Below are 144,179 nucleotides of genomic sequence, written 5' to 3'. Positions count from 1 at the left end.
TGGCTCGGGGGGTTGTTGTCCTTGATGATCTTTTTGGCCTTCATGTGACATCGGGTGCTCTAGGTGTCCTGGAGGGCAGGTAGTTTGCCCCCGGTGATGCGCTGTGCAGACCGCTCTACCCTCTGGAGAGCCTTGCGGTTGTGGGCGGTGCAGTTGCTGTACCAGGTGATACAGCCCGACAGGATGCTCTGGATTGTGCATCTGTAAAAGTTTGTGAGGGATTTAGGTGACAAGCCACATTTCTTCAGCCTCCTGAGGTTGAAGAGGCGCTGTTGCGCCTTCTTCACCACACTGTCAGTGTGGTTGGACCATTTCAATTTGTCCGTGATGTGTACGCAGAGGAACTTAAAACTTTCCACCTTCTCCACTACTGTCCCGTCGATGTGGATAAGGGGGTGCTCCCTCTGCTGTTTCCTGAAGTCCACGATCATCTCCTTTGTTTTGTTGATTTTGAGTGAGAGTATATTTTCCTGACACCACACTCCGAGTTCCCTCACCTCCTCCCTGTAGACTGTCTCGTCGTTGTTGGTAATCAACGCCCACTACTGTTGTGTCATCTGCAAACTTGATGATTGAGTTGGAGGCGTGCATGGCCACACAGTCATGGGTGAACAGGGAGTACAGGAGGGGGCTGAGCATGCACCCTTGTGGGGCCCCAGCATTGAGGATCAGCGAAGTGGAGATTTTGTGTCCTAGCTTCACCACCTGGGGTTGGCCCGTCAGAAAGTCCAGGACCCAATTGCACAGGGCGGGGTTGAGACCCAGGGCCTTAAGCTTAATGATGACCTTAGAGGGTACTATGGTGTTGAATGCTGAGCTGTAGTCAATGAACAGCATTCTTACATAGCTATTCCTCTTGTCCAGATGGGATAGGGCAGTGTGCAGTGTGATGGCGATTGCATCGTCTGTGGACATGTTGGGGCGGTATGCAAACTGAAGTGGGTCTAGAGTGGCAGGTAAGGTGATATGATCCTTGGGAGATAATGCAGTCGGCATTTGATTGTAAGGAATTCTAGGTAAGGTGAACAAAAGGACTTGAGTTAATGTATGTTGTTATTGTTACACCATGAGTCGTTAATCATGAGTCATCCACTACGCCCTTCTTCTTACCAGAGAGATGTTTGTTTCTGCCGGAACGACACATGAACAAACCTGGTGGCTGTACCGACTCTGACAACATATCCCGAGTGAGCCATGTTTCCATGAAACAGAGAATGTAATCTCTGGTGTCTCTCTGGAAGGCAACTCGTGCCCTAATTTCGTACACCTTGTTGTCTAGAGACTGGACATTGGTGAGTAATATGCTCGGAAGCGGGGGGTGGTGTGCTCACCTTCTAAGTCTGACCAGGAGGCCGCTCCGTCTGATGACAACGTTGTTTTGGGTCAGCCTCTGGGATTAGATCCAATGTCCAGGGTGGAGGTCCGAACAACGGATCCACTTCAGGAAAGTCGTATTCCTGGTCGTAATGCTGGTAAGTTGACGTCACTCTTATATCGAATAGTTCTTCCCGGCTGTATGTAATAGCACTAAAGATTTTCTTGGCTAACAATGTAAGAAAACAAATTACTGCATAGTTTCCTAAGGACTTGAAGCGAGGCGACCATCTCTGTCGGCGCCATCTTGAATGTTTTTTCATGTTAAGTTACTACACGATGCCATGTTTTGTGAAAGTTTTTGTTGTTTTGGGAAAAATGGAGGGTTATTAAATGGAATGCCCAAATACTGCTGTCTAGTATTGAAGTTAAAGAGACTATCATGGCTTTTGAAGAGGACATAAAATCTATTAAGTTGAAGTTGCTCACTCAGAATGACCCTGGACTAGTCATGAACTTACAGGACAAGAGACATGAACTGAGGTCGTTTTTACATGAAAGAGTGAAGGGTGCCTTGATTAGGTCTCACTTTGCTACCCTCAAGGATATGGATGCACCTAGCGCTTTTTTAAACCTAGGGCAATCGACATTGCAAAGCAAACAGATGATCTGCCTTCGTGTCCCTGATGGGAAGGTGGCCACAGATGACAATGAGATGTGCCAAAATGCAGTGGATTTCTACTCTGCCCTCTATAAGATTGTGATCCTCTCTGTGCTGAACAGTTGTTACATGGACTTCCTCAATTGGGCCCTGAGCAGAGAGCTGCTTTGGACTCTGACATTACTCTGCAGGAGCTGTCACAAATACCAGTCTTACTGTGTACCTGACCACTCTATTGTTGATAACTTGTTTCTAATAAGAGATGTTTTACACATTTGTAAACTGCATGATGTGAATGTGAGTTAGCTTTCTTTGGATCTGGAGAAGGCTTTTTACTGTCTTGGATGAGTTTACTGCATGCTGGGGCCTCATGTGTGGTGAAGGTGGGGGTGGTTTGAGCTGCCCTTTCCCCATCCATAGGGGTATCAGGCAGGGATGCCCAATTTCAGAACAGTTATATTGTCTGGCAATTGAACCAAATGCTTTGTTTTTTAAGAGCGAGGCTTACTGGTTTCTCTGTGCCAGGGGTTATGAAGGGCCCTACGATAGCACTGTCTGTGTATGCAGATGACGTGACGGTTTTTATTACAGGGGGTGAGGATGTTAAAGTTCTCTCAAATGCTCTAAAGGTGTATAAGGGGGAGTCCTCAGCTAGAGTTAACTGGGAAAAGAGTGAATCGCTGTGGGCTCGTCAGCTTCAGATAGGGTCTGCTCCACGGTTACCAGGGGGGCTTCAGTGGGGCAGAGATGGGATGAAGACATTGGGGGGTTTTCTAGGCTCTGATGTTGTTCAAAAAAAGAATTGGGAGGGTGTAGTGGATAAGGTGTGTGCCAGATTGTGTAGGTGGAAATGGGTGCTACCCCAGCTGTCTTATAGGGGAAGGGTGCTGGTAGCCAATAACCTAGCCGCTTCTACCCTGTGGCACACACTAAAGATTTTACAGACACCGGGGTGTCAAATCTGATACAAGAGCTTCAATTTCTTGACCCTTGTCAATTTCTGACCCTTGTCAATTTCTTCTGGTCTGGACAAAATTGGATTAAAGCTGCAGCCCTGTACCCGCCACTGCACAAGGGTGGGCAAGGCCTGGTGGACATTTCTTCTAGGATCATTGCTTTCCGACTTCAAGCAGCCCAGAGACTGTTGTACAGTGACAGTTCTAGCTGGGTCGATACAGCCTACACATTGGCTGAAGTCCAAACACTTAAAAGACACACCCTATCCCCTTAGCCCTCAAATTAAGTGGACACTTCTGATGACATATCATGACGTCTGACGAGTATACACTTGCAGGGCAAGGATTTTTAAATTGACCGCTCTTTCCCGGAAATTCGTCACTCGTTCATCCCGCGATGATTGTGTTTTCAGCCAATGGTAGCTTGTGGGTGCTTATATGTGCTACAGTCAATTATGATTACATGTCTACTTACATGAAATATATAATTATTAATATACGCCTACTGTATGAAAGCTAGCAAATGAATTAGCTAAATAATGTTAGCCTTCTGAAGGTGAAAATGTTTCCAAATTTCCAAACGCTAACCAAACAAAAACATAATTACTTTTATGTTTGTGCTGTCATGTGCATTAGTATTAGAATTTATAACTTATTTACATTTGTTTTTACTTACACTTCTTAGCGGATGTACAATCCTCACAAATTGAATAATGGGGAGTTTCAGGACCCGAAGGGAACATAATTGTACACTAACAAACTCGACTAAAAACGAGGGCTGAGGGACTTACGTTGCAAACTTCCCTTGCTTGGCTAATCATTTGGACCGCCCTCCAAGATGGTGACTGGGATAAGGCGAGGGTAAGTGGACGAGGGTGTGTCTTTTATGAGTTTGAACCTCAGGGATTGATGAGGAGAACGGGATGTTTGGGCTTAGATAAGCACCATTTCCTCTTAAAGCTAGAGGGTGGGGATTTGTCTGGCCTGACTCCATTCTATGAGTCTGTTATGCAAGCTTGGAGCATTTTCGACATGTCCCGTAAGGCCGGCACGCCACTAGGAATGTGGCTTTTTCAAGAACCTCTTTTTTATAACTTTGTCATCCAGTCCCGTCCTATGGGTTCAGCCAGCCTACGTTCATGCGTGTTAGGTGAGGGGTGTACCAGCTGGGTCGTCTGATGTGGAGCAGGAGCAGATCGTTGGAGGAGCTTGCAGAAAGAGCAGGGATCAGATAATCTCGCCTACTGGGGAAGGTCGTAGCTGAGGTCTGCGATTCCTTGCCAGTACATCATCGGCAGTATGTGACTGATACTTTCAATTCTGATCGGTAGAAGGAGGGTCTGGATGATGTGTTCCCTGCGCTGAATGTTAGTGTTGCAGCGGAGGCATTAGAGGAGGAAGGAGGGTCTGGATGATGTGTTCCCTGCGCTGAATGTTAGTGTTGCAGCGGAGGCATTAGAGGAGGAAGGAGGGTCTGGATGATGTGTTCCCTGCGCTGAATGTTAGTGTTGCAGCGGAGGCATTAGAGGAGGAAGGAGGGTCTGGATGATGTGTTCCCTGCGCTGAATGTTAGTGTTGCAGCGGAGGCATTAGAGGAGGAAGGAGGGTCTGGATGATGTGTTCCCTGCGCTGAATGTTAGTGTTGCAGCGGAGGCATTAGAGGAGGACGTGGGGATGCTGCTTTCCTTGGATACCCCGGAGCTGGGGGAGTTCAAGGAGGTGGGAAAGAAGGCCATATACATAATATGTGTGGTGCTACGGGACGATAGTGTCCCGTGCGTCTTCCCTCGAAGGGGTAAAATCGACGAGGTGGGCAGGTGTTGGCGGTCTTTATTTAAACTGCCTATTGATAAGAGGACAGCTGACCTCCAATGAGGGATAATAAATTGAGCTATAGCCACCACATGCATCTGGTACACCTGGATCCTACTGTTGGGGAGGGGTGTCCATTCTGTGCTGAGTCTGAAACTCTGGCACATCTGTTCTTACAGTGTCCCAGGTTGGTCGGGATCATTGACCTGATCACTAGTTGGTTCTCAGCTCTGGGAGAGGTTTTCTCTTCCCAACTGTTTATATTTGGGCCAAAGGTTAATAAAGGTTACATTTCAAAATTAGGGCCAAAGTACATGTTTAGTCGAAGGGGTGTAGTTCTTTTACTTAACTTTGTGTCAGGGGCAGCTAAATTAGCAATTTGGAAGACACGAAAGAACAGTATTCGGGCACAGGGGTCTGTGGACGTGGTGGGCATGCTGGAGAGGATGTAGGCTGGGGGTTGAGTTTGCTTATTACAAACTGGTTAATAACATTGGGCTGTTTGTGAGCATATGGGGTATTCAGAGGTTGTTGTGTTTAGTTACTGTGGAGGAAGATTTGGTGTTGTGTTTTTAATTGATGTTTTTGTTTGAGTGTTTATTGTGTTGTGGGCTCCCAGACCCAATAAAGTTTTTTTTAAACTCAAACTCTTTTTCTCTCTCTCTCTCTCTTTTCTCTCTCTCTCTCTCTTTCCTCTCTCTCTCTCTCTCTCTCTCTCTCTCTCTCTCTCTCTCTCTCTCTCTCTCTCTCTCTCTCTCTCTCTCTTGCTCTCTCTCTCAGACACTCAGCCAAGGTGGTGAAGGCTGCATCTCAGGTGCTCAGCAGTATGTGGCAGTACAGAGACCTACGCAGCCTCTACAAGAAGGTAAGACATACACCTCTTATAATGCTTAATAACGGGATCATTATTAAATCCGAGAAACTTTGCAATACACAAATAACTGAATATGACAAAACAACAAACCGTGACGCAGAGAGAAACAAACACTACTCAAAATATAATAACCCACAAAACACAGGAAGAAAAACCCCTACTTAAATATGATCTCCAATTAGAGACAATGAGGACCAGCTGCCTCCAATTGGAGATCAACCCAAAAAACAACAACATAGAAATAGAAAACTAGAACTAAACATAGATACAGAAAACATAGAACAAAACACAAAACACCCCCGTCACGCCCTGACCTACTCTACCATACAAAATAACCTCTTACTATAGTCAGGACGTGACATTATTATTAAATTCTGTATCTATTTCTTAATGGTATTTTTTTATTTTGAGTGTCAGCATATAAACGTATACATATAAACGTATAAATTAAAATGGATAATATACTAGTAACCCTCCCCCCCAACAAAAAAATGACTTAATAAATAAAAATGTGGTATAATAAAAAATAACATAAGCTTTCTGATTCTACACTTATTCGCATATCTTATACATTGTGTATATACACATGCTTAGTTTGGTGTTACAGGGTTGGTTTTAAAGCTTTCTATCACTTTCTAGTCATGGAGCGTTTTGTCAAGGCAGTTGGATTTGTTTCTGCCCCCACATTATCGCTGTCATCAAATCTCACAACTCATTTAAGATATACACTGAGTGAATAAACATTAAGAACACCTTCCTATTAGAACAGCCTAAATTCATCAGGACATGGACTCTACAAGGTGTTGAAAGCGTTCCACAAGGATGCTGGCCCACGTTGTATCCAATGCTTCCTAAAGTTGTGTGAAGTTCGCTGGATGTCCTTTGGGTGGTGGACCATTCTTGATACACACAGTAAACTGTTTAGCGTGAAAAACCCAGCAGCGTTGCAGTTCTTGACACACTCAAACCGGTGGGCCTGGAACTTACTAATATACCCCGTTCAAAGGCACTTAAATATTTTGTCAATGTCTCAATTGTCTCAAGGTTTAAAAATCCTGCTTTAAGCTGTCTTCTCCCCTTAATCTACACTGATTTAAATGGATTTAATAGGTGACAACAATAAGGGATCATAGTTTTCACTTGAATTCACCTGGTCAGTTTATGTCATGGAAAGAGCAGGTGGTCCTAATGTTTTGTGTATACAGTGCCTTCGGAAAGTATTCAGACCTCTTGACTTTTTCCACATTTTGTTACGTTACAGCCTTATTCTAAAATTGATTAAATAGGTTTTTTTCCTCAGCATTCTAACACAATACCCCATAATGACAAAACGAAACAGGTTTTTAGATTTTTTTGCACAATTCAAAAAAAATGTCAAACAGAAATACCTTATTTACATAAGTTTTCAGACCTTTTGCTATGAGACTCGAAATTGAGCTCAGGTGCATCCTGTTTCCATTGATCATTCTTAGAGATATTTCTACAACTTGATTGGAGTCCACCTGTGGTAAATTAAATTGATTGATATTATTATTTGACCATGCTGGTCATTTATGAACATTTGAACATCTTGGCCATGTTCTGTTATAATCTCCACAAGGCACAGCCAGAAGAGGACTGGCCAACCCTCATAGCCTAGTTCCTCTCTAGGTTTCTTCCTAGGTTTTGGCCTTTCTAGGGAGTTTTTCCTAGCCACTGTGCTTCTACACCTGCATTGCTTGCTGTTTGGGGTTTTAGGCTGGGTTTCTGTACAGCACTTTGAGATATCAGCTGATCTAAGAAGGGCTATATAAATACATTTGATTTGATTGGACATGGTTTGGAAAGGCACACACCCATCTATATAAGATCCCACAGTTAACAGTGCATGTCAGAGCAAAAACCAAGCCATGAGGTCGAAGGAATTGTCCGTAGAGCTCCGAGGCAGGATTGTGTCAAGGCACAGATCTGCAGCATTGAAGATTACAAAGAACACAGTGGCCTCCATCATTCTTAAATGGAAGAAGTTTGGAACCACCAAGACTCTTCCTAGAGCTGGATGCCCTGCCAAACTGAGCAATCAGGGGAGAAGGGACTGGGAGACTAGTCGGGATTGAGGCAAAGAAGAACGGAGCAAAGTAAAGAGATTTCCTTGATGAAAACCTGCTCCAGAGCGCTCAGGACTTCAGACTGGGGCAAAGGTTCACCTTCCAACAGTACAACGACCCTAAGCACACAGCCAAGACAACGCAGGAGTGGCTTCGGGAGAAGTCTCTGAATGTCCTTGAGTGGCCCAGCCAGAGCTCGGACTTGAACCCGATCGAACATCTCTGGAGAGACCTGAAAATAGCTTTGGAGCAACGCTCCCTATCTAACCTGACAGAGCTTGAGAGGATCTGCAGAGACGAATGGAAGAAAGTCCCCGAATACAGGTGTGCCAAGCCTGTAGCGTCATACCCAAGAAGACAAAGTACTGAGTAAAGGGTCTGAATACTTATGTAAACGTGATATCCCCCTTAGGAGACTGAAAAGATTTGGCATGGGTCCCCAGCTCCTCAATGTTCTACAGCTGCACCATCGAAAGCATCCTGACTGGTTGCATCACCACCTGGTACTTCAACTGCTCTGCATCTGACCGTAAGGCGCTACAGAGGGTACTGCGTACAGCCCAGTACATCACTGGGGCCAAGCTTCCTGCCATCCAGGACCAATATAATAGGCGGTGTCAGAGGAAAACCCCCAAAATTGTCAGAGACTCCAGTCACCCAAGTCATAGACTGTTTTCTCTGCTACTGCACGGCAAGCGGTACCGGAGCGCCAAGTCTAGGACCAAAAGGCTCCTTAACAGCTTCTACCCCCAAGCCATAAGACTGCTGAACAATTAATCAAATGGCCACCAGACTATTTACATTGACACCCCCCTCCCTCCATTTGTTTTGTACACTGCTGCTACTCGCTATTTATTATCTAAGCATTGTCACTTCACCCCTACCTACATGTACAAATTACCTCAACTAACCTGTACCCCCGCACACTGACTCGGTACCGGTACCCCCTGTATATGGCAGAATGGTGAACTTACTAAATGACTGAGAGTTTGACTGTGTGATATTAGGTTGCTTCATGTGTAAATATTTTCCGTCTGGATTTTAATTTAATGATTTGTAAATATTTTAAGTCTGGATTTTAATGATTTCCGTCTGGTTGCCCAGGCTGGCGGAGATAAAATCTTCGGCAAAATCATTCGCAAGGAGATTCCTGCAAAAATATGATTTTATCTCTGGTGGAAAAAAAGATCAGATTTAGCCCTGTAGATATGGAATTAGCTGCTGAGGGTTTTATGAGAAGACGGTGTAAAATGTTCTAGAACTTGTACAGACAGACAACTTTTTCTGTAGTTTATAGTTTATATATTGACTCGGTACCGGTATCCCCTGTATATAGCCTCCACATTGACTCGGTATGTGTACCCCCTGTATATAGCCTCCACATTGACTCGGTATGTGTACCCCCTGTATGTAGCCTCGTTATTGTTATTTTATTGTGTTACTTTTTATTAATGTTTTTATTTTAGTCTACTTGGTTAATATTTTGTTAACTCTTCTTGAACTGCACTGTTGTTTAAGGGCTTGTAAGTAATTATTTCACAGTAAGGTCTACACTTGTTGTATTCGGGGCATGTGACAAATAACGTTTGATTTGATTTGATATTTCAGTTAAATTTTTTTATAAAATGTGTGTGTGTGTAATGTTCACACAGAAGAACAATGGGGTTTAGATGAGAGGAACAACAAAACAGTACTATGAAATATTTACTGTGAATGTTTCCTAAATAAGACTTAGCCCCAAGCCCCAAGCCCAAAGCCCCAAGCCCCAAGCCCAGGGTCTATTGTGTACTAGTCTATTCAAGTTATATCCCTTCTCTCTCTAAATAGCTCTCCTTTATCTCTCTCTCTCTCGTTCTATTTCACTCTTTCTCATCCCTTTCTCTCTCTGTCTCCTTGTTCCCCTTTCTCCCACCCTTTTCTCTAACTCTCTCTCTCTCTCTCTCTCTCTCTCTCTCTCTCTCTCTCTCTCTCTCTCTCTCTCTCTTTCTCTCCCACCCTTTCTCTCTCTCTCTCTCTCTCTCTCTCTCTCTCTCTCTCCTCTCTCTCTCTCTCTCTCTCTCTCTCTCTCTCTCTCTTCCTCTGGAAAAGGAACACTCAGACCCAACTTGATTAGCTGGGTTCTATAGAGGTTCTGATCTTTTCAGTGAACACAGCTGTAGTGAATGGGAGTGTATTGAAGGAGGTTAGAATCCAAGTTATTCTTCAGTTTTTTTTATTTAAATATTTTCAATTCCCTACATGATTTCAGGATGGGTGGACAGTAGTTCATCAATGTTTGGTGTGTGTGGGTGCACGAGCGTGAGTAATACACTGCCCTGTTTGTATGTCATGGCATCAGCCTTAGGCTGTCCTGTCTACTCCTGTCTGTCACACCTGAATGACCAATGTCACAGACACATACATATGTAGGATCTTAATTTGATCACCTTGTTGCAGAAGAACTTTCCTGCAATGCAAGAAATCTAAAATGTGCAGTGTATTTCAAGTTTAAACAGTTTCCTGAAGTTTGTATTTTCCACTTTCACGTTTGACTTTTTACAAAGAATGTATCAAACCCAACAAAAATGTCCATTAAATATAATCCACATAATAATTGGCATTTTCCTGCTGTTGCAAGCTGGCTCAAATTAAGATCCTACATCTGTACATAGTCTGACAGATTCAACATTAACACATTCAACAAAAGTCTTGTCCCAAAGTCACCCCAGAGAGTGTTCTGCTCTTGCAAATTTAGTGTCTTCCGGGGATAGTCCACTCTGCTGCCTAGATTCCCCACTCAATCTGTGCACGTATGAAAGAGGAGAGAGAAAGAGAGTGGAAGGAAAGAGGGAAAAGGAGGAGAGGGACAGTAGACAGCACACCCAGGCAGATGGATGGACAACAGTAGCCCTCGATAGAGAGTGTGTGTGGAAATGGTGTATTCAGACTAAAAACCTTTTGTTTATGTCTTCCTGTCCCTAACCAGGGGTTCTAATTGAGACGAATACAGGAGTTTACCTCGTACAAATTAGCGAGAAATGAAAGTGAAGAATTTGATTCACTAGAACGTCTTTGAAAGGACATTTGGATTTTGAGTTATTGGTACTAGAAGAATGATACAGTTTGTCTGTAAAGTCTCTTGTACAAGTTAAGATCTCCCCTATATGAAACATTGATCAGAAAAGCGTTAAACTAGGCTAGTCACAGCACTTAGAGAGGAGTTGAGGAGATCTTGAAATGAGTATGTGTGGCAATGGTTTATGGTATTAGTAGTGTGTGTGTGTGTGTGTGTGTGTGTGTGTGTGTGTGTGTGTGTGTGTGTGTGATACTACTAGTACTAGCAGAGTGTGTGTTCTGTTACATGTTTGTGTTAGAAGAGAGGAGAATATAGGATTAGGTCAATAATGAGGTGGTTTGAACTGCCATCTCAGAATGCTGTTTGCTTTGAAGTCTGGGGTAATGAGAACATTCACACACACTGTCTCCTCACACAGTGCACTTGTGTGTGTCTGCCTGTGTGTGCATGCGTGCGTGCGTGTGCGTGCATGTATGAGCTTGTGTGTGTGTGTGTGCGTGCGTGCGTGCGTGCGTGTGTTGGAGACTCCACTTACAACTGTTAATCACTTCCTACAGAATATGTAGACAGCGTTTGCCTTGGGGCTAGAGAACATGAGCATGGATCGGGAGCCAAATAAACATATGAAAATAGAACAGATGCTGATGAGATCAATGTAGACTCCAGTCATCAATAAAACATAAGTTCTGTGTTGTGTCCAAGTATAAGTTTATCAGCATGTTATGTTATGATCGCTAGGGTTCTATATCTGTAAATTTGCTATCATTGAATGGCAGAATGTGGGAATTTAACAGCTTGACGTTGCCACTTGGTATGGTTAGCTGAGGGTAGGAATGTAACCACAAACTCATATACGAAGCGATGAATGCCATGACTGACACTGTACCTTAAGGGGCTGGATAAACAGACGGGAGGTGTTGACGTCAGAGATAGGTGATTCTGCTGATCACAAAGATACAACGTTGTCCCTCCTGGACTTGTCTTTTACCTCTTTCTCCATCTATTTACTATAACTTTCTCTCCCCACTACTTTCTCTATGTCTGCTATCTCTCTCCCCCTCTTTCTCTCTGTCTCTCTCTCTTTCTCTCTCTCAGTACCTTCCAGGGTTGTTCAATCCAACATAGACAGTCGGCCAAGTCTTCTTTGTCTGTCCTGATGCTGACACTAAGAACTGCCGGTGGCAGAGGCAGAGGGGCAGAGAGAGAGGCAGAGAGGCAGAGGCAGAGAGAAGGAGGCAGAGGCAGAGAGAAGGAGGCAGAGGCAGAGAGAGGGAGGCAGAGGCAAAGAGAGGGAGGCAGAGAGAGGCAGAGAGAGGGAGGCAGAGAGAGGCAGAGAGAAGGAGGCAGAGGCAGAGAGAGGGAGGCAGAGGCAGAGAGAGGGAGGCAGAGAGAGGCAGAGAGAGGCAGAGAGAGAGGCAGAGAGAGAGGCAGAGAGAGAGGCAGAGAGAGAGGTAGAGAAAGAGGCAGAGAGAGAGAGGCAGAGAGAGGGATGCAGAGAGAGAGAGGGATGCAGAGAGAGAGAGAGGGAGGCAGAGAGAGAGAGAGGGAGGCAGAGAGAGAGAGAGAAGCAGCACAGAAACACTTTCTTTATATTATGTCCACCAAGGGTTAAATAGGTCCTAAACTATTTTAGAACTGGACTGGAGAGGCCAACCCAGTCTGTCCAGAAGGACATCATGGTCAACAATGTTGAATGCAGAACTTAAATCTAAGAGTACATGGACAGTGTCACGTGTGCTCCCTCTCTGGCCTCTAGGTCACCAGGCTGCTCGTTAGGACACACACCTGTCACCAGCGTTAGGGACATAATGACACTCACCTGGACTCCATCACCTCCTTGATTACCTGCCCTTTATATGTCACTCCCTTTGGTTTCTTCCCCAGTCGTCATTGTTCCTGTTTCATTTCAGTGCGCTGTTTGTGTTACGTGTTTGTTTAATTTATTTATTAAATGTATTCACTCCCAGAACTTGTTCCCAGCTCTCAGCGTACATCGTTACAGACAGAAAGGCTAAGGCACTTATCAAACTTCTCATCAGGTCTTTCTTAACTGATACCCAGCCTCATGTTGGTTATCTTTTTCTCTATAATATGCTGCAAACTCATCACATTTAGATGTGGAGGAAAGTTGACATACAGTGCATTCGGAAAGTATTCAGACCCCTTTACTTTTTCCACATTTTATTACGTTACAGCCTTGGTCTACAATTGATGAAATTGCTTTTTTTTCTCATCAATCTACACACAATACCCCATAATGACATTGCAAAAACAGGTTTGTAGACATTTTAGAACATTTATAAAATTTAAAAAAATGGAAATATCACATTTACATAAGTATTCAGTAGTTTGTTGAAGCACCTTTGACAGCGATTACAGCGTTGAGTCTTCTTGGGTATGACGCTTGTTTTTGGGGAGTTTTGCCCATTCTTCTCTGTAGCTCCTCTCAAACTCTGTCAGGATGGATGGGAACATTGCTGCACAGCTATTTTCAGGTCTCTCCAGAGATGTTCGATCAGGTTCAAGTCCACGCTCTGGCTGGGCCACTCAAGGACGTTCAGAGACTTCTCCCGAAGCCACTCCTGCATTGTCTTGACTGTGTGCTGAGTGTCGTTGTTCTGTTGGAAGGTGAAACTTCACCCCAGTCTTAGGTCCTGAGGGCTCTGGAGCAGGTTTTCATCAAGAATCTTTGCTCTGGTCATCTTTCCCTCGATCCTGACTAGTCTCCCAGTCCCCCCCACTGAAAAACATCCCCACAGCATGATGGTGGCACCACCATGCTTCGCCATAGGGATGGTGCCAGGTTTCCTCCAGACGTGACAGTTGGCATTCAGGCCAAAAAGTTCAATCTTAGTTTCATCAGACCAGAGAATATTGTTTCTGAGAGTCTTTTAGGTCACTTTTAGGTCACAAACTCCAAGCGGGCAGTCATGTGCCTTTTACTGAGGAGTGGCTTCTGTCTGGCCACTCTACAATAAAGGCCTGATTAGTGGAGTGCTGTAGAGATAGTTGTCTTTCTGGAAGGTTCTCCCATCTCCACAGAGGAACTTTGGAGCTCTGTCAGAGTGACCATCGGGTTCTGACCAAGGCCTTTCTCACCCGATTGCTCAGTTTGGCCTGGTGGCCAGCTCTAGGAAGAGTTTTGGTGGTTCCAACTTCTTCCATTTAAGAATGAAGGAGGCCACTGTTTTCTTGAGGACATTCAACGCTTTAATCCTCAGATTTGTACGTCAACACAATCCTGTCTCGGAGCTCTACGGACAATTCCTTCGACCTCATGGCTTGGTTTTTGCTCTGACATGCACTGTCAACTGTGGGACCTTATATAGACAGGTGTGTGCCTTTCCAAATCATGTCCAATCAATTGAATTTACCACAGGTGGACTCCAATCAAGTTGTAGAAACATGTCAAGGATGATCAATGGAAACAGGATGCACCTGAGCTCAATTTCGAGTCTCATAGCAAAGTATCTGAATACTTATGTAAATAAGGTATTTCTGTTTTTAATTCTTTATAAATGTACAAACAAATCTAAAAGCCTGTTTCGCTTTGTCATTATGGGATATTCTGTGTTGATTGATGTTGTAAGGGCTGTCTGAAGAGAGAGTGGACCAAAACGCAGCGGAGTTAGTGTTCATCATATTTAATACAAACGGAACACTATACAATTACAAAACAATAAACTGACAGCCAAACAGTCCTGTCAGGTGAAACACACTAACAGAAACAATTACCCACAAAACCCCAACGGAAAAACATGCACTTATGTGTGACTCCCAATCAACAGCAACGAACTTCAGCTGTGCCTGATTTGGGAGCCACACACGGCCAAAACAAAGAAATACAAAAACATAGAAACAGAACATAGAACGCCCACCCAATGTAACACCCTGGCCTAACCAAAATAAAGAACAAAAAAAACCCTCTCTATGGCCAGGGCGTTACAGATGTGGGAAAATAATGATTTAATCCATTTTAGAATAAGGCTGTAACGTACATTTTTGTGGGAAAAAGGGAAGGGGTCTGAATACTTTCCGAATGCACTGTTGGTTCGTGGGATTAGGATTTATCAGACCATCAGTGGTCGAGAAGAGCTCTCCCCAATTATTCTGATTAATAGTGATCAAATTTGAAAAATGAGCCCATCTGGGATTTCTAATTGCCTTGTAATATATGCCAAATTGCTCTCTCAGAATATCATAATGGACCCGCAACTTTTACTTTCTCCACTTAAGCTCTGCTTTTCTGCAATTTCTCTTTAATTGACTAGTTTTCTCACTCATTCAAGGGGCTCTCTGTTTGGACGTGTCCTTTTTCAACTTTACTGGAGCTATGGCATCAATAGTTGCCCTTAATGCTATTACATTTATCAACTAAATCATCAATAGAGGAAAGTAGAATAGGTGATGGAGTATTGTTCATACACTCAATAAAATCTGTAGTGGCTTCAGAGGTAAGATACTGTTTCTTAATAATGTGTTCAGTATTACCCTGTGCTATGGGAAACAAGGTAGTAAAACATCCACAGTGGTGATCAGATAAAGCAACATCAACAATAGAGGATATGTCAATAGAAAGCCCCTTGGTAATAACCAGGTCCAGAGTATTGTTGTGGTTATGGCTGGGCCCAGTAGAAAGCCCCTTGGTAATAACCAGGTCCAGAGTATGGCCACAGTTATGGGTGGGCCCAGTAGAAAGCCCCTTGGTAATAACCAGGTCCAGAGTATTGCTGTGGTTATGGCTGGGCCCAGTAGAAAGCCCCTTGGTAATAACCAGGTCCAGAGTATGGCCACAGTTATGGGTGGGCCCAATAGAAAGCCCCTTGGTAATAACCAGGTCCAGAGTATGGCCACAGTTATGGGTGGGCCCAGTAGAAAGCCCCTTGGTAATAACCAGGTCCAGAGTATGGCCACAGTTATGGGTGGGCCCAGTAGAAAGCCCCTTGGTAATAACCAGGTCCAGAGTATTGCCACAGTTATGGTGGGCCCAGTAGAAAGCCCCTTGGTAATAACCAGGTCCAGATATGGCCACAGTTATGGGTGGGCCCAGTAGAAAGCCCCTTGGTAATAACCAGGTCCAGAGTATGGCCACAGTTATGGGTGGGCCCAGTAGAAAGCCCCTTGGTAATCCGGTCCAGAGTATGGCCACAGTTATGGGTGGGCCCAGTAGAAAGCCCCTTGGTAATAACCAGGTCCAGAGTATGGCCACAGTTATGGGTGGGCCCAGTAGAAAGCCCCTTGGTAATAACCAGGTCCAGAGTATGGCCACAGTTATGGGTGGGCCCAGTAACATGTTGGATAAAGTCCATCAAGCTCAAACTATTCATAGATTCAATGGCCTTGGAGTCTCTTTGTCAACAAGAATATTATAATCACCAAACACAATGATTTTATCACAGTTCTCAAGGACAATAGACAATAGATCAGTAAAGAAAGTGGGGCAGTGCTTTGGTGGCCTAGACAGGGTTATGACCAGCACTGGTGGCCGACATGTAAACAGTATAGCATGATGCTCAAAAGACCCAAAGTCACCAAATGAAATGGCCTTACAGCCGAGAGCATTAGTTAAAGTAGAGGCTTGACAAAGAAGGCTCCTTGGGACTGTAGTGGCGAGGGTCGAGAGCTTCAAGTTCCTCGGTGTCCACATTAGTAAAGAATTATCATGCTCCATACACACCAAGACAGTCGTGAAGAGGGCACGACAAAGCCTCTTCCCCCTCAGGAGACTGAAAAGATTTCTCACGGGCCCTCAGATCCTCAAAACGTTCTACAGCTGCACCATTGGGATCATCTTGACTGGCTGCATCACCGCTTGGTATGGCAACTGCTTGGCATCCGACCGCAAGGCCCTACAGAGGGTAGTGTGTACAGCCCAGTACATCACTGGGGCCAAGCTCCCTGCCATCCAGAACCTCTATACCAGGCGGTGTCAGAGGAAGGCCCTAAACATTTTCAAAGTCTCCGGCTACCCAAGTCATAGACTGTTCTCTCTCCTACCGCATGACAAGCGGTACCGATGCACCAAGTCTAGAACCATCAGGACACTGAACAGCTTCTACCCCCAACCAATAAGAATGCTAAATAGGTAGTTAAATTGTTAATCAAATAGCTACCTGGATTATCTGCACTGACCCATTTTGCGCTAACGCTTTTGACTCATCACTTACACTGCTGCTACTGTCTATTATCTATCCTGTTGCCTGGTCACTTTATCTCTACATATATGTATATATCTACCTGCATTACCTCATACCCCTGCACATGGACTCGGTACTGGTACCCTGTGTATATAGCCATGTTGTCCTTACTCATTGTGTATTTATTCCTCGTGTTATTATTTTTATATTATTTCTCTTTTTCTCTCTACATTGTTGGGAAGGGCCCGTAAGTGAGCATTTCACTGTTAGTCGACACCTTTTGTTTACGAAACATGTGACAAATAAAATGTGATTCGATTTCCTGACAGCTAACGCAAATCAGGTGTCAGACAAGGTTACTGATCATGCATAGCACGGGAAGGTCACACACATGCTGTGTGCATGTGTCCTGCGTGTGTTGGATGTATAGCATGTGTGAGGCCTGTGTGCATGGCTCTGCATGGTTTCCAGTCTAACTATAGTCTGATAGCAGAGAATGCCAGTGGGGGGATGGTACAATAGGCGAGGGGAGTGCAGAGAGAGGAGGAGGAGAGGGAGTTGAGCTGTCTGAGGCGTAGTCATGTGTGAGAGATAGAATATGTGTGTGTGTATGCCTTCTTGCTGGCTAGTGAGCATGTCTGTGACATAGTTTTCATTTCAAAATATCCTTAACAGTCTACTGAATGGGAAAAGTTTCCTTAGATTCCTTTCAAATAGTCACAGCCTTTATTGGGCTTTAGGAATTCAGTTATAAGATCAGAGTGTAGATGAAATCAGAGTGTTTTATTATATTGTAATGAAACAGGCAGGGAGCAGGTCTCGAACCCTTGACCTTCTAGCCCGAAGTCCGGCGCACTATCGACTGTGCCGCAAAAGCATGCTCAAGCGGCAGAGTCGATTTCCGCACTTATAAACCCAGGGTCGTTACACTACTCCCTCCTTTTAAAGAGCGCGTCCTCACGCTAGCTTGCGACTCTACGTCTTACAGGAACGCGCTCACCGGCCAAGCACACGCACTGTCGTGGATGCAAGGTCCGATCACTTCCGACACCAATGTAATGACCTGACTAGATCATAAAGGAGCAATTGTCCAGACAGAGGATGGAGTTAACGAATTTACGGTTTATTAACCCAACTTAACACAGGCCACTGTTTGGCCGTAGCCCACGCCAAATAAATGAAAGGTACCCTACAAACTTCTCTTGTGAAGCCCAGACGTAAGAGAGAGAACAATGGCTAAACCCGGTCTTAACTTCCAATGCTCCATCCCCCTGCCCAACCCCCCTCCACGCCACTCCGCCAACCACCAGGCTGCCCGGTATCAGAACATTCCAGGCAATCCCGTGATTGGCAGATAGCAGGTTGATTGGCATGACCCCGCGAACACTGGTAAGTACAACACAACCCACTAATAGCCTAACACATAACCCACAGCTGTCTGTGCGGGTCGCTACAATATTAAATCCCTTACTTATTAATTTATTCTAAGTGGCTCAACACTTTAATATGGAATATGTCTAACATTAAACACTCATTTCCCATTGTCCTCTCTCCCATTCCCAGTTTGATGTGGAATAGACCTATTTCTGAGAGACAGAGTCACGACTATTTCTTTACTCACACACACACACACACACACACACACACACACACACACACACACACACACACACACACACACACACACACACACACACACACACACACACACACACACACACACACACACACACACACACACACACACACACATGCACACATGCACCGACATGCACACACACGTTATACAGCTGTCTCAGTGAGAACATAAAGGGGATTTGACTGTAGGGAAAAAAGAAAAGCATGAAGGGCTGAAGGTTAAAAAGCATGACATGGAATGAGTGTGGTAAAACGACAGAAGTTGCCGTGGCTGAGGCCTGGAGGGACGAACCATTTTTTCGTAACCTTTATTCAGCCTAATCGCATCACACACACATACACGCACGCACCTTGTGCGTAGGCTTTAAGTGCCTTTATTCGCCTCTTACCTTGCAGCCTTGAAATACCTGTCCAATGTGGTTAGATGCAAGAGGCACAATGGTTGCCTGGCAACGAAACTCTCTCCTTGCTGGGAGGGGGGGAGGTGAAGATAGATAGGGAGAGGAGAGAGGGTAAGATAAGTGAGGGTATGGAGGGGAGAAATGAGAGTCAGGGGATATGAAGGGAGGAGAGAGGGTAAGATAAGTGAGAGTATGGAGGAAGGTAATGAGAGTGAGGGGATATGAGGAGAGGAGAGAGGGTAAGCTAAGTGAGGGTGTGGAGGGGGAAATGAGAGAGGGGATATGAGGAGAGGAGAGAGAAGGTAGGATAAGTGAGGGTGTGGAGGGGGGAAATGAGAGTGAGGGATATGAAGAGAGGAGAGAGGGTAAGATAAGTGAGGGTATGGAGGGAGGAAATGAGAGTCAGGGGATATGAAGAGAGGAGACAGGGTAAGATAAGTGAGGGTGTGGAGGGGGGAAATGAGAGTCAGGGGATATGAGGAGAGGAGAGAGGGTAAGCTAAGTGAGGGTGTGGAGGGAGGAAATGAGAGTGAGGGATATGAAGAGAGGAGAGAGGGTAAGATAAGTGAGGGTGTGGAGGGAGGAAATGAGAGTGAGGGATATGAAGAGAGGAGAGAGGGAAATTGGGGCGTCTTCGAACTGTATCAGAGAGGATCCAACCTTTGATCCTTCTGGAGCTCTGCAGGAAACAGGCATGTCACGGCAGGACAGAATGTGTGCGTGCGTGCGTTAGCAGATAAGGTAAAAGGTGAATAATGGCAGACAAGGGGAAGGCTTCCAAAGGAGGGAGAAATACTGGTGTCAGAGCAGTCATGATTGTTACAGTATAATGACATCATTATTAACTATAAGGGTTATGGCTCTTGTATAGAGGGTCCTAATGATGAATCCAATGTTTAATGCTTTGTTAAGTGTTGTTTTCCATTATCCTGTTTTTCTTCTTTATTTAATTGTGTTCCAGCTCAGTTGGTACCTGTTGTAGCTTTCTGTCATATCAACACAGCAATTATAGAGCAGCAATTATGTGAGTGGAGTTTTGGGTGGTTAAGGTAGAGAAGCATCGTTAGTGTAGACGTTGACTTAATTGGTGGGTGAACCCAACTGAAGACTTCTGTCTGTTCCATCTACAGTCTCTATATTGAAACAACAGCTGCTGTAATGTGGTGTTATAGTCATCTGGTGAATCACCTAACAGGGATCACTGTGGTGTTATCGTCATCTGGTGAATCACCTAACAGGGATCACTGTGGTGTTATCGTCATCTGGTGAATCACCTAACAGGGATCACTGTGGTGTTATAGTCATCTGGTGAATCACCTAACAGGGATCACTGTGGTGTTATAGTCATCTGGTGAATCACCTAACAGGGATCACTGTGGTGTTATAGTCATCTGGTGCAGGACCTAACAGGGATCACTGTGGTGTTATAGTCATCTGGTGAATCACCTAACAGGGATCACTGTGGTGTTATAGTCATCTGGTGCAGGACCTAACAGGGATCACTGTGGTGTTATAGTCATCTGGTGAATCACCTAACAGGGATCACTGTGGTGTTATAGTCATCTGGTGAATCACCTAACAGGGATCACTGTGGTGTTATAGTCATCTGGTGAATCACCTAACAGGGATCACTGTGGTGTTATAGTCATCTGGTGAATCACCTAACAGGGATCACTGTGGTGTTATAGTCATCTGGTGAATCACCTAACAGGGATCACTGTGGTGTTATAGTCATCTGGTGCAGGACCTAACAGGGATCACTGTGGTGTTATAGTCATCTGGTGAATCACCTATCAGGGATCACTGTGGTGTTATAGTCATCTGGTGCAGGACCTAACAGGGATCACTGTGGTGTTATAGTCATCTGGTGCAGGACCTAACAGGGATCACTGTGGTGTTATAGTCATCTGGTGCAGGACCTAACAGGGATCACTGGTGTTATATTCATCTGATGAATGACCTAACAGGGATCACTGTGGTGTTATATTCATCTGGTGCAGGACCTAACAGGGATCACTGTGGTGTTATAGTCATCTGGTGCAGGACCTAACAGGGATCACTGGTGTTATATTCATCTGATGAATGACCTAACAGGGATCATTGTGGTGTTATAGTCATCTGGTGCAGGACCTAACAGGGATCACTGTGGTGTTATATTCATCTGGTGCAGGACCTAACAGGGATCACTGTGGTGTTATAGTCATCTGGTGCAGGACCTAACAGGGATCACTGTGGTGTTATATTCATCTGGTGCAGGACCTAACAGGGATCACTGTGGTGTTATATTCATCTGGTGCAGGACCTAACAGGGATCACTGTGGTGTTATATTCATCTGGTGCAGGACCTAACAGGGATCACTGTGGTGTTATATTCATCTGGTGCAGGACCTAACAGGGATCACTGTGGTGTTATAGTCATCTGGTGCAGGACCTAACAGGGATCACTGTGGTGTTATATTCATCTGGTGCAGGACCTAACAGGGATCACTGTGGTGTTATATTCATCTGGTGCAGGACCTAACAGGGATCACTGTGGTGTTATATTCATCTGGTGAATCACCTAACAGGGATCACTGTGGTGTTATAGTCATCTGGTGAATCACCTAACAGGGATCACTGTGGTGTTATAGTCATCTGGTGCAGGACCTAACAGGGATCACTGTGGTGTTATAGTCATCTGGTGAATCACCTAACAGGGATCACTGTGGTGTTATAGTCATCTGGTGAATCACCTAACAGGGATCACTGTGGTGTTATAGTCATCTGGTGAATCACCTAACAGGGATCACTGTGGTGTTATATTCATCTGGTGCAGGACCTAACAGGGATCACTGTGGTGTTATATTCATCTGGTGCAGGACCTAACAGGGATCACTGTGGTGTTATATTCATCTGGTGCAGGACCTAACAGGGATCACTGTGGTGTTATATTCATCTGGTGCAGGACCTAACAGGGATCACTGTGGTGTTATATTCATCTGGTGAATCACCTAACAGGGATCACTGTGGTGTTATAGTCATCTGGTGCAGGACCTAACAGGGATCACTGTGGTGTTATATTCATCTGGTGCAGGACCTAACAGGGATCACTGTGGTGTTATAGTCATCTGGTGAATCACCTAACAGGGATCACTGTGGTGTTATAGTCATCTGGTGCAGGACCTAACAGGGATCACTGTGGTGTTATATTCATCTGGTGCATGACCTAACAGGGATCACTGTGGTGTTATATTCATCTGGTGCAGGACCTAACAGGGATCACTGTGGTGTTATATTCATCTGGTGCAGGACCTAACAGGGATCACTGTGGTGTTATATTCATCTGGTGCATCACCTAACAGGGATCACTGTGGTGTTATATTCATCTGGTGCAGGACCTAACAGGGATCACTGTGGTGTTATATTCATCTGGTGCAGGACCTAACAGGGATCACTGTGGTGTTATAGTCATCTGGTGCAGGACCTAACAGGGATCACTGTGGTGTTATAGTCATCTGGTGCAGGACCTAACAGGGATCACTGTGGTGTTATATTCATCTGGTGAATCACCTAACAGGGATCACTGTGGTGTTATAGTCATCTGGTGCAGGACCTAACAGGGATCACTGTGGTGTTATATTCATCTGGTGCAGGACCTAACAGGGATCACTGTGGTGTTATATTCATCTGGTGAATGACCTAACAGGGATCACTGTGGTGTTATAGTCATCTGGTGCAGGACCTAACAGGGATCACTGTGGTGTTATAGTCATCTGGTGCAGGACCTAACAGGGATCACTGTGGTGTTATAGTCATCTGGTGAATCACCTAACAGGGATCACTGTGGTGTTATAGTCATCTGGTGCAGGACCTAACAGGGATCACTGTGGTGTTATATTCATCTGGTGCAGGACCTAACAGGGATCACTGTGGTGTTATATTCATCTGGTGCAGGACCTAACAGGGATCACTGTGGTGTTATAGTCATCTGGTGCAGGACCTAACAGGGATCACTGTGGTGTTATATTCATCTGGTGCAGGACCTAACAGGGGTCACTGTGGTGTTATATTCATCTGGTGCAGGACCTAACAGGGATCACTGTGGTGTTATATTCATCTGGTGCAGGACCTAACAGGGATCACTGTGGTGTGTGATTCATTTGAAGACATTTGAATATATCTGTCTGTGTATGTTCTGTATGATGGTTTTTTCAATGTGTGTACTTTATAGGGCGATTCTAACAAGTTTCTCTCTCCCTCTTTTGTTTTCTCTCTCTCTCTCTCCTACAGGATGGTTTCTCTCAGTATCACTTTGTTGGTTCTGCCTCTACGATAGAGAGAGACAGACAGAGACCCTACTCCTCCTCTCGCACCCCCTCTGTGTCCCCCGTACGAACCTCACCCAACAACCGCTCAGGTCAGTGTTTGTGTGTGTGTGTGTGTGTGTGTGTGTGTGTGTGTGTGTGTGTGTGTGTGTGTGTGTGTGTGTGTGTGTGCGTGCGTGCGTGCGTGCGTGCGTGCGTGTGTGTGTAAGCTGTCCTCTCTGTCACCCTGATAAACTCTTGCCTCCAACTTCCTCTCCCTTAAAAAGGCCAATGAGCCAGAGAGCTATAGGAAGAGTACATTATCATTATCCATTAGCATCAGTGCTAGCGTGCCTACGGGCTTTCAGACTTTGCATGGTTAGCAATAGCCAATAGCACCAGGGCTAGCCTGCCTGTGGCTGTGATTCCTCCACAGTGGATTTAGCCTGGTGATGAGGCAGAAAAGTGCTTTTCCTCCCCCTGGCTTAGTGGACTCTTTAACTGGCCCTGGCCTTAGCTTCAGAGCAACTAGCTTCCCTGCTTAATGGTGTGTGTGTGTGTGTGTGTGTGTGTGTGTGTGTGTGTGTGTGTGTGTGTGTGTGTGTGTGTGTGTGTGTGTGTGTGTGTGTGTGTGTGTGTGTGTGTGTGTGTGTGTGTGTGTGTGTGTGTGTGTGTGTGTGTGTGTGTGTGTGTGTGTGTGTGTGTGTGTGCATGTGCGTATGTGCCTGTGTGTTCAATAGCTTTTCCATCTCAAGGTCAATGAAAAAAACATCACTATGTCTTGCCACTTCATTTCTCTGCACCTACTAAGAGCAGTATTATAATGGCATACTGCAAGTGAGAGTGTGGTATAGTAGTGATAACAGTTCCCTGAGGAGGGAAGTTAGACATGATGACGTAAGTTGTAAGAGGAGGAGAGGGGAAGATGAGTCTAACTTTGAATATTGACATTGAGAATCAGGAGCTTAGAGGGATACAGACACCCTGCTCTCTCCTTTCCTCCATCCCTCACCTCCCTCCTTTCCACACGTCTTCTCCCCCGACGTTCCTCTCCTCATTCTCCCTCTCCTTTATCACTCTCTATTCCTGCGTTGCATGGTTCTCTCGTTCTTCTGTTCCCCTGCTCTCCAGTACATGCTGTTCTGGATCTGCTACAACCATGCTTTCTAGCCTCTGAGACCGATCAAAGCAGATTGAGAGAGGGAGGGAGGGAAGAGAGATAGAGACAGAGAGAGAGAGAGAGAGAGAGAGAGAGAGAGAGAGAGAGAGAGATGCGTGTGCGTCATCATCATTCAAGCGTAGGACCTTGTCTGTTCTCTGTGATTAACACTAGCCAAGAGAGACCCTGACCTAGGGGCCCGTGCACACACACTGTCTCTGTGGGACTGTAGTAAATGATAAGGGTTTCATGGCTGAACTGTTTCTCTCCTCAGACAATCTCAGAGTAACTGACTGATGCTGCTCACATGACTGTTCTAACTGTGAGTGTGTGTGTGTGTTTGTGTGCGTGCATGTGTGTGCATGTGTCTGTGCAAGCGTGTGTGACCTTTCAAAGCCCTTAGGCGCTCACTGTACCATGCTGATAGCTCTCAGACCTGATCTCCATGGGTAACCGTATCTAACAGTGAAGAGCCTGGTCTCCGGGGTTACAGGATCTAACAGTGTTGTGTTACGGTAGTGATTATCCGTTTAACATAGTTGCTGTCACAGGGTTGTCACACTCCCCTCCTCTCCCCTCTCCTCTCACCTCCTCTCTCCTCCTTTCCCCTCCTCAACCCTCCTCTCCCCACCCATCCTCTCCCTTCCTATCTCCCCCCTCCTCTCCCCTCCCCTCCTCTCCTCTCCCCACCCCTCCTCTCCTCCCCCCCCACTCCCCTCCTCTCCCCTCCCTTCCCCTCCCATCTCCCCCCTCCTCTCACCTCCTCTCCCCTCCCCTCCTCTCCTCTCCTCTCCTCTCCTCTCCCCAACTCTCCCCTCCTCTCCTCTCCCCACCTCTCCCCTCCTCTCCTCCTCTCCTCCTCTCTCTATTGTTCTAGTAAGGAACAGTACGTTGTGTATATTTCTATTAGATTATTTATATTTATAGAATGCTGTAGTCTTTTACACTTGATAAGAGTGTTTAGGTAAGCAGTATCATAGACTGTAGTGTGTGAGTAAGCATTTTCAGGGGACTGTAAGAGGAGATCACATGGCCCCTGTGAGTGAGTGTCTGTGTGTTCGTGTGTGTGTGAGAGTAAGGGTTTTCAAGGGAATTACTGTGTGCTACTCTGACCTGCAGGAGACGACCTTCATGCTGTCACACTAAACATACCTAATGATGAGTAATGTGTGTGTCTGACCGGTGTGTGTGTAATACAGTAAGCGCCCCGGCCTCTCCCAGAGAGATGATGAGTATGAAGGATCGCAAGCCCGAAAACGACTCCACGGCAACCAACGCAGGTTTCCACAGCAACAAAGGAGAGCACACATCCCGGAAAGACGCCATGGCAGGTGTGTGAGAGGAGACATAAAGAATAGATTATTACGCATCTCTTTCCGCCATTCTCCCCCCTCTCTCTCTACCCCTCCCTCTCTCTCCCCCCCCCTCTCTCCTCTTTACAATTACAATTACGTCATTTAGCAGACGTCATTCCCGTCATTCCCTGCCTCCCTCTCTCTCCCACTCCCTCTCTCTTCCCCCTCTCTCTCTCTTACTCTCTCCCCTTCCCTCCCTCCCTCTCTCTCCCCCTCCCTCTCTCTCCCCTCTCTCTCTCTCCCCCATCCCTCTCTCTCTCCTCCTCCCTCTCTCCCCCTCTCTCTCTCCTCCTCCATCTCTCTCTCTTCCCCCTCCCTCTCTCTCTCCTCCCTCTCACTCTCTCCCCCCTCCCTCTCTCTCCCCCCCTCCCTCTCTCTCCTCCTCCCTCTCTCCCTCCTCTCTCTCTCCTCCTCTCTCTCTCTCTCTCTCTCTCCCCCCCTCCCTCTCTCTCCCCCTCTCTCTCCCCCTCTCTCTCTCCTCCCTCTCTCTCTCCCCCCCTCCGTCTCTCTCCCCCCTCCCTCTCTCTTCCCCTCCCTCTATCTATTGCTGAGTTTTTCTCATATAATAACCTCAATAGATCACAAATAAAATAATGTCCAGGACAAATGTTTGAGTTCTCGAATCAAACGGTTTGTTCTGAAACTCAACATGGTGGTAGCCTACGCCAGATACATCTGTATAATACACAAATCATCAACAATTAGCTATCTCACTGTCCATCGCCTCAGTCAAGACCTGCCACTTCCAGAATCCTACATTTGTTTAAGTTTTGTTTTCAAAGCATCTTTTATATTGTCTTTGTAATGAAAGTGCTATATAAAATATCTATATAAAATATATAAATATCTATTATTATTATTATTATTATTATTATACAGGTAACTGCATTAAATGATGGTTCTGGTGGCTCTGTTGTGGTCTGGGGTATCATTTTCCTGGCATGGTTTAGGTCCTCTCAACCCCTTAGAGGACAAGGTAAAGGCCAATACAGCCATTCTGACTGATCATTTCTATCCTGATGGGAGTGGTCTCTTCCAGGATGACAGTACCTTCATCCGCAGGGCACAACTGGTCACTGAATGGTTTGATGAGCATGAAAACGATGTTTCACCATATGCCATGACCGTCTGTCACCAGCTCTCAACCCAACTGAAGACTTATGGGAGATTCTGGAGATGCGCCTGAGACTGCGTTTTCCACCACCATCAACAAAACACCAAATGATGGTATTTCTCGTGGAAGAAGGGTGTCACATCCTTCCAATAGAGTTCCAGACACTTATAGAATATATGCCAAGGTGCATTGATGCTGTTCTGGCTCGTGGTGGCCCGTGGTGGCCCAACACCCCTTTATTTTGGCAGTTTCCTGTAGCTCTCTTATCTCATTAAGAGGCATTCACTAATTACTAGTTTAGACTTACATTCTGTATAGACATTTTGTCACTAATTAACTGTGCTACTTAAAGGCTGATGTTGTTTTCACCAGAGTCTCTGACATGTTCTCAGGCTAAAGGCTGATGTTGTTTTCACCAGAGTCTCTGACATGTTCTCAGGCTAAAGGCTGATGTTGTTTTCACCAGAGTCTCTGACATGTTCTCAGGCTAAAGGCTGATGTTGTTTTCACCAGAGTCTCTGACATGTTCTCAGGCTAAAGGCTGATGTTGTTTTCACCAGAGTCTCTGACATGTTCTCAGGCTAAAGGCTGATGTTGTTTTCACCAGAGTCTCTGACATGTTCTCAGGCTAAAGGCTGATGTTGTTTTCACCAGAGACTCTGACATGTTCTCAGGCTGAAGGCTGATGTTGTTTTCACCAGAAGTTCTGGTGAGAGGCTAAAGGCTGATGTTGTTTTCACCAGAGACTCTGACATGTTCTCAGGCTAAAGGCTGATGTTGTTTTCACCAGAGTCTCTGACATGTTCTCAGGCTAAAGGCTGATGTTGTTTTCACCAGAGTCTCTGACATGTTCTCAGGCTAAAGGCTGATGTTGTTTTCACCAGAGTCTCTGACATGTTCTCAGGCTAAAGGCTGATGTTGTTTTCACCAGAGTCTCTGACATGTTCTCAGGCTAAAGGCTGATGTTGTTTTCACCAGAGTCTCTGACATGTTCTCAGGCTAAAGGCTGATGTTGTTTTCACCAGAGTCTCTGACATGTTCTCAGGCTAAAGGCTGATGTTGTTTTCACCAGAGTCTCTGACATGTTCTCAGGCTAAAGGCTGATGTTGTTTTCACCAGAGTCTCTGACATGTTCTCAGGCTAAAGGCTGATGTTGTTTTCACCAGAGTCTCTGACATGTTCTCAGGCTAAAGGCTGATGTTGTTTTCACCAGAGTCTCTGACATGTTCTCAGGCTAAAGGCTGATCTTGTTTTCACCAGAGTCTCTGACATGTTCTCAGGCTAAAGGCTGATGTTGTTTTCACCAGAGTCTCTGACATGTTCTCAGGCTAAAGGCTGATGTTGTTTTCACCAGAAGTTCTGGTGAGAGGCTGAAGGCTGATGTTGTTTTCACCAGAGACTCTGACATGTTCTCAGGCTGAAAGGCTGATGTTGTTTTCACCAGAAGTTCTGGTGAGAGGCTGAAGGACACATTCTCTCTTTAATATACTTATTCTTTCTCACACTTCTTCTCCATCTATTTCTCTCAGTCGTTGTCGTTCTGTTTTTCTTTCTGTCTTTCTTTCCTTCTCTCAATTTAATTCTAAGGTATTTTATTGGCATGGGAAACACAGGTATACATTGCCAAAGCTATTGAAATAAACAATTTAAAAAATACCAGTAAACATTACACTCACAAATGTTCTCTCTCTCTCTCTCCCTCCCTCTCCCTCTCTCTCTCACACGCTCTCTCTCTGACACGGTCTCTTTATCTCTCTCTTTCTCTCTCACACTCTCTCACTCTCTGACACTGTCTCTCTCTTTCTCTCTCTCACACACTCTCTCTCTCTCTGACACCGTCGCTCTCTTCTTTCAGTCCAAATCTCCTGTGGAACATCCACGTTGTTCCGGAACTCTTATGTAACTGCTAATGACGACATTAAACACAACCAGGTGAGTTACAGTACAACTACAAACACACACCCACACACACACATGAAAATACACACATGCGCATGCAGGCATGCACATACACACACACTCACATTGCTGCACGCACACACAGACACGCACAGATTTTTATGGCACGTCTTGTTAGCAAGTTACCTCCTTGGCATCTGGTGCCATGGTGATGGTTGTCATGGTTGCGTCTTCAGGAAGGTGGAGGTTCTGATAAGCTCTGATGTGTTCCGGAATCTTCACCAATGCCGCGCCCACAAACTGGAGAGCGTGAAACCGTGGAAACCTGAAACCACACCCCGCGCTTATCCAATTAAAAACCTTATCTTATCACCTCAGATGAAGTTAGACCAATTAAACTGCTCTGTGAAATGTGTCAACGTAAACTTAATACAGCCTCAATTTTGGAAGATGAAACTAACTGTATCGTTTCTGATGTGTGATGAGTTTTTATTTCCTCTCCAGATCCCTCCTCAGCCCATGACCATAGCTCCGCAGGCAGACTGCTCCTCTACACCTCTAAAAGACTACGACACGTTCCCTCCATCCCTCCCTCCATCCTTCCCTCCACCGCAGAACCCCGGCCGCATGCTGGATGAGTCCTTCTTCGAGCCTCCAGACCAGCCCCTCCCCCAGCCCCCGTCTCAGGCTGCCACCGACCTCCGGATGCACCTGGGCCTCAAATCCACCGGCAACTACGTGGACTTCTACTCTGCATCCCGGCCCTACTCCGAACTCAACTACGAGACCAGCCACTACCCGGCTTCGCCTGACTCCTGGGTCTAGAGACAGGAGTCACAACTTATCTCTGGTCCTGGAGAGACATAGGCTTGTGAAGGCTTTAGCTCCAGCCTTGCAGTAACAACACCTGATTCAAGTAATTGAAGTGTTATGAACAGTTGTTTTTAGGATATCAGGTTTATTAGTGCTGGACTGGAACAAAAGCCTCCAGGACTGGGAGTGAAAACACTGATGTAGAGTAAGGTGGGGGTGGGAGGTTAATATTAGTTACTAACCGCAGCAGAGATTGAGGGGGTAGAGGAGGGAGGTGCCAGGGGGTTGTTAGGGACTGAGGCGTGAAGAGAGACTGTGCATGTGCATGAATACCACAATACATTTTCTTTCTACCAGTTCAGTTTGTTCAAAGCTTGTTCCACTGGGAAAGTGAATGTATGGATATGTCAAAAGGGAGAGAAAGAAAGAGAGAGGGAGAGAGAGAGCCTTGACGGAAAGAAAGAGAAAGAGAGAGAGAGAGAGTGAAGGCCTTGACGGAAAGAAAGCGAGAAAACAAGTGAATGATGACGGAGGGCTCTTACACTGACCTTCAGAAAGGAGGAGAAGAGACGAGGTGTGGAGAAATGGAGGAGAGGAAGAGTGGCGGTGAGGGTTCTTTGCCAAGTCGGGATGAAAAGCGACAGAACAGAGAAGGGAGAGAGGGATGAGTGGAATACACCAAGGAGTGTACAGGAAAAACTAAGGGAGCAGCTTTCCACCCATTCATTACATTGACTTCTGACTTTCACCTTTCTATGGAATGTCCTCTATTCAAGAAGACTCTTCCAGCCATTTTATTTTCACATATTTTTTATTTGTATTTTTTTAAGTTGTGGATGTATAGTATTTTTGGTGTACAGTACAGTACAGTGACAGTTGAGAGACTTGTGTGGTATTGTGTATATTACACGAGTCACTAGCGACCGACCACTGCATATTGTTAGTTTGTAACAGGAGAGGCTGAGAAGAAAACACACACCATTTGGAACAATGTCTATCAATGATCACTGTCTCCCTTTCCCAACCCACATCTGTTCGAACAGCCAGTGGTTGACTAGCAGTATTGTCTGTTCTCTGATCACGAAAAATGTCTGTCCAAAGCAGTTCAAGACCGACTACAACACCGATGACATCATTCCACACTCCTTCTTGACAGACTGCTTTTTCACTGCCTAAACAATTAGATGTAGATATTTGAAATATATGGTTCTTGTTTCTCCGTTTCCACACTCTGATATTTGATTTTGAAGATACAGTATTTAAAAGTTCTGAATTAAAAGGGTTTTGTCATCCACAGTTACATGATACAATCTGTCCCTTGTACAAGAACCAACCTTCTGCTTTCTAAGATGTTCTACTAGGTTGTACGTACCACCACTGTACATTAGAGAGAGAAGTGACATTGTGCCAAACTTTGCCCTCTCTGGTTCCAGCCCTAGACTGGAGGATGTATGCGACTCTCAGTTGACGTTTACAGACCATGACCAGTCATTCTCTCTCTTGTTTGTAACTGCTTTGGTTCCTAACTGTGTTTTGATGGGAGTAAGCTATACACTACCTACAGAGGGGTATCACTATAGAAAGGGGTACGTACGTCTCCTTCTTAAATTAACAGACCTGCCTATGTTAGTTGAGCGTGTATGTGTGTGCGTGTGTGTGTGTGTGTGTGTGTGTGTGCATGTGCGCGTTTGGGTGTGTGTCTTGATCAATGTCTGAAAGAAGAGGCATCCCTACAGATAAGAGTCAGATTTTACAAAACACAACCCAAAGCAAAATTCACTTGACTGACATGTCCATAGAGAATGAATGACAAATCTATATATACAGTGCCTTCAGAAAGTATTCATACCCCTTGACTTATTCCATATTTTGTTGTTACAGCCTGAATTCAAAATGGATGAAATCTTTTTTTCTTCTCATCCATCCACACACAATACCCCATAATGACAGTGAAAACAGGTTTTTAGAAATGTTTGCAAATGTGTTGAAAATGAAATACAGAAATATTTCACACCTTTGGCAGCGATTGTGAGTCTTTCTGGGTAAGTCTAAGAGCTTTACACACCTGGATTGTGCAACATTATACCCGTTATTATTTTTGAAATTCTTCAAGCTCTGTCAAATGTGTTTTCAAGTCTGCCATAGATTATTTATTTGTATTTATTTTTTCCACCCTTTTTCTCCCCAATTACGATCTTGTTTCATCGCTGCAACTCCCCAATGGACTCTGAAAAGGTGAAGGTTGAGTCATGTGTCCTCCGTAACATGACCTGCCAAACTGCGCTCCTTAACACCCGCCCACTTAACCCGGAAGCCAGCTGCACCAATGTGTCAGAGGAAACACCATTCAACTGACGACGGAAGTCAGCTGGCAGGCGCCCAGCCTGCCATAAGGCGTCGCTAGAGCGTGATGAACCAAGTAAAGCCCCCTCGGCCAAACCCTCCCCTAACCCGGACGACACTGGGCCAATTGTGTGTCAGCCTATGGGACTCCCGGTCATGGCCGGTTGTGACACTGCCTGGGATTGAACCCAGGTCTGTAGTGTCTATAGTGACACCTCAAGCGCCACTCAGGAGGCCCCCTGCCATAGATTTTTAAGTAGATTTTAGTCAAAACTGTAACTTGGCCATTCAGGAACATTCAATGTCTTCTTGGTAAGCAACTGTATTGTAGATTTGGCATGGTGTTTTAGGTTATTATCCTGCTGAAAGGTGAATTAATCTCCCAGTGTCTTGTGGAAAGCAGACTGAATCAGGTTTTCCTATAGGATTTTGCCTGTGCTTATCTCCAATCCGTTTATTTTTTATGCTGAAAAACTCCCCAGTCCTTAACGATTACAAGCATACCCATAACATGATGCAGCCACCACTATGCTTGCAAATATGGAGCATGGTTCTCAGTAATGTATTGTATTGAATTTGCCCCAAACATAACACCTTGTATTCAGGACAAAAAGTTAATTGCTTTGCCATATTTTTTAGCAGTATTACTTTAGTGCCTTGTTGCAAACAGGATGCATGTTTTGGAATATTTCTATTCTAAACAGGCTGCCTTCTTTTCACTCTGTTAATTAGGTTAATATTGTGGAGTAACTACAATGTTGTAGATCCATCCTCAGTTTTCTCCTATCACAGCCATTAAACCCTGTACTGTTTTAACTTCACAATTGGCCTCATGGTGATATCCCTGAGTGGTTTCCTTCCTCTCCGGCAGCTGAGTTAGGAAGAATTTTCTTTGTAATGACTGGGTGTATTGATACACCATCCAAAGTGTAATTAATAACTTCATCATGCTCAAAGGGATATTTAATGTGTGTTGTTTTTAACCCATCTACCAATAGGTGCCCTTCTTTGCAAAGCATTGGAAAACCTCCCTGGTCTTTGTGGTTGAATCTGTGTTTGAAATTCACTGCTCGACTGAGGGACCTTATAGATAATTGTATGTGTGGGGTACAGAAATTAGGTAGTCATTCAAAAATAATGTTAAACACTATTATTGCATACAGAGGGAGTCCATGCAACTTATTGTGACTTGTTAAGTACAGTTTTACTTTTGATCTTATTTAGGCTTGCTATAACAAAGAGGTTGAATACAGTGGAGGCTGCTTCCACTTATTCCACAACAGCCATTACCACAAGCCCATCCACCCCAATTAAGCTGCCACCAACCTCCTGTGGTTGAATACTCATTAACTCAAGACATTTAAGCTTTTCATGTTTTATTAATTTGTAAAAAAAATAATTGAAAAACATAATTCCATATTATGGGGTATTGTGTGTAGGCCAGTGACAAAAAACAATTTAATCCATTTTAAATTCAGGCGGTAACACAACAAAATGTGAAAAGGTCAAGGGGTGTGAATACTTTTCTGAAGGCACTGTATATATATAGGTAGTAGTGTATATATATATGTATATATATATATATATATATATATATATATATACAATGGTATCAAACACATGGTTTATATGTGTTTGATGTCATTCCATATATATATATATATATATATATATATATATATATATATATATATATATATATATATATATATATATATATACTTTTTATGTGCAGGTGTCACTAAAAGCAACAATGTTTTATGGAGAAAAAAAACGTGTACAATATGACTCTGTTCACGTGACTGTACTGATGATGATGATGATGATGATGAAGTTTGAACCCCCTGTTGAGAAGACAGCTCGGTTCCAATGTCCACACACTAGCATACTAGTTATTTGGCCATACATTCTAAGCAGTACGCTAGAGTGGATATTGGAACGTAGCAGAACCAACAGAACCTAGCTGATGATAGTGATGATGTTGACACTATGGTGCGCGTTGTGATGTCGTGTGTCCTGGCTTATTAGAAGACCTTACTGAGTGTGGATGCTACCTTTAACACCAGGTAAATAAAATACTATTTGCAATCTATTCTACCTATTCAATATTTATTTCACCAGCTAAGTCATGGAGAATTTTTTTTATTATTCACATTTTATTAATTATTTTGGTACTTTTTCAAAGTCATATAAGTCACTGAACATTCAAGAGAACTTGAACTTCTTCAAAAAGTGAAAGCCAAGGTTGATAGTGACAATTAAAAACTCCCTTGAGGTTGGGAGAAACATTGAGTTGCCAGGGTATAAGTACAGACCATAAGTACAGAGCATGTTTAGACAGTAGTTCATCATTTTAACCCAACCTGTGCCAATCCTTTTCTATCACATCCTACCACATTTACACAGATCTAAGATGATGTTTTTATCCTTATCAGGACCGCTATTTCCCTGCTACTTCTGTGTGTGTGTGTGTGTGTGTGTGTGTGTGTGTGTGTGTGTGTGTGTGTGTGTGTGTGTGTTCCACGTCCTGAAAGCTATTTCCCTGCTGCCCTGCAGATAAATCACATGCCACATGGTGTTATCTCCCTGACAGGCTCTACTGACAAGCAGCTGATTACATCTGGACTCATAAACACCTCCATTGGGGAGTGGGCCAGCAGACATGTTGTTACATGTCCAACTGAAAATGGGCTCTGTCATAATGTGGAAAGCTTACAAATGTATCCACAGACCTGATGGATTCTAGCCATGCATACACTGACTATGGAGTAATAGACATGTTTCAAATAGAATAATAATCCCTTACATACCACTCTATAGATGAATAACAACAGTGACAAGATATAGACAGACCCTATAACTCCTGGTACTTTCCCCCTACATTCACCTTTGATTCATTTCATCAAGGAGCTAGGTGCCTGTTTACAAAGCCAGCCCGGAAATGTTTTAGAAGAGCGGAAGAAGGAGGTGGTGGCACTTTGACAGTTGACTAGAACTCATTTCCTCGCTGTGATCCAATGTAGTGCTCCGCGATAACTGTATTATCATGATTATTGCCCTTCACAATAATTAGACACGTTAGACACTGTCAGAGAAAGTAGTCCAACAGTGCATGGGTGGTGGTAATGTGGCATGAAAATAGCTCTTCAATTTCACCTCCATTTTATGCCTCAAACACGGCAGAGACAGACACCGCCGGGGACGTGGTACCACGCTGTACTGTTCCTCTCTGCTCTGCTGCTTGCCTCTGCCCATCGAGCCGTGGCAAATCTCGGGCACAGAGGAGGTGTGTGCGTGGATGGGTGTGGGCATGTGCATGCGTCAAGGGTGAAATTGTGGTTTAGATATTTGGGGGGGCGAACAGTGGATGGGGTGTCCAGGGGGGTCCTCTCCCATATAGGTTTTACATTTTAAAACGCATTTCCTGCAATTATACACAGTATAAGTGGAAGGATAAGTGGAAGGCCTCCCCAACCCCCCCCCCCAAAAATGGAAAATTTTGCAGAGAGAAACATTTGCAATTTTAATGCTAATTTCTTGCAATTCTACACATTTTGCCATGGGGCAGAGAGAACAATTTGTTATTTTTTTATAGCTCATCTCATGCTATTCTTCACATTTTGCCATGAGGATATTTTTTTGCAGTTTTAAAGCAAACTTTCTGCTACTCTACACATTTTGCCATGAGACTGAGAGAAAATGCAATTTTAAAGTAACTGTCCACTGAAAATCTCACTTTTAAAAGTTAATATTCTGTTAACTCATACCCAAATAATGTCGTTGACTCATCCTATACTCATATTTGTGGCCAAAGCAAAATTGGAGAAAAAAAACACTTCAAAAACCCCACCTCAAACTTGTATCTCAAACAGACTGTTTCCTCATAGAGGATGATCTGGCCAATCAGCGGTCTACTCTACCCAAACCATTCCGACACAGAAAAGCTGCTTTTGAACATACTTCATTTTTTATTACAGGTAATATTTCATAGAAATTTTGAAAAACTGGACAGTTACTTTAAAGGTTGACTTTGGGCAAAAATGCAAAAAAATAACATCTTTAAACTGTATAACTGATCAATGCACCATCATACCAGATCATTGAATGCTTAAAAAACAAAAGAAATTTGGCTACAGATGTGCCACTTCTGTACAAAAACAAATCCTGTGAATGACGTCAACGCATACTGGAAGAGTTACTGGCTAGCTACAAAGTGGCAAACTTAGCTAACAAACTAGCTACTTGGGTCATGGTGCGCATGACAAGAATGACACATCGATGAACCACCAAATGCACACCCCATTTCTGTTAGAAAATTGAGAAAGAAGATGAGTTGGACCGTTTTTTCGCACCCAAAGTCGATAGTTAAAGCTAATTTCCTGCAATTCTACACATTTTGCCATTGCATTTGACGTGTTTGTATGCTATCTGTGGGGGCCCACACGCCGAAACACTTTTAACCTAAATTATTGGGGGGGGGGGGGGCAAACCAAACTGTTCTGATGATTGGGGGGACATGCCCCCCCATCTCCCATGGAAATTTCACCTATGGCATGCACATATGTGTGTGTGCATGTGTGGTGGTTCGGTCTAGAGGGTTTGAAACAAAAATCAATTTCTGATTAAACAAAGATGAGCATTCAGCAGTGTGCCTCAGATACAGACAGACAGACCTAACAACATTATGTATGAGAAACAGAATTCTAATCCGCTTCAGGAGCGAGGTAGGGAGAGAGATAGATACATAGAGAGTCAGACAGAGCAAGACAGAGGGAGGTAGCGAGAGAGAGAGAAGGGGGAGAAAGGGTATCTGAGAGAAAGGGTAGCTGAGAGAAAGGGTAGCTGAGAGAAAGGGTAGCTGAGAAAAAGGGTAGCTGAGAGAAAGGGGAGAAGAGAAAAAGGGGAGCTGAGAGAAAGGGGAGAAGAGGGGGACTAAAAGAAGAGAAAGACAGCAGCAGTGAGAAAGAGGAGCCAGACCGCTCTGTGTGATTCGTTTAGGGCCATGTTAGAAACCCTGACGGTTCAATTTGAGCTCTGCCTAGGAACCTGGCGTCGGGCGCATGCGATAGGAATGATTAATGTTGCTGATGAGCTAAATACAAAACCTCTGGTGTGTGGAATAGCAACATGAATGGAGGAATAGTGGCAAACAGCCTTGCTATGCATCACACCTAACCTCAGTAAACTGTGACTGGCAGGGAATGGTTTGGACCTAAACAGCAGTTTTAGCCTGGTGTTCATTACATGCCAGATGCCACAGTAAAGGGGACACATTTAGTAGGCCAATCATACCTCTATTACTTTTTGAATATGACACAATGAATATTAGTAAATGTCATCATTGTGTCCCTCCCTGTCCTCCTACTCCACACACAGAAGCACACACCATGAGGTGTCCTGTCAGATGGAATCTCCTCACCCTGAATGAAGAATGACAGTACAGTAGAGTGTTACCCATTGGAGACACGGATAGACAGTTATTCTTTACCGTTGCAGAAACTAGTCTTTGGTTTTAGCCTGCTGTGAACCCTTACCCCCTACAGAGAGAGAGAGAGACAGAGAGAGAGACAGAGAGAGAGACAGAGAGAGAGACAGAGAGAGAGAGAGAGAGAGAGAGAGAGAGAGAGAGAGAGACAGACAGAACGTGTGTTCTTGTCAGATGAGGAATAGTCACCAACCTGTGACGTCCCCATTCTGTCTCTCTGTAAACCATCACAAAGAGAGCTTCTCCCAGGCACACAAACAAACACACACGCAGCAATAGTTCTGGGACTTTGTGCTTGTCTTTAGCTGTGGTCACTAAGCCCCAGCAACAGACAGACAGACAGACCGACCGACAGGACAGACATACTTCAGTGTAGTCTACCTACTGTTACCTGTCTGTCTAGCACCACCGTTACCTGCTATGTCTACCCACTGTTACCTGGCTTGCACAACCCTTACCTGCTATGTCTACCCACTGTTACCTGGCTTGCACCACCGTTACCTGCTCTGTCTACCCACTGTTACCTGGCTTGCACCACCGTTACCTGCTCTGTCTACCCACTGTTACCTACTCTGTCTAGCACCACTGTTACCTGCTCTGTCTACCTACTGTTACCTACTCTGTCTAGCACCACTGTTACCTGCTCTGTCTACCCACTGTTACCTGGCTTGCACCACTGTTACCTGCTCTGTCTAACTACTGTTACCTACTCTGTCTAGCACCACTGTTACCTGCTCTGTCTAGCACCACTGTTACCTATTCTGTCTAGCACTACTGTTACCTGCTCTGGCAAGCACTACTGTTACCTACTCTGTATAACTGCTGTTACCTGCTCTGTCTAGCACCACCGTTAACTGCTATGTCTACCCACAGTTACCTTTTCTGTCTAGCACCACTGTTACCTGCTCTATCTAGCACTACTGTTACCTGGTCTGTCTAGCACCACTGTTACCTGCTCTGTCTAGCACTACTGTTACCTGCTCTGTCTACCAACCGTTACCTGCTCTGTCTAACTACTGTTACCTGCTCTGTCTAGAACTACGTTTACCTGCTCTGTCTAGCACTACTGTTACATGCTCTGTCTACCCACAGTTACCTGCTCTGTCTAGCACCACTGTTACTTGCTCTGTCTACCCACTGTTACCTGGTCTGTCTAGCACCACTGTTACATGCTCTGTCTAGAACTATGTTTACCTGCTCTGTCTAGCACTACTGTTACCTGCTCTGTCTAGCACCACTGTTACTTGCTCTGTCTACCCACTGTTACATGCTCTGTCTAGCACCACTGTTACCTGCTCTGTCTACCCACTGTTACCTGCTCTGTCTAGCACCACTGTTACTTGCTCAGTCTACCCACTGTTACATGCTCTGTCTAGCACCACTGTTACCTGCTCTGTCTACCCACTGTTACCTGCTCTGTCCACCACTACTGTTTACTGTCTAACAACACTGTTACCTGCTCTGTCTAGCACTACGTTACCTGCTCTGGCTTCCCACTGTTTCCTGCTCTGTCTAACTACTGTTACCTGCTCTGTCTAGCACTACTATTACCTGCTCTGTCTAACTACTATTACCTGCTCTGTCTATCACTACTATTACATGCTCTGTCTAGCACTGCTGTTACCTGCTCTGTCTACCCACTGATCCCTGTCTTGCACCACTGTTACCTGCTCTGTCTAGCACCACCTTTACCTGCTCTGTCTAGCACCACTGTTACCTGCTCTGTCTACCTACTGTTACCTACTCTGTCTAGCACCACTGTTACCTGCTCTGTCTACCCACTGTTACCTGGCTTGCACCACTGTTACCTGCTCTGTCTACCTACTGTTACCTGCTCTGTCTAGCACTACTGTTACCTGCTCTGTCTACCCACTGTAACATACTCTGTCTAGCACCACTATTACCTGCTCTGTCCAGCACTACTGTTACCTGCTCTGTCTACCCACTGTTACCTGATCTGTCTTGCACCACTGTTACCAGCTCTGTCTAGCTAGCACTACTGTTAGCTGCTCTGTATAGCCCTACTGTTAGCTGCTCTATCTTGCACTACTGTTACCTGCTCTGTATACCCACTGTTACCTGTCTAGCACCACTGTTACCTGCTCTGTCTACCCACTCATACCTTTATTGCACCACTGTTGCATGCTCTGTCTAGCACCACTGTTACCTACTCTGTCTAGCACTACTGTTACCTGCTCTGTCTAGGACCACTGTTACCTGCTCTGTCTAGCACTACTGTTACCTGCTCTGTGTAGTACCACTATTACATGCTCTGTCTAGAACTACTGTTTCCTGCTCTGTCTAGCACTACTATCACCTGCTCTGTCTAGCACCACTGTTACCTGTTCTGTCAACCCACTGTTGCCTTCTCAGTCTAGAACTGCTGTTTCCTGCTCTTTCTAGAACTACTGTTACCTGCTCTTTCTAGCCCTACTGTTACCTGCTCTGTCTACCCACTGATCCCTGTCTTGCACCACTGTTACCTGCTCTGTCTAGCACTACTGTTACCTGCTCTGTAATGCACTACTGTTACCTGCTCTGTATACCCACTGTTACCTGCTCTGTCTAGCACCACTGTTACCTGCTCTGTCTACACACTGATACCTTTATTGCACCACTGTTGCATGCTCTGTCTAGCACCACTGTTACCTACTCTGTCTAGCACTACTATTACCTACTCTGTCTAGCACTACTATTACCTGCTCTGTCTAGGACCACTGTTACCTGCTCTGTCTAGCACTACTAATACCTGCTCTGTCTAGGACCACTGTTACCTGCTCTGTCTAGCACTACTGTTACCTGATCTGTCTAGCACTACTGTTACCTGCTCTGTCTTGCACTACTGTTACCTGCTCTGTCTAGCACTACTGTTACCTGCTCTGTCTTGCACTACTGTTTCCTGCTCTGTCTAGCACTACTATTAGCTGCTCTGTCTACCTACTGTTACCTGCTCTGTCTAGCACCACTGTTACCTGCTCTGTCTTGCACCACTGTTACCTGCTCTGTCTAGCACTACTGTTACCTTCTCTGGCTAGCACTACTATTACCTGCTCTGTCTACCCACTGTTACCTGCTCTGTCTACCAACGGTTACATGCTCTGGCTATGACCACTGTTACCTGCTCTGTCTAGCACTATGTTACCTGCTCTGTCTACCCACTGATGCCTGTCTTGCAACACTGTTACCTGCTCTGTCTTGCACTACTGGTACGTACTCTGTCTAGCCCTACTGTTATCTGCTCTGTCTAGCACTACTATTACCTGCTCTGTCTAACTACTGTTAGCTGCTCTGTCTAGCACCACTGTTACCTGCTCTGTCTTGCACTTCTGTTACCTGCTCTGTCAACCCACTGTTACCTGCTCTGTATAACTACTGTTACCTGCTCTGTCTACCTACTGTTACCTGTTCTGTCCAGCACTAATGTTACCTGCTCTGTCTACCTACTCTTACCTGCTCTGTCTAGCACCACTGTTACCTGCTCTGTCTAGCACCACCGTTACCTGCTCTGTCTACCCACTGTTACCTGCTCTATCTAGGACTAATGTTACCTGCTCTGTCTACCTACTGTTACCTGCTCTATCTAGGACTACTGTTACCTGCTCTGTCTAGCCCAACTGTTAGCTGCTCTGTCGAGCACCAATGTTACCTGCTCTGTCTAGCACCACTGTTACCTACTCTGTCTAGCACTACTATTACCTGCTCTGTCTAGGACCACTGTTACCTGCTCTCTCTAGCACTACTATTAGCTGCTCTGTCTACCTACTGTTACCTGCTCTGTCTAGCACCACTGTTACCTCCTCTGTCTTGCACTACTGGTACCTGCTCTGTCTAGAACTACTGTTTCCTGCTCTGTCTAGTACCACTGTTAGCTGCTCTGTCTACCACTACTGTTACCTGCTCTGTCTAGCACCACTGTTACCTGCTCTGTCTAGCACTACTATTACCTGCTCTGTCTACCCACTGTTACATGTCTAGCACCACTGTTTCCTGCTCTGTCTAGCACGACTGTTACCTGCTCTGTCTAGCACCACTGTTACCTGCTCTGTCCTGCACCACTGTTACCTGCTCTGTCTACCAACGGTTACATGCTCTGTCTATGGCCACTGTTACCTGCTCTGTCTAGCACTATGTTACCTGCTCTGTCTACCCACTGATGCCTGTCTTGCAACACTGTTACCTGCTCTGTCTTGCACTACTGGTACCTACTCTGTCTAGCCCTACTGTTATCTGCTCTGTCTAGCACTACTATTACCTGCTCTGTCTAACTACTGTTAGCTGCTCTGTCTAGCACCACTGTTACCTGCTCTGTCTTGCACTTCTGTTACCTGCTCTGTCTACCCGCTGTTACCTGCTCTGTATAACTACTGTTACCTGCTCTATCTAGCACTACTGTTACGTACTCTGTCTAGTACCATTGTTAAATGCTATGTCTAGCACCACTGTTAGCTGCTCTGTCTACCCACTGATACCTTTATTGCACCACTGTTGCATGCTCTGTCTAGCACCACTGTTACCTGCTCTGTCTAGCAGTACTATTACCTGCTCAGTCTAGTACCACTGTTACCTGATCTGTCTAGCACCATTGTTACCTACTCTGTCTAGCACTACTGTTACCTGCTCTGTCTAGCACCACTGTTGCATGCTCTGTCTAGCACCACTGTTACCTACTCTGTCTAGCAGTACTATTACCTGCTCTGTCTAGCACTACTATTACCTGCTCAGTCTAGTACCACTGTTAGCTGCTCTGTCTACCACTACTGTTACCTGCTCTGTCTAGCACCACTGTTACCTGCTCTGTCTACCTACTGTTACCTGCTCTGTCTAGCACCACTGTTACCTGCTCTGTCTAGCACCACCGTTACCTGCTCTGTCTTCCCACTGTTACCTGCTCTGTCTAGCCCTACTGTTAGATGCTCTGTCTAGCCGCTGTTACCTGCTCTGTATAACTACTGTTACCTGCTCTATCTAGCACTACTGTTACGTACTCTGTCTAGCACCATTGTTAAATGCTATGTCTAGCACCACTGTTAGCTGCTCTGTCTACCCACTGATACCTTTATTGCACCACTGTTGCATGCTCTGTCTAGCACCACTGTTACCTGCTCTGTCTAGCAGTACTATTACCTACTCTGTCTAGCACTACTGTTACCTGCACTGTCTAGCACCACTGTTACCTGCTCTGTCTAGCAGTACTATTACCTGCTCAGTCTCGTACCACTGTTAGCTGCTCTGTCTACCACTACTGTTACCTGCTCTGTCTAGCACCACTGTTACCTACTCTGTCTAGCACTACTGTTACCTGCTCTGTGTAGTACCACTGTTACCTGCTCTGTCTAGCACTACTGTTACCTGCTCTGTGTAGTACCAATATTACCTGCTCTGTCTAGAACTACTGTTTCCTGCTCTGTCTAGCACTACTATCACCTGCTCTGTCTAGTACCACTGTTACCTGCTCTGTCTAGCACTACTGTTACCTGCTCTGTCTAGCACTACTGTTACCTGCTCTGTCTAGCACTACTGTTACCTGCTCTGTCTAGCACTACTGTTACCTGCTCTGTCTAGCACTACTGTTAGCTGCTCTGTCTAGCACTACTGTTACCTGCTCTGTCTAGCACCACTGTTACCTGCTCTGTCTAGCACCACTGTTACCTGTTCTGTCTACCCACTGTTGCCTTCTCAGTCTAGAACTGCTGTTTCCTGCTCTTTCTAGAACTACTGTTACCTGCTCTTTCTAGCCCTACTGTTACCTGCTCTGTCTACCCACTGATCCCTGTCTTGCACCACTGTTACCTGCTCTGTCTAGCACTACTGTTACCTGCTCTTTCTAGCCCTACTGTTACTTGCTCTGTCTACCCACTGATCCCTGTCTTGCACCACTGTTACCTGCTCTGTCTAGCACTACTGTTACCTGCTCTGTAATGCACTACTGTTACCTGCTCTGTATACCCTCTGTTACCTGCTCTGTCTAGCACCACTGTTACCTGCTCTGTCTACACACTGATACCTTTATTGCACCACTGTTGCATGCTCTGTCTAGCACCACTGTTACCTACTCTGTCTAGCACTACTATTACCTGCTCTGTCTAGGACCACTGTTACCTGCTCTGTCTAGCACTACTAATACCTGCTCTGTCTAGGACCACTGTTACCTGCTCTGTCTAGCACTACTGTTACCTGCATTGTCTTGCACTACTGTTTCCTGCTCTGTCTAGCACTACTATTAGCTGCTCTGTCTACCTACTGTTACCTGCTCTGTCTAGCACCACTGTTACCTGCTCTGTCTTGCACTACTGGTACCTGCTCTGTCTAGAACTACTGTTTCCTGCTCTGTCTACCCACTGTTACCTGCTCTGTCTAGCACTACTGTTACCTTCTCTGGCTAGCACTACTATTACCTGCTCTGTCTACCCACTGTTACCTGCTCTGTCTACCAACGGTTACATGCTCTGGCTATGACCACTGTTACCTGCTCTGTCTAGCACTATGTTACCTGCTCTGTCTACCCACTGATGCCTGTCTTGCAACACTGTTACCTGCTCTGTCTTGCACTACTGGTACCTACTCTGTGTAGCACTACTATTACCTGCTCTGTCTAACTACTGTTAGCTGCTCTGTCTAGCACCACTGTTACCTGCTCTGTCTTGCACTACTGTTACCTGCTCTGTCTACCTACTCTTACCTGCTCTGTCTAGCACCACTGTTACCTGCTCTGTCTAGCACCACCGTTACCTGCTCTGTCTACCTACTGTTACCTGCTCTATCTAGGACTACTGTTACCTGCTCTGTCTAGCCCAACTGTTTCCTGCTCTGTCTAGCACTACTGTTTCCTGCTCTGTCTAGCACTACTATTAGCTGCTCTGTCTTGCACTACTGGTACCTGCTCTGTCTACCCACTGTTACCTGCTCTGTCTAGAACTACTGTTTCCTGCTCTGTCTACCCACTGTTACCTGCTCTGTCTAGCACTACTGTTACCTTCTCTGTCTAGCACTACTATTACCTGCTCTGTCTACCCACTGTTACATGTCTAGCACCACTGTTTCCTGCTCTGTCTAGCATGACTGTTACCTGCTCTGTCTAGCACCACTGTTACCTGCTCTGTCCTGCACCACTGTTACCTGCTCTGTCTACCAACGGTTACATGCTCTGTCTATGGCCACTGTTACCTGCTCTGTCTAGCACTATGTTACCTGCTCTGTCTACCCACTGATGCCTGTCTTGCAACACTGTTACATGCTCTGTCTTGCACTACTGGTACCTACTCTGTCTAGCCCTACTGTTATCTGCTCTGTCTAGCACTACTATTACCTGCTCTGTCTAACTACTGTTAGCTGCTCTGTCTAGCACCACTGTTACCTGCTCTGTCTTGCACTTCTGTTACCTGCTCTGTCTACCCGCTGTTACCTGCTCTGTATAACTACTGTTACCTGCTCTATCTAGCACTACTGTTACGTACTCTGTCTAGCACCATTGTTAAATGCTACGTCTAGCACCACTGTTACCTGCTTTCTAGCACTACTGTTACCTGCTCTGTATACCCACTGTTACCTGTCTAGCACCACTGTTAGCTGCTCTGTCTACCCACTGATACCTTTATTGCACCACTGTTGCATGCTCTGTCTAGCACCACTGTTACCTACTCTGTCTAGCAGTACTATTACCTGCTCAGTCTAGTACCACTGTTACCTGATCTGTCTAGCACCACTGTTACCTACTCTGTCTAGCACTACTGTTACCTGCTCTGTCTAGCACCACCGTTGCATGCTCTGTCTAGCACCACTGTTACCTACTCTGTCTAGCAGTACTATTACCTGCTCTGTCTAGCACTACTGTTACCTGCTCTGTCTAGTACCACTGTTACCTACTCTGTCTAGCAGTACTATTACCTGCTCAGTCTAGTACCACTGTTAACTGCTCTGTCTACCACTACTGTTACCTGCTCTGTCTAGCACCACTGTTACCTGCTCTGTCTACCTACTGTTACCTGCTCTGTCTAGCACCACTGTTACCTGCTCTGTCTAGCACCACCGTTACCTGCTCTGTCTTCCCACTGTTACCTGCTCTGTCTAGCCCTACTGTTAGATGCTCTGTCTAGCCCTACTGTTAGATGCTCTGTCTAGCCCTACTGTTAGATGCTCTGTCTAGCCCTACTGTTAGCTGCTCTGTCTCACACCACTGTTACCTGCTCTATCTAGGACTACTGTTACCTGCCCTGTCTAGCACCACTGTTACCAGCTCTGTCGAGCACCAATGTTACCTGCTTTGTCTAGCACTACTGTTACCTGTTCTGTCTAGCACTATCGTTACCTGCTCTGTCTAGCACCACTTTTACCTGCTCTGTCTAGCCCTACTGTTACCTCCTCTGTCTAGCACCACTGTTACCTGCTCTGTCTCGCACCACTGTTACCTGCTCTATCTAGGACTACTGTTACCTGCTCTGTCTAGCACTACTGTTACCTACTCTGTCTTGCACTACTGTTAGCTGCTCTGTCTTGCCGTACTGTCACCTGCTCTGTCTAGCACCACTGTTACCTGCTCTGTCTAGCACAGCTGTTACCTGCTCTGTCTAGCACTACTGTTACCTGCTCTGTCTAGCACCACTGTTACCTGCTCTGTCTACCTACTGTTACCTGCTCTGTCTAGCACTACTGTTACCTGTTCTGTCTACCTACTGTTACCTCCTCTTTCCAGCACTACTGTTACCTGCTCTGTCTAGCACCACTGTTACCTGCTCTGTCTACCTACTGTTACCTGCTCTGTCTAGCACCACTGTTACCTGCTCTGTCTAGCACCACCGTTACCTGCTCTGTCTTCCCACTGTTACTTGCTCTGTCTAGCCCTACTGTTAGATGCTCTGTGTAGCCCTACTGTTAGATGCTCTGTCTAGCCCTACTGTTAGATGCTCTGTCTAGCCCTACTGTTAGATGCTCTGTCTAGCCCTACTGTTAGCTGCTCTGTCTCACACCACTGTTACCTGCTCTATCTAGGACTACTGTTACCTGCCCTGTCTAGCACCACTGTTACCAGCTCTGTCTCGCACCACTGTTACCTGCTCTATCTAGGACTACTGTTACCTGCTCTGTCTAGCACTACTGTTACCTACTCTGTCTTGCACTACTGTTAGCTGCTCTGTCTTGCCCTACTGTCACCTGCTCTGTCTAGCACCACTGTTACCTGCTCTGTCTAGCACACCTGTTACCTGCTCTGTCTTCCCACTGTTACCTGCTCTGTCTAGCCCTACTGTTAGATGCTCTGTCTAGCCGCTGTTACCTGCTCTGTATAACTACTGTTACCTGCTCTATCTAGCACTACTGTTACGTACTCTGTCTAGCACCATTGTTAAATGCTATGTCTAGCACCACTGTTAGCTGCTCTGTCTACCCACTGATACCTTTATTGCACCACTGTTGCATGCTCTGTCTAGCACCACTGTTACCTGCTCTGTCTAGCAGTACTATTACCTACTCTGTCTAGCACTACTGTTACCTGCACTGTCTAGCACCACTGTTACCTGCTCTGTCTAGCAGTACTATTACCTGCTCAGTCTCGTACCACTGTTAGCTGCTCTGTCTACCACTACTGTTACCTGCTCTGTCTAGCACCACTGTTACCTACTCTGTCTAGCACTACTGTTACCTGCTCTGTGTAGTACCACTGTTACCTGCTCTGTCTAGCACTACTGTTACCTGCTCTGTGTAGTACCAATATTACCTGCTCTGTCTAGAACTACTGTTTCCTGCTCTGTCTAGCACTACTATCACCTGCTCTGTCTAGTACCACTGTTACCTGCTCTGTCTAGCACTACTGTTACCTGCTCTGTCTAGCACTACTGTTAGCTGCTCTGTCTAGCACTACTGTTACCTGCTCTGTCTAGCACTACTGTTACCTGCTCTGTCTAGCACTACTGTTACCTGCTCTGTCTAGCACTACTGTTACCTGCTCTGTCTAGCACTACTGTTACCTGCTCTGTCTAGCACCACTGTTACCTGTTCTGTCTACCCACTGTTGCCTTCTCAGTCTAGAACTGCTGTTTCCTGCTCTTTCTAGAACTACTGTTACCTGCTCTTTCTAGCCCTACTGTTACCTGCTCTGTCTACCCACTGATCCCTGTCTTGCACCACTGTTACCTGCTCTGTCTAGCACTACTGTTACCTGCTCTTTCTAGCCCTACTGTTACTTGCTCTGTCTACCCACTGATCCCTGTCTTGCACCACTGTTACCTGCTCTGTCTAGCACTACTGTTACCTGCTCTGTAATGCACTACTGTTACCTGCTCTGTATACCCTCTGTTACCTGCTCTGTCTAGCACCACTGTTACCTGCTCTGTCTACACACTGATACCTTTATTGCACCACTGTTGCATGCTCTGTCTAGCACCACTGTTACCTACTCTGTCTAGCACTACTATTACCTGCTCTGTCTAGGACCACTGTTACCTGCTCTGTCTAGCACTACTAATACCTGCTCTGTCTAGGACCACTGTTACCTGCTCTGTCTAGCACTACTGTTACCTGCATTGTCTTGCACTACTGTTTCCTGCTCTGTCTAGCACTACTATTAGCTGCTCTGTCTACCTACTGTTACCTGCTCTGTCTAGCACCACTGTTACCTGCTCTGTCTTGCACTACTGGTACCTGCTCTGTCTAGAACTACTGTTTCCTGCTCTGTCTACCCACTGTTACCTGCTCTGTCTAGCACTACTGTTACCTTCTCTGGCTAGCACTACTATTACCTGCTCTGTCTACCCACTGTTACCTGCTCTGTCTACCAACGGTTACATGCTCTGGCTATGACCACTGTTACCTGCTCTGTCTAGCACTATGTTACCTGCTCTGTCTACCCACTGATGCCTGTCTTGCAACACTGTTACCTGCTCTGTCTTGCACTACTGGTACCTACTCTGTGTAGCACTACTATTACCTGCTCTGTCTAACTACTGTTAGCTGCTCTGTCTAGCACCACTGTTACCTGCTCTGTCTACCTACTCTTACCTGCTCTGTCTAGCACCACTGTTACCTGCTCTGTCTAGCACCACCGTTACCTGCTCTGTCTACCTACTGTTACCTGCTCTATCTAGGACTACTGTTACCTGCTCTGTCTAGCCCAACTGTTTCCTGCTCTGTCTAGCACTACTGTTTCCTGCTCTGTCTAGCACTACTATTAGCTGCTCTGTCTTGCACTACTGGTACCTGCTCTGTCTAGCACTACTGTTACCTTCTCTGTCTAGCACTACTATTACCTGCTCTGTCTACCCACTGTTACATGTCTAGCACCACTGTTTCCTGCTCTGTCTAGCATGACTGTTACCTGCTCTGTCTAGCACCACTGTTACCTGCTCTGTCTAGCACTACTATTACCTGCTCTGTCTACCCACTGTTACATGTCTAGCACCACTGTTTCCTGCTCTGTCTAGCATGACTGTTACCTGCTCTGTCTAGCACCACTGTTACCTGCTCTGTCCTGCACCACTGTTACCTGCTCTGTCTACCAACGGTTACATGCTCTGTCTATGGCCACTGTTACCTGCTCTGTCTAGCACTATGTTACCTGCTCTGTCTACCCACTGATGCCTGTCTTGCAACACTGTTACATGCTCTGTCTTGCACTACTGGTACCTACTCTGTCTAGCCCTACTGTTATCTGCTCTGTCTAGCACTACTATTACCTGCTCTGTCTAACTACTGTTAGCTGCTCTGTCTAGCACCACTGTTACCTGCTCTGTCTTGCACTTCTGTTACCTGCTCTGTCTACCCGCTGTTACCTGCTCTGTATAACTACTGTTACCTGCTCTATCTAGCACTACTGTTACGTACTCTGTCTAGCACCATTGTTAAATGCTACGTCTAGCACCACTGTTACCTGCTTTCTAGCACTACTGTTACCTGCTCTGTATACCCACTGTTACCTGTCTAGCACCACTGTTAGCTGCTCTGTCTACCCACTGATACCTTTATTGCACCACTGTTGCATGCTCTGTCTAGCACCACTGTTACCTACTCTGTCTAGCAGTACTATTACCTGCTCAGTCTAGTACCACTGTTACCTGATCTGTCTAGCACCACTGTTACCTACTCTGTCTAGCACTACTGTTACCTGCTCTGTCTAGCACCACCGTTGCATGCTCTGTCTAGCACCACTGTTACCTACTCTGTCTAGCAGTACTATTACCTGCTCTGTCTAGCACTACTGTTACCTGCTCTGTCTAGTACCACTGTTACCTACTCTGTCTAGCAGTACTATTACCTGCTCAGTCTAGTACCACTGTTAACTGCTCTGTCTACCACTACTGTTACCTGCTCTGTCTAGCACCACTGTTACCTGCTCTGTCTACCTACTGTTACCTGCTCTGTCTAGCACCACTGTTACCTGCTCTGTCTAGCACCACCGTTACCTGCTCTGTCTTCCCACTGTTACCTGCTCTGTCTAGCCCTACTGTTAGATGCTCTGTCTAGCCCTACTGTTAGATGCTCTGTCTAGCCCTACTGTTAGATGCTCTGTCTAGCCCTACTGTTAGCTGCTCTGTCTCACACCACTGTTACCTGCTCTATCTAGGACTACTGTTACCTGCCCTGTCTAGCACCACTGTTACCAGCTCTGTCGAGCACCAATGTTACCTGCTTTGTCTAGCACTACTGTTACCTGTTCTGTCTAGCACTATCGTTACCTGCTCTGTCTAGCACCACTTTTACCTGCTCTGTCTAGCCCTACTGTTACCTCCTCTGTCTAGCACCACTGTTACCTGCTCTGTCTCGCACCACTGTTACCTGCTCTATCTAGGACTACTGTTACCTGCTCTGTCTAGCACTACTGTTACCTACTCTGTCTTGCACTACTGTTAGCTGCTCTGTCTTGCCGTACTGTCACCTGCTCTGTCTAGCACCACTGTTACCTGCTCTGTCTAGCACAGCTGTTACCTGCTCTGTCTAGCACTACTGTTACCTGCTCTGTCTAGCACCACTGTTACCTGCTCTGTCTACCTACTGTTACCTGCTCTGTCTAGCACTACTGTTACCTGTTCTGTCTACCTACTGTTACCTCCTCTTTCCAGCACTACTGTTACCTGCTCTGTCTAGCACCACTGTTACCTGCTCTGTCTACCTACTGTTACCTGCTCTGTCTAGCACCACTGTTACCTGCTCTGTCTAGCACCACTGTTACCTGCTCTGTCTACCCACTGTTACCTGCTCTGTCTAGCCCTACTGTTAGATGCTCTGTCTAGCCCTACTGTTAGATGCTCTGTCTAGCCCTACTGTTAGATGCTCTGTCTAGCCCTACTGTTAGATGCTCTGTCTAGCCCTACTGTTAGCTGCTCTGTCTCACACCACTGTTACCTGCTCTATCTAGGACTACTGTTACCTGCCCTGTCTAGCACCACTGTTACCAGCTCTGTCTCGCACCACTGTTACCTGCTCTATCTAGGACTACTGTTACCTGCTCTGTCTAGCACTACTGTTACCTACTCTGTCTTGCACTACTGTTAGCTGCTCTGTCTTGCCCTACTGTCACCTGCTCTGTCTAGCACCACTGTTACCTGCTCTGTCTAGCACACCTGTTACCTGCTCTGTCTAGCACTACTGTTACCTGCTCTGTCTTGCGCTACTGTTAGCTGCTCTGTCTTGCCCTCTGTCTAGCACCACTGTTACCTGCTCTGTCTACCTACTGTTACCTGTTCTGTCTAGCACCAATATTACCTGCTCTGTCTAGCACTACTGTTACCTGTTCTGTCTCGCACCACTTTTACTTGCTCTGTCTAGCCCTACTGTTACCTGTTCTGTCTACCTACTGTTACCTCCTCTTTCCAGCACTACTGTTACCTGCTCTGTCTAGCACCACTGTTTCCTGCTCTGTCTAGCACTACTGATACATGCTCTGTCTACCTACTCTTACCTGCTCTATCTAGCACCACTGTTACCTGCTCCGTCTACCCACTGTTACCTATTCTGTCTAGCACCACTGTTACCTGCTCTGTCTAGCACCACCGTTACCTGCTCTGTCTCCCACTGTTACCTGCTCCGTCTAACCGCTGTTACCTGCTCTGTCTTGCACTACTGTTACCTGCTCTTTCTAGCCCTACTGTTAGCTGCTCTGTATAGCCCTACTGTTAGCTGCTCTGTATAGCCCTTCTGTTAGCTGCTCTGTCTAGCACTACTGTTACCTGCTCTGTCTACCTACTGTTACCTGCTCCGTCTAACTACTGTTACCTGTTCTGTCCAGCACTACTGTTACCTGCTCTGTCTAGCACTACTTTTACCTGCTTTGTCTACCTACTGTTACCTGCTCTGTCTAGCACTTTAGTACATTTATTAGGATCCTCTGCCAAGGCAGCAGATACTCTTCCTGGGTTCCAAACATGTGATGGGTCCTTCTATACGCACACACCCTCACACTGATGGATGGAAATAACATTGTTTAGATGAACACTCACACACCCGACTGGGAGGTTTGGACATTTCTCAAAAGCTGTATTCTCCCCTCTAGTGGACATATGCTAGAACAAACACATGTACACACATGCACACACACACACAACCTAAAGACATGGGGACCATAATACTTGTGAACATAAGAAAGCATTTAAAGGTAATTGTCGATTTACTTGCGTTTACTTGCGTTTTAGGCTGGGTTTCTGTACAGAACTTTGTGAGATCGGTTTATGTAAAAAAGGCTTTATAAATAAATGTCATTGATTGATTTGACTGACTGCTCAAATTGCTTTCTGTGTTTTGCCTAGTCCATGTAATTAACGCAGATTGTGGCATAATACTGACCATAATTCTACCCTACTGATTCCTGCTTACAAGCAAAAACTAAAGCAGGATCAGTGACTCGCTCAATACGGAAGTGGTCAAATGACACGGATGCTACGCCACAGGACTGTTTTGCTAGCACAGACTGGAATATGTTTCAGGATTCATCCAATGGCATTGAGGAGTATACCACCTCAGTCATCGGCTTCATCAATAAATTAATCGACGACAAGTCGTCCCCACAGTGACCGTTCGTACATATCCCAACCAGAAGCCATGGATTACAGGCAACATCGCAACGAGCTAAAGGCTGGAGCTGCCGCTTTCAAGGAGCGGGACACTAATCCGGAAGCTTATAAGAAATCCCGCTATGCCTTCTGACCAACCATCAAACAAGCCAAGTGTCAATACAGGATTAAGATTGAATCCTACTACACTGGCTCTGAAGCTCGTCTGATGTGGCCAGGCTTGAAAACTATTACAGACTACAAAGAGAAACCCAGACACGAGCTGCCCAGTGACGCGAGCCTACTGATGAGCTAAATGCCTTTTACGCTCGTTTCGAGGCAAGCAACACTGAAACATGCATGACAGCACCAGCTGTTCTGGACGACCGTGTGATAACGCTCTCGGTAGCCGATGTGAGCAAGACCTTTAAACAGCTCAACATTCACAAAGCCCTGGGGCCAGACAGATTACCAGGACGTGCACTCAAAGCATGCACGGACCAACTGGCAAGTGTCTTCACTGACATTTTCAGCCTCTCCCCAACTGAGTCTGTAATACCTACATGTTTCAAGCAGATCACCATAGTCCCTGTGCCCAAGGAAGTGAAGGTAACCTGCCTAAATGATTACCGCCCCATAGCACTCATGTCGGTAGCCATGAAGTGCTTTGAAAGGCATGTCATGGCTCACATCAACAGTGTCCTCCCGGATACCCTAGACTCACTCCAATTCGCATACTGCCCAAACAAATCCACAGATGACGCAATCTCAATCGCACTTCACACTGCCCTTTCCCACCTGGACAAAAAGAAGCCCTATGTGAGAATGCTGTTCATTGACTACAGCTCAGCGTTCAACACCATAGTGCCCACAAAGCTCATCACTAAGATAAGGACCCTGGGACTAAACTCCTCCCTCTGCAACTGGATCCTGGACTTCCTGACGGGCCGCCCCCAGGTGGTAAGGGTAGGCAACAACACGTCTGCCACGCTGATCCTCAACATTGGGTCCCCTCAGGGGTGTGTGCTTAGTCCTCTCCTGTACTCCCTGTTCACCCACGACTGCGTGGCCAAACATGACTCCAACACCATCATTAAGTTTGCTGACGACACAACAGTGCTTCTACACCTGCATTGCCTGCTGTTTGGGGTTTTAGGCTGGGTTTCTGTACAGCACTTTGTGACATCAGCTGCAGTAAGAAAAGCTTTATAAATACATTTGATTGAATTTGATTGGTAGGCCTGATCACCGACAACGATGAGATGGCTTAGAGGGAGGAGGTCAGAGACCTGGCAGTGTGGTGCCAGTACAACAACCTCTCCTTCAATGTGAGCAAGATAAAGGAGCTGATCATGGACTACAGGAAAAGGCGAACCGAACAGGCCCCCATTAACATCGACGGGGCTGTAGTGGAGCGGGTCGAGAGATTCAAGTTCCTTGGTGTCACCAATGAACTATCATGGTCCAAACACACCAAGACAGCCGTGAAGAGGACACGACAACACCTTTTCCCCTTCAGGAGGCTGAAAAGAATTGCCATGGGTCCCCAGAACCTCAAAACGTTCTACAGCTGCACCATTGAAAGCATCCTGACCGTTTGCATCGCCGCCTGGTATGGCAACTGCTCGGCATCTGACCGTAAGGGTAGTGCATACGGCCTGGCAGTGTGGTGTTGTGTTCGGCGCATGTGACAAATAAAGTTTGATTTGATTTGAAGGGGTTGAATCTCACATGAGCCCCCCCCCCCTTTGAAATGTGGATGTACATGTAGTCTATTGGGTTGAAAAGGGAAGTAGCCAACAGCTTGAAAATGTATAAAAAGGAATTTCTGCCTTGCACTCAAACACACTACTTTCGCCTAATATTGCAGGCTATATTACATAGACCTGTACACCTAAATGTAAGCCCACATTTTACGCATTTTCATAATCATCTGCTTAGTCACATACAGTATGTGTTATTCACTATTCACTGGAGGAGGATCCAAAGTGTACAGTAGAAATAATTTGCACTCTCAGTATCATCATACAGATGGCAGTATTGCAGTGTGAGACGGCAGTCAATGTAGGAAGACTCTTTGTCATCAGTATATACATGTAGGCCTACAATGTTTTATAGTTTGTGCATAATTATAATCATTTTAATCGAGCATCGAAGGACCGACTTCGAACAGTTTTTTCCTGAGAAACAAAGCTCGATGCGAAGTGGGCTCAAAGCCACGGATAAAACGCACTTTTAATTACGAGTGGCCGCTTTAGCAGTGGGTGCCACCTAGAAACAGTTAATAGTTAGATAAAGGTTAAATAAAAACAATTAACGGTGGACCTAATGATAACCTATATGACTCCTAGGCTTTTCGTTCAAAAAAATTACAATGTACGATAAACTTTCTTGGAAGGACCTAATTTATATTTTTCCCATAAAAGCACACGGATGTGTGTGAAACAGAAATGATATCTTTGTTAGGTTGAAGAAGTTGTGCCAGGATCATGTAATCAGTGCCGACTGGTTCTACTTGTACCACGTTATCTGATGGGACGAGATAGAATGTAGCGTTTGGTCACATCCAAGTAAATCAACCATTTTAAATGCCTGACTCATTTTGTGCGTAAGAACATGAGGTGCGTTCAGTTCGCTTGCATGTTTGCTACATTGCGGAACGACTTGTACTGAATAACACTTCCCCCAAAACTTCATTGAATAGACTTTGAGGTACGTTTACTTTGCTCCCGATTGGTGGTTGTCTCCGAGGTGTGGCTTGACACAGTGAATGACGTATTTAAAAGGCGGTGACCATGCTGACATTGTTCCCCAAGCCACAACCCAACCCAACCCCTCCCCGAATTTTCAACTGGTCTTTCAGTACAGCTTTCATTTCCGTTCAATTGTACGTTCCAGAATGTAAACATGTACTGAATGCAGCCCGGTTTAACTTTAAATGCGTGCTTATGTTCACATGTATGGACAAATGTTGTTTATGTTATGAATTCATCAACAACATTGTTCTACAAAACAAGGAGAGAAGGACAGCACTGACCTCATAGGCTTTTGATTGGACATCAACACCTCTCATAGGACAACAACACCCTTTGGACTGGGGGAATAGGTGTTACAGGATGTCTTCGCTACTGTCAGAACCAAACACTGACACACACGGAACACACGCACAGATGCCCACACACACACACACACACTGACCAGGCGATTCCCTGATTTTCAGGGGTGAAAGTATAATTCATTTCTTCCTGGTACGGGACCTCCTATATACCTGCTATATATCAAACATTTTTATGGGCCTAAACATATAATTATATAATCCATATTAATTCAATAGCATCTCTGTGGGCCTAGTCATAACGATTTGTCATGTAACTGTTAAAATGTTTTACCTTTTATTGTGGCATAAAAGCAACCAGTCATGATGTTTTCATCTGATTTTCATTTAAACATATATTTCCCATGCCAATAAAGCCCCTTAAATTGAATTGTCAAACAATCACTTACTAGGCTACCTACATTGTCAATAGGGCAGAATTGATGTGTCCACTGCGCGGCCGTCTAAGGCACTGCATCGCAGCGCTAGAGGTGTCACTACAGACCCGTGATCGGGAGTCCCATAGGGCAGCGTCGTCCGGGTTAGGCCGGGGTAGACCATCATTGTAAATAATTAATAATTTTTCTTAACTGACTTGCCTAGTTAAATAAATGTTAAATAAAAATCTCTGCCTTGGCAAAGTATCTGTGTTCTCATCGAACCACATAGCATTTTGGAGCGAAGACTATACCACCCGTTTTCAAGTACATTACCTCCCTTTTCATGCCCCTGACATGTGCTAATGATAAAAAGTGGTATACTAGCCTACAGTCTTCTTGACATTTTGCTTTAATTATTGTGATAGGCTCATGTTTTTGCTGGTACCCTTACTATTTATTTTGCCGGGACGCCATGCCGGACCATACATCCTTTTACTTTGACCACCGTTGATTTTATTTATCCATGGGAAATTCTTTATTCTGGCACTAGCCCCGTCCCGTACCGACCCTACACCACGTCAGACTGAACGTGACTTTCCTATTTGTCGATATTTCTCTGTCCTCATCATGCACCGTTGCCAAACAAAAAAGCCACGTTGACGAACTGGACTGAAGTCTACTGCTGCTGTTTTTCCCAGAGAAATACATCTAAACGAGCGTTTTTCACTCCTCCGAAATATATAAATTAGATTACAGATGTCTTCGCCTCCAAAGGAAAAAATCGAGACCAAAGGAGGACACCTCCCGGCTGGTATTAAACCTTATGTTGCTTTTTACAGAACAAACATCGCTTTTGTTTTCATGATTCAACTGACATTGTATCACTGCATACGCATTAGGCCTATGTCAATAATTGTGTTGGGCAACGTTAGTTAGATACTCCACTCAAGTTGCTAGACTAACATGTATGTGCTGTTGAACGACATCTGAAAGCTTACGAAATATTTGTTTTGTTGCCTGTCGCTAAGTCTGATTTACCGAATAACGCACTACGCCTGTACATTGAGATCTAACGTTGAACATGTTGCCAATGTTTTATTGACGGAGCGCCATCAAACCTAGGCCTGTATCTTCTATTGTGGCCTAGGTTTGACATGACAATTCCATAAGGAGTTGGCAAGAGAGCAGAAACAGACTGGCTTCCAGGCTATGTAGCTAAAGTCTATGTGGGGGATCTGATAACAGTCCTAAGGAGTAGCCTACGTGGACATAGAAAGTAGGGCACATAGCCATAACTGACTAAAGATTACAAGTAGCTACTAACTAATGTTGCTCGACTGTCAGGTGGTGAAAAGACATGATCTCATTAGCAGGATATGCCATGTCTTAAAATACTCTAAGGGTGTTTTCATACTATTTTTGTTAGTATAGTAGGGTTCGCTTATTTCTTTGTCCAATGTGAACACTCCAAAGGAACTCAGACCCCTCAAGAGTCCCGGAAGCGAAACGAACTGAGACCGAGAGGGGGTCTGAGTTTGGTTCACTTCAAATCCTCAGTCTGGTTTCCTTTTTTTAGGGCAATGTGAACACAAAGCTCCCCAGGTCCGTTTGTCATTATTCCCGCACCACACACTAGTCTACTGCAACACCTTTTCCCCTGCCATAACCCCTCACATTGGTGCCACAATTCAGAGAAGATTGTGTGGATTTGCAACAACAAAAAAACGTGTGCTGTTTTGGGATATTGATTAGCAATTGTCAAGGATGCACATAAATGCCAAAATATGAGTTTTTAGTTCAGGTTATTTGTTTACAGTATGTGATCTATAGGCTAAGAGAGCTTCATAAGATGTTTATTGATTGTGGGGTTTGAATAGTGTGAAGACAACAGGGTACAAAATCAATTGTAGCTTTTACAACTTTCAATTACAGAATTATTTAATCTGCAGTTATTCTTTTGCTATTTATTCTGTTACTATTAACATGTCAATATTATTGGTATCTTCTGATTACGATGATTGTCATCTTTTAACTAAATGCAATTTTTTTGCTTCCAAAATGTAAGTAGACATATAGCTTTCTGATCAGATGGAATTACTTTTCCTGCACATTGTAAAAACCCAGACTGCATTGAGTGAATGTTGGAAAAAGATCTTGGTTCCTTTCTAAACATAGCAATGTGAATGCAATGAGGACTCAAACCACAAAATAGTTGGTTGTGAACTGGCAGAAGAGTTGAGTCCTCATTCAAAGGCAAGGGCAATGTGAAGGCGAAGAGAACAGAGTTCTTTAGTGTTTTTTTACCCCAGAGTTCACTTTAATGAGGACTGAGATCGGTTATTTTAAAGAGGATTATATGTGAATACACTAAGTATTGTTTTTGACCAAGTGCGCATGCACCAAATCTGCAGGTGGGCCTGTAGCCTTTTAGGTTATCTGATTATCTGACTGTCTGTGGGTAATTGTACGGCTTTGGCGAAGGGAATTCTTTGTTGCGCCTCAGCCTTTTGTCCACACTACCCTAATGTAGCCTTTCCCAAACCCGGTGCTGGGGAACTGCATATTTCGTTTTTTGCCCTAGCACCAGACAGCTGATGAAAATAATGAAAGTTTGATGAGTTGATTATTTGAATCAGCTGTGTTGTGCTAGGGCAACAAAAACAAAATGTGCAGCCTTTGGGGTCCCCAGGACCGAGTTTGGGAAACACTGCCTAATGTGTGTCGGTGTTTGTTAATGTATAACAGTGATAAAGACGTGTGTTGATGTGAATTCATTGTGTGTGACAGTGAAGGCAGGGGGGATGAGGATAGTGCAGAAGCACCAGGGAGCAGCTCCACCTGAGCCGCCTCCTGACAAGGACGACGACGACGACGAGGAGTTTGTGGAGGAGCCTAGGTAACACACACACACACACACAAAAAATAGTCCAAGTTGAAGTGAAATTAATTATTTTTTTCAAAAAGTAAAAGAAACTGAAAAGTGGAGTGTGCATATGTATTCACCCCTTTTGCTATGAAGCCCCTAAATAAGACCTGGTGCAAGCAATTACCTTCAGAAGTCACATCATTTGTTAAATAAAGTCCACCTGTGTGCAATCTAAGTGTCACATGATCTCAGTGTATATATATATATACACACACACACACACACACACACACACACACACACACACACACACACCTGTTCTGAAAGGCCCCAGAGTCTGCAACACCACTAAGCAAGGGGCACCATGAAGACCAAGGAGCTCTCCAAACAGGTTAGGGACAACGTTGTGGAGAAGTACAGATCAGGGTTGGGTTCTAAAAAATATCTGAGACTTTGAACATCCCACAGAGCACCATTAAATCCGTTATTAAAAAATGGCAAGAATATGGCACTACAACAAACCTGCCAAGAGAGGGCCGCCCACCAAAACTCACGGACCAGGCAAGGAGGGCATTAATAATGGAGGCAACAAAGAGACCAACGATAACCCTGAAGGAGCTGCAAAGCTCCACAGCTTAGGACCACTTTAAGCCGTACACTCTACAGAGCTGGGCTTTACAGAAGAGTGGCCAGAAAAAATCCATTGCTTAAAGAAAAAATAAGCAAACACGTTTGGTGTTCGCCAAAAGGCATGTGGGAGATTCCCCAAACATATGGAAGAAGGTAATCTGGTCAGATGAGACTAAAATTGATATTTTTGGCCATCAAGGAAAATGCTATGTCTGGCAAAAACCCAACACCTCTCATCACCCCGTGAAAACCGTCCTCACAGTGAAGCATGGTGGTGGCAGCAGCATGCTGTGGTGATGTTTTTCATCGGCAGCTGAGAAACTGGTCAGAGTTGAAGAAATGATGGATTGCGCTAAGTACAGGGAAATTGTTGAGGGAAACCTGTTTGTCTTCCAGAGTTTTGATACTGGGACCGATGTTCACCTTCCAGCAGGACAATTGCCCTAAGAATACTGCTAAAGCAACACTTGAGTGGTTTAAGGGGATACATTTAAATGTCTTGGAATGACCTTGTCAAAGCCCAGACCTCAATCCAATTGACAATCTGTGGTATGACTTAATGATTGCTGTACACCAGCGGAACCCATCCAACTTGAAGGAGCGGTTTTGCCTTGAAGAATGGGCAAAAACCTCAGTGGCTAGATGTGCCAAGCTCATAGAAACATACCCCAAAAGACTTGCAGCTGTAATTGCTGCAAAAGGTGGCTCGACAAAGTATTGGCTTTGGGGGGGGTGAATAGTTATGCACGCTCATACAGTTGAAGTCAGAAGTTTACATACACCTTTAGCCAAATACATTTAAACTCAGTTTTTCACAATTCCTGACATTTAATCCCAGTGAAAATTCCCAGTTTTAGGTCAATTAGGATCACCACTTTATTTTAAGAATGTGAAATGTCAGAATAATAGTAGAGTGATTTTATTTCAGCTTTTATTTCTTTCATCACATTCCCAGTGGGTCAGAAGTTTACATACACTCAATTTGTATTTGGTAGCATTGCCTTTAAATTGTTTAACTTGGGTCAAACGTTTTGGGTAGCCTTCCATAAGCTTCCCACAATAAGTTGGGTGAATTTTGGCCCATTCCTCTTCACAGAGCTGGTGTAAATGAGTCAGGTTTGTAGGCCTCCTTGCTCGCACACGCTTTTTCAGTTCTGCCCACAAATTTTCTATAGGATGAGGTCAGGGCTTTGTGATGGCCACTCCAATACCTTGACTTTGTTGGCCTTAAGCCATTTTGCCAGAACTTTGGAAGTATGCTTGGGGTCATTGTCCATTTGGAAGACCCATTTGCGACCAAGCTCTAACTTCCTGACTGATGTCTTGATTTTGCTTCAATATATCCACATAATTTCCCTGCCTCATGATGCCATCTATTTTGTGAAGTGCACCAGTCCCTCCTGCAGCAAAGCACCCCCACAACACGATGCTGTCACCCCGTGCTTCACGGTTGGGATGGTGTTCTTCGACTTGCAAGCCTCCCCCTTTTTCCTCCAAACATAACGATGGTCATTATGGCCAAACAGTTTTGTTTCATCAGACCAGAGGACATTTCTCCAAAAAATACTGTCTTTGTCCCCATGTACAGTTGCAAACTTGGGGCAGTGGCTTCTTCCTTGCTGAGTGGCCTTTCAGGTTGTGTTGATATAGGACTCGTTTTACTGTGGATATAGATACTTTTGTACCTGTTTCCTCCAGCATCTTCACAAGGTCCTTTGCTGTTGTTCTGGGATTGATTTGCACTTTTCGCACCACAGTACGTTCATCTCTAGGAGACAGAATGCGTCTCCTTCCTAAGTGGTATGACGGCTGCGTGGTCCCATGGTGTTTATACTTGCGTATTATTGTTTGTACAGATGAACCTGGTACCTTCAGGCGTTTGGGAAATGCTCCCAAGGATGAACCAGACTTGTGGAAGTCTACAATTTTATTTCTGTTGTTTTGGCTGATTTCTTTTGATTTTCCCATGATGTCAAGCAAAGAGGCACTGAGTTTGAAGGTAGGCCTTGAAATATATCCAAAGGTACACCTCCAATTGACTCAAATGATGTCAGTTAGCCTATCAGAAGCTTCTATAGCCATGACCTCATTTTCAGGAATTTTCCCAAGCTGTTTAAAGGCACAGTCAACTTAGTGTTTGTAATCTTCTGACCCACTGGAATTGTGATACAGTGAAATAATCTGTCTGTAAACAATTGTTGGAAATATTACTTGTGTCATGCACAAAGTAGATGTCCTAACCGACTTGCCAAAACTATAGTTTGTTAACAAGAAATTTGTGGAGTGATTGAAAAACAAGTTTTATTGACTCCAACCTAAGTGTATGTAAACTTCCAACTTCAACTGTTCACATACATACATACATACATGCATACATACATACATAGTCCTTGTACCGAATAATGTGTTACATTTGTAGAACTGGTAAGAACATTCCACAAACTTGAACTCACCGAATAACCTATGATGGCCGGTATCTGTGCTAGAAGAGGAAACGACCAGTTCTGATGCTTTATTATCTGTTTATTTTCATCCCTTCACATTGTCAACCTGAGGTCCACCTTGTTTTTATTTGAACTTGTCATTATGGCCAAAAATTTTTTGTAGTGTTTTTTTATTTTTTACATGTTTTTGAGGCTACATTCATCTGTTGTATATGTTTGAGGCTGTAATTTGGTGGATAAATGCGTGGTGCATTATGCTCACCCACTAAGTTATGCTCTGGGTCTCGACTGTTGAGCAATGTCTGTTTATCCGGTATAAATATTTACACCACAATGTGTGTGTTGCGTTTACTGCTGAGTGTACTCTCCAAAACCTGTTGAGCAACACGTTGGACGTTTATACAAAACTCTCAAACTCAGCTGTGACTCTCGCTCCTCTCTTTGGCCGGTCCTTGGGAGCGAGCAGGAATTGTGGCATGGACGAAGGGAAAGTAAAGAGAGCGAAAGAGGTTTAAAGTTTTGGCTTACCCTATGCCCCAGCCTAAAGAGGGAGGTTGCCATAACAGCTCCTGCCCCGGGTCCTCTGGAAAGATCAGAGGCGGCAGTGAAAGTGCCCGTGTGAAATGCTGTAGAAATCCTCTCTGATGCGGTCAGCTTGGCTCTTACCCTGGCTCTGGCTTTCCTTCAGTCGCTCATTAAAGACCAAGGTTGTGTGTGTCCTGCGTGCATGCCTGTGTCCACTCTGTTGAGAGCAGGTGGATGCTGTGTAGCAGCCAGTGGAGCGAGGTCACCATGGGAACGTCTGTCACATACAATTTATACCTAGATGGAGAGATGGGAGGAAAGGGAGAGAAGTTTACAGTGAAGGCAACAGAGCATCGCCATAAGCACTTCCTGTACACAGCCTGAGGGGCGGAACCAACCCTAACTCTAAAGATCTTTTTATTCTCTTGCTCTCCCCCACTCTATTTCTCTCTCTATCCCTCTCTCTCCCTCTAGCATTTCGCTACACCCGCAATAACATCTGCTAAACACGTGTATATGATAAATAAAATGTTATCTTTCTCTTTATCCCCTCTCTTTCTTTCTCTCTCTCTCTCTCTCTCCCTCTCTTTTTGTTTCTCTCTCTTTCCCCTCATCTTGTCTATCTGGTGTAGCTGCACTCCAGATCAGTGGCGCTTCTAGACCATTTCAGCGGGGGGGGCCAAGCTGGGGCCAGTTGTACTGTTACAGGGGCCAGTTACATTAGACGTTGTTGTCATAGCGTTTTCTTCACTACATTGCAGGCATTAGCAGGCAAAAGACCATGTTCATAATCATCATCGTTGCCACTGTCTAATAACGGATGTAAAAAAAAGAATGATAGTAAAAATTATTTCATACTCCACATTTAGGGGGGCCACAAGGGGGTCCAAAATTGTTGTCACAGGGGCACTGACCCCCCCCTCAGAACCGCTAGTGCTCCAGATGACTGACTGACTGCGCCTCAATCCTCTAATCTCAGACTAACTTGTTTTGTCAATTTGATTAAATTGCTCTCATACAAGTGTAGTTAGATTGTAATAACATGTTGACATTACTTGAAGATAATGTTTAGGCTACTTTAAGTGAAGTACTCCAATACAGGTATACTGCAGCGAAGTGGGCCTGTGTCTGTCAGTCATTAACGTCTTGACAAGGCCGCTGGGGTTGTACCAAGGACGCTAGCGACAATATGTAGGCTACCTTAATTGTGTCTGCTACGTTAAGTCTCTCTGCTGCCCTGCCCAAACCTCCAGAGGTAGACGCTGAGGACAGCTTTTCACCTCCGGTAATGGTTCTGCTGTTACACCAAACAGGACTCGTTTCTCATGTCAAGGTCCATTTCCATCTCGGGATCTCTCTCTCTCTCCCCTCCCCTCATCAACCCCCCCGTCCTTCTTTCCTCCCTCTCCCCTGCTGTGTGAGTTGCAGTGTAGAACCAGTCCAGTATTAATGGTACTCATTTAGCAGGGTGGCAGGCAGGTCCACAGCATCACAGTACTGTGAATGAGCTCACGGCGGTCTCTTTCTCTTGCCGTCTCTGTGTATGTTTGTTCAATTGGATCAAACAGAAGCACTTTCTGTTCCTGTCTTTTATAACCCCCTGAAAGAGAAACTCCAGAGTTGATGGTCAGCGTTTCTGACATCGACACTGGCATACATTCATTAGGCATTTCATCTCAACAAAATGTGATCATGTCTCGTCAAAGAATTGACATTGAGGTAGGAGTCTGTGTTTAACCCCTCTTTCTGTCTCTAGCCCACCAAAGCCCACTGTGGTCGTGTCAGGAGTGGTTACAAAGGTAAGACCTGTGTGTGTGTGTGTGTGTGTGTGTATGACCCACCCAGATGTCCTTGACAGGGTCAGATAGGGCAAGACGGCTCCTAGCATCGTGTTAGCACTGAACACAGATTGTTGGGGAGAGATACCAGATATCACCTCGGACTGGATTCTTCACCAACGCACACACCACACACTAAGCTTAACCTACCGCTTAGCCTACCCCGACCCCTAGGATATTGCCATTTACCCCCACCCTTTCCACTCACACACCATGCTTACCCCCATCTAAGCTCACCCCTCTGGGGTCTGTACTTAGCTCGCTATCTGTACATCTAGGCTTGCCTTTTTATTCTCTATTTGTCTGTGCTGCCATACCTGCAGGCTGCGACAGCATTAAATATAGCCTGACGAACCAGGGGGTAGCTGCAGAGATTAGATTCTCCCACTGAGATGACCTTAGTGAGGGGTGCTACATCTCCCTGATTAAGGCTAGCCTTACTGCCTCGGATCTATATTTGTTGAGGTTTGGTAAACTAAACTAAATTCCACTCAGTTATATTGCCTTCCTACGGAGAGAGAAGAGATGTCTCTCTGTACACACTGTACATCTCTCTCCACCTCTCATTCCATCTCTCTCAAACAAACAAATACATTTCTCTATAGCATACACATTCTCAATCTCTCTCCCTCACACAGATACACACCCCATCCCTTCCTTTCTCTCTCCCTCACACTGATACACACCCCATCCCTTCCTTTCTCTCTCCCTCACACTGATACACACCCCATCCCTTCCTTTCTTTCTCCCTCACACTGATACACACCCCATCCCTTCCTTTCTCTCTCCCTCACACTGATACACACCCCATCCCTTCCTTTCTTTCTCCCTCACACTGATACACACCCCATCCCTTCCTTTCTCTCTCCCTCACACTGATACACACCCCCATCCCTTCCTTTCTCTCTCCCTCACACTGATACACACCCCATCCCTTCCTTTCTTTCTCCCTCACACTGATACACACCCCATCCCTTCCTTTCTCTCTCCCTCACACTGATACACACCCCCATCCCTTTCTCTCTCTTATTTTTTTATATATATATATATATCTACCTCATACATTTCCATCCTACTTTGACTTTATTCCACTGTGTGTGAGTGCTTGCGCTTGCATTCCCGTCCGTATGTCAATAAGTTTATATAGATGATGTAACCTTCCATCTGGTCTCCCTACTGCACCATAATATCAATCCATCCATGCATTTATTTATTTCTGTTTACATACAAACCAAAACATCATTGACTAATTTCCAGGAAAATACACAACATAGATTTCCTTATAGAGATTAGGCTGTATGCTAGTGACCTAGAGAACTGATACAGGAGTTTTATTGTACCAGCTCCAGTGGACTGTATAAAGGGGTCTGAGTGGTGTCATGCCCAGATTCAGGCCTCCTAAGCTGGATAATGATGTCTGCCACACCCCGGCTCCCTGGATCGTAGGTCTTTCAGATCTATAGGAATTATGGTCTTAAACTAAAACATTCACAAATATACACTGCACAACATTAGATCGCATGCATGCACAGACAGACAGACAGACATGATATATAAAAGTGTGTGGTGTGTGTATTCTCTATACTGCTGTGTTAGCATTTCCTAGAGACTTGAAGCTGGTGAGACATTCACAGCCAGCACAACTCTCTTATCTATCAGACTCCGATATTATGACTACACCGCTGTTACACACTACAGTACTCTTCTGGAACGCTACACAATTCTCCTGGGGAAGAGCGGGAAAAGAGAGTGAGCGGGAGATTATGAAGAGCTAGGGGCAGTTTACTTTTATATGAGCTATACTTTCATCCTCTGTAGGTTGAATCTGACACTCACCCTATGGTATTAATGGACTTGTGTACTATCCCTTATTATGGCCATGTCTTCTCTTTTTATTGAACCTTTATTTAAACCAGGCAAGTCAGTAATGAACAAATTCTTATTTACAATGACGGCCTACTTCCAAACCCTAACCCCGGACGACACTGGGCCAATTGTGCGCCGCCCTATCTGAGAGAGAAGACTGCCAATCAAGTTTTTTAGTCTTAACTATAGCACTACATGCCTAAGAATGCCTACAATGTGAAGCAATGCAGTGGAGTGTAAAAAGTAAATGCGCTTGATTTTCATGGGATGTGGCATTGTGGTATTGAAGGGGGGGGATGTGTATTTGTGGGCTGGGTTCTTGGAACTTCAGATCGAGGGTTTAGATAGACACTCCTGGGTAAATCCATTTGAATTCGATCACTTTTTTACAGCAATCCCTTTTGATTTGAACCACTTTCCATACGTCTGCCCATGGAAGAAGTAGTCAGAAAGCTCAAAGTTAACACGTTTTGCATACCCCACCCTAACATGAGACATCCATGTCTTCATCACTGGAAAAGGTTCAGTTTGATTATAATTTTAAAGTATACAAACAGAGTTATCAAACTATTTAATCATTTCTTGAAATAAATGTTTAAAAAAGAAGTACACTACCGGTCAAGTTTTAGAACAACTACTCATTCAATGGTTTTTCTTTTATTTTTACTATTTCCTACATTGTAGAATAATAGTGAAGACATCAAAACTATGAAATAACACATATGGAATCATGTAGTAACAAAAAAGGTGTTAAACAAATCAACATACATTTGAAGTCGGAAGTTTACATACACCTTAGCCAAATACATTTAAACTCAGTTTTTCACAATTTCTGACATTTAACCCTGTCTTTTAGGTCAGTTAGGATCACCACTTTATTTTAAGAATGTGAAATGTCAGAATAATAGTAGAGAGAGAGCTGAAATAAATCATTTCTTTCATCACATTCCCAGTGGGAATACACTCAATTAGTATTTGGTAGCATTGCCTTTTAAATTGTTTAACTTGGGTCAAACGTTTTGGGTAGCCTTCCACAAGCTTCCCACAATAATTTGGGTGAATTTTGGCCCATTTCTCCTGACAGAGCTGGTGTAACTGAGTCAGGTTTGTAGGCCTCCTTGCTCACACACGCTTTTTCAGTTCTGCCCACAAATGTTCTATAGGATTGAGGTCAGGGCTTTGTGATGGCCACTCCAATACCTTGACTTTGTTGTCCTTAAGCCATTTTGCCAGAACTTTGGAAGTATGCTTGGGGTCATTGTCCATTTGGAAGACTCATTTGCGACCAAGCTTTAACTTCCTGACTGATGTCTTGATGTTGCTTCAATGTATCCACATAATTTCCCTGCCTCATGATGCCATCTATTTGTGAAGTGCACCAGTCCCTCCTGCAGCAAAGCACCCCCACGACATGATGCTGCCACCCCCGTGCTTCACGGTTGGGATGGTGTTCTTCGGCTTGCAAGCCTCTCCCTTTTTCCTCCAAACATAACGATTGTCATTATGGCCAAACAGTTCTATTTTTGTTTCATCAGACCAGAGGACATTTCTCCAAAAACTACAATCTTTGTCCCCATGTGCAGTTGCAAACTGTAGTCTGACCCACTGGAATTGTGATACAGTGAAATAATCTGTCTGTAAACAATTGTTGGAAAAATTACTTGTGTCATGCACAAAGTAGATGTCCTAACCGACTTGCCAAAACTATAGTTTGTTAAAAAGAAATTTGTGGAGTGGTTGAAAAACTAGTTTTAATGACTCCAACCTAAGTGTATGTAAACTTCTGACTTCAACTGTATATTTGAGAGTCTTCAATAAGCCACCCTTTGCCTTGATGACAGCTTTGCACACTCTTGGCATTCTCTCAACCATCTTCACCCGGAATGCTTTTCCAACAGTCTTGAAAGAGTTCCCAGTTATGTTGAGCACTTGTTGGCTGCTTTTCCTTCGCTCTGCGGTTTGACTCATCCCAAACCATCTCAATTTGGTTGAGGTCGGGGGATTGTGGAGGCCAGGTCATCTGATGCAGCACTCCATCACTCTCCTTGGTAAAATAGCCCTTACATAGCCTGGCGGTATGTTGGGTCATTGTTCTGTCGAAAACAAATGATAGTCCCACTAAGCCCTAACCAGATGGGATGGCGTATCGACTCCAGACCAAAGGACAAATTTCCCACCGGTCAAATGTCTATTGCTTGTGTTTCTTTGCCCAAGCAAGTCTCTTGTTCTTATTGGTGTCCATTAGTAGTAGTTTCTTTGCAGAAATTTGACAATGATTGGCCTGATTCAGTCTTCTGAACAGTTGATGTTGAGATGTGTCTGTTATTTGAATTCTGTGAAACATTTATTTGGGCTGCAATTTCTGAGGCTGGTAACTCTAATGAACTTATCCTCTGCAGCAGAGGTAACTCTGGGTCTTCCATTCCTGTGGCGGTCCTCATGAGAGCCAAGTTCATCATAGTGCTTGATGGTTTTTGCGACTGCAGTTGAAGAAACTTTCAAAGTTGTCAATGTTCCGTATTGACCTTCATGTCTTGAAGTAATGATGGACTGTCATTTCTCTTTGCTTATTTGAGCTGTTCTTGCCATAATATGGACTTGGTCTTTTACCAAATAGGGCTATCTTCTGTATACCCCCCCCACCTTGTCACAACACTACTGATTGACTCAAACGCATTAAGAAGGAAAGAAATTCCACCAATTAACTTTTAACAAGGCACACCTGTTAATTGAAATGCATTCCAGTTAACATGAAGCTGTTTGAGAGAATGCCAAGAGCGTGCTAAGCTGTCAAGGCAAAGGGTGGCTATTTGAAGAATCTCAAATATTAAATATATTTTTATAACACTTTTTTGGTTACTACATGATTTCATAGTTTTGTCTTCATTATTATTCTACAATGTAGAAAATAGTAAAAATAAAGAAACCATTTGTATACACACACACACACACACACACAGCATCCCTGTGGTAATTAATCAGAGAGCCAGAATATTTAGAACAGACTGGGGTCAAACGATTCTGCACACCAGGAAAGAAAGTACGTAAACATACAAGTGATACACCACACACTGGTGCTGCTGGATGCTTGGAGGAGCACTAAGGCCAGTGGTATGTATTGAAGCTATAGGGCTCTGACTAAAAGGCCTATAGTCTGAGGGCTGATCAGCTTGAGGAAAATATGTAGGTATGTATGTGTGTACTGTAACACACCTGTACTAAGTGGATGTGTGTGGTTGTGTTCTCAGGGTGATAAGGACTTCACCCCGGCGGCAGCCCAGGTAGCGCACCAGAAGCCCCAGCCGTCTGTCACCAAGATGCCCCAGAACCAGCACCTCACCCAGCAAATCCACCAGCCCCGCAAGTGAGGCTACCGCCAAGCTTACCTTCCCTCCGCTAACTCTGCAACAGTTGGCCCCACAAGGCGCCAGCAATCTTCCCAGACACAGCTCTACGGTCAGTTTTGTGTTTACCCCCCTCCAATGGTTAAGTAAGGATTTGAGGAGGCGAAACTGATCCTAAATCTGTGACTAAGGGCAAGCCAATGCAACGAATCATCAATGAACCACATCAGCCAACCTATCACAGCAGCCTACCGACCAACCCAACAACCACAAACCAATCAAAGAACTGGACAACCAATCAATTAAGCATGCAACCAATTACCATAAGTGCTCAGGTTACCAGGGAATCCTCTGTTAAGCATTCCATGTGATCCCACTCTCCTCATACTTTGGTTATTATACTGAACAGAAATATAAACGCAACAATTTCAAAGATTTTACTGAGTTACAGTTCATGAACTCAGCAAAAAAAGAAATGTCCTTGCACTGTCAACTGCATTTATTTTCAGCAAACATAACATGTGTAAATATTTGTATGAACGTAACAAGATTCAACAACTGAGACATAAACTGAACAAGGTCCACAGACATGTGACTAACATAAATCAAAAGTAACAGTCAGTATCTGGTGTGGCCACCAGCTGCATTGAGTACTGCAGTGCATCTCCTCCTCATGGACTGCACCAGATTTGCCAGTTCTTGCTGTGAGATGTTACCTTACTCTTCCACGAAGGCAACTGCAAGTTCCCGGACATTTCTGGGGGGAATGGCCCTAGCCCTCACCCTCCGATCCAACAGGTCCCAGATGTGCTCAATGGGATTGAGATCCGGGCTCTTCGCTGGCCATGGCAGAACACTGACATTCCTGTCTTGCAGGAAATCACGCACAGAAAGAGCAGTATGGCTGGTGGCATTGTCATGCTGGAGGGTCATGTCAAGGTGAGCCTTCAGGAAGGGTACCACATGAGGGAGGAGGATGTCTTCCCTGTAACGCACAGCATTGAGATTTCCTGCAATGACAACAAGCTCAGTCCGATGATGCTGTGACACACCGCCCCAGACCATGACAGACCCTCCACCTCCAAATCGAACCCGCTCCAGAGTACAGGCCTCGGTGTAACGCTCATTCCTTCGACGATAAATGCGAATCCGACCATCACCGCTGGTGAGACAAAATCGCGACTCGTTAGTGAAGAGCACTTTTTGTCAGTCCTGTCTGGTCCAGCGACGGTGGGTTTGTGCTCATAGGCAACGTTGTTTCTGGTGAGGACCTGCCTTACAACAGGCCTATAAGACCTCAGTCCAGCCTCTCTCAGCCTATTGCGTACAGTCAGCACTGATGGAGGGATTGTACGTTCCTGGTGTAACTCGGGCAGTTGTTGTTGCCATCTGGTACCTGTCCCACAGGTGTGATGTTCGGATGTACCGATCCTGTGCAGGTGTTGTTACACGTGGTCTGCCACTGCGAGGATGATCAGCTGTCCGTCCTGTCTCCCTGTAGCGCTGTCTTAGGCGTCTCACAGTACGGACATTGAAATGTATTGCTCTGGCCACATCTGCAGTTCTCATGCCTCCTTGCAGCATGCCTAGGCACTTTCACGCAGATGAGCCGGGACCCTGGGCATCTTTCTTTTGGTGTTTTTCAGAGTCAGTAGAAAGGCCTCTTTTAGTGTCCTAAATTTTCATAACTCTGACCTTAATTGCCTACCAGCTGTTAGTGTCTTAACGACCGTTCCACAAGTGCATGTTCAATAATTGTTTATGGTTCATTGAACAAGCATGGGAAACAGTGTTTAAACCCCTTACAATGAAGATCTGTGAAGTTATTTGGATTTTTACGAATCCAAATATCTTTGAAAGACAGGGTCCTGAAAAAGGGACGTTTCTTTTTTTTTTAATGAGTTTATGAAGACATCAGTCAATGGAAATAAATTCATTAGGACCTAATCTATATATTTTACATGACTGGGCAGGCCCACCCACTGGGGAGCCAGGCCCAGCCAATCAGAATTAGAGTTTCCCACAAACGGGCTTTATTACAGTCAGAAATACTCCTCAGCACCCCCAAGGTAAAGAAGCCGGATGTGGAGGCCCTGGGCAGGATTGGTTACACATGGTCTGCAGTTGTGAGGACGGTTTGACAGACTGCCAAATTGTCTAAAACAACATTGAAGGCAGCTTATGGTAGAGAAATGAACATTCAATTCTCTGGCAACAGCTCTGGTGGATATTCCTGCAGTCAGCATGCCAATGTCACGCTCCCTAAAAACTAGAGACATCTGTGGCATTGTGTTGTGTGACAACTGCACATTTTAAAGTGGCCTTTTATTGTCCCCAGCACAAGGTGCACCTGTGTAATGATCAGGCTGTTTAATCAGCTTCTTGATATGCCATCCCTGTCTGGTGGCTGGATTATCTTGGTAAATGAGAAATGCTTACTAACAGGGGTGGAAACACATTTTGGCACAAAATATGAGATAAATAAGCTTTTTGTGCATATGGAACATTTCTGAGATTTTATTATTTAGCTAATGAATCATGGGACCAAAACTTTACATGTTGCGTTTTTATATTTTTGTTCAGTGTAGTTCTAAGGGAAATGTCATAGACCACACACACAATCCTCCTTCATTTCAAGTGTGGTTATTAATGTCAACACCACATTTCAGGGTTCCAGGGAAATACATTTAGGCAAGAAGGAGTCATTTCCTAAGTCTATTTAATAAAGTTTAAAATTTATATATTTCTATTTTACTCAGTTTGTTTCTTGAGTAAAGTCCGTAGTCAGTGAGTGGACTTAAGCATTAGGTGTGGTTGTCATGAATAAAGATTTAACTTTAAAATCATTGTTATGTCTTCATTGTTACTGGATGTATTATGTAATATTCTGTATTATACTTGAACTAATGGAACTGTTGTGTATTGAGCTCTATGACCTGCATAGCTCTTTTTTTATACTCTACACATACACTGCCTTCAGAAAGTATTCATACCCCTTAACTTATTCCACATTGGTGTTTTACAGCCTGAATTCAAAATGGATGAAATGGCTTTACACATATTACTCCATAATTATAACATGTCTTCAGAAATGTTTGCAAATTTATTGGAAATTAAATACAGAAATATCACATTTACTGTACATAAGTATTCACACCCCTGAGTCAATACATGTTAAATTCACATTTGGCAGCGATTTACATCTGCGTCTTTCTGGGTAAATCTAAGCGCTTTGCACACCTGGATTGTACGATATTTGCACATTAGTCTTAAAAGATTATTCAAGCTCAGTCAAGTTGATTGTTGATCATTGCTAGATGGCCGTTTTCAAGTCTTGCCGTAGATTTTCAAGCCTATTTGAAGTCAAAACTGTAACTAGGCCACTCAGGAACATTTAATGTCTTGGTAAACAACTCCAGTGTCAATTTGGTCTTGTGTTTTAGCTTATTGTCCTGCTGAAAGGTGAATTTGTGTCAGTGTCTGGAAAGCATACTGAAGCAGGTTTCCTCTAGGATATTTCCTGTGCTTAGCTCTATTCTGTTTCTTTTTTTTCCCACCTAGTCCTTGCCGATGACATGATGCAGCCACCACCATGCTTGGAAATGTGAAGCGTAGTACTCAGTTATGTGTTGGATTTGCCCCAAATATAACGCTTTCGTATTCAGGACATAAAGTGAATTTCTTAGCCACATTTTTTTTTGTTTTACTTTAGTGCCTTATTGCAAACAGGATGCATGTTTTGGAATATTTGTATTCTGTACAGGCTTCCTTTTCACTCTGTCATTTAGGTTAGTATTGTGGAGTAACTACAATGTTGATCCAGCCTCAGTTTTCTCGTATCACAGCCATTAAACTCTGTTTTGAAGTCACTATTGGCCTCAAGGTGAAATCCCTGAATGGTTTCCTTCCTCTCCGGCAACTGAGGAAGGACGCCTGTATCTTTGTAGTGACCGGGTGTATTGATACACCATCCAAAGTGTAATTAACTTCACCATGCTTTTTGTATTTTTACCCATCTACCAATAGAGGCATTGGAAAACCTCCCTGGTCTTTGTGGTTGAATCTGTGTTTGAAATTCACTGCTCGACTTAAGGACAGATAATTGTATGTGTGGTGTACAAATATGAGGTAGTCACTAAACACTATTATTGCACACAGTGAGTCCATGCAACTTATGTGACATGTTAAGCACATTTTTAGTTTTGAACTTATTTAGACTTGCAATAACAAAGGGGTTGAATACTTGACTCGAGACATTTCAGCTTTTCATTTTTAGTTAATTTGTAAAAAAGGTAGAACGTACTTTTGGTAATGTGGTGCATGTGGACACCTGCTCGTCGAACATCTTGTTCCAAAATCATGGGCATTAATATGGAGTTGGTCCCCCTTTGCTGCTATAACAGCCTCCACTCTTCTGGGAAAGCTTTCCACTAGATGTTGGAACATTACTGCGTGGACTTGCTTCCATTCAGCCACGAGTGTTAGTGAGGTCGGGCACTGATGTTGGGCGATTAGGCCTGGCTCACAGTCGGCGTTCCAATTCATCCCAAATGTGTTTGATGGGGTCAAATTCTTCCACACCAATTTCGACAATCCATTTCTGTATGGATCTGGTCTATGGAGATTGTTTGGCTGTGAGCACCAATTTTTACTCCTGTCAGCAATTGGTGTGGCTGAAATAGCAGAATCCACTCATTTGAAAGTGTGTCCACATACTTTTGGATATATAGTGTAATTACACTTTGATATTATGGGCAGATAGAAAAAAGACGATCTACATTTTAATACATTTTCAATTCAGGCTGTAACAACAAAATATGGAAAAAGCCAAGGGGTGTGAATACTTTCTGAAGGCACTGTACTATCTACACAACAGTATAAAACACAATCTACATATACTATCTATACAACATGGTATGAACACAAGCTACACCCCTCCCTCTCTCTCCTATCCCCTCCCACTCTCTGCCCTCCTTTACCTCAACCAGATTCCCTATACCTTTCCAGTCCTTTCACATGTCCATATGGTGCTTAGTGGCTATGGGTTGATTTTTAGGAATTGAAGGAAAAGAAGAGTAGAAAAGAGAGGTGCTTAGCGGGAACCCTTGCCTCAACCATAACCCTAACCCTACCTTCATGCCCATATCCGGGTTCAACCCTAACCCTAGCTTCCTGTCCACATCTCGGTTCAATGCTAACCCCAGCCTCCTCAACCACAACACTAACCCTAGCTTCAAGGCAACATCCCGGTTCAACCCTAACCCTCAACCACCACCCTAACGCTAGCTTCCTGTCCACATCCCGGTTCAACCCTAACCCTCAACCCTAACTTCCTGTTCACATCCCGGTTCAACTCTAACCCTAGCTTTATGTCCACATCCCGGTTCAACCCTAGCCTTAACCCTAACCCTAGCTTCATGGCCACATCATGGTTTATCCCTAATCCTAGTCTCAACTCTAACCCTAACATTGTCTGTGAACTTTGTCTTGAAAGCGATTACAACAGTCTCTCTGGTCAAGGCCTGCATGTTTCTTTTCACAAACACAGGGCTATCTGACATCTGATTGGGTGGACAGAACTGTAAGTGAGCTCGACACAAAGTTCCACTGATATAGACCTCTACTCTGATACTGATGCTATGTCCTGATATTCTACAAGATGTCTTCTCTTCTTTCCATTCCTTCAGGAGCACTGATACTTAAGAACTAAAGACCAGATAAAATAGGTTTTATGCTTATTTCTAAATGCTTATCATGCTAATTTCTTAAATCAGTGATCATGTCTCTCATAGAGAGTGAATTGAGCCTAGCCTGCAATACAATGAGTGTGGCCTGCAATACCCCTGTCTTCCAGCAGAGTGTACCAATTTGTGTTTCCTAGCCCTGCTCTGGATAGGGTTTGAGTTTTGGCTAATCTGATTTTAAATCTGTTGTTAGGAGGTGGATTTGCAGAGGGAGATTTTCCAGGCTGACAGAAGTGCTGACCACATCTCGGGGTTTAATCTCAGGTGCCCATCTCAGACAGCAGCTGCTCATAACAGTGACCTCAATATTATCTGAAGGCTCTCTGTCTACAGTCTATCCCTCTCCCTTCATAACAATGGGTTTTACATGACTGTTTCCACTAGCTGTTACCTGGTACTTATCAGGAAACTACGCAAACAGACACACAAACAATAGAGCTTGTAAAACAGTTTGGTTTTTATTCACCATAAAACAAGAATTCTGTAGAATATATGGCCTAGATATTTTTGGTCCCCTTGTGGTTCCATCACCACTCAAACAAACAAACCAACAAACAGTGTTGTAAACATTTTGTGAATCTGTAAAACAGTGTGGGTTCCTGAGAGAAGTGTACACTTGTTCACACATCAACTAAAAATACAGTTGAAGTCTGAAGTTTACATACACCTTAGCGAAATACTATACATCGGTTTTTCACAATTCCTGACATTTAATCCTAGTAAAAATTCACTGTCTTAGGTCAGTTAGGATCACCACTTTATTTTAAGAATGTGAAATGTCACAAGGTCCTTTGCTGTTGTTCTGGGATTGATTTGCACTTTTTGCACTAAAGTACATTCATCTCTAGGAGACAGAACGCGTCTCCTTCCTGAGCGGTATGAGGGCTGCGTGGTCCCACGGTGTTTATACTTGCGTACTATTGTTTGTACAGATGAACGTGGTACCTTCAGCCGAAATTGCTCCCAAGGATGAACCAGACTTGTGGAGGTCTACAATTTTTTTTGCTGAGGTCTTGGCTGATATCTTTTGATTTTCCAATGATGTAAAGCAAAGAGGCACTGAGTTTGAAGCTAGGCCTTGAAATACATCCACAGGTACACCTCCAATTGACTCAAATTATGTTAATTAGCCTATCAGAAGCTTCTAAAGCCATGACATCATTTTCTGGAATTTTCCAAGCTGTTTATAGGCACAGTCATCTTAGTGTATGCAAACTTCTGATCCACTGGAATTGTGATACAGTGAATTATAAGTGAAATTATGTCTGTAAACAATTGTTGGAAAAATTACTTCTGTCATGCACAAGTAATGTCCTAACCGACTTGCCAAAACTATAGTTTGTTGACAAGACATTTGTGGAGTGGTTTAAAAACTGAGTTTTAATGACTCCAACCTAAGTGTATGTAAACTTCCCACTTCAACTGTATAAGCAGAGAGTTTAGAGAGTTTCCACCAGCGAACCAGTGAACACTTGGGGAGATGGGGCAAACACAGAATTTGGCTAAAGGGTTTGCGATATGTCTGGGGGCGAGTCGAAATATGCACTTTGTCATTTTCAAGTTAAGATTTCCTTCCTCTGGGAAGCGTTTCAGTGTTACACTCCTGCATAGCGCGCTCCATTTATTTACAGAAATTATTATTTGGCCAACCACTGCCAACCACTCCTGTCCTGTCCTTGGGGTTATTACCGTGAAATGATCTTCTCTTCAATCCCTACCATAATAATATATCAGTGCTTTCCAGTTGCTGTTTATGTTCATACCTCCAGCTATTTTCATCAATTATTTTCTGTTAAATGTCTGAACCAAGTTAAATGGAATAGATCCTTACTCTTATGACTTCTGTTCTGTCTTATTGTCATTGAAATACACATATGTTTGTAATAAGCACTCTGATCTGAGGTCAGTGTAGCAATATGTCGATCTCATTCATAACATGTAAACATTTCAGGATATTGTTCCAGTTTTCCCCCACATGCTAGATAATGCGCTCTATTCAATCCGTATCATGGAAGTTCAGCACTACGGCGTGATTGAAATGTAAAAGCAATGTTCTCGTATTAGCAGAGACTGCATTCACGGTAAACACTGCATATGTCAGCTCAATTACCTTAAAATGTCTATCGCGCAATCCGTAATGCTTTCAGCGATACAGACTGACTGGAGCCCATAACAGTGTCACATTACAACAGTGTAGTGTTGGGATATTTTTTTCAGACAATGAAAACAATTTCATTCACATTCTCTTAATGTCTACTTTAGTAGAAAATAAAAAGTGATTAAAAAAAAGCCACCTTTTATATCTCTAATTGAAAATATCTGATGAAAGGGGGACCTAGTCAGGTGTTCAACTGAAATGTGTCTTCCGCATTTAACCCAACCCCTCTGAATCAGAGAGATGTGGGGGTGCTGCCATAATCGACATCCACGTCTTCGGCGCCCGGGGAACAGTGGGTTAACTGCCTTGCTCAGGGGCAGAACGACAGATTTTTACCTTGTCGATCCAGCAACCTTTCAGTTACTGGCCCAACGCTCTAAGGTACAATCTATATTCAAAATACATTCACAGAATTAAAAAAGCTTTCAAAAAGCCAATATAAACATACCATAGTGCCTATCTACAAATAAACTATTATTGCTCAGACAAATGCCATTGCTTATAAAATAAAGCTTATCTTATGTTTAGCTTTGGCGATAAATCAGTTTGACATGCTGGTAGGCTTACTCAAAGGTTATAGGCTACGCAATATTGTAACCCTTCTTATTTGTCCCATTCAAACCCTTCCCCGACACTTATTGTGTCATAATTGTAGGCAATAAAGTTTCAATTTGTGATGTGTCAGATATATCAGTGAAACATTATCTGTACTCAGTCAGGTCATATGGGTTTGTAACCTGGGTAAGTGCCAGGTAATACAGAAATCACTTTTAACTTTTTACTCCAAAGAAAGCGAAATAAATACGAAAATAAGTTAACATCAAACATTTCAAGTATCCAACCCCCTCTGAACACTATCTACTGACCTGGCAACAGTGGAGGAAAGGGTGGAGTGACATCATTTCCTCCTGTGGTGTCATTTCCTCTTCCCGACAGCCAGGTGCCGTCTCGTGGCCACCTCCACCCTCCTCCTCTCCGCCTCCTCCACTCTCTTCCTCTCCTCCTTCAGTTCTTTATACCTCCACTTTGGGAGCTGCAGGAAGTTGCCCCCACCATCTTTAAAGCTGCTCTTCCTGCGGACTCTCTCAGGTTCATAGGTTGGCGTTGGGGCCTTAGTGATTCTCACCTTGGGAATGGACAGCCCTGGCCGTACACTACTACGCCTCACCATACCCAGGGGCAGCAGGCTAGCTCTACGCAGGGCCACCGAGGAAAGGGCCCCAGACCCAGACACCGTACCCAGGTTAGGGTTAGTCGTGGTGGGGCTTTTGTTCTGCGGCGGGAGGCTGGACCGCCGGTCCTTTGGAGGTTTAGGCACCAGAGTGACCCGTGAATTCTGGAAGAGTTTGCGGTGGTCGTCGAGCCTCTCAGGGTTCAGGGTTTTCAGTTCTTTGGCCCGTTGGCGTCGGAGGATCTCTGGGACGGAGTAGCGACGTTTACCCACGCAGGGCGGGCTTGACGGACACACCTAGACAGTAAGAACAAACAGGTATACATGAGGAGGGGGAGGGAGCAATGAGAACATAAAGCCAGAGAGAGAGAGACAAAGACAGAGAGAATGGTTCAATAGAAGAAAGTGAAAAAGATGAAGAGAGGAAGGAAGACGAAACAGAAGTTTCTAACTCACGGTGGAACACGCCACCACCACAAAGGGGCTCCCTAGGGCTGTTGTCACGGTGACTAGGTGATCTAAGACTCCTTCGTCGTCAGGCTCTGTGATGTTAGCGAATGTCAGAGCGTTCCGTATGGTGTCTGATATACGCTGCATACACCCTCGAGGCTCCCGGGCCTTAGATACTAGAGAAGCCAGCTGAGGCCACTCTGGACTGGAAAATAATACAATTACATGAATATAATGACTTAGCTAGTAATAGTGGTAGTACTGTATGTACTGTATGAAGTATGTCTAGCTACACACAGCCCCCGGGGCATTAGCTATTAGAGAAACCAGCTGGGGCCACTCTGGCCCATAACAATAATATCAGATTAGGAAATAGTACGATTTGAAGAATAACAATATTCAATTATATCGATGACATTATATAATGATAATATGAATCATCACCAACATCCTCATCACCATCATTATTATCATCTCAACACCATTACCATCATTATCATCCTCATCACCATCATTATTATCATCCTCACCACCATTACCATCATTATCATCCTCATCACCATCATTATCATCCTTGCCACCATTACCATCATTATCATCCTCACCACCACCACCATCATCAACATTACTCATAAAGTTGAGTCTACCTGTAAGTGTCACACAGTTGATAAGGACAGGGTCGGGACTGGAGGCGTGTCATGGCCCAGGCGGTATCGTAGCGTCCCGTGAAGAGCGCCCACTCTCTGGAGGTCAGCTTACGACCAAAGTCTCTCGTCTCCATGTCAGCTCCTTAAAGAGGAGAGAGGAGGAAAAGGAAAGGCATGAGAAGAAAAATGTATGACAACATCCTGAAGATATCACCCTACTGGTGGTAGGAGATGTTATTCATGCTAGAAGTTACTGTTTGAGGTTAAATATTGAAATTCTGTATAAATTATGAAATATAAGTGAAAGTAATTTATTTGTGTCCATCTGTGTAAGTACCTGCTAGCATCAGGGCTCGTACACACTCCACCTTGCCCTGCATAGCAGCCTTCATCAGAGCAGTGAAGCCATGGTAGTTCCTCCTCTCTATGTCCAGACCAGGGAAGTAGTTCAACAGGTAGTTACTGATCATTATGTGACCTGGAGGGAAAGGAGGGGAATGAGGGGAATGAGGGAAAGAGAGAGAGATAAAGAGAGGGCTGTGAACCTTTTTGAAGTGTGTGTGTGCGTGCATGCCGGTGAGTGTGTAGGCGTGTGTATGGGTCTATGGGTTTATGTGTGTGTGTGTGTGTGTCCTACCTGCCTGGGCAGCGGTGATGAGGGCAGTGTTCCCCTCCTTGTCCTGCCAGTTGACATCCAGGTGAGAACACTGGGCCAACGCTATGACAACATCAACGTAACCCTGGTAACACGCCACCATCAGCCCCGTCTGAGGGAGAGCGAGAGAGAGAAAGAGTGAGAGATGGGGAGAGAGAGGGGGGAGAGAAAGAGATAGAGATGGGGAGAGAGAGGGGGGAGCGAGGGCGAGAGATGGGGAGAGATAGATAGAGAGAGAGGGGGGAAGAGCGAGAGAGAGAGAGATGGGGAGAGAGAGAGTTATTTCACTTTTGTTTATTATCCACTTCATTGAATTGAGAGAGAGAGAGAGAGAGAGAGAGAGAGAGAGACTGTTTAGTAGGTTACCTCAGATACGGGAAACACAAGTGTCTCACTGTTCTGTCTTCTACTAAATACAGCTCTGTTTCACCCTCCTACCCTCTCTACCTGTAGCACTGAGGTGACTACTCCTGTTCAGAGAGAGAGAGAGAGAGAGAAAGAGATCTGTGTGTGTGTTTGAGCCTCCATGTCTGTCTGCAAGTGAAAGTTAGTTGATGAACAGGCCCATCTAGTTGACAGAACCAAAATCCACCAAACACTATGAGATGTATGAAGATGGCTGAATGAGAAGCTCAGTTCTGATGACTAACTGGGAAACATATGATATCTGAGCCAGTGTCGTGGAGGTTAGACGACAACAGGAGGCCTGTACGTATGGTCCAAAACCAATATCATTCAGTAAATATGTTTTGTTTGCTATTAAAACAGAACTTTGATCCTAGTGGAAAATTCCTATCGCTTTTCTGATGTGCTGTGTTTTTGGAATGCCAGTGCAACGTGTGTGTGTGTGTGTGTGTGTGTGTGTGTGTGTGTGTGTGTGTGTGTACACAGCTTGGAATCTCCTGTAAATGTCCCAGTGTTTTCCGGAAGGCCAACACTTCATCAGCCAAAACAAGCAACTTTACTGCCAGAGGGAGAGAGAGGAGGAGAGGGGGAAAGGAGAGAGAGAGAGATGAGAGGAGACAGAGAAATGAAAAAGGATAGGAGAGTTATTAGACATAAAGGACAACACCATAGAGACAGCAAACTTGGGCTATTCTTTCTAGTGGGTCAATTAGTGAAATTGATATATTAGACAACAGTAGAAAAGATGACCAGGAGGAGTACAGCTCAGTTAAGAGTGTTAATCCTGACTGAGATGGAGTGTGTGCTAGCCTGTATTAACCTGCAGTCAAAGTTAATGAGAGGTGATGGATTAAAGCAACAGGTTGTGTGTGTGTGTGTGTGTGTGTGTGTGTGTGTGTGTGTGTGTGTGTGTGTGTGTGTGTGTGTGTGTGTGTGTGTATTAAGCTAGCAGTATTGTTAACGGGAGTTGAAGGTTCAAAGTCATTGGCTGTTAAGTGTGTAGTGTGTGTGTGTACAGGCTGTCAGAGTGGCTTTAACAAGCTTGGGAAACAAACTCTTCTACTCTGTGCCTCTATGTCTATATCTTAACTGATTGCGCAACACACGTGTTTGTCTGTCCTTTCTTTCTAGCTAGTAGAGTGTGAATGACCACACACACACACACACACACACACACACACACACACAGAGAGAGAGACAAGCCTATCGAGAGAACAGAAATACCACCAGACACTCAGCAGGCTAAACGCCGACTGAAATAATCAGTCTGAGGTACTTCCAGGGAAAGACTCTGTGTGTGTGTGTGTGTGTGTGTGTGTGTGTGTGTGTGTGTGTGTGTGTGTGTGTGTGTGTGTGTGTGTGTGTGTGTGTGTGTGTGTTTGACTTAAGTGATTTGTGTGGTGTATAATCAGGAATTCCTGGAAAAACTCAAAGTCAGACAATGGATGTGTGTGTGAAAAATTGCCTTTTCACATACCGTACCTCACCATAAAAATAGCTGCGCTGAAGTTTTTCATTTTTTAAATATAGAGTAAAAGTGCAGGCTTGTTGTTAAACCATTATTCTTAAGGGTAGATGAACTTCTTTGTCCTCCCTAAATCCTAATCTGTTCTGTAGTGGATTGAGGTTGACCCCAGCCCAAGCACTATGTTCTGCATAACTGCTTCAAAACTATCTGAAATGTTTCAATTTCTCCAGTTTCAAATACAATATATATAAAAATACATGTATTTTCACTTGAAACTGTTATGAATTAAAATAATTAAATGTTTGTGAAAAAGTTCCATTCATGTGTATGATGTCATTATATGAAATGCGTAGAATTCAAGGTTGTTGAATTATGTTTTACATTCTGTAAGATTTGGCTATACTTGTTAGCAACAGCCCACATTCTTCATCCACAGAACAAATTCAACATCTAAATTGACTATTTTCAAAGATATGTGTTGATTAAAAGACAGCATTCTGGACATGTTTTGCATAGATCAATGTCTGCATCCCAACCCTGTTGTGGAAACATGAAGTCTATTCCCTGTGGTAAACCCTAATTTTTACACAAGTGACATGTTGTAGCTATTTTTAGGATGGATAACATCTATTTGACGAGCAGCGGTTGAAACTAAATGTCTAAGAATACATTTCCTAGAACACAAAAGGACTTGTGGGCATAAGACCAAGACAGCAGGTTGATTAATAGGTGAAGGTCTTTAAGGTCAATAGGGTCACTGAGTGAAACTACTCCGCTCTCAGCCCCACAGGTACAAACACAATCACAGGATGCTGAGAGAGCGAGAGAGAGAGAGAGAGATCTGGGAATATAGAAAGACAGGAATAGAAAGGCTTAGCCACAGAGAGAGAGAGAGAGAGAGAGAGATCTCTCTATCTGGGAATATAGAAAGACAGGAATAGAAAGGCTTAGCCCTATGAGAGAGAGAGAGAGAGAGAGAGAGAGAGAGAGAGAGAGATACCCTACACAGCCCCAGGACAGCAACACAATTAGACCCAACCAAATCATGAGAAAACAAAAAGATAATTACTTGACACATTGGAAAGAATGAACAAAAAAACAGAGCAAACTAGAATGCTATTTGGCCCTAAACAGAGAGTACACATTGGCAGAATACCTGACCACTGTGACTGACCCAAACTTAAGGAAAGCTTTGACTATGTACAGACTCAGTGGGCATAGCCTTGCTATTGAGAAAGGCCGCCGTAGGCAGACCTGGCTCTCAAGAGAAGACAGGCTATGTGCACACTGCCCACAAAATGAGGTGGAAACTGAGCTGCACTTCCTAACCTCCTGCCCAATGTATGACCATATTAGAGACACATATTTCCCTCTGATTACACAGATCCACAAAGAATTCGAAAACAAACCCGATTTTGATCAACTCCCATATCTACTGGGTGAAATACCAGTGTGCCATCACTGCAGCAAGATTTGTGACCTGTTGCCACAAGAAAAGGTCAACCAGTGAAGAACAAACACCATTGTAAATACAACCCATATTTATGCTTATTTATTTTCCCTTTTGTACTTTAACCATTCGTACATCGTTAAAACACTTATATATATATATATATATATATACATACTATTACATTTATAATGTCTTTATTCTTTTGGAACTTTTGTGAGTGTAATGTGAGTGTAATGCTCCGTTGTCCTGAGTCTGCACAACTCTGCCAGGACCTAGGATCAAGGGAGACACTAAAGTGTTTTAGTACTATATCTCTTGACACAATGATTAAAATAATCATGGCCTCTAAACCTTCAAGCTGCATACTGGACCCTATTCCAACTAAACTACTGAAAGAGCTGCTTTCTGTGCTTGGCCCTCCTATGTTGAACATAATAACGGCTCTCTATCCACCGGATGTGTACCAAACTCACTAAATGTGGCAGTAATAAAGCCTCTCTTGAAAAAGCCAAATCTTGACCCAGAAATTATAAAAAACTATCGGCCTATATCGAATCTTCCATTCCTCTCAAAAAATGTAGAAAAAGCTGTTGCGCAGCAACTCACTGCCTTCCTGAAGACAAACAATGTATACGAAACGCTTCAGTCTGGTTTTAGACTCCATCATAGCACTGAGACTGCACTTGTGAAGGTGGTAAATTACGTTTTATTGGTGTCAGACCGAGGCTCTGCATCTGTCCTCGTGCTCCTAGATCTTAGTGCCGCTTTTGATACCATCGATCACCACATTCTTTTGGAGAGATTGGAAACCCAAATTGGTCTACATGGACAAGTTCTGGACTGGTTTAGATCTTATCTGTCGGAAAGATATCAGTTTGTCTCTGTGAATGGCTTGTCCTCTGACAAATCAACTGTAAATTTCGATGTTCCTCAAGGTTCCGTTTTAGGACCACTATTGTTTTCACTATATATTTTACCTCTTGGGGATGTCATTCGAAAACATAATGTTAAATTTCACTGCTATGCGGATGACACACAGCTGTACATTTCAATGAAACATGGTGAAGCCCCAAAATTGCCCTCGCTAGAAGCCTGTGTCTCAGACATAAGGAAGTGAATGGCTGCAAACTTTCTACTTTTAAACTCGGACAAAACAGAGATGCTTGTTCTAGGTCCCAAGAAACAAAGAGATCTTCTGTTGAATCTGACAATTCATCTGGATGGTTGTACAGTCGTCTCAAATAAAACTGTGAAGGACCTCGGCGTTACTCTGGACCCTGATCTCTCTTTTGAAGAACATATCAAGACTGTTTCAAGGACAGCTTTTTTCCATCTACGTAACATTGCAAAAATCAGAAACTTTCTGTCCAAAAATGACGCAGAAAAATTAATCCATGCCTTTGTTACTTCTAGGTTGGACTACTGCAATGCTCTACTTTCCGGCTACCCGGATAAAGCACTAAATAAACTTCAGTTAGTGCTAAATACGGCTGCTAGAATCCTGACTAGAACCAAAAAATTTGATCATATTACTCCAGTGCTAGCCTCCCTACACTGGCTTCCTGTTAAGGCAAGGGCTGATTTCAAGGTTTTACTGCTAACCTACAAAGCATTACATGGGCTTGCTCCTACCTATCTTTCCGATTTGGTCCTGCCGTACATACCTACACGTACACTACGGTCACAAGACGCGGGCCTCCTTAATGTCCCTAGAATTTCTAAGCAAACAGCTGGAGGCAGGGCTTTCTCCTATAGAGTTCCATTTTTATGGAATAGTCTGCCTACCCATGTGAGAGACGCAGACTCAGTCTCAACCTTTAAGTCTTTACTGAAGACTTATCTCTTCAGTAGGTCCTATGATTAAGTGTAGTCTGGCCCAGGGGTGTAAAGGTGAACGGAAAGGCTGGAGCAATGAACCGCCCTTGCTGTCTCTGCCTGGCCGGTTCCCCTCTCTCCACTGGGATTCTCTGCCTCTACCCCTATTACAGGGGCTGAGTCACTGGCTTACTGGTGTTCTTCCATGCCGTCCCTGGGAGGGGTGCGTCACCTGAGTGGGTTGAGTCACTGACGTGGTCTTCCTGTCTGGGTTGGCGCCCCCCCTTGGGTTGTGCCGTGGCGGAGATCTTTGTGGGCTATACTCGGCCTTGTCTCGGGATGGTTAGTTGGTGGTTGGAGATATTCCTCCAGTGGTGTGGGGGCTGTGCTTTGGCAACGTGGGTGGGGTTATATCCTACCTGTTTGGCCCTGTCCGGGGCTTTCATCGGATGGGGCCACAGTGTCCCCTGACCCCTCCTGTCTCGGCCTCCAGTATTTATGCTGCAGTAGTTTATGTGTCGGGGGGCTAGGGTCAGTCTGTCACATCTGGAGTATTTCTCTTGTCTTTTTTGGTGTCCTGTGTGAATTTAAATATGCTCTCTCTAATTCTCTCTTTCTCTCTTTCTTTCTCTCTCTCGGAGGACCTGAGACCTAGGACCATGCCTCAGGACTACCTGGCTTGATGACTCCTTGCTGTCCCCAGTCCACCTGGCCGTGCTGCTGCTCCAGTTCCAACTGTTCTGCCTGCGGCTATGGAACCCTGACCTGTTCACCGGACGTGCTACCTGTCCCAGACCTGCTGTTTTCAACTCTCTAGAAACAGCAGGAGCGGTAGAGACACTCTCAAAGATCGGCTATGAAAAAGCCAACTGACACTTACTCTTGTGTTACTGACTTGTTGCACCCTCAACAACTACTATGATTATTATTATTTGACCATACTGGTCATTTATGAACATTTGAACATCTTGGCCATGTGCTGTTATAATCTCCACCTGGCACAGCCAGAAGAGGACTGGCCACCCGTCATAGCCTGGTTCCACTCTAGGTTTCTTCCTAGGTTTTGGCCTTTCTAGGGAGTTTTTCCTAGCCACCGTGCTTCTACACCTGCATTGCTTGCTGTTTGGGGTTTTAGGCTGGGTTTCTGTACAGCACTTTGAGATATCAGCTTATGTAAGAAGGGCTATATAAATACATTTGATTTGATTTAATGTTTACGGTTCATTTCTATTGTTTATTTCACTTTCGTATATTATCTACTTCACTTGCTTTGGCAATGTTAACATATGTTTCCCATGCATATATTTCCCATGCCAATAAAGCCCTTTGAATTGAATTGAGAGAGAGTCACAGAGTCAGTGAAAGGACAGTAAACTCTGACAGTAGACCTTGTTATGTCTCATTTCTTTGAGAGAGAGAGAGAGAGCAGGGAAGAGAGAGAGACAGAGAGAGGGGGAGAGAGAGCAGGGGAGAGAGAGAGAGCAGGGGAGAGAGAGAGACAGGGAGAGAGAGAGAGCAGTAGAGAGAGAGACAGGAGAGAGAGAGAGAGAGAGAGAGAGAGAGAGCAGGAGAGAGAGAGAGAAAGGGAGAGAGAGAGAGAGCAGGAGAGAGAGAGCGAGAGCAGGAGAGAGAGAGACATCCACAGGTCACAGAGAGTGGTGTGTTTATGTTGAAGATATGTTCAAGTTTTAACAACGGCTACAAATAAATCAAGCTCATGAAAGAATACATGTGTTATGTTGACTGTAAATAAACAGCATTGTCCTGTTGTCCCTCCAGTTAATATGTAGGCTGAACATCCTCTCTAGAGTCAGATGTTATCTCTGTCATCAGGGTTGTGTCAGTCCAGAGGGTGACCTTTAACCCCCTAGACAGTTACTGTATGATACCATATTACTATACCATGTGCAGCCTGTTTATTGTGCTTTGTCTTTAGCTGGCCAGATCCCATTGTTTAATTTCATAACTTCTAAACTACAGCAATAGCAAACAGAATTATATGTGTGTAACTCATTTCTTTAATATTTCAGCAGTTTTAAAACATTAAACGTGTTTTTTTGGTGTGTATATTAGAGCCAGATAGTAGTTGATTGCGTCACGCTGGCCTCAGTGACACCAGAGGATATTAGATAGGACATGCATCACCCAGAGAGACACAAACCCAAAACAGAGCTTTGTTGACAGTTTGACAGAGAGCTACGGTTGTCATTCCTGATACAGCAGATAATTTCATGGATGAAAACATTGTCCCTTATTTCTATGGCTAAGCAAACTGAAAACATATCTCAAACCCTAACCTCTAATTCCTATTTTACTTTGGCACAACCATTGTGTTACAACTGAGAGTTTTTCTGCACAAACAAATAACACAAGCATTGTGTAGATATTTGTGCAGACATTCTCTCCATTGTATCACAGAAGCATCAGAACCATTTAACAACCTAAGTTTGACAGAAACATGAAGCCTGGTTTTACAGAACACGAGGCATGAGACAGGACTGTGTCCCAGTGTAATGAACAGCAGGTATGAGACAGGACTGTGTCCCAGTGTAATGAACAGCAGGCATGAGACAGGACTGTGTCCCAGTGTAATGAACAGCAGGCAGGAGACAGGACTGTGTCCCAGTGTAATGAACAGCAGGTAGGAGACAGGACTGTGTCCCAGTGTAATGAACAGCAGACAGGAGACAGGACAGTGTCCCAGTGTAATGAACAGCAGGTAGGAGACAGGACAGTGTCCCAGTGTAATGAACAGCAGACAGGAGACAGGACTGTGTCCCAGTGTAATGAACAGCAGACAGGAGACAGGACTGTGTCCCAGTGTAATGAACAGCAGACAGGAGACAGGACAGTGTCCCAGTGTAATGAACAGCAGACAGGAGACAGGACTGTGTCCCAGTGTAATGAACAGCAGACAGGAGACAGGACTGTGTCCCAGTGTAATGAACAGCAGACAGGAGACAGGACTGTGTCCCAGTGTAATGAACAGCAGACAGGAGACAGGACTGTGTCCCAGTGTAATGAACAGCAGACAGGAGACAGGACAGTGTCCCAGTGTAATGAACAGCAGACAGGAGACAGGACTGTGTCCCAGTGTAATGAACAGCAGACAGGAGACAGGACTGTGTCCCAGTGTAATGAACAGCAGGCAGGAGACAGGACTGTGTCCCAGTGTAATGAACAGCAGACAGGAGACAGGACTGTGTCCCAGTGTAATGAACAGCAGACAGGAGACAGGACTGTGTCCCAGTGTAATGAACAGCAGACAGGAGACAGGACAGTATCCCAGTGTAATGAACAGCAGACAGGAGACAGGACAGTGTCCCAGTGTAATGAACAGCAGACAGGAGACAGGACAGTGTCCCAGTGTAATGAACAGCAGACAGGAGACAGGACTGTGTCCCAGTGTAATGAACAGCAGACAGGAGACAGGACTGTGTCCCAGTGTAATGAACAGCAGACAGGAGACAGGACAGTGTCCCAGTGTAATGAACAGCAGACAGGAGACAGGACAGTGTCCCAGTGTAATGAACAGCAGACAGGAGACAGGACAGTGTCCCAGTGTAATGAACAGCAGACAGGAGACAGGACTGTGTCCCAGTGTAATGAACAGCAGACAGGAGACAGGACTGTGTCCCAGTGTAATGAACAGCAGACAGGAGACAGGACAGTGTCCCAGTGTAATGAACAGCAGACAGGAGACAGGACTGTGTCCCAGTGTAATGAACAGCAGACAGGAGACAGGACAGTGTCCCAGTGTAATGAACAGCAGACAGGAGACAGGACTGTGTCCCAGTGTAATGAACAGCAGACAGGAGACAGGACAGTGTCCCAGTGTAATGAACAGCAGACAGGAGACAGGACTGTGTCCCAGTGTAATGAACAGCAGACAGGAGACAGGACAGTGTCCCAGTGTAATGAACAGCAGACAGGAGACAGGACTGTGTCCCAGTGTAATGAACAGCAGACAGGAGACAGGACTGTGTCCCAGTGTAATGAACAGCAGACAGGAGACAGGACTGTGTCCCAGTGTAATGAACAGCAGACAGGAGACAGGACAGTGTCCCAGTGTAATGAACAGCAGGCAGGAGACAGGACTGTGTCCCAGTGTAATGAACAGCAGACAGGAGACAGGACTGTGTCCCAGTGTAATGAACAGCAGGCAGGAGACAGGACAGTGTCCCAGTGTAATGAACAGCAGGCAGGAGACAGGACAGTGTCCCAGTGTAATGAACACCAGGTAGGAGACAGGACTGTGTCCCAGTGTAATGAACAGCAGGTAGGAGACAGGACTGTGTCCCAGTGTAATGAACAGCAGACAGGAGACAGGACAGTGTCCCAGTGTAATGAACAGCAGGTAGGAGACAGGACTGTGTCCCAGTGTAATGAACAGCAGGCAGGAGACAGGACTGTGTCCCAGTGTAATGAACAGCAGGCAGGAGACAGGACAGTGTCCCAGTGTAATGAACAGCAGGTAGGAGACAGGACTGTGTCCCAGTGTAATGAACAGCAGGTAGGAGACAGGAGACAGGACTGTGTCCCAGTGTATTGAGTTTTATCATACACTCTTAAAACGAAGGACTGTCTTCCTCCCTCCATCTCTCTCTCTCTCTCTCTCTCTCTCCCAATTGAGGATATCCACATACATTTCTCTCCTCCTATTATCCCCATAATTATCATAAGAATTCCTCGACATGCAGCGTTGATGAGGAATGCAGGCACAAAGCCACCAACACACACTGAGAGCGTTGATGAGGAATGCTGCAGCATGGGGATAGATGAGTAGCAGTCCCAAGGCCAGGCAGTGAGAGACAGCCTGTCGGCATCATGACGTTACAATTCTGATGATGTAATTCACACTCTTCCTCCCTCAGGCCCTGTGACCTCATCATTGATTACACACAGAGAGAGGACTGCATGACCACTTCACTGTACAATCTGATAAAGGCTGATCCCGCGTACTGCCAGAACGAGTGAGTGAGTGTGTGTGCGTATGTTTATATTCACAGTGAGAACTAAACAACATACAGAGGCACGAATATTCAAAGGGGACTTGGTCTTTAGTGGCTTTGAGTGTCTATCAATTCAAATGAAGGGTCCAAATGGTGGTTCCTAACCAGTTCCTCTTAGGTCTCTGTGTTGTTGGAAAACATAGTGGTGTGTATCTGGTGATTCATACTGACACTGAAAACACCATGTGTCGTAATAATAATGCAAAACCACTTGGGAACCATTATGTATACACTAGATGGCTTATTGGGGATGCTGTGTTGAAGCCACGATGCCTCCATCTTGGCACTCCCTCACCAGTGTAAAAAATATTTTGGGTTATAATTTTTGGAGATTACTAATGATACTGTCCCCACTACCGCAACAACAAAAAAATATTAAATACATGTAATTTTGCCCTTGAAACATTTATTTGAAACACTGTAGAATTCCAGTCATTTCTATGGAGGACTACTCCTACTGGGGAGTGCCAATATGGCCGAACAGTGGCTTCAAAACCTCTCAATGGCCAATACATAGCATCAGCAATCCAGGGTTTATATATATCATTGGTACACAGCCACACCCAACTGACAGCATTCATTACCTGCTTGGTATTCCAGGTCTCTTTGCATTGTCAAATCAAACATACATTACTACTATGATATTTATAAAGCAGTTATTGACTTGTAATGGACAGCCTGTAGGCCTAAATGAGAACGCTCTTCTCATGAGACTCTGTAAAATTAGTACAGGCCCTTTAATTGACAGTGGGGAGATTCATATTAGAAATTCAGTAAGCAAACCTATATTACATTGATTCTCTCACAGGTACCCTGAATGCATCCACAAACAGTAAAACACAGACAGATAGATAAAGACACACACACAGTGCTGGTTGTTCTGCTGACTGTGGGAGACTCAGTGTTTTCCTGTTGCTGTAATTATGACTATCAGAACTTCAGGCCCCTCTCTCAAGACCCATAAATCCTGGGCAGACACATACGTGAAAGGAAATGAAACGAATATGAGATGTGGCTCTGGTTCTGATTCTACTGTCAAACAAACTACTTGAGCAACTCAGCTCAGCTTGGATGGGATGAATAGGTTTAACTTTGGGATATAATGTTAATCATGACTCTCAATGTTTAAATATCTGCTACAATGGCCAAGTTATGTGAAGAATCTGATTACTGTTGTCGTGGCTGACATGTTCTTAAAACTTCAAAAAATATATATCTTTAACCCCTCGACACACTGATATACATGAGCGAATACATAACTGTTGACGTACTTCAACAAATATACAACAGTTGAGCACTTTGACCATGCGTAATTACGCACAGGTGAGTTCACACCGTGTACAAGGCAGTGCCAAACGTCCTAATCTCCAAACCCACGACAGGAAGAGAAGCCACTGGATAGAAATGCATTAGAACAGAACACTTTCCGACCAAAAAATATTTGGCACAGAACATATGGGCACATTTAACCCGACTTACCCTGTTGTTTCTATCTGTCTCCCTCACCTCCTCTACCCTCACACCTTGTCGGATCATGATCCGGACTATCGTGGCGTTGTTGGTGCAGCACGCCTGGAAGAACGTCAGCGGCTCGGGACTCTGTGGAGAGGGGGTCCGCTCGTTGTCCGCGAACACATCGTCCGGTGGGTAAAACGAGTCGTCCGAAGCGATACTTTTACTGTCCGGTAATAACGAGAAATCGTCGTATTCCTCGTTCTCATCCCCCTCTGACTCGCAGGACCCGAGGTATGAGTCATCGTCTGATAAGGACGGCGATTCCTCATTAATGGTCGGATGGACCTGGGCGATGCCGCTGGTGCCTTTGGGGTTCTGCTGCTGCTGTTTGACTCGGGCCGTAGTAGAGGAGCCACCTCCATCTCTCTCATCTGTGATCAGCACCATCTAACCCCCTAGGTGGCTGTCCTCCTCAGGGGGGAAGCACGTGTGGATGTCGGGCGAAGAGCACTTGGACGTTTTTTCCAACATCAACGCGGAGTATGAGTTGAATTTTGCAAAGAGCCTGGACATGGAATGACAGTGAAGGTTTGGCAACTCGTTTTGATGTGATCTAACAGGCAAACTGCTGATCCTACTCCGTTGAGAAATATTCCCCAGATAATAGTCCAACTCCAGCATCCCATGTTCCGTGAGAAATTAACAGGAAATCATATCGCTTCGCTGTCCCTGGAATACCAACCTAAACTACACCGGGTTGTAGCATTCACCCGAAGTCAGAAGTTGATTGTTTTTGTTAATTTTATAAAACGCAGAACGTTTTTACATCACGTCAGTGAGAAAATGAAATGCCCGTGATTTAAAGTTCAATTCAACAGTCAAAATCCCCCTTTGCCGACACGAAGTAAACCGAGAGTTACGCCAACTCTTGTTATGTCATCATCAGTACGAAAAAAAATGTGTTCCTCATTAGGACAGAAAACAATAGACACGCAGTACCAGAAGTAAAAGAGCCACACTCATCCAGCTAACGGTTAGAGTAGAAAAACAGGCGCTCGATAAACTGTAGTCCCATAATCCGATTAGTTTCGTAGCCCACTGCCCCCTCCTCTCCATCGCTCTCCCCTCCCCTCCCTCATTTTGTTTTCGTTTTCGCAGATTAATTCCGCTCTGTCTGAAATGTTGACATCAGGAATACTTTGAGATTATCATTTTAGCTAAATGGGGGCAACCCTTTCATGAGACATTGGTCATTGTTAGAATGATTCATACTGCAAAAGAAAAAGCAAAACGTCTGTGTCATTCTGTGCCACAGTCATTCTGTGTTTTCAAATGTACAGAAAAAAAAATAACATTTTCTGTTTCTTGGATGATGTGAGATCTGGCAGGAAATCCCCCTACATTACCTTAGTTCTCACTGTGAATGACTCAGTCACTCAGTAAAACAGTTACAACAGTTCAACAGATATCCATCCTTGATTCAACCATGCAGCCACTTTTCACATTTTCACTCTTGCAGAACAAGCCAAGTTAAAGTAGGCCTAAACTGACTATTGATTCACTGACCCGTCCATGTTTAATATGGTCCCATCATCTCATGATGCCAATCCAAGACAGTGGTATTGTGCTTGTTAAATGGCCTGTGGATCTGTGCATCTGCTTGCTAGAGGGACTCTCCTCTCTCGGTGTATCTGACCCTAATCTGTCCCTGGCCCGGCCCCAACTGTCCTAGCTGCCCGAGGCCTATGCAGCCTCTAAGTCAGTCTGCAGTGTATCAGCCCATTGCTAATCAGATCCAACAGGAGTGAATGACAAGGCTGTTTAGTGTTCAGCAGGCCTGATCCTCCTGATGTAGTCAAAGGCCTGATGCACACATCCAGTGGTCCTGGCTGCAGTTTCTTTGTGTGCGCGACAGAGACAATGAACAAGAATCTGCCTGGTTCCTGCCATATAACTTCATATGTGGCAATTCATCTATCCCTCTGTGATTCTGACCCACCTGATCTCATCTTGACTTGTGAGCCGCACCTGGAATCCCCAGCCAGCCAATCAGAGTAGAACTCCTGGGGGGGGTAAAGGACAGGTAAACGTCTGTCCCGAGCCCATGTTCTGAGGGTCACAGGCAGGTGTATGACAGTCACAGAGAGAAGGGGTGTGACTCAACAGATCAGCACCCGGAACTTTACGCCTAAGCATTTTCTGTGGGCCCGTGTCAATGCTCTATAGATGCTAATCATCAGTATATATATATATATATATATCATTTTTTCCCACGAAGATCTGCCATTATAAGTAGATAAACTGACAACGAATATCTCATACTGCCTATATTCTTCATCTATGTCAGTATTCCTCAACACAACAACAGTATCTTACCTGGGATTTAAACATGTCTATACATGCACTCTCTACCTACAGACCTCTCAATTCATTTCTTTAAAACACAGAGCCTACACAACACCTTAAAGCCATAGATCCACCCAAAGTTGTTTTCAGCCATCAAAAGTGGTTCTACTTTGGAGGTCGGAAAATGTCTGTAAAAAAAGATGTACATATATTTCTGAGGTGAAGTATCCCTTTAACAAGCCATCCCCTCACCTGGAATACCCTATGCTGCAGTGTACAAAACACCCTGGCCTCTGTGTGGGTTTGAGTACACCGTGTGTGTGTGTTTATACAGGTCTCTGAGTTGTTTCCCCTTTTCCCATAAAGCACCAATCTGCTGCGTATTAATAGGTTGATTAGTAGCTCTTTGACTGACAGGTATAAGTTAATTGGCCAGAGCAGAGAACACCAGGTAGACACTAAAGGAGGGAGGGAGAAAGCAAAGGAATGAGAGAGATAGGTGGAGTGTGTTTACTACTTCCAATAGCATTTATTCAGCCTTCTGAGTGGCAATTAACAAATTCTAATCACAGAGCACATCCCCTTCATTAACACGACGCATGCGTGCGTATTTGTCGGACTGTGTGTGTGTACCATTTATTAAAATATGGGACATGGAAACAGATACATAAGATGGGACATGGATACAGATACACACATACAGAATGAACCAGTTCATAACAGCCATACAGTCAAATCATAGTACATGATTATAGACAGGCAATAGACAGACAGGTCTTTGAATGAGGCCTCTGGATATGAAAGCCATCTGTCCTGTGTCCTACTCAGTGCAGTCTGTTGGTCTAGAAAACGGCATGTCCACAATACAGAGACCAGTATAATTCAAGACAACATACAAAGTCAGGGAAAATGGGATACTGCTTTTGGAGGCAGTATATGTCATCAATTCCAACGCTCTTTGAATGGAGGATGATGACAGAAAAGCAGGAATTCCTGATTTCAGAAAAAAATGACATTTCAGGAAAAATCCCATCCCTGAAGTCAGCTGGCTTCACCATTCCTCCTTGGCAAAACAAAGAAAATTAGTTGCTGTAGAGGAGAGACCCTACTGTATTGTTAGCTGTGACCTACCCTGACAGCATGTTGTCAGTGGACAAAAGTTGTTTTCTTCCCTCCCTCCCTTCGGGTCCAACTCTTTCTTTGTTGCCATCTTCTCTTTCTCTCCTGTTCCATCTCCCAAGTTACTCCCTCTCCTCACTGAGGGCTTTGTGTTCTCTCTGGCCTTGGCCCCTCGTTTCCTTTGTTTCCTTCCTTCCTACTTACTATTCTGTGATAGCTTCACCTCCCTAGAAATGTTATTTCCCAGGGACAGGCTGCTGTAAAGTAGAGGCTGCTGTGGTGCAACAAATTCTTCTCCAGGACCCCAGCCCACGAACTCTACAAAGCTACACACTGAGACTATAACTGAGGTCTATGGTGTCTTGTGCACAAGCTTCAGTCGTGAGCTACCTAAGGAACAATAAAGAGACCAGGTCCCATATCCACACAGCATCTCAGAGTATGAGTGCTGATCCAGGATCAGTCTTGCCTTTTTAGATCAAAATGAATACGATTATATGGACAGATCCTAGAAGAGATCACAGCATAAAAGGAATCATTTAAACAAAATGTTAAAAACCTGGTCACGAAAAAACATATACAACTTCCCATGGCCCCCAGACTAGATGGGGGTTAGTTAGAAAAGGAGGGGTGCTGATGAGCCCCCTTCCTGACCCCTCTAGCCTGCTGCTAAACAGTCCCGAAACATAAAATCCCCCTGATCTTATTTCCTGACCTGGCTTGTAACTTAGCTGGATCACTCCACACTCACAGCATGGAAACCTCATGTTTTATACCTGTACCATCCAGGGTTACACTCTACTGCTGTTTAGTACCGATACTATTGTGTAATATGGTTACATCCCTTCATTTGGGAAGATAAAGAGGAAAACCCTACTTTCCTCAACTTTGTCCTACCTATGCTAGCGTGTGTGTGTGTGTGTGTGAGAGACTTATGTTTGTGTTTGTAAACTTGTTCTCTGAGGGTGTGTGTGTTTGTGTAAGTGTTCACTGTCAGAGGTTTGTGTGTGTGTGTGTGTGTGTACTCTGCGAGAGTTGCAGTGTGTGTGTGTTAGGGATTAAGAGATTCCCTAGCAGTGAGTTGTCTGCTCTTTCAGGTTTGGCATCATGCTGCAGTCTGTCTCACAGCACTCAGCCCTCACATCAACAGCCTCAAGGGGTGTGTGTTCCCTGTGAGATTTGCAGCGTATGACTTTGGCACCATGATGTGGTGTGTCTATAAGCAGCACACTTACCCAAACCTCTCCATAACCCAGCATCTGGAGGTCAGAACCACAGATATAGAACCAGATTACCCAATCCCCAAATCCTAAACCTTAACTAATAGGGGTAACCTTTACCAAGACCGTTTTCTGCTCCCTGACTCCATCACTGCCAAGAGCCAATTCGATCAAAGGACTCCTTTACCTAAAACAGCCAGCAGCCAATTAAATCACAGGATTGCCTAACCAATTTCTGCAAGAAGCCAATCAGATTACAGAGCTCATCAAGCGCTGCCAGGAGCAATTCAGATCACAGGGCTTATTAAGCAGCGCTGCCAACAGCCAATGGGATGACAGGGTGTTGTGAGGTAAAGGAGTTTATTACATTACCATCAGTGACAGGCTAGCCAGGGAACTAGATTAACCCAGTGAAACCCTGGCAGATTCAAGAAACACTTTGTCTGGCATGAAACCCCCACTGTAATACAGTGGCTTGCGAAAGAACCCCTTGGCATTTTTCCTATTTTGTTGCCTTACAACTTGGAATTAAAATAGATTTTGGGGGGTTGTATCATTTGATTTACACAACATGCCTACCACTTTGAAGATGCAAAATATTTATTATTGTGTAACACAAGAAATAAGACAAAAAAACAGAAAACTTGAGCGTGCATAACTATTCACCCCCCCCCCCCCAAAGTCAATACTTTGTAGAGCCACCCTTTTCAGCAATTACAGCTGCAAGTCTCTTGGGGTATGTCTCTATAACCTTGGCACAACTAGCCACTGGGATTTTTGCCCATTCTTCAAGGCAAAACTGCTCCAGCTCCTTCAAGTTGGATGGGTTCCGCTGGTGTACAGCAATCTTTAAGTCATACCACAGATTCTCAATTGGATTGAGGTCTGGGCTTTGACTAGGCCATTCCAAGACATTTAAATGTTTCCCCTTAAACCACTCGAGTGTTGCTTTAGCAGTATGCTTAGGGTCATTTCCTGCTGGAAGGTGAACCTCCGTCCCAGTCTCAAATCTCTTGAAGACAAACATGTTTCCCTCAAGAATTTCCCTGTATTTAGGACCATCCATCATTCCTTCAATTCTGACCAGTTTCCCAGTCGATGAAAAACATACCACCATGCTTCACTGTGGGGATGGTGTTCTCGGGGTGATGAGGTGTTGGGTTTGCGCCAGACATTGCGTTTTCCTTGATGGCCAAAAAGCTCAATTTTAGTCTCATCTAACCAGAATACCTTCTTCCATATGTTTGGGGAATCTCCCACAGGCCTTTTGGCGATCGTCCAATGTGTTTATTTTTTTCTTTAACAATGGCTTTTTTCTGGCCACTCTTCCGTAAAGCCCAGCTCTTTGGAGCGTACGGCTTAAAGTGATCCTATGGACAGATACTCCAATCTCCACTGTGGAGCTTTGCAGCTCCTTCAGGGTTATCTTTGGTCTCTCTGTTGCCTCTCTGATTAATGCCCTCCTTGCCTGGTCTTCTGGTGGGCGACCCTCTCTTGGCAGGTTTGTTGTGGTGCCATATTCTTTCCATTTTTAAAAAACGGATTTAATGGTGCTCCGTGGGATGTTCAAGGTTTCTGATATTTTTTTTATAACCCAACCCTGATCTGTACTTCTCCACAACTTTGTCCCTGACCTGTTTGGAGAGCTCCTTGGTCTTCATGGTGCCACTTGTTTAGTGGTGTTGCAGACTCTGGGGCCTTTCAGGTGTATATATACTGAGATCACGTGACAGATCATGTGACACTTAAATAAAAGTCCACCTGTGTGCAATCTAATTATGCAACTTCTGAAGGTAATTGGTTGCACCAGATCTTATTTAGGGGCTTAATAGCAAAGGGGTGAATACATATGCACAGACCACTTTTCTGTTTTGAATTTGTAGTAATTTTTTGCAACAAGTAATTTTTTCATTTCACTTCACCAATTTGGACTATTTTGTGTATGTCCATTACATGGAATCCAAATAAAAATCCTATTTAAATTACAGGTTATAATGCAACAAAATAGGAAAAATGCCAAGGGGGGGGTGAATACTTTTGCAAGACACTGTACCTACCTAGGCTGCTTCATGCTAGAGAGATGATTTTACTATGCTGCAAGCAGTCAACTGGTACATGCAATGAGAGTTCTCGATACATTGTCAAACAGAGATGTCAATTCCTTGTAATATTTCCTCATCCTACATGACGACTGTATGGGAAAGAGAAAGTGAGAGATTAGTCTGTTTTGATTCCTGTGTTCCACCACTGCAGTGATGTGTTCTCTGGCTTTCACTATCACACACAGGTAATCTTCTGTGTAATACAGCATGTGCTACTGTGTACCAGTGTGTGTGTTAGCTTCGAACAGATGATCTGGGGGCTCTCTCACTCACTAGCCTTATCAGTGTCTGTTCTATTGCCGAGAGGACCACTGATACGAACACTGTATCTCCATTTCACAAGAGCTGACAATCTCTCTGTCTCAGACCCTCTCACAGAATATGCCAAGTGGAAAGAGAATGCAACAGGCACTTGACTGATGTCATGAGCATGACAAATTAACTATCGACTAACCCGTCAGGACAGGAGCGGGTGTCATTGGATCCAGTGATACTAACTTACATACAGTAGCCTTCCATGTAATATCACAGCAACTCTCAATAAGATATGGACCAAACTCAATGACCTTGAGAGCATTCTGTTTGGGATATAATTCAAGCGCTGGCTATTATTTATTATTATTGTCCAAATCTGAGCATTAATAGAGAAGAAAATCACTGATCCTGAATTCATGTTGATTTAGAGAATGCATTTGTAGAGTAAGTAGTAAACCCTTTTATCCTGCTACGCTCAGTTTCTTCCTTCTCTTCCCTATCGTCTCTCTCCCTCTCCTATTCTCTCAGTTTTTGCCGCTGTAGAAGTTAGCCACCTGAATCATGTCATTCTGTTTGGTGATGTAAACATTAATGCCTTGTTTTAGAACCATTTCATGCTGCTTACTACCATATCTATGATTCTAACCACAGTATCTCTACCATCTCATGTTGAGGGTATATTCCCAATCGTCTTAGGCAGTGTTTGATAACGTAATCATATCGTACACAATGATAGTCAATAGAATTAGGGTTAGGATATTTGAGAGGGTATTGACCGCCTTTGTAATGTAATGTCCCATCCACAGTACAGGTATGCTGTGAATACTACAGGTATGTTCTCTCCCTATAAACCAATAATATTACTGTACTAGGCCTATACGGCTAATGAACAACAGGATAGATAGAGGTAGAGACAGAGGGGGATAGATAGTGAGAGAGACTGACAGACAGCTACAGAGTGATAGAGAAAGTGTGTATAGGGTAGTGTACTCAGACAGGCTCCTGCAGGCTGCTTAGGAAGCTGTCTATCTGGTCCTGGGGATCTCTCAGCCCAGGTGGGCCAGGTAGGTGTACAGCCCTGCGAACAGATCAAAGGGCATCGTCGCCGCTCCACCCCCTTCATTCTCCGCCAGGATTTCACACGCATACCTCAAGGCATTGATGATCTGAACACACACAGAAAAGTCAGTAAACCCCGGGTCATCAAGACAGTGCAATACTGCCTCCATGTGGTACTTATAAGAACTACACCACTGTTTCACTCTGGAGACTGACTGACATATGGGAGCCAGTCAATCACCCCTTACAGAGCGAATAACTGCATCCAGTGGATGTTGGCAAATAAGTTCCCCAGGGCCAGCAGTGTCCAGCTGCTCTGAGGGCTGACACAGACCCTTCCACTTCTGCTGCAGCTCCTCCATACTGATCGTCTCCTTGGGAATAGGCTAGAAACACATGGAGAGAGGAGGGAGAACAGGGGTTCAATTAGCTTGGTTCCTCTCAATGTTTCAACTACCTTAGACAGTTATAATAGGGGCAAGCTAGAGTACCAAATAGGAGAGAGGAGGCCTGGTGTCATTCTGTGGGTTACTGAGTATCTGTTTGTTTAGGACCTTGAGCAGGCCTGGAGTTAGTCCGGTATCTGTCTTCTGTGTGGCGACAGGCCTCTCCAGCCTCTCCTTGGTTGGTAGAATGTCTCCTTTGGACAGGGCAGAGAAGTACCCAATATAACAACAACAGATACACTTTAACGAAACAATTTCACCTTAACCTGCCTATTATCCCTGCTCAGATACTGGGTAGTTACACGGCCAATGTACGACCACCTGTACCATAAAAGCCCGGGTTCTCTTGGTGGGCCTGTAGTGGGTTTTATATGTACCACAGGAGAACCAAGAAATGAAGAGCGACACCACAGCTGTCTTTTTGGCTTTTATGTTGGTCTGCAATAGTATTTTGAAAAGACAGGACAGGAACACATCAGTCTCCAATGCACCATCTGACAATTTGTTCTTTCTCTCTGTGTTTTCTCGGACTCACACAAATCACATTCATACATAAAGCCATAATGTATAGTATAAAATAATAACCAGTCCTTAATACAACGAATGTATAATCTTAATTCTTAGACAATAGAACCATACCTTCAATAGTATTGTGAAAAGACAGGACAGGAACACATCAGTCTCCAATGCACCATCTGACAAGTTGTTCTACACAGGAGCATGAAGAAAGGTAAAATACATATCCTGTCTCACATCCCCAATACATTGCTAGGTGCTTTCAGTGTTGACAGTACCAAAATACAACAACTCATGTACAAAAACACTGCAACACAAACAAGTTACAACGTGAAATCGCCACTTTCCATTCAGACCTAAGAGGGCATAAAACTACATCTCCCATAATGCAACGCCATCACAAGTCTGCAGCTCAGCTAACTGTCTGCATCACAGAAAGGCATGCTAGCTGGCAACTGCAGCACTTTGTAAACTATATTAATAACAATAAAACTCTGAAAGTTACATGTTTCAATAGTCTCACACTCCATTATAACAATATCTACAGCATTAACCTTGGGATGTTTAATTTATTTCACATTATGGCCTACAAAGGAGTAATCTGCAACACATACCTTTCAGTGTTTTCTCGGATTGAGGAGAACGGGAGCTACGGGTAGTACCAGGGTGTTAGTAGGTGACGCAAGCACCCAGATGAAATAAAATACATTTAATGAAACAAAACCCGAAGATGTTAACATCATTCAGCTTCTGTAGCTGCCCACCTAACATCAACAGGCAGCACAACAATTAAAAATAGACACCAAAAGTAAAGTTCCTGGCGATCATAGCGATCTGACTCCCCCCTTCTGTCTGAATTTGGAATATTCCTGTTCGCGGGTTTGGGCCACTGAGCCTCACACTGGTTGTTCTGTTCTGCGTTGTGTACTATTCTAATAATTTGAAGTTTGATGGAATAACCTTTTTAACTCTCCTACAGTCTAGTCACATCCAGGGAGGCTGCAGACCATCGTAGCCAGTACATCCCGGGGTTGGGTTCTGATGGCAGCTTTGGTGAACTGTTTCAGGATGTCTGGTAGTTCACTGGGGGATGTTGATTTGCTGGGAACAGTACATAGTATCTGGAGAAGGCATTGCTGGGAAATAAAGTGGGAATTCATTTTATTTTTTAATTATTTTTTTGTGGGTAATTAAATGTTATTCAAGCTGTGATATATTAGCTAGTATAAATAGTATTAACTAGGGCACGGTTTTAGCTAGCTACGTTTAGCATACATAAAACACGGATAACAAAGTAATGTAATCAGTTTAGTTACTACAAAAACTCTTACCTGAATACGGAATCGAATATCTTGCTTGGTGGCAAAAAAACCAATAGATAAATTGCTAAATTACATAAAAATTTGATTTGGTTTAGGGATGCACAACCCCATTATCTTTGCGTAGTAACCCCAAATGTTTGCCCTCGAGGTCACATAGCAACAGTAAGCTTCGGTGATTGGACCAGAAAGATGACATGTATTGCCGCAAAATATTTGTTCAACCGCCAGGTGGCATTGTAAACAGGCAAACAGCAGATTATCTTTCCAAACACTTGATACATGACCTCTGTCTGCTCATAAGAGAAACATTTCAACAAAAACAGACATAAAGGAAACCCATCATCAACATCAGGAATTTTATTATTAAACTGATGTTTGAAAATACAGGTTTACACTTATCAACTCAGATGAATAGAAGAGGATGACATCACTATTTGGTAACAGAGAGAATCAGAAGACAATAGAAAAGCAGACAGTAATATGCTCATCATCCACCTGCCCTAAAACAACACCACGGTCTATTGACACACACACTGCATAAATTCACACTTGACAGGAAATGTATGTATGTATGTATGTGTTTGTGCATGTTTGGTGTGTTCTGGTACCCTTTCAGGTTCTAATTTGGGGCTGTGTGGGACATTCAGCACAGCCAGTTCTCTCCCTTGCATGCATCCTTGCACACACAACAAACACTTACAAAGACTATAAAATAGAAACTCTACAAAAACAAAGCAATCACGATGAAACAATAATGAGGACGTTTAAAAAGAACAAAACACAGGTTATGAACCTTATCCAAATGTGCTGATCTGTTTCAACAGTTTTTTCTGCTTGACTTCTCCCTCTCCTCATTCCCTCCACCCTGATCCTGCATCACCCCCCTCCCTCAAACCCTCTGTTCCCCCGTCAGGTATAAAAATAAAGATCTGGGACAGACTGTTACACCCCGACATCCCCTGGACAGCTCTAGAAGTCGCCCTTAGGCACAGGTCTAGAATAAACGTACCCTCCCAAATCCATCTACATGGACTGTGACCCATTAAACAACCTTGGACAGTTCTGGAAGTCACAGATCTAGGATCAGCTTACCCTCCCCCAAATCCTAACCGTTCCCTTTGCCCCTCTATCTCTTGCCCCTCTTGTTTCCCACCGGGGGCTTCTTGAGCTGCAGCAGTGGACCGCCAGTGCCGAAGCCCGTGGCGGGAGGGTTGGACACGCCAAACGTCAGGCCTGCAGACGCGTTGAGGCCGGGGTTACTGAAGTTAAACCCTGAACTACTGTTGCTTCCAAAACCTGGAGAGAAGGAGATAGGAGAAACAGAAGAAAGAGGACATGAGTTATTCAAATAATGAGTATGATCACAGGGAGTGTGTGTGTCTGCTAAAACACCCTCTAGAGAGCTTGCACAAGGAGGTATGGTGTGTGTGTGTACCTGCACTCAGGCTCCCTCCCGAGGGCTTGCTGGCGGAGGAGAAACCAAATGAGGAGCCCCCCGTCGCTACCCCCCCGAAACCTGGACCCCCACCAAACACTGCAGGGGAGAGAGATTGAGGGAGCCAAGCTTTAGGGACACACACTCACTATGCTGCTACTACATGAGAGAGGGAGAGAGCTTAGCTTCATGGACACACCACACACACAACTACTGCAAGAGTGAGAGAAAGAACAGTAGCTAAGCCTCTGTAATGGCTCACTCACAAACAGGGTATAGCGGAAGTAACTGTATCCAATGACAAGATTAAAGCAGAGACGCACTACATACCACAGCTACAGGCAGACTGTTTCAGCCCTAGATAGTGAAGAGCTTAACTCACACCACATACATTCCTAACACTGCCAACAGTCTTCCACACACAAGGAGGGGGAGAAATGGGAGGTTGCGAGTGAGATCTAAAGAAAGCAACGAACAGTGAAAAAGATACATAGTAGAGATGGATGAGGAAGAGAAGACTAGATGTAAAAAGAGAGGTAGTACCTCCGAGGCCTGAGGTGCCCAAGCTAGAGCCCACTCCCAAGGCAAAGGGGTTTCCCAAGCCAGACCCCAGGGACGCCTGGCTCCCTGAGACAGAGAGAGCACACAGCTTACTCCTCTGGACTAGGGAGTGTCCGTTTGTGTGTGTGTGTGTGTTACTGAAGTTCCCCCTCTCCTCTGCAACGTTCAGTGGTGATATAGGCTGTGTGTGTGTGTGTGTGTGTTACTGAAGTTCCCCCTCTCCTCTGCAACGTTCAGTGGTGATATAGGCTGTGTGTGTGTGTGTGTGTTACTGAAGTTCCCCCTCTCCTCTGCAACGTTCAGTGGTGATATAGGCTGTGTGTGTGTGTGTGTGTGTTACTGAAGTTCCCCCTCTCCTCTGCAACGTTCAGTGGTGATATAGGCTGTGTGTGTGTGTGTGTGTGTGTTACTGAAGTTCCCTCTCCTCTGCAACGTTCAGTGGTGATATAGGCTGTGTGTGTGTGTGTGTGTTTACTGAAGTTCCCCCTCTCCTCTGCAACGTTCAGTGGTGATATAGGCTGTGTGTGTGTGTGTGTGTGTTACTGAAGTTCCCCCTCTCCTCTGCAACGTTCAGTGGTGATATAGGCTGTGTGTGTGTGTGTGTGTGTGTTACTGAAGTTCCCCCTCTCCTCTACAACGTTCAGTGGTGATATAGGCTGTGTGTGTGTGTGTGTGTGTGTTACTGAAGTTCCCTCTCCTCTGCAACGTTCAGTGGTGATATAGGCTGTGTGTGTGTGTGTGTGTGTGTTACTGAAGTTCCCCCTCTCCTCTACAACATTCAGTGGTGATATAGGCTGTGTGTGTGTGTGTGTGTGTGTTTACTGAAGTTCCCCCTCTCCTCTGCAACATTCAGTGGTGATATAGGCTGTGTGTGTGTGTGTGTGTGTGTTACTGAAGTTCCCCCTCTCCTCTACAACATTCAGTGGTGATATAGGCTGTGTGTGTGTGTGTGTTACTGAAGTTCCCCCTCTCCTCTGCAACATTCAGTGGTGATATAGGCTGTGTGTGTGTCCACAAGAGTGAATAGAGTAACATGTCAAGACCCTATGGATCAGTGGTTCAGTATTACATTCCACCAGACTACACTAGACTTCTAAGCCCAACCTCCTGTCTCACCCCAACACTAACCTTACTGCCACATCGAAGTTGTTCCCTTTAAGATAATCCCTACACATTTCTACAAATACATTAGCAACTGTGGATAGATTTCCACAGATAAAATGGTCAAATAAATGTGACTGTGGTAGAAACATGTCTGCTAGTTCCTTCACTCTGAACCTCCGTGCACCTGTATCGTTTCTCAAATTGGATTTTAGAGATGCAAACTCAGTTTGGTTTTTAGCTTCATCCAAAAAGTGTACTCATTAATTCTCTTAAATCCAATTGGGTGTTCAAAAATCAGTAATTTACCAGTCAAAAAGAAACAAAGACAAAGTGGCTCCTTTAAAAGGGATTTATTGTCAATTTAAAGCCATACCACTTACATATAAACACACAGTTAAAGGACACAACCGATTGTTCATTCCTAGCCTCTATATTGCATTTCACAAGTTTTCCAAAACTATTCAAGATTCCAAGAGTGAAGGAACTAGCATGTGCCAGAAAAAAATGCATCGCAAAATTATTATTGTTATTAATAATATGTCTAGTTTCAAAAGGCACACAATATTATATAGTATCAGATATATGCATCATCGTCAACAACAAGCATTGGTTATATTTAGATTAAACACACCATTCTAAACAAAAGCACTCTGAACCAGAGTGAAGATGAGGGGTGTGTTCAGTGATGTGACATGTTCTGTACGTTGAAGACAGAAATGTAATGAATAGAGCTGAGATGACTCCCTATTCTACAACACATTTCTATCTGAACGTTCTGTAATGTCACACCCTCCTGAACAGGGCACAGAATTGGCATCTGTGTTTTTGTCTGAAAATACACCTCCCCAGCCAATACCAGTGTTCTACAAACATCCCAGCACCTCACTGGCTCCAACTAGCTATTCCTCTGAGTCTGAACACTGTCTGAGTGGACGGACAGCCTCTCAGCCAGTCAGCCTCTCAGCCAGTCAGCCTCTCAGCCAGTCAGCCTCTCAGCCAGTCAGCCTCTCAGCCAGTCAGCCTCTCAGCCAGTCAGTCCAACCACAACTAGTAGTATTTTATTTAAGTAGGCAAGTCAGCTAAGAACAAATTCCTATTTACAATGACAGCCTACCAAAAGGCCTCCTGCAGGGACGGGGGCTGGGATTTAAAAAAACAAAAAGGACCTTCAGACCTCACAGAACCCCTTCAAAAAGCCCCAAGGCATTCATCATAGTCCTGTTAGCCAGCCCTGTCACATTAACAGGAGTTTGCTATGTAGAGCAGACCACAAGTTCCAGAACCAATCACAGAGTTCCAGAACTAATTTACGTGTTCCAGTTTCACAACTATTTAGCTACTCATTCTCGAACAATCAAAGTTCCAGAGTGGTTCTGGAATGCTAGCGTGAGATGGAGGACAGACAGGTCAGTCCAGAGCAGCAGTTGGTTAATCTCGGAGCACAAAATGGCCGACTCTGAATAGAGAAAAATACTGATTTTTGGCACTAATGATCCAACTGGCCTTCCCAAGGCAGTCGATACGAGCAGCACGTTCACTTGGTTTCTCCCCTGTAAAACTAGTGAGTGACGTAACACTGTAGCCATTCTATTAAATAGAATGGATTATGGAACTAAAGAGAACTAGGTTCCATCTATACAGACAGACTGTGCGTCATCAGCCCCTCTGCCATCTATATTCTGGAGTGAGGTAGACCTGCATGGTAGACCACCTGCCAGTGTTAAGTAGTGTGTGTAGGAAATACTGATAAATCACAATCATTATCTTAGTCAAAAGGTTATTGTAGAATGCATAGTGATGGATTGAAAGTGATATGGACTGTCAGGTAGAAGTGGTTGTCTTGTCTGTGGTTAAAATTACTGTACAATGGTCATTACCGGCTGAGGCAGTCAATGTCCTGTCTAACAATGCAGATACAGTCACACACACACAGACAGACAAGCACACACCTGGCCACTAGCAACCAGAGCCTGCTGTTATTGCTATTACAACTAAAGACTCTGCCGTTGTTACAAAAAGGAATGCATATGTTCAACAGTTAAAATCTTTCACTGAAATTAAAAACACTCTTTTGATGTAGACCTGTGCAGTAAATTATAATATCTTCTTTAAACACTAGGCTATACACTGTCAGATCGTCTTGAACTTTTAAAATGTCATCCTGAAATATAGGTGAAGCATGTCAAAGACAAAATGACAGATGCCGAGAAAAAGGGCAAATCATTACATACAACCGAGTTGGGAAGGGAGATCTGCTGGTCTAAGGCTGGTGGGTGGGTGTGTGTGTGTGTGTGTGTGTGTGTGTGTGAGAGAGAATGAGAGTGTGTGTGTGATTTAAGTGCTTATCAAGACTGCTACCACACAGTGAAAGCTACATTACTGCTTTATGAAAACACACACACAGACACAACTGTGTCCTAATCTAAACCAATTTGTTCAGGAAAATCCTAATAAAAAAAAAGGTTGAGACCCAGTTTCCGAACTAAACCGATTTGGACAGTTGCGTCCTAATCGAAGACACAGAGCACACTCACCTGGAACCACCACGTCACGCCATCCAGACTAGCTCCAGACAAACTACCTAAGATATTTTATTCAATAAAACCAAAGCAGTTAAGCTTCACAAAAAAGCACCTTCAATAAATATAGATAATCAAGAACCCATTCAATATAAATTAGGTGACTGAACCCAAAGAGAATGCAGCCTCCAAGTATTCAAAAGATTCTAGTCTAGAGTCTGTCTGGGACAGATGAGAGCTGTGAATGAATACCCAGTGATACGAGTCCTGCCTTCTTGTTTTTAGTCTCATCTCCAGTAATCTACCACTTTCTCAATCATCTTAAAAAGCCACAGATTCACTGAGAAACTGTTAAGTGCTTCTCTTATGGAGGGAGAGACAGAGAGAGACAGAGAGAGAGAGGGGGGAGATTAAGGGAAAAGCAGAGAGCCGAGTAATGGCCCGTGCTACGTTTATAAACAGGCAGTTCCAACACAGCCGCAGAAAGATTGCTTTGGGTCTAATGCCTGTGAGGAAAAGGTCTTCTCACACATATAGAGCAGAACCACTGGAGAAAGACAAACTGGACACAGTTTGGAACTTACTATGTTGCTTTTACATTCTCCTCTTTCTCCTTCCCTCCATTTCTTTCCCTCTTTCCAGAGAAAGAAAAGACAAACTAACCTAAAAGTTGGGCACTGGCTACATTTTTTTAATTCTGTCCCACTTTCCTTCTCTCCCCCTACATCTCTCTCCTCCCCCCTCTCTCTGTCAGACTGAGGGGTGGTAAGGTGAAAGGTCAAAGGTGAGGGGGTCAGGGTTCTAGAACTTGAAGGCAGAGGTCAGACCTGGGCCGGGCTGCTGCTGCTGGCTCAGCGTGGCTGCCATGGCGACCGCCGCCGCATTGGGGACGCTGCTGAAGGGGGCGGGGCCAGTGGTGATGCGTGGGGCACTCTGCCACTTCTTACTGGCCACCCGCTTGGACTCGAAGACATCCGTGGAGTCCTCCAGGAAGGCCCGGCGGTATCCCAGGTACTGCTGCTTCAGGGTCTACAGATACCCCAGAGGAAGAACCTCAATCACTTCATTCAAAATACTCAATATTTATTTCTGTAACAAGGTGATTTGTTATAGAACAGTCAGTCAACAGTGATGTCTGTAGGACTTACCTTGACGTTCTCGTGTACTGACTGGAGCTGAGCAGCCAGAGCCACAAACGTCTGGTACAACTTCTGCATGGCCAGTGACAAATCTACACACAATATCCAGTGAGAGACACAAAAACACACACATAAAGACAATGAAGAAAGTCAAGAGATTGTATGTATGTATGTATGTATGCATGCATGTTACCCTGTGGTGTGATGTGTGATCCACTGCCCTGTGTAGTGAGGTGATTCTCCAGTTCCTCTATCTGCTGTCTGTACTGCTGCAACTGGACCTCAAACTGTTCCACTAAACACCGGAAATAACTACAGACAGACAGACAGAGAGAAAGAAAGAAGACAGCCAGGATTGAATTTATTATGGCTAAAATGCAGTACATTCATCGGTGGTTCAAAATCAAAAAAGGGGTATGGTGCACACACACACACACACAAAAGTATGTGGACACCCCTTTCAATGAGTGGATTCAGCTATTTCAGCCACACCCTTTGCTGACAGGTGCATCAAGCACACAGCCATGCAATCTCCATAGACAAACATCGGCAGTGAAATGGCCTTACTGAAGAGCTCTGTGACTTAACATGGCACAGTCATTGGACGCCACCTTTCCAACAAGTCAGTTCATCAAATGTCTGGCCTGCTAGAGCTGCCCCGGTCAACTGTAAATTCTGTTATTGTGAAGTGGAAATGCCTAGGAGCAGCAACGGCTCAGCCGCGAAGTGGTAGGTCACGAGCTCACAGAACGGGACAGCCGACTGCGGAAGCGTGTAAAAACCTTCTGTCCTCTGTTGCAACCCTCACTACAGAGTTCCAAATTGCATCTGGAAGCAACTTCAGCACAACAACTGTTCGTCGGGAGCTTCATGAAATGGGTTTCCATGGCTGAGAAGCCACACACAAGTCTAAGATCACCATGCGCAATGCCAAGCATCGGCTGGAGTGGTGTAAAGCTTGTCGCTATTGGACTCTGGAGCAGAGGAAACGCGTTCTTTGGAGTGATGAATCACGCTTCACCATCTGGCAGTCCAACGGACGAATCTGGGTTTGGCGGAAGCCAGGAGAATGTTACCTGCCCCAATGCATAGTGCCAACTGTCAAGCTTGGTGGAGGAGGAATAATGGTCTGGGGCTGTTTTTCATGGTTCGGGCTAGGCCCCTTAGTTCCACTGAAGGGAAATCTTAACGCCACAGCATATAATGACATTCTAGACGATTCTGTGCTTCTAACTTTGTGGCAACAGTTTGGGGAAGGCCCTTTTCTGTTTCAGCATGACAATGCCCCTGTGCACAAAGCGAGGTCCATACAGAAATGGTTTGCCGAGATTGGTGTGGAAGAACTTGACTGGCCTGCACCGAGTCCTGACCTCAACCCCATCGAACACCTTTGGGTGAATTGGAGCTTCGACTGCGAGCCAGGCCTAATTGCCCAAAATCAGTACCCGACCTCACTAATGCTCTTGTGGCTGAATGGAAGCAAGTCCCCGCAGAAATGTTCCAACATCTAGTGGAAAGCCTTCCCAGAAGAGTGGAGGCTGTTATAGAAGCAAAGGGGGGACCAACTCCATATTAATACCCATGATTTTGGAACGAGATAGTCGACGAGCAGGTGTTCACATACTTTTGATCATGTAGTGTAAGTTCAGGGGGATATAACAATGATGGTGATAGGAATACTCACTCATAGGGAGCTGTGTTGTCGTGTTGGAGTCCAGGGGGAGTCTTCTGAGTCCGCAGAGCTATGTCTGCATTCTTCAACTCCTAGACGAGGAGGGTTAGGAGAGAGGGACTATGACGTTCAGCAACAGTAAGGGCATGTGTATTTTGAGCCTTAATTCCTCAAAAGACCATGTGACATCAGCATGTGTACCTGTGCAGTCTCCATCTTCAGTTTGTCTATAGCCAGGGCGTTTCTCTGTAGTCCCGAGGCGCTGACAGACAGCAGCTGTTTGAGACTCTTGATGTCGTCCTGAACCTTCAGCATGGCTTTAGATGACATCCTGCTGATCTCCTCGTGAACCTGCTTCTGCTCCTTCACAAACTTCCTACAGGACGGAGAACTCACACGGTCAACACAATGCATCTTCATGATCAAAGATATGCAAACACAGTACTGTTAGAGCCACATACACTAACACAGGGTGTAGTTGAAGAAAAGTACTGATTTACGTACTGGAAGTTGTCTACATCCTGACAGATGACTGGAGGCAAATTTTCATCTTTCAAAGCTTTGCTGTCTCTGAGAGTGAGAAGAAAGAAAAATAAACAGGGACAAGAGTCAGATATATTACCTATTATGATGATCATAATAAACGGTTGGTCAAGAAATGACACTGTGGACACTCATTGGTCCAGACGGTTGTCAGTCAGTGGGACTCACTGTGGGCTGGCCCCTGATGATTTGTCACTTTTCTTCTCTGAGGAGGTGCTGAAGTCAACTCCGCCCAGTCCAAGGCTGGGGGCCGCTGACACCGCCGTGGAGGTAGAGGCCAGGGAACCTAACGTCAACCCCCCTGATCCGAGAGTAGTCTGGCCCAAACCTGAAAACAGACAAACATTAACACAAATAAACACACTGACACGCACAAACACAACCATGCAAATGTTAGTCTGACACCCATACAAACCTAACGCAAACCCCAGTCCTCCAAGAGTGGACTGACTCAGACCTAAGATCAACACATAATCAAAAAGGTGTTAGTCACACACACATGCACACATGAGACAGATCATTCACTACCTCCAAATAAGGAATGTAGTGAAAAGACAGAGATAAGAGATAGAAATGGAAAAAGATAGGTGTGATGAGACCCAGAGAGAGATGTGTGTAATTAACTAACCAGTGCTATTCTGGATAACAGAGAGAGACAGAGATGTTTAGTTAACTAACCAGTAGTAGCCATGTTAGAGAACATACTGGAACCCAGCGATAGACCTGTGGATGGGGCTGTACTTGCGGCCACACCCCCTAGGTTGAGAGAGAATCCTGTGGCTCCTTGCTGTGGTGCAGTGGAGGTGAGGACGGAGCCTAGTGTCAGTCCTGCCCCTGTGGGGGCTGAGGAGGCTGCAGTGAGGGAGAAGGGTTGGGCCGAGGCAGAGGGTTTATTGAAGGTCATACTGAAGCCCGTAGTAGGGGCTGTAGAGGCTGCTGGGGCACCTGGGAGAGACAGCAGGTAGAGCAGGGTTAAAGGTAGACTCAACCATATGTCATCATCACCCACAGACATTAACAAATGAATCTGCCAAGACAGGCACTATTGTATCATCATGCGAAGGCACAGACTGGGATGAGCCGATGGTAGCAGTGAAGGTCTTGACTAATGTGTAGCTACATTGATAGTAAGCTCACCTAATGTAAGGCCTTGGGTGGGTGCAGCAGCTCCTGCACAAAAACAAGAACTCCATAACTACAATAGGTCACCTACACCTAAATGTCTGTCTGTGTATTTCTTTGTGCTCGGTGGTAGGAAACATCAAGCATGAGGCAGGTCTGAAGAGGGAAAGAGACCGACAGGCCATGTTGAGAACATGTGTACCTACCTGAGGCAGGAGTGTTAAAGGAGAACCCCCCAGTAGGTTTTTGTGAGAATAGTGACACGCCCAGGCCCAGAGAAGAGGTGGTGGTGGTGGAGGCTGGGGCTGTAGCACCCAGAGCTCCACCCAGAGTAAACCCACCTGTACCTGCTGCAGCTGGAGTACTAGAGAAAGGGGTGAGAGAAAAAAAGTGGGGGAGATAGAGGGAAGAAGTACAAAACATTACATGACTTTGCAGTATGCCTCACCATATTTACAGACGTGCAATATGCCGCTGTCACAATTACAATGTATATCCGTTGAATACGAACAGTAAGTAATGTTAGCTATGACATAGAAAAGGCCTGAGTCTAAACCCCACACTGAATACAAACAATGACACACTTCTCTCTCACACAATATATATATATACACACACACACACACACACACACACACACTAGAGGTCGACCGATTATGATTTTTCAACGCCGATATCGATACCGGTTATTGGAGGACCAAAAACAGCCGATACCGATTAATCGGCCAATTTTTTATTTATTTTTGTACTGATGACAATTACAACAATACTGAATGAACACTTATTTTAACTTAATATAATACATCAAAAAAATCTATTTAGCCTCAAATAAATAATGAAACATGTTCAATTTGGTTTAAATAATGCAAAAACAAAGTGTTGGAGAAGAAAGTAAAAGTGCCATGTAAGAAAGCTAACGTTTAAGTTCCTTGCTCAGAACATGAGAACATATGAAAGCTGGTGGTTCCTTTTAACAGGAGTCTTCAATATTTCCAGGTTAGAAGTTTTAGGTTGTAGTTATTATAGGAATTATAGGACTATTTCTCTCTATACGATTTGTATTTCATATACCTTTGACTATTGGATGTTCTTATAGGCACTTTAGTATTGCCAGTGTAACAGTATAGCTTCCGTCCCGCTCCTCACTCCTACCTGGGCTTGAACCAGGAACACATCGACAACAGCCACCCTCGAAGCAGCGTTATCCATGCAGAGCAAGGGGAACAACCACTCCCAAGTCTCAGAGCTAGTGACGTTTGAAACGCTATTAGCTAGCCATTTCACATCGGTTACACCAGCCTAATTTTGGGAGTTGACAGGCTTGAAGTCATAACAGCGCAATGCATTGCGAAGGGCTGCTGGCAAAACGCACGAAAGTGCTGTTTGAATGAATGCTTACGAGCCTGCTGGTGCCTACCATCGCTCAGTCAGACTGCTCTATCAAATCATAGACTTAATTATAACATAACACAGAGAAACACAAGCCATAGGTCATTAATATGGTCGAATCCGGAAACTATCACGTTATTCTTTCAGTGAAATACAGAACCGTTACGTATTTTATCTAACGGGTGGCATCCATAAGTCTAAATATTCCTGTTACATTGCACAACCTTCAATGTTATGTCATAATTACGTAAAATTCTGGCAAATTAGTTCGCAACGTGCCAGGTGGCCCAAACTGTTGCATTGAACGGAAGAGAAGTGACACAATTTCACATGGTTAATATTGCCTGCTAACCTGGATTTCTTTTAGCTAAATATGCAGGTTTAAAAATATATACTTTGTGTATTGATTTTAAGAAAGGCATTGATGTTTATGGTTAGGTACAGTCGTGCAACGATTGGGCTTTTTTCGCAAATGCGCTTTTGTTAAATCATCCCCCGTTTGGCGAAGTTGGCTGTCTTTGTTAGGAAGAAATAGTATTCACACAGTTCGCAACGAGCCAGGCGGCCCAAACTGCTGCATATACCCTGACTCTGTTGCAGAGGTGACACATTTTCCCTAGTTAAAAGAAATTCATGTTAGCAGGCAATATTAACTAAATATGCAGGTTTAAAAATATATACTTGTGTATTGATTTTAAGAAAGCCATTGATGTTTATGGTTAGGTACATGTTGGAGCAACGACAGTCCTTTTTCGCGAATGCGCACCGCATCGATTATATGCAACGCAGGACAGGCTAGATAAACTAGTAATATCATCAACCATGTGTAGTTAACTAGTGATTATGATTGACTGATTGTTTTTTATAAGATAAGTTTAATGCTAGCTAGCAACTTACCTTGGCTTCTTACTGCATTCGCGTAAAGCAGGCTCCTCGTGGAGTGCAATGTAAAGCAGGTGGTTAGAGCGTTGAACTACTTAACCGTAAGGTTGCAAGATTGAATCCCCAAGCTGACAAGGTAAAAATCTGTCGTTCTGCCCCTGAACAAGGCGGTTAACCCACCGTTCCTAGGCCGTCATTAACTGACTTGCCTAGTTAAAAAAATATCGGCAAATCGGTGGCCAAAAATACCGATTACCGATTGTTGTGAAAACTTGAAATCGGCCCTAATTAAATCGGCCATTCCGATTAAATCGGTCGACCTCTAATATACACACACACACACACACACACACTATATATATATATATACATATATATGAATGAGAAACAACTAGTTGACACACCCATAATATATTAGCAGTTTGACACACATCAAAGCGCTGTTTGCATGATTACTTCTACATCGATATTTAGGAAGCTAGTTAGTTAGTTGGCTACAATACATTCTGGGTAAACCGCGCTGTATCTACATATCCGCGACATAAAGCTAACTTACGTCAGCCATACAATTCTTACCTGGCAGCGGCTCCAAACGAAAACCCTCCGCCAGCATTGGTGGAACCAATAGCCCCGGATCCGAAATTAAAGCCTGACATCTTTAAGCAACAACAACCAAGTTTCTAGTTAGTCAAACTTTATCTAACTGACTGTTCGATAGCTGTTAGCTACCTTTGAAATGTACGAACGCCCGCGTGCAGGCCAGTGTGACTGTGACACTGTTGCTACGAAGTCATGGTAACGTAAAAAAAAACAAAACATACTATTCGGCGATTTAAACTCACACGCTTAGTAACGTATACACCTTTACAGCGATCTGTAAACGTAATTAATCCGTTATGCATATAGTTAAACAGCACTAAAATGCTAACTTCTTTCTCAAAACAGTTTTTCTGAATCCGCGCTTTACCCTCAATGTATTTTCCGGTTATTGTGGCCTGCTGGGATACTGGAGGACTTGGCAGATTGGACGGTCATATGGGGACATCTAGCGGTTGAGAACGGGTTTTAAAAACATGCATGTGTCACGATGGAAAGAAAGATTACAGAATATGTGGAAATAGTAATAGGTGGTGGAGTAATGCCTTACAAGAATATCCTCTACTCAGACTACTCTGAATTCAATGTCTGATGTATGGGTTGAAACATTTCCCATAACGCCTGGAATCTGTACTACGTTTTTTTTCATTTATTATACAAAATACAAATCAACAATTTACATTTGTTACATCATACAAAACAGAACACAGGTATTAACGAGAAATACTAAAACATACACAAATGATCAAGTAATAAAGAAATAAATAATCAAACAATGGAATCTGTACTACGTGGCGGTGAGGTAGTACGCCCATTGACGTCGCCCAAGCGGGAAGCGCTGTAGTGCATAACGGTCTCCACTAGTTACCACAGTCACAAAGCCAAAAATGTGTATATCGTAAAAATTCCTGAAAACAAAAATTAGATTTTTGGTGTTAATTTAAGGTTAGGGTTAGGCGTAAGGTTAGTAGTGTGGTTAAGGTTAGGTTTAAAATCACATTTTAAGAAGATAATTTGTAGAAATGGGCGGGGTTTATGACTTTGTGGCTGTGGTGACTAGTGACGACAGTGAATAACTAATAGCTAGCGAGCATCTACTGAAAAAAATACACAATCGTGAATACTCAACTAATGTCGGTACCAAAGTAAAACAAGCGGTCAAATAACGTCAGCTTGCCGCACCTTGATAATCGATGTGCGAGCCACATCAAATGTCAACTGGTTGAATCGTTGCATGCACTGACAGCTGTCAGGGAAATGGAACATATCCGAACGCCTAAGGTAAGAAAGCTAGCTAGCGCCATTCACGTTACTGTTTTTTTGTTTTACCTCAGCACAACATTTCAAATGCATATGATGTAGCTAGTTAGCTAACTTTAGCTAGCTATAATAACTTGCTATGCAATTACAACAACGTCTGGTGCGTTGACAATGGTGCCCCAAAAGCTCACGTCAGGCCTGACAAATACAGGGCCAGTTAATTAGTTAGTTAGCGTGTTAATCTGGTCAGTCTTGTTTTGGTTCCAAGAGAAGCGGATTCTGCTGCACGGCTGTATGAATGGCCTTTAGAATGGGCAAGTCGGTTCGCGCTTTGGGTGGTGACTTTAGAACATGATGGAGAGATTCAGGGAAGCCACTGTAGACATTGCTAGCAATATGAAACACTATCACAGTATAGGTGGAGACAACCGAGTAGGCTACACCAAGAAGGCAATCTTTTTTTCTGGTGTTTTGACAACAGACTGTCTGATGTGCTGTGTGCCAGTGACCTGTTTTTCTCGCTAGCCGCCTCCTGCAGCCGCCTGTCCTCCTTGGCACAAACTCGATATTAGATTTATGGTACCAGCTGTATGTTTCCAGATAATGCATTTAGTGTGATGGGGCCACCACTACGTCAAAAGAGCAAAGTGGATGATTTTTTTGTATTTATGCTATAGTCAGAATGATGAGCTAGTTATACAATGATTTGCTATAGTGAGTGACAGATGTCATCACCGCCGCTGTTTTCTCAAAACAGGCTCAAAGCTTTCATGTTGGTGGCACTGCAGTCAAAGGGTATTTCTGTTGTAGTTTAAATAGCGTATTTGAAGAGCCACCTCAAATTCCTTTTGTAATTTTTTTTTATCAGTTTAGTGCCGCCTGAAGGAGTGTCTGTTGAACTGCCACTTGTGTGTGTATTTGTTTTGTTCAGGTGAAAGAAATGGTGGGTGTGGTCGCCTGCAAGGGTGTTACCCATCTGCAGTATTTTAGGCTCTGACCCCCTGGACCCTGTTTGAACTCTTAATTAAAACATACAGACAGACAACTCCTGAGATTTGCTGTGGCCTTGGGCCATGTGTGCACTAATCTGGATCAAGCTGATATCCGAATCAAGGAAATGGGCCTAGGGACTGTGGAACTGCAATGCAGTTGGCGAACAGGACAGTCATCAGCTTGACTTCAGGCCCGTCAACAACCTTTTCTTTCCTCCTCCTCTGTGTGTGTGTCAGTCTACACACACACACACACACACACACACACACACACACACACACACACACACTCTCTTCTGTTCGCTACCAGGCCTTGACTGAGCTGACTGATCGCCATCCTGTGGCGTTGCCTAGCACCACACTGGTTGCTGGGAGACAGAGAGAGACTTTCAAAGAGAGGGAGAGAGAATAGACTAGCCTATTTGTTAATCACAGATTAGAATAGTGCAGATGAAGTATATTCAGTCAAGTGTTCTACATGTCATTAAAGTGATACAAACTACAGGGTGTGAAGACAAAAGTGAGAGTTGAATTAAGTAGTTCTTAATAGTTCTGTAGTCTGCTAAATGACTAAAATGTAAATGTAAAATGTAGTTCTTCATCTTGTAACCACTGTCAACAGGAGTCAGTGAACCAGGAATGTGTAAAAAACCAAAAAAAAGTGTCCAGTCAGGAAATTATCATCTCTGGATCGACACTCTGTCAATGTTCTACTGACATTTATGCTGTGGGAGTGTTAGTGAGGACATGGTAGTAGGGCCAAAGGTTTTCACTACAAGTGTTTTTATGCTTGGGTTTGAATGGACAAGGGAAAGAGGGAGTCCAAATCTCTTTACATAATGTTGCAAGGAGACAGGTTTGACAGGTGTCACTGTAATCATAAATGTACCTGTGCAGGTGGAGCAGGTGCGTCTGTTGGAACGCTTCAGTAACAAGTCCACCAGCGGGACGCTGCACCTGACGGCCACACATCTCATCTTTGTGGAGAGCAATAACGCTGCCACCACCGCTGCACAGGAGATCTGGGTAAGAAGTACCTCTATTCTAATACAGAACACACCTTATCTCACACAGCGCTCTAAATTCAGAATGTAGGACCTGTATCAACTAATCCCTGACACAGCCCATTAGTGTTCTTTAATATCATAGGTGTGTGTGGGTGGTGTGAGGAAGTAGGGCAGTGTGAGGTGTGTGTGTAGTCTGTCTAGCCGTGATAGTTACTGTCGAGACACCGTGGGAACCGGGTTCGGCCTTCCTCGAGTGACAACTGTTGCTACAGTAACCTGCTGGCCCAGCCTATTCTCAACATCGCCTTGGTAACCTGTTGGCAGTGCCAGGTGGAAAGGGAGGGGTGAGAGAGTAGGAATGAGGTAGTGCAGATGAAGCTCTTATTAGGCCTACTTGACTTGATAAATCAAAACTTCATTTGTCACATGCGCCGAATACAACGTGTAGACCTTACCGTGAAATGCTTACTTACAAGCCCTTAACCAACAGTGCAGTTCAAGAAAGAGTTAAGAAAATGTTTACCAAATAAACTGAAGTAAAAAGTAACACAGTAACGAGGCTATATACAGGGGGTACCGAGTCAATGTGCGGGGTACAGGTTAGTCGAGGTAATTTGTACATGTCTCTATGGGTGAAGTGACTATGCATAGATAATAAACAGCGAGTAGCAGCAGTGCTTTTTTTTTTTTTGAACAGTCTATGACTTGGGTGACTGGAGTCTTTGACAATTTTTTGGGCTTTCCTCTGACACCGCCTAGTATATAGGTCCTGGATGGCAGGAAGCTTGGCCCCAGTGAGGTACTGGGCCGTACACACTACCCTCTGTAGCGTCTTACGGTCAGCTGTTGAATCGGGTAGGTTAGTTAGTGCTGGCTGGGCTGAAGTCTGGAACAGAAATCTGTAAACCGTGTAGCTCCAGGCCCACGGTTGGGAGTCAGATCTCTTAACAAAGACACTGCTGCCATGCTTCCTACACACTTCCTTCCTCTTCCTACTGCTGAGCAAGGGGAAAAGTGTGTGTCAATTTGGTAGCTAGCACTCAGTCAGAGAGTCAGTCTGTGTAGCAAGGCAAAATGTGCCTCCAGGGCATAAATATTGAAGAGATGCTAAGACTTGGTCTTAGGCGTGGGCGGTATCCAGGTTGTCATAACTTCATACCGACCTTGTGCAATACTGGGCTATTCGGTAATACCGGTACTGAACACAAGGGGCGCTATTGTAATCCGAAGGTTAGCAATGCTAACAAGTACATGTAAAATCCCATAGACAATGCTAACTAAATATTAACGACTGCATTGGGAACATTGTATACAGTCTCTGACCTAAAGTATTTGCAGGACAGACATCCCAGCTCATAAAGTTACACAAGTAACTCCAAAATGCTACTCAGTTTGCTGCACGTGCAAAACAAGGCTCTTGATCCAGAGGGGATTCTTCTGTTACCAAGCTAACCACTTACAGTGGATGCTCCACTTAAAGTTTGGCGATTATGCTGCGGGACTTAGAGGTAATTTGTGGTTTAGTACGGTACCCAGCGTCACCACTTCATTGCTCCAGACCTGCGCAAGGGGGAGTTAGAGCACTGATTATGCTTTTGGGTCCTATGGTGTCTCTAACTGACAGTGAATGGGCAACATAAACCTAAATAGAAACTGATAATTGTGCACGACTTCAGTATCACTTACTAAAACTGTTTATTTTGTTAGGATTATTTTGCTCTTACTGTAGCCCACTCCCGACCGGTCACGTTGTACAGCGCCTTAGTGGTGCAGCGTTCTAAGACTCTGCATAGCAGTGCAAGCTGTGTTGCTACAGATGCTGGTTCAATACCCATGACCCCCTCGACTGGGAGACCCATGAGATGACTGTAGGTTTTTGGTTTCTCTCCCTCTAAAAACGGAATAAATAATAAACTGGCTTTATTTACAAATTAGTAACAATGTCTCACCCTATGTTCAATGGCCTTTATCTCGCTCATTTTACGCAAGGTTCAAGGCACGAGGGCAGGGGGTTACGGGATGGGCGGCAGAGCCGCACACAGAAGACGGACCTAGCCCATGAGAAAGGGGTGGTGGACACCCACCCCGCCCCACTGGGTAGCACATAGCAACACTTTAAAAGGCATTGCACTAATAATGGCGGAAACGTTCCCGCTGTTCTTAGTGCCAGTCTGCGCGTTCAAACTAAAATAATGTAACTAATAATGGCATCTTTATGCTTTCATTTATAAAATAATGATACAAATATTCTCCAATCCTCACGTCATATTTTTAGATATACCGTAGGTCTACCGTAGGAGACATGAGTCTCACTAGTGTTGCGTAATGTGCTGCTAAAAGTGGTGTAGGTCTTATATTTAAAGAGCATATTGTGTGTATATTTAAAGAGCATATTGAAGTTCCATCCTAACGGAAACAGAGGGATTTTTGTTTTTCTTGGATTAGAAACACCATAATATTAATCAGGGTTTCTCTTCTTCATTGTAGAATAATAGTGAATACATCACAACTATGAAATAACACACATGGAATCAGTTAAGAATAAATTCTTATTTACTAGGACAGCCTACTCCTTCCTCCCTGTCGGGGAATTGAACCCCGGTCTCCCGCGTGCCCGCATGACACAGGGGTTCTTTAGCTAAATAGCCCAGTACTGTAGGCTACTTCCGGCTGTCACGTTGTACAGCGCCATATTTTCTGTGCCATCCTAACGGAAACCCAGAGGGTTTTTCGTTTTTCTTAGGATAGAAACACCATAATATTAAGCAACATTTCTTAATCAGTCCCTTATACTATGTTCGTACAAAAAAGGTTTTAAATTCTCCAGTACAGCCACTATTGAAGGCTATCAAATGCTTCTCAAAGATGCCCTCTGTTGGTCAAACTAGCACGAACTAGCATTAATGGTACCAGTGGTTCACACTTAAATAACGTGCCATAGAATTCTGCGTCACCGTGCAAGCTGTGCTACAGTACGCTGCACCTTTTTAAAGGAGGTACCACTGTAACTAGATTGCTCAATTGCTACTAAATGAACAAACCAATTGCACAACTGCAGAGCATTTAGCACATTTTTAGACAGTTAACTTAATAGTTATAAGAGTTGGCAGACATTTTTAGTTTAAATTCCATACTGTAGCTAGGTCACCTAGATCACCTGGCTGCACAACAGTGGGTGACTCACAAGGCCATGGTCTCTCGTCATTGTGTGCTTGTAAACAAACACCATGTGACTGGCGAATACCGTCAAGCTTCATAATGAATAAATTGTGTGACTGGTGAAATGAAGTACGCAATCTTCTTTATCTCCTAACGTATAGCACAATTTGACTGCCGATATTTACTTAAATGTAGCTACAAACGTTCACATTTATAAAAAAACTTCTCAAATAAATAGTTATGGGTATTGAAAATCCATTTCTATTTTCAAATAACCCGGTATATCGCCCAAACTTACTGTCTGACTCATTGCTGCTGAAGAGATCAGCATTTTAAGTGTTTCTCTCTCTCTCTCTCTCTCTCTCTCTCTACACTTAGTGTTGGAATGTTCTGCTAGTCATTAACTATGCTGATGAATGCGCATTTTAATAATGTCCCAGGGTTGGAGTCACTATAGGGTTGTTGGTTATCTAATATGATTATGGTGATGGGCTGATTTAAATATGCTTATTTGGTGCATTGTCCTTTCATGCGCTCTGTTTTGATGGTCATGAAAAGGCTTTAATGAATTGTTAACCTCATTCACACACTCCTGGCAGATAGAAAAAGGTGATGAGGTATGATGATTGCAATGAGCCCGTGTGTGAGTGCACATTATCTCCCTGCGTCCTTTGTGTGTTTAGATGTTTGATAGAGTGAAAGAAAATGGTCTCTACCTCTAGATTAAAATTACTTTATTTGTCTGTTTTACAAAAGGTTAAACTGAAATTTGAGTTCCGCTTTTATCCCAACCCCTCTGAAAGACACACTTACATAGGTTGGTGCAGGGGGCTGCTACACGGGGTGCCCGTGAAACAGTTGTTGTGGGAGTTTAAATGCCTTGCTCAAGGGCACAATGGCAGGCAATCGCATCTAGGATTTGATACCAGCGACCCTCCGGTTGCCAGCTCACTTCCCAACCTATTTTTACCGTCAGATCCGGGATTCGAACTGGAAACCTCCGGTGGCTGGCTCTTGTCTTTAACTGCTAAGTTACCTGCTGCCCCTATAGTATGTCCTGTGGTGTCATATTAAGCAAATGTATCATGACTGTTTTGTGTTCCCCTCCAGATCCTGCACCACCACATAGCGTCAGTGGAGAAGCTGTCGTTGACCACCAGCGGTTGTCCTCTGGTCATCCAGTGTCGTAACTTCAGAGTGGTCCACTTTGTGGTCCAGAGAGAGAGAGACTGTCACGACATCTACAGCTCACTGCTCAGATTGCTACGACCAGGTAGCTACTGTACCTGAGCGTGTGTGTGTTTCAGTTAGGGCTGTGACGGTGATGGTTATTGGTCAGCTAAATGACCCCTGGTCACAGTTTTAAAATCGTTAGAATAGCATTTTTATTTAAAAAAAATGTAAGACGCACATTTCTTCCTCTCCTCCGCTCCTGACTGCATGTGCTGCTGCTGCAGGGAGGGGGTGTTGCCGAGGCAACCAAAGACTTGTTTGCCACAACACCTTGCTTGTTTCAGCAAGGAGCAACAGTTTCATCACGTTGTAAAGAGTCCATGTTACCGCAGAAATGGACTCAACCGCAAGAATGACCTGCCTTCAGTCAGTCTTCAATCAGCTGTTCATTCCACCCCCAAAAAACAAAAACTAAACGGTTATGACTGTTATTTTATTTTAATGAGTCTTCATTCATAATCGTTGGTTGACGATTATAAGTTAATTGTGCCTCTGCCCTACTTTGAGTGTGCAGGACGCTTGAGTCGAGTGAAGTTTCTAAAGAATGTTGACATTTGCTCTCTCCCTCTTCTCAATCTCTGTCTCCCTCCCTAGTATCCTATGATGAGCTCTATGCGTTCTCCTACAACCCCAAGCAAAACGAGCAGCAGAGAGAGGAAGGCTGGCAGCTCATCGATCTGGGGGCGGAGTTTGAGAGGATGGGCGTACCCTGTGACCGATGGCAGCTCACTGACGTCAACAGGGACTACAAGGTGGGCAGAGCGTTCCAATAGGATTCAGGATGTAGTGGAATAAGATTGGGTCAATATTTGACAACAAATCCCATGATTCTATGTTTCCTGTTGTAGATATGTGAGACGTATCCCAGGGACCTGTATGTGCCCATTACAGCCAGTAAGCCCATCATCGTCGGCAGCTCCAAGTTCAGGAGCAAAGGACGCTTTCCTGTCCTCACATACTTCTACCAGGAGAAGAAGGTAACACCTTACCCCACCCTACCCATCTTCACCCTAACATTCAGTGCATTCGGGAAGTATTCAGACCTCTTCTTTTTCATACATTACACCTGTATTTGGGGAGTTTCTCCCATTTTTCTCTGCAGATCCTCTCAAGCTCTGGCAGGTTGGATGGGGAGCGTCACTGCACAGCTACTTTCAGGTCTCTCCAGAGATGTTCGATCGGGTTCAAGTCCAGCCTCCTGCTGGGCCACTCAAGGACATTCAGAGACTTTTCCCGAAGCCACTCCTGCATTGTCTTGGCTGTGTGCTTAGGGTCGTTGTACTGTTGGAAGGTGAACCTTCGCCCCAGTCTGAGGTCCTGAGCGCTCTGGAGCAGGTTTTCATCAAGGATCTCTCTGTACTTTGCTCCGTTCATCTTTCCCTCAATCCTGACTAGTTTCCAAGTCCATGCTGCTGAAAAACATCCCCACAGTATGATGCTGCCACCACCATGCTTCATCGTAGGGATGGTGTCAGGTTTTCTACAGACGTGACGCTTGGCATGCAGGCCAAAGAGTTCAATCTTGGTTTCATCAGAACAGAGAATCTTGTTTCTCATGGTCTGAGAGTCTTTAGGTGCCTTTTGGCAAACTCCAAGCAGGCTGTCATGTGCTTTTTACTGAGGAGTGGCTTCCGTCTGGCCGCTCTACCATAAAGGCCTGATTGGTGGAGTGCTGCAGAGATGGTTGGCCTTCTTGAAGGTTCTCCCATCTCCACAGAGGATCTCTGGAGCTCTGTCAGAGTGACCATCGGATTCTTGGTCACCTCCCTGACCAAGGCCCTTCTCCCCCGATTGCTCCGTTTGGCTGAAGCGGCCAGCTCTAGGAAGTGTTGTGGTTCCAAACTTCTTCCATTTAAGAATGATTGGAGGGGCCTCCTGGGTGGCGCAGTGGTCTAAGGCACTGCATTGCAGTGCTAGCTGTGCCACCAGAGATTCTGGGTTCGAGCCCAGGCTCTGTCGCAGCCAGCCGCGACCGGGAGGCCCATGGGGCGGCACACAATTGGCCCAGTGTCGTCCGGGTTAGGGAGGGTTTTGCCGGCAGGGATATCCTTGTTTCATCGCGCACTAGTGACTCCTGTGGCGGGCCGGGCGCAGTGCACGCTGACCAGGTCGCCAGGTGTACGGTGTTTCCTCCGACACATTGGTGCGGCTGGCGTCCTGGTTGGATGTGTATTGGGTCAAGAAGCAGTACGGCTTGGTTGGGTTGTGTTTCGGAGGACGCGCGGCTCTCGACCTTCGCCTCTCCCGAGTCCGTACGGGAGTTGCAGCGACGAGACAAGACTGTAACTACTACCACTTGGATACCACGAAATTGGGGAGAAAAAAGGGGTAAAAAAAAAAAGAATGATTGGGCACTTCAACGCTGGATACATTTTTGGGTACTCTTCCCCAGAGCTGTGCCTCAACACAATCCTGTTTCGGAGCTCTACGGACAATTCCTGTGACCTTATGGCTTGGTTTTTGCTCTGAAATGCACTGTCAACTGTGGGACCTTTACAGTTGAGGTCGGAAGTTTACATACACCTTAGCAAAAATACATTTAAACTCAGTTTTTTCACAATTCCTGACATTTAATCCTAGTAAAAATGTCCTGTCTTAGGTCAGTTAGGATCACCACTTTATTTTAAGAATGTGAAATGTCAGAAGAGTAGTAGAGTGATTTATTTCAGCTTTTATTTATTTCATCACATTCCCAGTGGGTCAGAAGTTTACATACACTCAATTAGTATTTTGTAGCGTTGCCTTTTTAAATTGTTTAACTTGGGTCAAACGTTTTGGGTAGCCTTCCACAAGCTTCCCACAACAAGTTGGGTGAATTTTGGCCCATTCCTCCTGACAGAGCTGGTGTAACTGAGTCAGGTTTGTAGGCCTTTTTCTGTTCTGCTCAAATGTTCTATAGGATGAGGTTTTGTGATGGTCACTCCAATACCTTGGCTTTGTTGGCCTTAAGCCATTTTCCCCAACTTTGGAAGTATGCTTGGGGTCATTGGTCCATTTGGAAGACCCATTTGTGACCAAGCTTTAACTTCCTAATACTGATGTCTTGAGATGGTGCTTCAATATATCCACATCATTTTCCTGCCTCATGATGCCATCTATTTTGTGAAGTGCACCAGTCCCTCCTGCAGCAAAGCACCCCCACAACATGATGCTGTCACCCCCGTGCTTCACGGTTGGGATGGTGTTCTTCAACTTGCAAGCCTCCCCCTTTTTCCTCCAAACATAACGATGGTCATTATGGCCAAACAGTTCTATTTTTGTTTCATCAGACCAGAGGACATTTCTCCAAAAAGTACGCTCTTTGTCCCCATGTGCAGTTGCAAACCGTAGTCTGGCTTTTTTATGGCGGTTTTGGAGCAGTGGCTTCTTCCTTGCTGAGCGGCCTTTCAGGTTATGTCAATATTGGACTCATTTTACTGTGGATATAGATACTTTTGTACCTGTTTCCTCCAGCATCTTCACACGGTCCTTTGCTGCTGTTCTGGGTTTGATTTGCACTTTTCGCACCACAGTACGTTCATCTCTAGGAGACAGAATGCGTCTCCTTCCTGAGCGGTATGACGGCTGCGTGGTCCCATGGTGTTTATACTTGCGTACTATTGTTTGTACAGATGAACGTGGTACCTTCAGGTGTTTGGAAATTGCTCCCAAGGATGAACCAGACTTGTGGAGGTCTACAATTTTTTTTTTTCTGAGGTCTTGGCTGATTTTCTTTTGATATTCCCATGATGTCAAGCAAAGAGGCACTGAGTTTGAAGGTAGGCCTTGAAATACATCCACAGGTACCCCTCCAACTGACTCAAATTATGTCAATTAGCCTATCCGAAGCTTCTAAAGCCATGACATAATTTTCTGGAATTTTCCAAGCTCTTTAAAGGCACAGTCAACTTAGTGTATGTAAACTTCTGACCCACTAGAATTGTGGTACAGTGAATGATAAGTGAAATAATCTGTCTGTGAAACAATTGTTGGAAAAATGACTTGTGTCATGCACAAAGTAGATGTCCTAACCGACTTGCCAAAACTATAGTTTGTTAACAAGAAATTTGTGGAGTGGTTGAAAAACGAGTTTTAATGACTCCAACATAAGTTTATGTAAATTTCCGACTTCAGCTGTATATAGACAGGTGTGTGCCTTTCCAAATCATGTCCAATCAATTTAATCTACCACAGGTGGACTCCAATGAAGTTGTAGAAATATCTCAAGGATGATCAATGGAAACAGGATGCACCTGAGCTCAATTGAGTCTCATAGCAAAGGGTCTGAATACTTATGTAAATAAGGTTTTTCAGGGCCTCCCAAGTGGCACAGTGGCCACTGGAGATTCTGGGATCAAGTCCAGGCTCTGTCGCAGCGGGCCGCAACCGGGAGACCCATGGGGCGGTGCACAATTGGCCCAGCGTCGTCCGGGTTAGGGGAGGGTTTGGCCGGCAGGGATGTCCGTGTCCCATCGCACACTAGCGACTCCTATGGCGGGCCAGGCGCAGTGCATGCTGACACAGTTGCCAGGTGTACGGTGTTCCCTCCAACACATTGGTGCTGCTGGCTTCCGGGTTAAGTGGGCATTGTGTCAAGAAGCAATGCGGCTTGGTTGGGTTGTTTCGGAGGACACACGGCTCTCGACCTTCGCCTCTCCTGAGTCCGTAAGGGAGTTGCAGCAATGAGACAAGACTGTAACTTTCTCTTTCCAGACTCATCAAACATCTCCAATCCAAAGTTAAATCTTGAATTGGCTTCCTATATCGCAACAAAGCATCCTTCACTCATGCTGCCAAACATACCGTCGTAAAACTGACCATCCTGCCGATCCTCAACTTCGGCGATGTCATTTACAAAATAGCCTCCAATACCCTACTCAATAAACTGGATGCAGTCTATCACAGTGCCATCCGTTTTGTCACCAAAGCCCCATATACTACCCACCACTGCGACCTGTACGCTCTCGTTGGCTGGCCCTCGCTTCATACTCGTCGCCAAACCCACTGGCTCCAGGTCATCTACAAAACCCTGCTAGGTAAAGTCTCCCCTTATCTCCGCTCACTGGCCACCATAGCAGCACCCACCTGTAGCACGCGCTCCAGCAGGTATATCTCTCTGGTCACCCCCAAAGCCAATTCCTCCTTTGCCGTCTCTCCTTCCAGTTCTCCGCTGCCAATGACTGGAACGAACTACAAAAATCTCTGAAACTGGAAACACTTATCTCCCTCACTAGCTTTAAGCACCAGCTGTCAGAGCAGCTCATCACTGCACCTGTACATAGCCCATCTATAATTTAGCCCAAACTACTACCTCTTCCCCTACTGTATTTATTTTATTTATTTTTGCTCCTTTGCACCCCATTATTTCTACTTTGCACTTTCTTCCACTGCAAATCTACCATTCCAGTGTTTTACTTGCTATATTGTATTTACTTTGCCACCATGGCCTTTTTTGCCTTTACCTCCCTTATCTCACCTCATTTGCTCACAGACTTTTTTTTCTACTGTATTATTGACTGTATGTTTGTTTTACTCCATGTGTAACTCTTGTTGTATGTGTCGAACTGCTTTGCTTTATCTTGGCCAGGTCTCAATGAGAACTTGTTCTCAACTTGCCTACCTGGTTAAATAAAAAAATAAAAATTGGATAACACGAAATTGGGGAGGAAAAGGGGTAAAAAAAAACGAACATTTAAAAAATAATAAGGTATTTCAGTTTTTATTTGTAGTACATTTTCAAACATTTCTAAAAACCTGTCGTTGCTTTGTCATTATGGGATATTGTTTGTAGTAAAAACAATGTAATACATTTTAGAATAAGGCTGTAACAAAACGTGGAAAAAGTCAAGGGGTCTGAATACTTTCCGAATGCACTGTAGACCCTACCCATCTTCACCTTAACCATGACACGTACCTGGTTTTATTTGGCCCCCCAAGTTCTTTCTTTTTATTGTTGAGAATTTTAATTGTTGAACGTAAGACACCAGGAAATCAGTCCCAAGTGATTTTACTTATGTAATCTGTTCCCAAGTATTCCCACACATAATGGAGAGAAATTCTTGTATACAAATGTAAGGTTTGAAATGATTATGTGCTAGTCAAATATTATATCTGTTTGGGCTTCTTTCGGTCAATTTGCAGTCTACAAATGATTTATAATTATGTTCCGGCCCCCCGACCATCCACTCAAGGAAAAATCTGTCCACAGTGAATCTAGTTGATGATCCCTGCCCTAACGTTTTACCACTGATCACAACACCAGTCATAATCTAAACCTAACCTGTACCGTTACTTCTACCATTTCACCCCAACGCAATATTCCTAACCTACCAAGTCTCCGTAAATCGTCCAGGTTAGGTGTATGTGGCCTAATCCCCGTTTTCTGTGCTCGTCCCTGTCCCTTGCAGGCAGCAGTGTGTCGGTGCAGCCAGCCTCTCTCTGGGTTCAGCGCACGATGCCTGGAGGACGAGAGCATGTTGCAGGCCATCAGCAAAGCCAATCACAACAGCCGATTTGTCTACGTCATGGATACCAGGCCCAAGGTACCCAATCGCAACGCCGTTAGCAAGCTCTTCCCAAAGAATGTGTACATTCTCAGTCCATTCCTTCATTCTTTTGTTTATCGCCCTCCCTCTCTGCAGTTGAATGCCATGGCCAACAGAGCAGCAGGTAAAGGCTATGAGAATGAAGATAACTACTCCAACATCCGCTTCCAGTTTGTGGGGATCGAGAACATCCACGTGATGAGGACCAGCCTACAGAAACTCCTGGAAGGTCAGACGGGCACACTCACTCACACCCACACATGCACTACACACACATGCGCTATTTACTTCACTCCCTCCCTCCATCTCTCTCTGCCTGTCTCAGTGGTGGGAAGTCGTTTTCTGTCAGTGAATGACTACCTGCTGGGCTTGGAGAGCTGTGGTTGGCTACGGCACGTCAAAGCTGTGGTAGATGCAGCCATCTTCCTCACCAAGGTAAGGCCATGTCCCTTCTCCAATCACTTTCTGCTTTCCACTTCAGTTTAGTCACACTGTGATTGCAGACAGTTAGGGGTATAAACGTTCAATTCGGATCCTTAACGTTTTAAGAAAAATCCCAAACCGAAAAACAATGTAGCAGTGCAGATATCACAAAACATGATTTTCCGTGTTATATCCTAACTAGACGATATGCTATAGAGGTCTGGGGAAAGTTGTTTCATTGAAATAAAACCAGAGAGGAAGAGGTGAACTTGAGGCTACTTTGGTGAATATGCAAGGCAGATTTCCAAGACATAAGCGCACCTCTCTCTCTCTCTCTCTCCCTCACGCTGACTCGCCTGGGGGCGTATTCATTCTGCCGATTCTGTTGCAAAATGATTCTTAAACAGAAGAAAACGGGGAGGGACCTACCTCCATTTGTCTGTAGAAACTCTCGTTTTAGTTGAAAAACGCTTCTCAACTGTTAGCAGTGTTATGATCATTAGTCCTAATGCCAGTGTGTGTTCAGTCTTCGGTCTGTTGCGTGTAGAGTATCCTAGCCTATTCATTGATAATAGGCCCTGCTTTACTGAAGTTGCGAGACATTGCAAGGAAAGAAATTGTGAGATACAGCATTCCATTGCGATACCAGCTTTTGACTGCCTATAGATGGGCCTAGTGCACGGTTCTGACTGTCTGCCTGGTGGCCGACCTGGCTATGCTGTGCCCCCGTCCCTCCGTAGCTCGCTGTGAAAGATGCAACTGTTTGTGTTCTTGGAAGTACGGCAACTACTCGGTCTCCACCGTTCCAAAAATTCTGAATCTTTAGGAGTTGATTCTGAGCGGAATCTAATCTTGACATTCAGAAATGGGAGTCAACACCGGGAGTTAAGGAATCAATTATTTTGGAGTCGACTCTCCACCACTACGTCACTATCGTTAACAGTTGGAAAAATAGCAGAGAAAGGCAAGCGACAGCTGCGAAGTCCTGTATGGCAATACTTTAAGAAGTTAAATGAGATGGAAATGCAAACTTTGAAAGGTGGAATTGAGGTAAAGAAATGGTACTTAAAGTGCAATGCTTAACCATCTGGAAGGGATGCATCGTGAGACCCAAACCATTGCTGGCAGCAGCACAGCTGTGATTTTATGAAATTCTTATTGTTTAAACAGTGAGACATTTTTCTCATTTGTCACATGAAGCAGGTAGCCTAGCACTTAGAGCATTGGGCCAGTAAACCGAAAGGTCTCTGGTTCGAATACCCTGACTCTGTAAAACAACACATTTTACTGCACCTTTCCTGTGTGTGTGTGTGTGTGTGTGTGTGTGTGTGTGTGTGTGTGTGTGTGTGTGACAATAAAAACATTGTATTTAAAAAAATATATAATTTATTTACAAGTTATGGCAGGGATTTAACTTCAGTCCCCCGTAGGCAGTGACAGTAGAAGGAGCCAGTGTGTTGGTCCACTGTTCAGACGGCTGGGATCGGACAGCCCAGGTCTGCTCTCTGGGAGCTCTGCTCATGGACCCCTACTACCGCACCATCAAAGGCTTCATGGTAAGTGTGTGTGTGTGTGTGTGTGCTACTGCACCATCAAACTTCCCTATACCTGTAGACATGCGTAGAGGAAAGAAACATGTCATAAGCAACTCTGCTCTCTCTGTGGTTCAGGTCCTCATAGAGAAAGACTGGATCTCATTTGGACACAAGTTTGCAGACAGATGTGACCAGTTGGATGGAGACCCCAAGGAGGTGTCCCCCGTCTTCACACAGTTCCTGGAGTGTGTGTGGCAGCTCACCGAGCAGTTTCCCCAGGTGTGTGTGTGTGTGTGTGTGTGTGTGCAGGCATCTGCGTGTTTCCAGTATACTCACCACATAGCAGCCATCACAGTGGAAGAGTGAGGAATGATTGTGATGATACCTACTCTTCCTCAGGCGTTTGAGTTCAGTGAGTGGCTGCTGCTGCAGATCCATGAACATGTTCACTCCTGTCAGTACGGAAACTTCCTGGCTAACAACCAGAGACGGAGAGAAGAGCTGCAGTGAGTAGCCATGCACAGTTGGTAGAGCATGGCGCTTGCAACGCCAGGGTTGTGGATATGATTCCCACGGGGGGCCAGTATTTAAAATGTAATACAAATGTATGCACTCTACTGTACGTCGCTCTGGATAAGAGCGTCTGCAAAATTACTAAATGTAAATGTAAACAACAAACATGCACGCTTTCCATCTCTCTCCCTCTCACTTACTCAATCTTCTCCCTCTCTCTCCTGCCAGACTTGGAGACAGGACACACTCTCTGTGGGCGTTTCTGTTAAGTGAGCAGCAGAACTACCTAAACCCCGCCTACTGCCCCGCCTACGCAGACACACACCCCGTCCTCGAACCCTCCACCCTGCCCTGCCACTTCAAGTAAGAACTAGTCCTTTACCACCTCTCTCTCTCCTTCCCTCATCCACTCTACTCTAAGAATATCCTTTCTCTATCCTTTCCTCATCTTCCTAATCTCTTTTTCACTCCACACTGCTTTTTCCCACCTGGACAAAAGGAACACTTACGTGAGAATGCTGTTCATTGACTACAGTTTACTGGTCAACACCCTAGTGCCCTCCAAGCTCATCCTAAGCTAAGGGCCCTGGTATTAAACACCTCCCTCTGCAACAACATATCCGCCACGCTGACCCTCAACAAGGGGGCCCCTCAGGGGTACGTGCTTAGTCCCCCCCTGTTCACCCATGACTGTGTGGCCGCGCACGACTCCAACACCATCATTAAGTTTGCGGACGGTGGTAGGCCTGATCACCGATGACGAGACGGCCTACAGGGAGCACATATGCTGCTGTTACTGTTTATTATCTATCCCATTACCTGGTGACTTTATCCCTACCTAATATATCTACCTAAATTACCTTGTACCCCTGCACATCGACAGAGTACAGCACCCCCCCCCCCCCAAAAAAAAAACATTTTATTTTTATTATCTCTGCATTGTTGGGAAGGGTCCGTAATTAAGCATTTCACTGTTAGTTTACACCTGTTTTTGACGAAGCATGTGACAAATACAATTACATTTTGATCTCTCCCCCTCTTCCTCCTCTCCGTCCCTCTCTCTTCCTCCTCTCCGTCCCTCTCTCCCTCATCAACCCTACCCTGTTATTCTTTCTTCTCTCTCTCTCTCTCTGTCTGTGTGTGTGTGTCAGGTTCTGGAGGAATATGTACCACCAGTTTGATCGGTCCATGCACCCCCGTCAGTCTGTCCTGAAGAACGTTCTCACCCTGAAGGAGAGCAACTGCCAACTGGAGGACACAATAAAAGAACTGGAGGCTGTGAGTACTTGTATCTCACTGGGTTGATGGGTTGTGTTGAGGGCTTCTATTCTGTTTCTTGCTTATTTTGAAGTAATTTATTTTTTTATGCATTTCTTTAATGGTGCAGTGTTAACGCATTGTTTGTTTATTGGAGAAGGGGTGTATAGATGGGCAAAATGAGCAGAGGCAGGTTGCTGTAGTAACGGAGACTCTGGTGGGGCTGAGGAGGTGAGTACAGGGTCTGTGGGGAACGGTAAGCATGCTGGTGGGGCTGACGAGGTGAGTACAGGGTCTGTGGGGAACGGTAAGCATGCTGGTGGGGCTGAGGAGGTGAGGACAGGGTCTGTGGGGAACGGTAAGCATGCTGGTGGGGCTGAGGAGGTGAGTACAGGGTCTGTGGGGAACGGTAAGCATGCTGGTGGGGCTGAGGAGGTGAGTACAGGGTCTGTGGGGAACGGTAAGCATGCTGGTGGGGCTGAGGAGGTGAGTACAGGGTCTGTGGGGAACGGTAAGCATGCTGGTGGGGCTGAGGAGGTGAGGACAGGGTCTGTGGGGAACGGTAAGCATGCTGGTGGGGCTGAGGAGGTGAGTACAGGGTCTGTGGGGAACGGTAAGCATGCTGGTGGGGCTGAGGAGGTGAGTACAGGGTCTGTGGGGAACGGTAAGCATGCTGGTGGGGCTGAGGAGGTGAGGACAGGGTCTGTGGGGAACGGTAAGCATGCTGGTGGGGCTGAGGAGGTGAGTACAGGGTCTGTGGGGAACGGTAAGCATGCTGGTGGGGCTGAGGAGGTGAGTACAGGGTCTGTGGGGAACGGTAAGCATGCTGGTGGGGCTGAGGAGGTGAGGACAGGGTCTGTGGGGAACGGTAAGCATGCTGGTGGGGCTGAGGAGGTGAGTACAGGGTCTGTGGGGAACGGTAAGCATGCTGGTGGGGCTGAGGAGGTGAGGACAGGGTCTGTGGGGAACGGTAAGCATGCTGGTGGGGCTGAGGTGAGTACAGGGTCTGTGGGGAACGGTAAGCATGCTGGTGGGGCTGAGGAGGTGAGGACAGGGTCTGTGGGGAACGGTAAGCATGCTGGTGGGGCTGAGGAGGTGAGTACAGGGTCTGTGGGGAACGGTAAGCATGCTGGTGGGGCTGAGGAGGTGAGTACAGGGTCTGTGGGGAACGGTAAGCATGCTGAGGAGGTGAGGACAGGGTCTGTGGGGAACGGTAAGCATGCTGGTGGGGTTGAGGAGGTGAGGACAGGGTCTGTGGGGAACGGTAAGCATGCTGGTGGGGCTGAGGAGGTGAGGACAGGGTCTGTGGGGAACGGTAAGCATGCTGGTGGGGCTGAGGAGGTGAGTACAGGGTCTGTGGGGAACGGTAAGCATGCTGAGGAGGTGAGGAGGTGAGGACAGGGTCTGTGGGGAACGGTAAGCATGCTGGTGGGGCTGAGGAGGTGAGTACAGGGTCTGTGGGGAACGGTAAGCATGCTGAGGAGGTGAGGACAGGGTCTGTGGGGAACGGTAAGCATGCTGGTGGGGTTGAGGAGGTGAGGACAGGGTCTGTGGGGAACGGTAAGCATGCTGAGGAGGTGAGGACAGGGTCTGTGGGGAACGGTAAGCATGCTGGTGGGGTTGAGGAGGTGCCACACAGAAGAAAAGTGGAGAAAAGAGAGGGGCTGGGCAAAGGCAGAGTGGGCTCATCCCCGGAAATATTGCCTGTTATTGAGGAGGAGGCCCTGATCAGGGGGGAAGTGCAGGGTGGGCAGACTGAGGAGGACGTTACCGTGCCAATGGAGGAGGACGAGGAGGCCTTGTTTTCAGATGGCTTAATGGAACTAGAGCTGCCAGCCAGTCAGGCGGAGGGCCCTATACATACAGCGAGGGAACTGTCTAGCTTCCTGAGGGAGACTAAAGGGAAAAAGAAGGTTCCACTGGAGTGTTATTTTCCTGCTTCTGAAAGTATTGTAAGGTCGGTACAACACCTGATGAAGACTGAGGGGTTTAGTGTCCTCTCACCCAAGAAGCAGGCTAAGAAAGTGGGTCGCATTGGTGCGTAAGGGCATTTCTGCAGACTCTGTAAATTGATAGGTCTTTTATGGCACGCTGGCTTCGTGGGCTACTCTACCGGTTTCTAATTGTGGTGTTTTCCCTCCCACCTGGAGATTTTACGGTTAGGCTCCCTTAACATGAACGCGGCACAGACTGGGGGGAGAGGGGTTTGTAAATCTTGTTTACATTTTATTTGATTTTTTTTTTACAAGAGACACACAGTGATGTGAAGATTGAAGTGGATTGGGGGGGGTCTGGTGGAAGGGGGCGCAGGTGCTGAGCCATGGCACAAAGCTTAGTGCAGGGGTAGCTATGCTTCCCCCTGGGACTGGGTGTCAACATTAGTGGTTAGAGACTAAATCAATAACCTTTCATAAATGTGTATGGAGCTAGTACAGGACGGGAGAGGGAGCTTCTGTTTGGGTGTCTAAGACAGGCACTTGCACACTTAGCGCAGGACCAGGTGCTTGTGTTGCGGGGATTGGAACCACACAATTGACTTGACTAAAGACAGGAATGTTGAGGAATTGCATTCGGTCTCGGCAGGGGTGTTGAATGATGTTCTGAATGAGTTTGACACATGGAGAACTAAGTATCCCACCTCCAAAGCAGTATGCGTGGGTAAAGGTGGTTTGGGGTAGGGTGGACGCAACTCGTTTGGGTCGTATCTATACATTCAAAAATCTGAGCAATAGGCTAGTGAGAGCCTCCATTCTCCCAGTTGGGTTTTCAGACCATCATATTGCCATGGCTCACTTCTGTTTCACCAGGGCTCAGACAGGTGTCGTATTGAAAATTCAATGTAAAGCTCTTACACGATTCCACTTTTTGCTCAAGCTTCCAAGGCTTTTGGGAGAGGTGGGGACACCGGAAAGGGGAGTTTGAGTCTCTGTCAGTGGTGGGATGTAGGGAAAGCCCAGATTGGGTTTTTCTGTCAGCAGTATACAGCCTTTTGTTCTTCAGAGTCCAGGAGAGTAGTTGGGAAGCTTGAGTGTAGCGGAGGTTGAGCTGGTGTGGCAGAATAGGGTGGGGGCTGCAAGATCATCTACTAACTACACTGGGACATGGGGCTCTTTATCCCATCAAAGCGAACGGAGCACTTGTAGGAGCTGGATTTTCCACGTTGTCAGAGATGGATGCTCTTTCTTGTTTGGGTGGGGAAACCAGGAAAACCCATTGTTTACTTTTGTCTGATGGGCGTGTAACTTCTGTTGTGAGGGAGATGCCCCCCCCCCTCCACCGGCAGATTGCTTACGGACATGCAACCCAAGCGCGTGGATTATTTTCTGTCCAAGAGGGAGGACAAGGCCTGGTGGACCTGGAGAGCAGGGTGGCATCATTCTGACTCAAAGCAGTGCAGAGGCTACTGTACCACACTGATGTTAGCTGGAGGGAACCAGCATGTGCTCTGTTTAGGAGGGCTGGGCCGACCAGCTCTTCTTCATGCAGCCGGAGAGACTAAACGAAGCAGGGGTCTCTGATTTCTATGCTGCGGTACTGAGGGTATGGCAGCTGCTGAGGCCCACACGAGGGGGGGGGGGGCAGCAGCGTGGGAGGAGCCCATCTTCCACAACCCACTGATCCCTTTGAGGTCTGTTTGTTCAGCCACCCTGCAGTGACGTTTAATGGCAGCAGGAGACTAGCTGACCAACGGCTGGTGGGGGGGTGGGAAACCCCTCAGGAGTTGGCACAACAGGCGGTACTAACGTCTCTTAGGTTGCTGGAGAGAGTCATGGGAAGGTCCAGGAGGCTCTGCCTGAGTCGGTGAAGAGGGTTCTGGAGCAGCCTCTGGAGGAGGGGCCACCACTGCAAGTGACAGCAGAGACTTGGGACTGGCAGGAGGGTTTGGAGAACATACTGATATTTAGCACGCCGAGCCTGTGGGAGTTTGCGGAAGTGGGGGTAAGGCGCTGTACACCCTCCGTGTCAAGGTTAGGCATGTCAGGAGCTTAGTGGGAGTGACGGGGCATCAGTGGCAGGGGGTTGTGGGGGGCTGAGAGCAGAGCATGGCAGGGTATAGGTGGAGGGTGCTTTATAAGCTCCCAGTGCCAAAAATGTCAGAGGACCTCCAGTGGAGGGTATTACATGGAGCCCTGGCCACCAATAGCTATAGTGTTGAGTTGGGGAGGGGTATCTGTTTTGTGCAGTGACTGAGACTGTTCATCATGTTTTTTTCTGTGTGCCAGGATAATGCTGTTATTGTCTCTGGACTCTGTGTGAGGTTGGGGTGGTCTTCTCTGTGGGGATGTTTGTGATTGGGGCCAAGCAGCCAAGCTATTCAAGCAGTGAAAAAGGTAATGTGTTTTGCTGAACTGTTTGTTTGGCCAGGCCAAGTTGGCTGTATGGCTAACAAGGACGAACCGGGCCTTAGGTTTGAATTGTATAAAATGATTAACAGTGTGGCGTTGTTTCAGGAGGTGTGGGGGCTCAGGGGGCTGTCTGTATGGCTGGAGAGGAGGGGTTAGAGGTACGGTTTTAATGTGGTGCTGGTGTATTGAAACAACACACAATGTGACATCAATCGGCACAACAGGTGATTGTGTGGAGGTATTGGTGGTGTGCAATGTGTTTTTTTTTTTTATGGGTGGGGGGGTTCTCTCTCGTTACTAAATCTAACCCCATGTCTCCTTCTTTGTGTCCCTCCAGAGGCTACAGAAGCATGGCATCAGCCCCCCCACCCCGGACCCTCAGGCTTCCCCTAGAGACCAACGCATCCTCCCCACGCGCCCTCACTCCCTCATCCTGGGAGCCCCCCTCAGCCGGAAGGAGGCACAGCGACAGCAGGAGGAGGAGGAGGAGGTGGGGGAGGAGGTGACAGAGTGCTGCAGTGACACAGAGCGGACAGTGGAGGGCAGCAGCGGTACAGAGCGCAAGGAGAGCTACAGTGACCTGCAGGGGACATACGGGGCCAAGGCCGAGCCCGCTGTGGTCAGCCTGGAGTTTGGAGTGGCCCGCATGACCTGCTGAGGCGTGTGATACTGGAGAAATGGAGGAGGAGAAGGGGTGATTGGGCTGGAATGGAGGGATGGAAAGAGTGAGAGATGGGGTCACTAAAGGATGAGTGTGTGTGTTGGTGTGTGAGTGGGTGTGTGGGTGTGTGGGTGTGTGTGTGTGTGTGTGTGTGTGTGTGTGTGTGTGTGTGTGTGTGTGTGTGTGTGTGTGTGTGTGTGTTGTTTAGCCATATTCCTATGTTGGCGAATGAAGGTGTATTGTAAATCTTTATGGAAAGCAGCATTTACTGCACATAGAAAGGTTTGTTTTTAAGAATGTTGAAAAGCACTAAAGAGAATAAATGACAACATGAATCATGAAGATCTGCGTGTTCTGTCTGCCTATGTTATTCAACTCAATACAACTGTATTTGTGAAAGCCAACGCTCTGTAGGACAGTTCCAGACATCGGACTGTGTCTGCTCTGATCTCTTGATGTTCAAACCATCAGATTCTTCCTTTAATCCAACATCTAGCCGATTTAATAATGAACATCCCATATTTCATGTTCTTAATATTGCGATCCTCCAGATAGGGTGACGGCCAGGTACAGATTTGAGTTCTAAAACGTCTCGATCCTCCGTCAAAGCCAGAACATCTTTGAATAACCCTGTTTTTAACGTGGAATTGCACTGAAATCAGATAATTTATCCTTCAAACTGTTCCATCTTCCGAGATGGCATGATTCCACTGTAATCTGAATGATGGATGCTGAAAGCAGATTTTTATGTCCAACATTCATCCGTGGACATGGCATTGAGATAATCCCATTGGCTCTCTTGGATTGATTAGATAATCCAGTTGGTTACCTTTGTCTCACTGGGTAAGGTCATGACCCCATTTTCAAGGTAATTGCCATAGTTACTCTGGGGTCATAGAACATTGGAGGGGTCAGCAGGAGAACAAGGAGGCTGTGTGTGAGAGACTGGAAGAGTATCAATCTATCTCTGATCCACCTCTATGCAGAACATTCTGTATACTTCTGGCCCTTCTTTGGACACTGTGTTAACAACCCTCCAGACGAGCTTCAATGCCATACGACTCTCCTTCCGTGGCCTCCAACTGCTCTTAAATACAAGTAAAACTAAATGCATGCTCTTCAACCGATCGCTGCCTGCACCTGCCCGCCTGTCCAGCATCACTACTCTGGACGGTTCTGATTTAGAATATGTGGACAACTATAAATACCTAGGTGTCTGGCTAGACTGGAAACTCTCCTTCCAGACTCGCATCAAACATCTCCAATCCAAAGTTAAATCCAGAATTGGCTTCCTATTTCGCAACAAAGCATCCTTCACTCATGCTGCCAAACATACCCTTGTAAAACTGACCGTCCTACCGATCCTGGACTTCGGCGATGTCATTTACTGCCATCCGTTTTGTCACCAAAGCCCCATATACTACCCACCACTGCGACCTGTACGCTCTCGTTGGCTGGTCCTCGCTTCATACTCGTCGCCAAACCCACTGGCTCCAGGTCATCTACAAGACCCTGCTAGGTAAAGTCCCCCCTTATCTCTGGTCACCATAGCAGCACCCACCTGTAGCACGCGCTCCAGCAGGTATATTTCTCTGGTCACCCCCAAAGCCAATTCCTCCTTTTGGCCGTCTCTCCTTCCAGTTCTCTGCTGCCAATGACTGGAACGAACTACAAAAATCTCTGAAACTGGAAATACTTATCTCCCTCACTAGCTTTAAGCACCAGCTGTCAGAGCAGCTCACAGATCACTGCACCTGTACATAGCCCATCTATAATTTAGCCCAAACAACTACCTCTTCCCCTACTGTATTTATTTATTTATTTATTTATTTTGCTCCTTTGCACCCTATTATTTCTATTTCTACTTTGCACTTTCTTCCACTACAAATCTACCATTCCAGTGTTTTACTTGCTATATTGTATTTACTTTGCCACCATGGCCTTTTTGCCTTTACCTCCCTTATCTTACCTCATTTGCTCACATTGTATGTAGACTTATTTTTCTACTGTATTATTGACTGTATGTTTGTTTTTACTCCATGTGTAACTCTGTGTTGTTGTCGTACTGCTTTGCTTTATCTTGGCCAGGTCGCAATTGTAAATGTGAACTTGTTCTCAACTTGCCTACCTGGTTAAATAAAGGTGAAATAAAATAAATAAAACCAGAGGAGACTAGAGCAGGGCTGTCAGCTCATTCCATGGAGGGCCTAGTGTCTGCTGGTTTTTCCTTTCAATTAACACCTGGACAACTAGGTGAAAAGGGAGTTCCTTACTAATTAGTGACCTTAATTCATCAATCAAGTACAAGGGAGGAGCGACAACCCACAGACACTTCCATGGAATAAGTTTCACATGTGCAGTAGAGCCTCTGACCAGATTATCACGATCTTTCAGACAATTCTTCATGTTCCATTGGTGAGAACATCAGGGTGACTATACCCTGATAAGGACAGCTTGTCTGTCGAAACGTTGGTTAGGATATCCAATTATTGCATCGGGCTCCATTTCTTTTTCAAGTGTTCTACTCCGCTAGCCAGCACCTCGCCTAAACAGGTGTGCGTTTTTCCCTGCCTCCACATTGGTGAGAACAGCCATAGCTGGCATCCGGGCAGGTGGTCGCTATAACACACTGTGGCGACAGCAAGCAATTAGGACAGTCACCCGTTGTTTTTAGTTGTTCGTCGTAGTGCATCTGAGCTGGCCACTAGAACTAGGCCCTCGTTGATTCCCCTTGAGCCCGCGGACTGTGTAGCCTCACTACAGTGTATAATGTAATCCCACTACGGCCCATGCCGAGAGGTCAGGACATTGCTGTCCCACAGCAGTCGCTACAGTAGTGTAACAGGATCAGACTGTCTGGAATGGGTTTATACAAGTTGACCTAAACCATTTCTCTGATCCCTCTCACACACTGACAAGCACACAGTGTACAGATGGTATTATGTGTGTGTGTGTGAACATACGTTGTGAAGTTTGTCTGAAAGTAACTGGGGGAGGGGGGTAAAGCACTTGCTCCTAAATTATTTATGAATATGCCCTGCATGGGCATTGAACAAGTTCCACCAGCTCTCTACAAACCTCCATGAAGACACTGTACCAATGTACTTTACCAGGCCTTTTATTCCAAGCCTGGGTGCGTGATTATGTCTGTTTTCACCAATACATGGTTGCTACTCTATACTCAAGTCAGCTTTCTGTAAAGACCAGCTAAAACCCTGTAGCCTGAGACAAGAAGGTCCTTGTTGTAAATGAGCTCTGGAGGTCACTGTTACTATACATACACACACAAACACTATGTCAAGAGTGTCTGCTGAAGGGTTGGATTGCATAGACAAGACTTCACTCCCTACACTTCTCTCTCCCTCTACATGATGAACTCTGCTTCCGTAAGCCCTTTCGTCCCATTGCACTTTAACTTCCATTAAACATTAACAGGTCTTTTACACGACATGGTTCCCCTACCGTCTCCCATAGCACGCCAACATTCTGCTACGTTCTACACCCCAGACAGTCATGACACTACTGAGGGCTAAGTACACATGCATGCACGTCCACCCACACCTACACACACGCTCCATATACACTACATGGCCAAATGTGGACACCTGCTCGTCGAACATCTCATTCCAATAACATGGGCATTAATATGGAGTTGGTCCCCCCTGTGCTGCTATAACAGCCTCCACTCTTCTGGAAAGGCTTTCCACTAATGTTGGAACATTGCTGCGGGGACTTGCTTCCATTCAGCCACAAGAGCATTAGTGAGGTCGGGCACTGATGTTGGGCGATCAGGCCTGGCTCACAGTCGGCGTTCCAATTCATCCCAAAGGTGTTCAATGGGGTTGAGGCCAGGGCTCTGTGCAGGTCAGTCAGGTTCTTCCATACTGATCTCAACAAACCATTTCTGTATGGGCCTTGCATTGTGCACAGGGGAATTGTTATGCTGAAAAAGGAAAGGACCTTCCTCCAACCACAAAGTTGGAATCACAGAATCATCTACACTGCATGCACAATTATTAGGCAAGTGAGTATTCTGATCTTATCATTGTTTCTATTCACATATTCGAACTCCAAACCATATAAACTTGAATGCTTATTGGATTTAATCATTTTCAGGTGATATGTATTTGTGTAATGAGGGAGGGTGTGGCGGAAGTGAATAACACCTTATATCAAGGTGTGCATAATTATTAGACCGCCTCATTACCTCAGGTAAAATGGGCCAAAAAAGAAATTTAACTGACACTGAAAAACCCAAAATGTAAAATGCCTTTCAGACGGATGCGACACTCTTTAAATAGCTAAACTATTGAGGTGTGACCACCGGACATTCAAACGTTTTGTTGCGAATAGTCAACTGGGGCGCAAAAAACGCACGGGGAAGAAAAGGAGCAAATTAACTGCAAAATACTTGAGAAGAATTAAACGTCAAACTACCAGGAACCCATTATCCTCCAGTGCCACCGTATTCCAGAACTGCAACCTGCCTGGAGTGTTCAGAAGTACAAGTTGTCAAGTGCTCAGAGACATGGTCAAGAAGACTGAAACAAGACCACCACTGAATAATATTCACAAGTTGAAGCGTCAAGATTGGGCAAAGAAATACCTGAAGACAGATTTTTCAAAGGTTTTATGGACAGATGAAATGAAAGTGACTCTTCATGTACCAAATGGATGGGCCCGTGGCTGAATCAGTAATGGACACAGGGCACCACTTTGAGTCAGGTGCCAGCAAGGGGAAGGAGGGGGGTACTGGTATGGGCTGCTATCTTTGAAGATGAGGTAGTTGGATCTTTTCAGGTTGAAGATGGACTGAAACTCAACTCCCAAACCTAGTGCCAGTTTCTGGAAGATTCTTTCGTCAAACAGTGGTACAGGAAGAAGTCCTCAGCATTCTAGAAGGCCATGATCTTTATGCAGGACAATGCTCCATCACATGCATCCAAGTACTCCACTGCTTGGCTAGTCAGCAAGGGCCTCAAAGATGCCTGAATAATGACCTGGCCCCCTTCCTTACCTGACTTAAATCCTATTGAGAACTTGTGGGCCCTTCTCAAACGTGAGATTTACAGTGATGGAAGACAATACACCTTTTTGAACAGCATTTGGGAGGCTGTGGTTGCTGCTTCAGTGAAAATTGATCGTGAACAGATCAAGAAACTGACAGACTCCATGGATGGAAGGCTCATGGCAGTTATTGAAAATAAGGGTGGCTATATTGGTCACTGAATATTTTTGAAAGGCCAAAAACTTTAGATAATTGTCATTTTGTGTTACTTATCTGTTACACTTACTCTAAAAATTGAGAATAAACAAGTGAGTTGAGAGAAATTATTTTTGTAATTTAGTTGCCTAATAATTGTGCACACTAATAGTTGCCTAATAATTGTGCACACTTATATATTTCCCTGAGAAAGACAAAATTCACTTTTCCTTTGTTAAACGTTCAGGTTTGAGGTTCAATAACATTTTGGATTGACTGAGAGCATTGTGTTTGTTCAACAGTAAAATTAATCGCGAGGAATACAATTTGCCTAATAATTGTGCACGCAGTGTAGAATGTTTGTATACTGTAGCGTTAAGATTTCCCTTCAGTGGAACTAAGGAGCCTGAACCATGAAAAACAGCCCCAGACCCTTATTCCTCATCCACCAAACTTTACAGTTTGCACTCTGCAGGTAGAGTTCTCCTGCTATCCGCCAAACCCAGATTCTTCCGTCGGGCTGCCAGATGGTGAAGTGTGATTCATCACTCCAGAGAACGCGTTTCCACTGCTCCAGAGTCCAATGGCGGTGAGCTTTACACCACTCCAGTTGACGCTAGGCATTGTGCATGGTGATCTTAGGCTTGTATGCTGCTGCTTGGCCATGGAAACCCATTTCATGAAGCCCCCGACGAACAGTTATTGTGCTGACGTTGCTTCTCGAGGCAGTTTGGAACTCGGTAGTGAGTGCTGCAACCGAGGACAGATGATTTTTAAGCGCTTTGTGCTTGTGTGGCCTACCACTTCAAGGCTGAGCCATTGTTGCTCCTATACGTTTCCACTTCACAATAACAGCACTTACAGTTGACCGGGGCAGGGCTGAAATTTGATAAACTGATTTGTTGGAAAGGTGGCATCCTATGACGGTTCCACATTGAAA

At 44.9% G+C, this 144,179-nt stretch overlaps 6 protein-coding genes and 1 long non-coding RNA gene across 20 annotated transcripts in view; 4 read left to right on the top strand and 3 right to left on the bottom strand.

The window, feature by feature from the left end:
• LOC106578422 (catenin delta-2) overlaps positions 1-32,071 on the top strand; it is a 462,724-nt gene extending 430,653 nt beyond the window's left edge. Inside the window, exons 21-25 of one of the 2 annotated variants that reach the window (XM_014157181.2) lie at positions 5,524-5,608; positions 23,205-23,331; positions 25,577-25,708; positions 28,702-28,778; positions 29,232-32,071. In XM_014157181.2, the coding sequence (XP_014012656.2) occupies positions 5,524-5,608; positions 23,205-23,331; positions 25,577-25,708; positions 28,702-28,778; positions 29,232-29,570 (760 nt within the window). In that variant the 3' untranslated portion in view covers positions 29,571-32,071. The remainder of the gene's footprint in view (positions 1-5,523; positions 5,609-23,204; positions 23,332-25,576; positions 25,709-28,701; positions 28,779-29,231) is intronic. The other variant, XM_014157182.2, reaches the window with a different exon arrangement.
• A 24,270-nt stretch (positions 32,072-56,341) lies between these two features.
• dap (death-associated protein) lies at positions 56,342-69,875 on the top strand. Its single transcript, XM_014157180.2, has 4 exons — positions 56,342-56,643; positions 58,620-58,728; positions 64,054-64,096; positions 69,250-69,875. The coding sequence occupies exons 1-4, from the start codon at positions 56,589-56,591 to the stop codon at positions 69,367-69,369; spliced, it is 327 nt and encodes a 108-aa protein (XP_014012655.1). The 5' UTR covers positions 56,342-56,588; the 3' UTR covers positions 69,370-69,875.
• Positions 69,876-77,711: 7,836 nt separating this feature from the next.
• On the bottom strand, positions 77,712-93,177 carry ankrd33ba (ankyrin repeat domain 33ba). The gene is made up of 6 exons (XM_014157179.2): positions 91,803-93,177; positions 80,153-80,282; positions 79,853-79,993; positions 79,516-79,657; positions 78,875-79,073; positions 77,712-78,715 (listed from the first exon to the last, which is right to left on the bottom strand). The coding sequence occupies exons 1-6, from the start codon at positions 92,223-92,225 to the stop codon at positions 78,164-78,166; spliced, it is 1,587 nt and encodes a 528-aa protein (XP_014012654.1). The 5' UTR covers positions 92,226-93,177; the 3' UTR covers positions 77,712-78,163.
• Positions 93,178-99,680: 6,503 nt separating this feature from the next.
• LOC106578423 (ropporin-1-like protein) lies at positions 99,681-101,371 on the bottom strand. Its single transcript, XM_045702879.1, has 4 exons — positions 101,365-101,371; positions 100,371-100,585; positions 100,128-100,265; positions 99,681-99,986 (listed from the first exon to the last, which is right to left on the bottom strand). The coding sequence occupies exons 1-4, from the start codon at positions 101,369-101,371 to the stop codon at positions 99,867-99,869; spliced, it is 480 nt and encodes a 159-aa protein (XP_045558835.1). The 3' UTR covers positions 99,681-99,866.
• A 1,134-nt stretch (positions 101,372-102,505) lies between these two features.
• LOC106578419 (nucleoporin p58/p45) lies at positions 102,506-115,558 on the bottom strand. 9 transcript variants are annotated; one of them, XM_014157170.2, is made up of 15 exons: positions 115,106-115,557; positions 112,465-112,622; positions 112,274-112,306; positions 111,815-112,081; positions 111,552-111,593; positions 111,305-111,464; positions 111,098-111,163; positions 110,795-110,969; positions 110,606-110,685; positions 109,115-109,233; positions 108,931-109,013; positions 108,610-108,811; positions 104,142-104,225; positions 103,599-103,697; positions 102,506-103,459 (listed from the first exon to the last, which is right to left on the bottom strand). In XM_014157170.2, the coding sequence occupies exons 1-15, from the start codon at positions 115,183-115,185 to the stop codon at positions 103,290-103,292; spliced, it is 1,818 nt and encodes a 605-aa protein (XP_014012645.1). In that variant the 5' UTR covers positions 115,186-115,557; the 3' UTR covers positions 102,506-103,289. The 9 variants fall into 9 exon arrangements, with proteins under 9 accessions (XP_014012645.1, XP_014012653.1, XP_014012646.1 ...); XM_014157178.2 differs by having other exon boundaries at positions 115,497-115,515; XM_014157171.2 differs by lacking the exon at positions 112,274-112,306 and having other exon boundaries at positions 115,106-115,558.
• A 601-nt stretch (positions 115,559-116,159) lies between these two features.
• Positions 116,160-138,380, top strand: mtmr6 (myotubularin related protein 6). 5 transcript variants are annotated; one of them, NM_001173889.1, is given in 15 exon segments: positions 116,253-116,407; positions 118,276-118,404; positions 122,655-122,817; positions 123,372-123,529; positions 123,626-123,754; positions 129,164-129,298; positions 129,398-129,530; positions 129,627-129,736; positions 131,155-131,280; positions 131,395-131,538; positions 131,659-131,765; positions 132,001-132,135; positions 132,924-133,050; positions 137,713-138,139; positions 138,190-138,380. In NM_001173889.1, coding segments are annotated over 14 exon segments (1,941 nt in total). In that variant the 5' UTR covers positions 116,253-116,383; the 3' UTR covers positions 138,034-138,139; positions 138,190-138,380.
• LOC123728987 (uncharacterized) lies at positions 133,058-134,412 on the top strand. The gene is made up of 3 exons (XR_006760680.1): positions 133,058-133,260; positions 133,312-134,175; positions 134,218-134,412. It is a non-coding gene; the product is annotated as an uncharacterized lncRNA (long non-coding RNA).
• Positions 138,381-144,179: the final 5,799 nt, after the last annotated feature.

The sequence above is a fragment of the Salmo salar genome, chromosome ssa19, assembly GCF_905237065.1.
Source record: "Salmo salar chromosome ssa19, Ssal_v3.1, whole genome shotgun sequence".
NCBI classification, from domain to species: Eukaryota; Metazoa; Chordata; class Actinopteri; order Salmoniformes; family Salmonidae; genus Salmo; species Salmo salar.
The sequence above is the reverse complement of the archived record's forward strand: the minus strand, read 5'-3'. Positions and strand labels throughout refer to the sequence as shown.

Excerpts from the sequence above, each read along its gene's own strand:
- ankrd33ba (XM_014157179.2), bottom strand. The coding sequence starts at position 92,225 with ATGGTGCTGATCACAGATGAGAGAGATGGAGGTGGCTCCTCTACTACG. Across the intron at positions 80,283-91,802 it reads AGACAGATAGAAACAACAGG|ACGGGGCTGATGGTGGCGTG; the intron begins GTAAGTCGGGTT and ends GCTCTCCCTCAG. Across the intron at positions 79,074-79,515 it reads CAACTGTGTGACACTTACAG|TCCAGAGTGGCCTCAGCTGG; the intron begins GTAGACTCAACT and ends ATTATTTTCCAG.
- mtmr6 (XM_045701899.1), top strand. The coding sequence starts at position 116,384 with ATGGAACATATCCGAACGCCTAAG. Across the intron at positions 123,530-123,625 it reads ACGTCAACAGGGACTACAAG|ATATGTGAGACGTATCCCAG; the intron begins GTGGGCAGAGCG and ends TTCCTGTTGTAG. Across the intron at positions 131,281-131,394 it reads GCACCATCAAAGGCTTCATG|GTCCTCATAGAGAAAGACTG; the intron begins GTAAGTGTGTGT and ends TCTGTGGTTCAG.
- LOC106578419 (XM_014157170.2), bottom strand. The coding sequence starts at position 115,185 with ATGTCAGGCTTTAATTTCGGATCCGGGGCTATTGGTTCCACCAATGCT. Across the intron at positions 110,686-110,794 it reads TGAAGATGGAGACTGCACAG|GAGTTGAAGAATGCAGACAT; the intron begins GTACACATGCTG and ends CTCCTCGTCTAG. Across the intron at positions 108,812-108,930 it reads CAGTACACGAGAACGTCAAG|ACCCTGAAGCAGCAGTACCT; the intron begins GTAAGTCCTACA and ends GGGTATCTGTAG.
- dap (XM_014157180.2), top strand. The coding sequence starts at position 56,589 with ATGTCTTCGCCTCCAAAGGAAAAAATCGAGACCAAAGGAGGACACCTC. Across the intron at positions 56,644-58,619 it reads AGGAGGACACCTCCCGGCTG|TGAAGGCAGGGGGGATGAGG; the intron begins GTATTAAACCTT and ends TGTGTGTGACAG. Across the intron at positions 58,729-64,053 it reads GAGTTTGTGGAGGAGCCTAG|CCCACCAAAGCCCACTGTGG; the intron begins GTAACACACACA and ends TTCTGTCTCTAG.
- LOC106578423 (XM_045702879.1), bottom strand. Across the intron at positions 100,266-100,370 it reads GGCCTCCTCTCTCCTATTTG|CCTATTCCCAAGGAGACGAT; the intron begins GTACTCTAGCTT and ends ATGTGTTTCTAG. Across the intron at positions 99,987-100,127 it reads TGGATGCAGTTATTCGCTCT|ATCATCAATGCCTTGAGGTA; the intron begins GTAAGGGGTGAT and ends GTGTGTGTTCAG.